We start from the raw sequence: 113,838 nt of genomic DNA on the forward strand, positions 1-113,838 counted from the left end.
AGTAAAAATAGGTTTACCATTTTTATCTAAAACCTCAGGAGCAAGATGTACTTTGATATTAAAAGTTTTTTCAGCTTTTATAAAGCTGATAAGATGCACAATATACTGTATGAGATGAACCACCATTGGGATTTGATGCAGCATCTTATAATAAAAAATAATATTCTTACATCAAAATGTCTGAGTAAGCACCCAAAGAGAGATAAAGATTAAAAAAATTATTATGTCAATGTTTGGTGTCATGCTTTGTTACCAAGTGAGTATTCTACAAATATACAAAAGAAACATATAAGCCAGAAGCTTGGTTTCTAGAATTTGTTTAGATTTCAGAATTGTAGTAAATGATTATGGATATGTACCATTCTAGATTGGTTTCTCCCCAGACATTACTTCCCACTGTTTCCTAATGGATTTCTGGTTATCTTCTTCCACTTACTTGGGCTGGTGAGGGGAACAACATGGCTTCCATTACTTTTTGGAAGCCTAAGGAGTGGTAAGTTGAACCACAGGAGAAGCCAGAATTTCACTTAGAGAATCTCTCCTCTTCTGAATTTAGTTCTCATTTCTGGGTCAGCACCTGATAGTCATGACCCCAGAGGAATCAGTGAATCATCCAGTCATGGGGTTTGGAAATGATTCAGCAAGACCGAAGTGGTGTCAGGAGTGCTTCTGGCTGACGTTCTCTAAGGTACTGATTACACGTCTGTTTCTGCATCTGGTCCAGAGGCCCACATTGTGGTACAATCTGATTCTCACCCAAACTAAGCAAGTGAGAAAGGGCTCTCACCTGGTCCAGCATGATCTCCTGGTAGACCTCAGGTTCTTGGAACCCAGGGAAATTGCTCCTGCCAAGATGGTTCTCTTTGCTCTCATTTTTAGAGGATGGAAGATGAGGAAGAACCACCTGTGTTTACGTCTATTTTCTCAACATCATCCTCTTCCTCTGAGCCCAGGGCAGGGATAATTCAGAACTGGTCAGAACTGATTCCCATCTCATATCCTCTTGATGAATTGTTGGCTTTTGTGGTATGAGGGAAGACTTCTTCAGGATGAATCAATTTCTCATGCCCAACACTCAGTCATTAGCGACTCATCTGTATGGAGTTAAGACTTTGCCTCCTGTTTTCGTAGACAGCATAGTGTACAAGGACTAGGAATCAAGGGCTTGGTTCAAACCCTGCCTCTGCTTCTGACCATGAATGGGGCCAAATTGCTTTACTTTTATGAGCAATATTTTTATTAGTTGGGTTGGGGGAGAAAAGGGGTTCCTCTAGCTTTAGTATTCTACAGTTATGTTATCTATGAGCTCCTTCCCTCTCACTTTTCATGTAGTCAACAAATATTTTTTAATACTTAACTGTGTGTACTGTTTTAGTCATTGAAAATACATGGTCTCTGCTTTTAGCTTATATTTTAGTATGATAAGACAGAAAACAAATCTTAAGAGAGGAAATGGAGCTGGACACTGGTGACCCATGTTTGTAATCCTAGCCACTTGGGAGTCTGAGATGGGTAGATCGTGGTTTGAGGCCAACCTAGGCAAATAGTCGTGAGACCCCATCTCCAAAATAACCAGAGCAAAATGGACTGGAGGTGTGGCTCTAGCAGTAGAGTGCCTTTGCAAGTGTGAAGCCCTGAGTTCAAATCCCAGTCCCACCCTCCAAAAAAAGAGAGAGAAAATGGAGGTAGTAGTAGGTGCTACAAGATGCTACCATGACTTACTAGACTTACTGGAAGGTGGCGACTTTTTTTTTTTTTTCAAAGGTGGTGACTTGAGAAGAAATCTGATAGTCACTTAGTAATATTTGGTGAATATATGATTGAACAGAAAAGAGTCAGTCGTGGGAATATCTAGAGTAAGAACATTCTAGGCAGAGGAAACAGCAAATGTAGAAATCCTGAGGTGGGAATGACTTTGCACATTTGAACTCTAGAAGGGAGGCATGAGGCTAAAGCACAGTGTGTAAACAGAGCACTTGGAGAGAAAGTCAGAGGTAACCTGGTCTTGTAGATCAGGTTAAGGAGTTGAGTTTTATTCTGAGTACAAAGGGAAACCAATGGCAGAATAACAACCTGATTTACATTAAAAAAATATCACCTTGCAATGTGATGCCTCTTCCTATCCACCAGATTAACTAAACTGAAAAAGACAGACAATAGCAAATGTTGTTGAGGACATGGAGCAACTGAAACTCATATACTGCTGCTGGGAGCAGAGACTTACATGACATTTGAGAAAAAGATTTGCCTATATCTGCAAAGCTGAACATAGGTCTCATTGTTTTTATTTCTAGTTATATACTCAAGAAATCTACATACTATGTTCACCAAAAGTTCTGCACAAGAATGTCCATAATAACTCCAAATGGGAAACCACACCAATGTCCACCGAGAGTCAAACAGATGCATCTGCTGTGGGATAGTCACATAGTTCCAACTTATAAGCAAAAAGAATGAACAAGCTCTAGGAACATGTAGTGACATGGGTGAAGTTTACAACTTAATGTTGAAAAAAAGATGTTAGTCAGAAGAGTCTGAACTGGGTGATTCTATTTATATGAAATTCAAAACCAGTCCCAACTCTTCTAAAGTGTTGGAAATCAGGCAGTGGTTACCCTTGGAGAGTCTAGTGACTGGAAGAAGGAGAGAAAGGAGTCTACATCCTGTCATGCGTTATATCTTGGTCTGGCTGCTGCTAACAGGAGGGTGTTTGGTGACTTCCTCTACACATCCCTCCCCAAATCAAATGGGCCTTAATCCTGGAAAGCTGGATCAAACAATGTGGTAGAATATTTTATTCCTGGTCATAGCAGATCACCATTTGCTTTCATGTTTATAAAAGAATTTGGTAGATGAGCTTCATCCATAGGGTACCATAATTTACGGACCCACTCAAAGTCTCATTCCTAGCTCAGGGAAAGCCAGACCTCAAATATAAGTCCTTGGATGCCTTTTCAAGGCCTACTGGTCTTCCCATTTCTCCATGCTGCATGGAACAACTGGTCTCAGCTCCACAACAGAAATGCTACATTTGCATTTGAGAATTTAAGTCTTGGAACTAATCCAAGAAACTACAGTGTTTTGGCCATTATCTTTACTTATAGAGTCTTATCTTTAATTACTTTTTAAAAATAAAAGTAATGTTTTGATTAAGGGGATAAAAATATTATAAGTTAAAACAAAAACAGGCTGGAGGCTCATTAAACTTTGGGGGAGAAATGGTGGTTTTCATTGTCAGATTTTCTCAAACCCTTTTCATGGACATATGGAATTGTGTGTGACACATTTTTGCTCTAACCACAAAATTTCATGAATTTCCAGTCACTGAATAATGAAATAAATCACCATTCCAGACAAAGGAAGGGAACAATTTTGAGGGCAAAAGTATTTTCTTGAAAACTTATTGAGAAATGAAGCCTTGACCACATCTACAGGGAATGAGCCCTTATGGGATGTGTCTTGTGCCTTAGGCCTAGAACAGCAGGTCTCTATGTCCCCATTGCAGGAGGATCTGGTCTGTTTTTATCTACAGCTGTAGCTAATACCTAAGCATTGTTTGTCTATAAGGAGAGCTCTTTTTGGCCAATTGAAGAAAGAAGGGACTGTGGGGACAGCAAGGAAAATTGTATTCACTAAGTGCCTACTCAGTGGGCCCTCTGCTGCCATTTTATTTAGAATCTAATCAAGTAGAGACCAGTTTTTCTTCCACACATAAAGAAACACACGAGACTGGAAGCAGAGCCAGAATTCTTGAGGTAGGAAACCATTGGGGGAATTTAAACAAGAAAGAGGTCTTTAGATCACTTGTTTTCCCATCCCTGCTGGGATTGCCTGTCCAATGCTGGTGGCAGGGGACACCAAGTGAAGAGAGGAGAGGATGGGACCAGGGATGATATGGGGCTTCTGTGTGCAGTCTGGAGGAGAGATCATTGCATCCTACCCAGTGCAGCCAGAAAACATGGTTCTTTCCTCCCTCCTATCCTTTTCACTATTGTTGGTATATCTCACTTCTGTCTCTCAACTACCCGCGACTTCATGGTTGTTATTTTGGTTTGAACATATAAATACATGGTTGTCTTAAGTTTTTCCTTCTCATCAGGTCCCAAGTAAGAGTAGAATCTCCTAATTTCTGAAATGTAATTTGTGCAACAGTGCCCTTGTGGGGTTAAATGACTTGTCTAGCATCTTTCTTCATGTTGGAAGACGTGATGAGTGACCATCCAGTATTTTGTGTCTTATTATTACTTCAGGTGAGGAGTTGGGGACAAGGACAAGTGCTCACTGTCCTCTGTGAAGGCCTGAAACTCAGTGCATTCTCTGTCATGGATCCTGGCAGTGAGGAGGGAAAGGGGTAGGAAAGGTTAGAGAATGACATGCCCAACCTGCCTTGCAAAGGAGTTGCATGGTGAAGGAGCTGGTCCAAAGTAGAAAAAATGTGTGCACCTTCATTCCTAGCTCACATTTTCGTTTTATATAAAGAGCGAAAAAATGGAGGTTCAGGGAAGGGAAGGGAATGATAATAGTAATTATTTGGGGGGACTTAATGCTTGCTAATTATACAAGGACATCGTTCAATCCTTGAAGCAATCCTATGAGGGAGTTTATGAGCTTTTTGTGACTGCTCTAACAAATGATCACAAACATGGCTTATAACAGCAGCAGTGTATTCACTCACAGTTTTGGAGGCTGGAAGTTGAAAATCAAGGTGTGGGCAGGGCTGCATTCCTTACAGAAGCTGTAGGGTGTGGTGTCTTCTTTGTCTCTTCTACCTTCTGGTGTCTCTGGCATCCCTTGGCTCATGGCTGCATCTTACCCAACTCTGCTTCAGTGTTCACTCACACTTCTCCTGTGTTGCATCTCCCTCTGCCTTTCTCTCATCAAGACACTTGTCACTAGAATTAGGGACCATCCAGATAATCCAGAATGATCTCATCTCGATCCTTATTTATGTATACAAAGTTCTTCTTCCAAATAAGGTCACATATGTTTTTTATGGGGGGAGACTTTCAGCTCACTCTGTGGCAATTTCATCATCATTATCTCCATTCTACCAATGAGGACACTGAAGTTCGGCAGGGTATAAGAGACCCTCCCCAGGCCACCCAGCCAGCAGATGGCAGAGGTGGGCTCCATAGCCATTGTTCCTTGCAGTGCCCTCTGTTTAATAACAGTAATGATGATGATGGCTAATTCACAGACAGTGCTCACATAAATCAGTTAGTCAGTCCTTGCAAACTTTATGAAGGGGCAGGTATTATCCTAGTTACTATTTTTGGATATGAGAAAACAGTAACAGAGAAGTTGATTAATCTCCTCAGGGCCACACAACCCTTGGAGAATAGAGCTGGGTTGAAACTCGGGACTTGATCTCAGTCTGCTCACTCATCCACTCTGAGAAGCTGCATCATACTCCTCAACAGACACCGAAGGCTGCCACACCAACCACTGTTAGAGGTGTTTGCAGTGGCTGCTGGTGAGTTTTAAGAGGGGTTCTAGAAGATGGGCTCCTGAGATGTAACAGGGGAAACAGATGCGGCAGGCTCGTGGGGGTTTGGAACACAGACATGCTAGAGAAACAAGGTCTCCACCCCGGTCTTGGTGCTTTTGCCTTCTGAGGTGACTCTTTCCTTCCATCTGCAGATGGCACAGGTGTCCTGTGGCCAGCCAGTCTAGATGCTGCTCTATCTTTCCTGCTGCCTCACCCTCCATTAGTTAACTGGATCCAATTAGTGACCCCCTTGTTTCATGTCCCTGTCCTACCTCCCTTACTCCTCCTGTCACTCGTAGTGGCTATAACTCATCATCTCTCCATTCAACTCTCTCCACATCCCATCTTCCCACTGGCTGCCAGCAGGCACACCCGGACAGAGACCTGCATGTCCTCCCATGGCCTCTCACCCCTTCCTATGTGCACCTACTGCCACATACCAGTCCTCAAGCCCATCTTTTGTCACCTGTGCTGCATCCTGAATGCAGCACGGGCATGTGTCCATGTACCTATGTATGCAAAACATGTTTGCTGATTGCCTACTGGGAGTCAGGAACCTGGGTAACAACTGTGAGCAAGGCAGATGTGCTCTTGGCCTGCATGGATTGCCCATTCAGGTAGGGATGTTGACTACATAAACTCAGGAAAGAAAACAGACCCATCAGAAATTACAATAAAAGATGTGAAGGGAAGAAGCGAGGGATGGGAGAGGATGTGAGGGTGAATGGGGGCTGCTGTAGACAGGGTGGTCAGGGATGAACCATAAGGATAAAAACCCTTATCATGGTACCTGATGCAGGCTACATGGGCAACAAATGTTAGCTGTTATCACTTCCTGATTCATTCAGTTAACAAATATTTCCTGAGGGTTACTTGCCAGCCTCTTATACATAATAACTATCAGTGATCTTTGTCCCAGGTGAAGAGCGATCTGGGTCCCTCAAACCCATAGCATGCTTTTGCCCTTCAGTTAAGTAAGCCAAATAAATCCAGTTCCAATGTGGGAATTAATTCCTGTGTGCTTTGCCAGTTCTCCACAAAAGGCACAGTCCTGGAGCTCTGTGAGTGACACCTCACTTTGTTCCTGGTCTTGGCTTCAGCAGATGTCTCCCCACAGCCTTCTGTATGACTTGATTTTGCAGTCACCCTGAGGTGGCCCTCTTGTCTCTGCATGTGAGTCTTTTGGGGAAACCACAAAGACAGCCTTGGAGTTTGAAGAGGGCAGACCTCCAGGCCTGCATCTTCCTAATTTGCAATCCTGTTGGAGTCTTCAGTCTCCATTTGTGTCCTTGAAGCACCATTTTCTGGACCACTGATTTATTAAGGGACAGTTAGTGGGCAATTTGGGATCTCAGGCCCTAGCATTTTAACTCAATCAAACAAGTGAAGTGAAATGAAGAGACTCACGGGTATCTTTAGGGAAAACAAAACCCAATTCCTCACGTGACGAGAATGATGTAGCATTTGAACAGTGGCCTAGAATTCCTGTAAGATTGCGTGAGAGCTGACATTTCAGAAATAGGACCCCCGCCCCTCAGCACCCACTGCCTTGGATTTGACTCCAACATGCGGCCTCTCATGCTGTCACCCCAAAAGCTTTGCTGGCAAGACAGAGAATAGGACGTGGCAAATGACATTGTGCTAAGAAATGAGTTCCCTTAGAGTTTCTTATGCCTGACCTGGGCTTCTCTCTTCTCCCGCTTTTCTCTCTTCTCTCTCTCTTCTCTGTCTTTTTCTCTTCTCTTTTCTCTCTCTCTGTCTCTGTCTCTGTCTCTCTCTCTGGTGCTGAGTCTAATCCAGGGCCTTGTGCATGCTAGACAAGCGCTCTATCATTGAGCTACACACCAGCCTACTCTAGTTCCTGCTTGATGGGCACTTGGCAAATGTTGCTCACCCTGGAATTCTGGGAGGCTTCTCAGAAGCGATGGCCTTGTCCCTGGAGTGGTGAAACATTGCAAGATCCTGTGTAATGGTTTAGTTTGCTGTGCATCTTCTCAGCATCAGGACCCATTCTAGGAGTGGGGATCCAGAGATGAAAGATGTGATCCCTGACCACAAGATGTCCCTGATGAAATAGGGGGCCTGGGGGGTGAGTCAGTGTCCTGGTGGCCCAGTGGGGACAGAGGGGGCCTTCTTGGGAGATACGGTATCTATAGTGGGTTCAGTTGTGCCTTCCTCCAAATTCATATCCACCCTGATGCTCAGCATGAGGTCTTATTTGGAAATGGAGTCTTTGTAGATGTAGCTATGATAAGGATCCAGATGAAACCACATTGCATTAGGGTGAGCCCTAAACCCAGTGAGGACCAAGGCAGAGGCAGGAGTGAGGCAGTTTTTCAAGCATCTTCAGAGCCACCAAGAGTGGGAAGAGGCAGGAAGAGAGCAGGGTCTTGCCCACACCTGGATATCAGACATTTTTCCTCTAGGACCATATCCTGTTTATGGTACTTTGTAACTGTAATCCTAGGAAATGAATGGCGTACGTAGTGCCTGAGACAGCCCTGAAGGATGGCCTCCAGAGTCCAGCCCCCTCTTCCTTGTCCCTTTTCCTTTTGAGCACATCACGCCAGGAAGACTCCATTGCTTTGTGCTCCACAGTATCAAGGGCCATGTTCTCTTCTTTGTTCACTCTGAGGCCCTCATATTTAGCCAAATCCTGGCATATAAGGTTTTCTGGGCATTGTTTGTTGAATGTATAACTGAGCATTTGAGTGAATGCGTGTACAGAAGGGTAGTGCTGCCAGGGGTGGACCAGCCACCAAGCCTTGGGAACAGGTGCTCAGGTGTGAGAAACCATCACCTCTGGGGTAGAGGTACTGTTCTGGGTTGCCTGACCCTTGGTGAAAGTGAGTGTTTAGGGAAGTTTTTGGTTGGTGATGTTATTGCCATAACTGATAATGACTTGTCAGTTATTACTGATGAGCCAGTAATCAGGGTAAGGAGAAGGACTGACTAGGAAGGAAGAGAAGAGAACTGAGCTGTGACCATCACCCTTCTGTGGCAGACACTGCACTATGTCTGTTAATCCATTGTCTCTCTTGTTGGCCCAGAAACAGCCCCCAGGGAGGTGAAAAATGCTCTCATTTCTGGAGGCGGAAGCTGAGACTCAGAGCAATAACAAACCTTGGCAACCACGGTGCAGCTAGCAAGGGAAGCCTGAATCTGAACCCAGGGCTCTTCTCCTGAGTTTGTGCTCCACAGTAGGAAGTGCAGCTTCTGGGACCAACAGTTGTTGGGAAGGGAATGTAGCTGGGGTCTTCAGGCTGACATGGGTTTTAATGCTTTGGGGAGTCTAGATGGCTGGAGAACGTATTTTCTGAGAAATCATCCAAGAAGGCAGAGCATTTGCTGGACTCTGGGGTTCCAGGCCATTTGTAGGCCATCATCGGTGCGCTTCCGGCTGGTCTTGAATAGGGCTTCTTGGGTAAAACTCATTTTCTTCTCTACTATATTCCATACTAGGCTAGGCTGTGTTTTCCATCATTCTCAGATCTGCAGTAACTTTTAAAGGTCAGGCAGTTTGTCTGATATGGTATGAAGTCCTTGTTTGATATGCCACAGCAGCTTGGACAATTCAGTGGCCTTTTGGGCCTGTGCACTTTTGCATTTACTCATTCATTCCACAAACATGTGAGCACTGTCTGGTTGCCAAGAACTGACTGAGCTTGACCTTGTGGCTCACAGAACCAGATCTTTTTCTTTGCCTCCATGAAAAGCTCCTGTTCTAACTCAGTTGAACAAGTTCCTATGATTCCACAGTGTGAACAGGGCTAGAATGGAGGGAGGGATGCTGGGTGGAGAGGCTGGAGAAAGCTTCACAGAGGAAGTGAAGATTGAGTAAGGGTTCACTAGGAAGGGCAGGGAAGGCATCATAGCAGAGAGAACAGCATGTGCAAAGGCACAGGGGCATGTTTTGCGTGGCGTGTAGGGGCTGGGGGAGGGTGCAGACATCCTGGGAAGGATAAAGTATTTGAGTAAGACTGGTCATAGTTGCCCCTCTGGGATGTTGCTGATTTTTATTAGAGGTGGCATAGCTATGTAAATTCAGCCTGCTTTTGACCTTCCTTTTTTTGGAGACAGGGTCTTGCTATGTAGCCCAGGCAGGCCTTGAACTCATGATCCTCCTGCCTCAGCTTCCCAACTGCTGGGATTACAGGCATGTACCACTACACCTGGCAGAATTTTGGTTCTTGATCTGTAACATTCCATCTCTCCATAGGCATAAAGGCGTTTTCTGTTTTTTTGTGGATTTTTTGGTGCTGAGTATTGAACCCAGAGCCTTGGGAACATGCTCAGCAAATGCTCTGCCACAGAGCTACATCCCAAGCTGAGACTTTGGTTTTAAGAGGTTGGATGTGTGGGACTTTGTATGGTTCACCAGAGAGAGTGATGCAGAAGAGGTTGAGGCAGATCCCAAAGAGGGGCCACCTGGAGGGAGAATGGAGGTTCCAGGCTGGGTGTGTGTCAGAGGGAAGGGGTCACGTTTGGAGCCACCAGTGCTTATGGATAGAGAATTGGAAGGGGTCTATATGGGGTGGGGCCAGGATTCCTGCTGCAGCCATGTCATTCTGCCTGGTGACTGCCTGACACAGCACCAGGCTGGCTGTGTCCTGACCAATGGGTGGTCTGAAGGGGGCCTCAGGATAGTCCACTGTGTTTCTTGATGTGCTAGCATTGTCCAGCACTGAGGATGACAACCTCCTCTAGTCTCCTCTGCTGCCCACCCTCCCTGCCCGGTTCCTTCCCTCCAGGGCTCTGTTCTCTGCTGCCTCCTCCCTGCTCTGCTCACTGTGGGATGGGACGATGATATTTTTGCTGGTATTTTCTTTCCTAACCATTGAGTGACTTCACTTCTCCCCTTCTCTATTGCCTGTTGAGATGACTAGCCAGATCACTTGACATTTTGTTACTTAAAATGTTTTAGTTTAATGGCTGCTAGCTAAATATATTTTGACCTCAGTTATGGCCCGTGACTCGCTACTCAGAGGCTGAGGAAGCCTCGTGCCAAAACCATTTCTGTCTGTCTGTCTGTCTGTCTGTCATCCTCTTTGGACAGAAATCATCCTCGGCAGACTGGAAAGGAGTCCTCACATGTTAAGGGTTGTTTTACAATGCAATTCCGATTTTGGGTCTGGCCTTGGGTATCCAGGAGTGTGGATGTATCTGCCACAAAGGCATCGGGTTGGCCTCCCAGAACTGGCCCATGGTGTCTCCAGATGTGCTTGGCCTTGGGGCCATCATCCCTTATGAACCTCAGGAGGCAATTCACATAGTTCTTCTGTCCCCCAGGGAGACTTGGAGGAGCTTGGAGTAGCCACAAACTCTGGCAGCTTATTAATTTTTGGACCGAGAGGAAAGGAAATGAAAGTGAAGTCGTTAGCAAATCTGCCACAGAAGGAGCTTGTAGACAGTAGGACTCCTGCTTCTCATTCGAGGCAAACGGGGTCTCTGGTAAAGCCCTTCAGCTTCCTGGCTTGACCCAGGGAGGCCAAGCCATGTCACACACTACCCATACTTTGCCAAACTCAGATCAGAGTGGGAAATGGAGGCCAGCGGGAAGGACAGAATGACCCTTACCAAGGACCTGGGCACTTAAACTAGCGCCTATGTGGACTTCCCTTTGACTTTGAGATGGAAATTCCAGAGACGACATGGATGCAGCCTCTTTATTCACTTACCTGTATATATATATATATATATATATATATATATATATATATATATATATATATATATATATATATTTCTTTTTTGAGGTAGAATCTTGATATATAGAGGCTGGCTTCTAACTGGTGATCTGGTGATCTTCCTGTCTCTACCTCCTGGGTGCTGGGATTACAGATATATGCTACCATGTCCAGCTACTTACCAATTCTTTAATTCACTGATCACATGTTTATTTGAAAGCTACAATATATGTGGCAGCCACTGAGGCCAGCCTTAAGAAGGACAGATATAAGCAGTTAGATGGGAATAAATAGAGTGAACAAGTGATTAGAAAAAGGAGGAGGGTCTCCAGGGGAAGCAGAGGGGCCAATGGTAGCATTTAATAGGAGAGCTGACCCAAGCCAGGGTGGGTGGGGTGCATGGAAGGCTTCCTTGATGCAGTGACTTTTATCTGGTGTGTAAGGTGAGGGCTGCAATGGCATCAGGATATGTGTCTATCAGGAACAAGAGAGAAATTAATTATAGCAAAGGCAAGTGAGCTGGAAAGACTTGGGAGGATTTTAAATGGGGAATGAGCTATTTTGACTTGCATTTATGTTTTTAAAAGTCCACACAGGCTGCTGTGTGGAGAAGAGAGTCAGGGGGCCAAGGTGGAAGCTGAGAGACCACTGATGAATCTATTGTGTCAGCTCAGATGAGAAAAGATGGCAGCTTGGGCTAGAGTTAGCACTGTGGATGGCGAGACATGGCTGAGCTGTGGAACAAATAAGAGTGGAGTTTTTGATACAGAGAGGAAGCAAAAGGAGTCTATAGCTGTGGCCTGAGGGACTGAAGAAAAAGTGTTATCCTCTCCCAGGGTGGGGAAACTTGTGGGAGGAGGAGGGTTGTGGGGTGGGAGTGGTCTTGAACGTGTCCAGTCTGAGATGCCTGTTGAACTTGGAAAGTGGAGATGGAGAGCAAGTATCCGGGTCTTGGCAAGTGAGCAGCATTTGGGTTGCAGGCAAATTCATGGGGCTTCATGGGCTCCATCTACGGAGAGAGGACAGATACAAAAGGGGTCTAAGGGCTGAACCCTGGGTGCAGGCAGGGTTAGTAGTCAGGAGAATGAGGGGACAAGAACGAACCATGGGGTGGAGGAGAAGCAAGAATGAGAAGTGGCTCAGAGGTGGGAGAGGAAGGGAGTTCAAGGTGGAGGGTGGACAGCAATGTCGTACGCTGCTGGCCGGTCAAGGGATGGGAAATAAAAATGGAGTGCCAATTTTTGCACCACTGGGTCAGTGGGAAGGTGGATTGAGAGCCTGAACAGAGGGTTCAAAGGTATTGGTGGGAGTAAGAAGCCAGCCAGCGGTTCAGGGGGCAGCAGGCAGGCTGAGGGCTAGGGCCGACTATGCAGGCAGAGTCTCTGGACCACAGCCAAGCAGTCTGGGAAGCAAGACCAAGCTTTACTCCAGCAAGACAGCCCCAAGTGCAAAGATAATGAGCTAGGAAGAAAGGAAAATTGCAGAGCATGGACCTGGAAAGCTGGGTGGGGAGGGAGGTGCCAGGATGTAGGTGCTCGGGTGCCAGGCTCAAGACAGCAGGACTCATTCCAGATGCTTCCATTGGTGGAGGGAGAGAGGACTTTGCTTACAGTGCTGGGTTTGGCTGGTGGAATGGCTTAAGTGGTACAGCACCTGCCTAGCAAGCGTGAGACCCTGAGTTCAAACTCCAGTGCCACCACAAAAAACAAACAAACAAACAAACAAACAAACCCAAAAACAACAACAAAAAAACCAGTGCTGGGTTTGGATGGGGCTGGCCAGAATAGGATGGACGTGAAACCAACCATGGTGTTCAGTGCCCATAGCTGGGCAGGGCTGTGGCTTTCCACACTGCCTGCACAATGGGATCATCTAGTAAGCTTTAAAAAAAACACAAATGCCCCACCTTGGGGACTCCCCTGTCCATCTGTCCCTAATGGGGCTCAACTCTGTTTCCAGACATCCTCCCAGGTGACTGTGATGTGAAGCAGTGCTGATAGCTGCTGGTCTACACTTTAGCTGATTTCGGAGTTTGACACGGAGCCAGAGTGGGCGGCACTTGGAGATAAAGGGGCCATGGGGAACGTCAGCCCTGGCGTCTGGAGGGTAACGGCTGCTGTAATCACTGTAAGAATTTGTTGGCTTTCCCCAGAAGAGCGATTCTCATAATACTTAACAAAATGAAAATCCTGATTAATTCTGCAGGTTTATAGTTCCCTGGAGGCTGGAGGAAAACATCATTTGGCATCAGAAACAAACTTTATTCGCTTTTTTATCTTTCAGCGCAAGATCATTTTGCAAACCTTAGATACTGAGTTGCACATACTTTTCTGGAATTTCAATGTACCCTGTCTACAGAATGCAGAGAAACACAGTCACGGCCAAGTTCTCATGCTGTCCCTCTTGTTACATTTTTGGATTTTTTGATGGTCCTGGGGCTTGAACTTAGGATCTCACACCCAGGCCACATCCTCAGCCCTTTTTATTTTTTAGTTTGTTTTTCATATAGGGTCTGTGCTTTTGCTCATACTGGTCTTGGACTGGATCCTTCTGACTCAGCCTCCTGAGTAGCTGGGATTGCAGCCATGTACCACCATGCTTGGAAAATGTAGTTTTTGTCAGTCCAGAATTCCTTCCTTTGGAAAACTGCTTCTGCACTGTTACATGCAGTCCAGATGGCTGTCACTCACAGTGGTTAACCTCACCTCTGTCTAGAGGGACAGGATCCAGGGCTACTTAGTTACAGTAGCACAAACCCTGGTAATAGTGATTGGCTCAAGAGGTGAGCCTGGAGTCCCAAAAGGATCCATCAGCACCATTTTTGAGACACAGCTCTGGTAACCATATGCCTGGCACCAGGCCTCCAGACTGGCACCTGTGAGCTCTCCAGCAACCTTTTAAGCTCTTTGGAGCTGGGTGTCTGTCTCTTACAACAGAAAGTGCTTTGGCTGAGACAAGTTCCGTGTGGGCCTCACAAGAAGGTGGCTGTGTGGGGTATGCACTGGAGAGTTAGGCAGGCGTGGTCAAAGAGTTTGTGAGGCAGCTGTCCCTGGGATGTCCAGGTGTCCGTCTCAGGGTCATAGCAGTCAAAGGAGGCTGAGTCCTCGATGTTGCAGTCTGTGGTCAGCCTTCGCCCACCTGTCACATAGAGCTTGTCCCCCATCACTGTAGCCCCGTGGTGCATCCTTCGGTCTTTCATGTCCGCACATTTGACAAATTTGTTGGATCGAGGGTCATAGGCAAGAATCCTCCTTGTGTAACCTGAAACCAAATGACAAATGGGACACTGCTGGTCTCAGATGCAGTGCTGCAGTTCTGGATGTGTCTGCTCCGTGCTCACACTGAGGCTGGGACTCTGAACTAAAGTCTGGGGTGTGATGTACCCTGCCATATCCTGGCATGTGACTGAGCTGGGGTTGGTACCCACATCTGTCTCACTCTCTGACTCCTACATCCTTAAAGTCAAACTAAGGCAGCATATAAGCCATTTGTAGACTGGGAGTAGCCTCTCCCAGTAGCTTTCTCAGCCTCTTGGCATTATTGTCTCTCCTATGTCCACCCAAGAGCTATAATGACCCAAGGATAGAGCCTTTTTGGGGAACCCAACACTTTTCCCCACAAAAGCCCTACATGGTCGTAATTTAAGAGTCCCTATTTTACTGATAGACAGACTGAGGCACAGAAAGATGAGTAAGTTGCCAGAAAGTATACAACCAGCTAGTGGCAGAGTCAGGATTTGAACCCAGGTCTCTCTGACCCCCAAACCAGCTCTCCTAACCATGAATGTTATGCATTTGCAGAGAAATGATTCATTAGTAGTCAGCAATTATTAACAATAGTAGAGATTTCTTATTGATCATGAACCTGAGACAGTGCTAAGTGCTTTAGATCCACTAGTACATTGACTCTGAAAAATAGGCATCACTTTGCCTCTTATGTGTAGATGAAGACAGGGAGGAACTTCCGGATGAGGAAGGAGATTTATCAGGGTTTTCACTCTCCTGTGGGTGGATGGCTGGGAATTTTAAAAGACATTCCTGTTGAGCACCATCTGTCTATCAGGGACCCTATTTCTATGGGAAGTGCCGTTTGTATCCAGCCCAGCGCCACCCGGCCAGACTCACCTCCCACAATGACAATCCGCTCCCTCAGCACCACAGCAGGAGCACACACATTCTTGATCATCCTCGTCTCCATCTTGAACCACGTGTTTCTGGAAATGTGATAAACCTGAGGGAGAAACAGAATTTCGGCCTTGCATTTTTAATTAATTAATTAATTATTATTGCTCTGGAAGTACATTGTGACATTTACAGAAGTTCTTACAACATATCATAATTTAATTCACCCCTCCATCATTCTCCTTTATCACCCCTCTCCCCCATTCCTGGAATAGTGCCAACACAGCATTTTAAGGTTAAAATTAAAAAAACCCCCACAGAAATAGTAATTTAGAGAGTAAACCAGGAGGTTTTCTTTCTACTTCTTTCCAGTCTTTAAAATGTAGCTACATAGTGATCAATTAATGGATATTGTTAAGTGACAAAGTTATTAAAAGTTGGTGTTGATGCAATCCCATAAGATCAGTTTTCACAGAATGGACCGAGAGGTCTGCATTGTGGTATATATTTCGCTTACCTTGCTTGGAATATATATTTTTTTCTTTCAATGAGAAATGGAGCAACTTGGGTTGAAAACCAATGACTTTTCCAATCATTTTTATTTCCAGTTTATGTTTAAATTCCTAAATCTCCCAGAATACCCAAGAGGGTCATAGAGCCAAGAATAAATTTGGGGCTAAGTACAAAAGGCTTCTGAATGGTTTGTGCCCAAAAGATTTTAGAGTCCTAGAAAGAAAGGAAGCATGAAAAAAAGGAAGAAAGACCAAAGAGGAGAGGGAAGGCTCCCTTGCTGTGCTCTGACATAATGAATCAAATAGATTCCCTAGAACATGTTCTGTTAATAACCTTAATTTAAAATTCAAATATCAAATATAGGTTAGTTAATTACAGGCAAAGTTTCACACCATAGGTGTAGAATGGATTCCACATGAGAAAAGAAGAAATGAAAACATCTATTTACTGAGAAAAATGGTGCAATATTCTTCACTGGAAATTCTGTCCATATAAATATAATTGTTAATATTATCTAGGACTTTATTTTCATCATCTAATAAAAATTTGACCTTTCCAACCATCCTATGAAGTAGATACTATTAGATCCCTAATTTTTCAGATTAGATCATTGAAGCTCAGAAAGGTTGAGTGAGCTGCCCAAGATCATACAGCTAGAGTGAGTGGAAGAGCTGATTTGGTAGAGCTCAGAGACCATATCCTAGATGGCTCTGCTTGGGGACATGGAAGGTGGCCTTTTCTGATAGAGGCTTCTAGGATTGGGATTTCTTGAGGTCCCTGATGGCCCTTGGAGTCGGTGAAGCTTGGAAAAGGTAAGTGTTGGAGAAGGGTGATCACAGTGACTGTGAAACCTCAGAGTTGTACTGAAAATATGTAGGTGACACACTTTCTGCACAGTGGGATCCTTGGAAGGAAAGTAAGGGCTGGTTGTGTGTCACTGGGGTGGGTGATTGCCTCCTAGCCTTCTGCTCTTTCATCTTTGGGTATGGTTTCAAAAAGAGATCCAACATTTGCTCACAACCTCACAAAACCCCAGAGAGACTGCAACAAGGGTAACAAAGGATGGTCTTTGACCAGGGGAGGAAGAGGTACTTTATCATGGGAAAAGAATTGCCTAATGTCAAACAGACACAGAGGAGGAAGAAGGCGAGGAAGAAGGCGACACATCCAGGAACATGTATAGTGACTCTATTGCAGGAAGAGTTCTTAAAAGAATGCACACATGCAGGCAATCCATCTGTTTCAACTCTGACCCTATGCCTGAAAATCCAACCTGATCCACTGAGTAACTCCACCATTCATTTTCAACTATGTTCAGTAAGTACAATTTCTGCCTCAAAGCTAATGCTATTTAGGTAAGAAAAACACCCGACAGAATACTTTTACCCACTTCTGGCTTCCTGTGCACTGCAAGGATCTTGTTTGATGGCACTGTGTATTCCTTGATATGCTAGCTGAAAGCTTTCACAAACTGCAGTTTATTCGTAGGAAGTTGATGGCAATTTTGCAATGTGAAATCATCAGCATAATTGTTGATTCTATTTTGAAAAATAGAGAAGAGGCAGGGGCTCCAGCTTCACATAGAAGCACTTTGGCGCATCTGTTTTGTGGGTCAGAGTTGTGTCTCTCCCGGCTCAAGTCAATGAGTGGGATCGAAATGACTAAGAATCATTTTAGATGCTAAGGGAGAATATGGGCTGGAGAATGAAGGCAAGAAAAAAATCCGCACTGGCACTGAGTCCAAGATGTCATTACCCCTTGCCTGGATTTCTCCAAGAATCTCCCTCCCATCTCTCCTCCCTTGGTTGTCTCCAATTCCTTCTCCACAAATCATCCAGAGGGAACTCCTAAAAATGAAATTTGATGACCTCACTCACCCTAGGTGAGACTCTTTAATGATGTTTCTGTCTTTTATGTTCAGGCTACAATTTTTTTTTATTTGTGGTACTGGGACTTGAACTTAGTACCTCAAGCTCTACCACTTGGGCCACACTTCAGGTCCTTTTCACGTTATTTTTCAGACAGGATCTTGTGTTTTTGCCTGGGCCCAGCCTCGGACCAGGATCCTTCTACCTATGGCTTCCTGAGTAGCTGAGATTACAGGCATGAGCCACTGTACCTGCCTACAATTCCAATTTCTTGAAGGGACCTAGAAAGCCCTGCCAGACCAGCCTCATCTCCACAACCCATCTCTCAAGATTGTTCCAGAATTTTGATAGGAGAGGCTCAGAGGCAGCTGTCTGGATGGGGGATGTTGCTGGGGTGGCTTGAGAAGGGGCTGATGGAGAGCATGTGGGGACTAACACCTGCCCCCCTTCCTTCACACACAACCAGACTTCCTTGCCCAGTCTTGCTGTGCATAGTGACAACACTGCTGTGTTTTCCATTCCTCCAGGCCGTGGGCTGTGCCCCTTTGCTATTCAGAGCTTTTTTGCAAACTTCCCTTACTCAGGATCACTCCCCATCCCTCAGGAGATAACTGGCTTCTGCCTCAGCTGGCAGAGAGCTCTTCTCTCCCTCCACCCACCTGGTCAGGCCCTTATATTACATGCTACTCTTCACATTCATTCTGCCTGTCTCTCCTCTTTCATTTTTCATTCTCACTTGCTATCTCTCCTCTGCTTCTCTGCTCAAGTCAGCTTAAACCAAGCTCTCAGAGTTCCCTCCAAAGTCCCCTGAACTCTAAGGTACTCTCTAGTTGGTTTTAGGACACCATCTAGATGCTAGGCTCTTATAGCATCCCTCTTTTCAGCTTCTGAATTGCAATTGTCTTGTAAACTCCTTGAGGGTTAAGTGTAACTTGCTTTTCCCTCCTGTGTCTTCAAGGCCTTCACAGTGGTCAGCGCTCAATATAAAGCTTAAGAAATGATCAAAGCACATCTCTGGGAATCTTCTGCATTGTCTGTAAAGAGGAGATTATTATTCATGCAAAGAACACTAGAAACTTGCGTAAAGTTGGGAAACACTTAATATTCTGAAATTGGTCCTTATCATTCACATCCTCCAGAGAGCTTGTTAGTGAAATTAATTTCTTCTATTATTTAAAGCTGGCTGCACCTTAGAACCTCCCGGAGACTTTTGTAAACCACAAATGTCAGGATTCCACACAAAAAAATTTTTTATTTTAGCAGATCTGAGATCAGGTTCCATGGGATTTGGTAGAAGAGGGAGGAATCTTCTTTTAAGGCCTTACTGATTTGGGTAAGCTATCTGACATTCAATTTCTAGATATTTTTTTCCCCTCAAATGAGGATAAACGCTTTGTGGGTAAGTATTGTATTTGATACACTTTTGTATTAGTCTTTCACAAAAAGAATCAGAAGTTGAAATTTTTCTTTCTGAAAATAATACTTCTTTCCACTCTCCCTCCCTCTAGTCTGCAAAAGACAAATGTGCATATGTGTGTATGCGTGCATATGTGCCTGTGTGCATATACATATGGAAGTATGCATTTGCTTGTATATATGTGTACATGTTTGCAGGTACGCGTGTGCACACGTGTTTATGCACAAATGCATGTGTGCATATATGTGTATGTATGTGCATATGTTTGTGCCATTATGTATGTGCATGTGTCTGTGTGTGCATACATATGCATGCATGTGTGTGTGCATATTCTGCACTTACCATTACAGGAAGGACCAGCTATTTACCTGGATAAGGCGCACTGGGTTCTGCATAACGTCCTCTCCCCCAAAAAGGTAGAGCCTTTGGTCCTTCACAGCGACAGCGGGGTGGAGAACCCCCACTGGCATACTGGCCATACTCTCCCAGACATCACAGATGCTGTCATACCTCTCCATGGAGCCCAGGAGCTCCTGCCCTTCTCCAATGCCCCCGATGGAGAAGATGAAATTCTTGTGGGTGGTGCTTCTGTGAGAGTAGCGGGCTGCCAGCATGGGCTCCCCCAGCCTCCACTGGTTGAGTTTCAGGGAGAAGATGTAGACGCTGCGACTGATGAGATGCTTTCCCCCATTGACAGCCATGCCCCCGAACACGTAGACGCTGCGATGCAAGGTGACAGCTGAGGCCTTGTAGAGCCGGGCAGGGAGCTTGGCGAGGCTCTGCCATTGGCCGGTCTGTGCGCTGTAGAGCAGAACATCCCTGGTGGTCTGCTGGTTGTCCTTCCGTCCACCCAGAAGGAGGAGGAAGTCTTGGTATGCGCTCCTAGGAGGGACGTGCCACAGGGGTTTGCAGTCCAGGCCACTGGTGCCATGCAAAGAGAACACCTGTCTTTTGGCTGTCTCCAGGATGGCCTGGCATGCCAGTGAGGACTGCAGGAGGGTGTCATTGGCAATGAAGTGATGGAAGAAGGATGGATGGATGTACTGAAGCCGGACCTGCTGCAACAGTTCCTGCATGTGTTGCTTCCGGGCCTGGACATCATGCTTGACCCAAGCCATGAGGACCTCAAACACCTTTTCCTCCTCCCCGCAGAGCCCGTCATCTCCCAGGTAGTCTCTCAACTCCAAGGCGCAGAGCTCCTTCAGGTCAGCAGATGAGGCCACCTCTGGGAAGCAGGTCAGGGCGACCTCCCTGGCTTTCTTCTTGAGGGTCTCGCAGCTCAAGATTTCTGAGAGCCTGAGCATGGCCAGGCAGTTGCTGGGGGCCAGCTGGCTCTGCAGGTAGGAGGAGCAGGCCTCAAAAAGCCTGGGGTACTGCAGCATGGAGGCTGCCCCCATCAGGGGGAGGACGTTTGTGGCTGTGATGTGCGCCTCCCCTGTGTACACATACATGATGATCTGCTCCAGAGTGGGGGCATCAATGCCTTTCAGCTGCACTTTGGCCTCGATGCTCTCCCGGAAGTTGCTGCAGAACATGGCCCGGAAGTAGGGACTGCTGGAAGCCAGCACATTGCGGTGGCAGGGCACTTCCCAGGCACTGGTGCAGATGGTCACATCAGTCAGCATCCTGTTTTGCCTCAGGCCATTGAGCTGCCTCAACAAGTCAGAGGAGAAGTTGTGGTCTTTGAAGAGCAGCCCATCTGGTGAATCCTCATCCATCCTAAAGAAAGGGGAGGAAGCCCCAAGAGGGAGCAAAGGTCAAGTTTTTTTAGCGTCATGAACTGGAGGGCTTAGCTGTGGGGGCTCCAAGACTCAGCATCTCTTTCTGGTGGTGTGGTGAAGATTGGAAAGGGGAGCCACCCCCACCTAGACCTCAAAGCAGATATATCATTTTTTGGTTATGATTATTCCCAAAGGTAACAGGCGAGTAACATCTCCGGCTAACCCAAGGGGGGATAAATAAATAAACTAAGTTGTTGGAAGTTTCTAAAATGTTAGCCCCAAGCAAGGTAATAGTCCATGCATTTGACAAACAGAAGTATGTGTCTTTTCCCAAAATCTCAGTATATGTGTTGTTTAGTAAACTCATCTGAGCATCTCTTTCTAGGTGTTAGTCATTTCCTAAGGATGACATTCCGGGGGTGTGGCCTTCTGGCAACTAGACAGAAATGAAGAATGATAAAGAACCTTTATGAGCTCTATCTATCTATCTATCTATCTATGTGACCGCACAGTCTTTTGGGCTTTGTTTCAAAGATGGAATCAATAGAAAGCAGAGACCAAAAAGTGCCCTGGTTTATTGGTGACACTGGCTCCCTGTAGAATAATTAAGCATTAAGGATACTTACCTTGTTTTGCTGCAGTGACATCCACCGATGCCTGGTCTGTCTTGTCCCCCCAGAAAGTTTCCACCTCCAGCTCCGAGTGAACCATAAACCCTAGGCCCTCCCTTCAGCTGGCAAGTGATTTGTCCTGGGAGAGCTGTGGATTTGTTTATGCTGAAGGTACTTTCACAGTTTCTGGAGCTTTGTGCAGGGGCCGCTGGGCAGGGAGACAGTGTATACATTCCAGGGCTAAGAATAGCTGCATTATGTACTTTCCACTGTTATGACATGTGACTTTCCAGTTGCCTTTTGCAGCCACCAAGGGCCTGCAGGGCCAGCGCATGCCCACATGCCTTGTTTCCTTGGCGAGTGTTTACATCGGCATAAACAGACCAGGAGGAATGGCTTTTCTGAGCAAGATTTCACTGCCCATTTGGACCCATCCCGAGTCCCTTGTCCTAAGAGTGCTTGGGAACTCTAGATGTCTGTAAACAGGTGGCTGTGACTTGTGCCGACTCACTGAAGATCATTCTGGGCCATGGTAAAGTGGCAGGTGTTCACAAAGAAAGTCACAGCATGAGTCCCTAGGTGCTGTTCTGTGGGACTCTATTTCTACCACCTGGCTGCCAGGATTGTGAAAAACGCTCTGATTTCCTCCTACAGGCTCCAAGGTGACAGAATCTCTAACAAAACTTGCTTTTTAAAATATTTGTCAAGCACCCTGGAGTTTTCAGAAAGCCCTGGTCTCTGTTGGTCCTCCTGTCCCAGGGGGTTCTGACTTGAGGTGGTCATTTTCCTCCACATGCCTGCCCTTCCAGATACCTGCAGGCAGCTCTTCAGTCAGCTTCTCTTAGAATCCAGGCTTCCTTTTCTGTTTTCCTTTTCCATTTTCCTTCCTTGGGCAGGCTTGAGCTAGTGGAAAGGAAGCAAGGCATATTGCTCCAGGGAGAGAGAGAAAGGAGAGGAAAATGAAAGAGAAGGAGAAAGAATAAGAAGAAAGGAGAAGGATGAAGATGACAGGAAAAAAGAGAAGGAGGAAGAAGAGAAGGCAGGAAGGAGGAAAGAAGAGAGAGAGACTGAGAGAAAGAGAGAGAGAGAAAGAGAGGGAGAGGGAGGGAGGGAGAGAGAGAGAGAGAAGAAAGAGAGAGAGGATGATTGTGATGGGGTAGAAGCAATTTGAATTACACAAGTCAGGACATGTTGGGAAGATCTACAACCACAAGGAAGAGTCAAAGGGCAGTCCATGATTGTTCCAGCCATGAGTGTCAGGGAAGCCTTACTTTCTCTTCTTCTCAAGTCTTGCTCAGACTATTGCAACAGCCTCTTGTGCTGGGTTTCCCCCTTGCTCCTTGTCTCTGTCCCTGTAATACCTCTACCCTGTCACTACTGGAGTAGCCCCCCGTTGTGTCCTTCCATGGCTTCCCATGGCTAGAGGGCTTCCAGAACCATGTCTCCTCCCACTTACACATTTTTAATTCTAGCTCCATTAGACAACTTACAGATCCTTGTATGTGTCTGCTCCATGTTGGGGAGCTGGACTGGTCTGGCCTTTAGGGTACCCCAGAGCGGGGAGGAAGGAGTGTCTCTTACTCATAGTTGCAGATTAAAGAGTGAACCATGCCCCCAAAGAATTCAGATGGTGAAGGTCAGGGAAATACATCCAAAATATGTCGTCCCTGGGGACTGTTGGAGGGTGCCTACACTCCCAGCACTCTGGAGGCGGAGGCAGGAAGAGCCTGAGTTTGAGCTCAGCCTGGGCTACATAATGAGTTTGAACTACATATGGAGACCTTGTCTAAAAAAAAAAAAAAAAAGTTAATTCCAAAACATGTCATTGGGACCAGGCATCTGGAAGGATAATCAGGAGGAGAGGGCCTACACTAGGGTGGGTCAGAGACCCAGGAAGATACAAGCAAGGAGTAGGGAAAAGAGCTGTGTTCAGAGGTCAGGGCTGATGGCCCTTCTTGGACTTCTGAGCCATGCTGGTGACACAAGTGAGATGTCAAGTTCCTTAATGGGCCTTTACATGTGTTTTAGCCGTCCCTCCCCTTCCATCTTCACTGCTCCTCTTAGTCATCTTCCAAAAATTTAATATGTGCTTCAGTTTCTCAGAAAGACTTCCTTGGCCCTCGTGTATGATCACTTTGTCTCTCCACTATATGGTTCCAGGTCCTCTGTTACCCATCCTATGTGCCTGCCTCAGACCTCACTGCATCTGCTGCGCCTTGCTTGTTAGAGTGGAGGTCTCTGAACACAGGACCTAGACTTCCTTGTCTCTTTCTCCCCAGTGCCAGCACAGTGCCCGACACATCGAGTGGGTGAATGATTCATGACTTCTAATCTGAGTAGCAGCAGGATGGAGAGTGGGGGAAGAGAAGGAGCTCTGTCGGGTGGTCTTTACGCCCTGTCTGCTGTGCAAGAGAAGCAGGGCTGCCATGCACAGCTTGGTGTGCAGACTGCAATGCAAAGGGGGCCTTCGAGTGGCCCTGATGTCCCTCACCTTAATCTAATAAGGCACTGAAGCAGTAAGTCAAACAATTGCTTTGTATTATAGAGCAGAAGTTAAGTTTGGGCTAGGAATGGAAGTGAGGTTTTCAGGAGTGAGCATCAAAGGAAGTAATTTTCTCCTTGCTTTGAAATGCCTGTATTATTTCTCTTTCATCTAGCAAGCAAGCCAAAGGATGCTCAGAAGGTAGAGGAGCGGGATTCCTGGGAGTGAGTTAACAGGCATCTTGGGTTGTTCCTAAATCCCCCAGCTAGCACCTTCTAGAATCCAGACCGGTCAGGTATTTGGATGAGGCTTGGTCAATGTTAGTCAATGTCTGACCAACTTTAATAAATCTTTTGGTTTCTAACATTTAGAGAAAACAAGCCCCCTTCTGCTGCCCTGGCCTTACTAGGAGAATTCTGGTTCCTCATTAAATGTAGGAAAAGACACAGAGAGAGTCTGGATGTTTAGCTTGCAGCAAACACACAATATCCCCAGTACTGGGGGTTGAACTCAGGGCTTTGTGCTTGTAGGAAGTTGCTCTACCATGTTAGCCATGCCACCAGCCCTTTTTGTGTTGGTTATTTTTGAGATAGGATCTTGCTTTATACCCATGTTGGACCTGGACCACAATATTCTTGATCTCTGCCTCCTAAGTAGCTGGTTGGGATTGCAGACTTGAGCTACCACATCTGGCCTTGTCCTTTCTTTTGAACAAAGGTAGTGTCACAGTGAATCAAAGCCCAGGTTTTGAGGGAAGAAGGACTGGGAATAATCTTGGCATTTCCCCTGAGTATCCATGTGGTCTTGGGCAAGTTCCTTACATTTTTCCAACCTCTGTTTCTCCATCTGTTAAATGAAGGCTAACCATTCTTGTCACAGAAAAATAATGTATACAAAGCATCCAGCAAAGTGCCTGCCTGGTTAATAGTACATATTGCTCTAAAGATGACTTCATTAGACTCCAACTGGTCTTGGTGTCTGGGTTCCAATATCTGATCCGACCTACTATCGCCTTGAGCATTTGCTATGCAACTCAATGTCCACTGAGCCTTCAGGAGTCCTCGATTCTGGTCTGAGCTCTGTCATGAACTTTGAGCTTTGGACAAGTTACATAATCTTTCTGGCCTTATTTCTTCTCCTGGCTTAGAAAGTGTCAATCCTACCCGCTCCTATGGTTTGCTTCCCTAGCTGTCCTGTGCAAGCTGTGTTCCAGAGAGTGGACTGTGAGAGGCTGAGTCTCCTTAGAGCTTCGTCAGGCCTCTGGCCTGAAGCCAGGTGCAGAGCAGAAACACCAGTGAGCTGCCAACAGGGCCTTTTATTATTTTGCCCTTTTTAAGTAAATCCAGGAAGACTTCATTTTCCTCGTAGAGTTTGGATTGACTCAGGAGGCCTCTCTTTCTTTCCAGTCTGGGTGTGCAGGACCTGGATTCTTGTGGGAGAGGCAGGCTGGTTCAGGTCAGCAGTAGGCTTGACAAGTACAGCCAGGAAGTCACAAAATGTGTTTCACTACACACACCCAGGTTGTGCTCTTGCCTGCCCCTTCTGCAAGGAGTGACCTCACGCCAATTCAGGAACCTTGGCTTCAGTGGCTTCAGAGGAGCTATGTCTTAGACCGGACACCCTACACATGAAGGCCCTGTGGCAGGTTCTCTCAATAGAAGGCTGCTTCTTGCTGGAGTCAAAGCACCTCCTGTCTGACTGTTGGCAGGTAGAGGAGAAACACGAAGAGCAGACACAGGAGGTTTCAGTTAACTGGATCACTAAAAACTGTAGGAAGGAACTTCCCTCCATATGTGATTTAGAATTGTTCTCTACAGCCCACCATATGCACAGGTTCTGCACAGTGGAGTCAACCAACCACAAATCAAAATTATTAAAAAGTGACTGTATCTGTACTGAACAGTCCAGACTTTTTACCCCAAACAACGTAGTGCAGTAACTATTCACATAGAATTTGCATGGTATTAGGTGTCATAAGCAATCTGGAGATGATTTGAAGTATATGGTACGATGTGCAAAGGCCACATGCAAATACTCCACCACTGAACAGTGGGGGACCTGAGCATCCGTGCAGTTCTGCTATTCACAGAGGGTTCTGGAACCCATCCCCAGTGGATCCTGGGAATGACTGTGTATGTGAGAGCCTGTCTATCTGTGTCTGTATCTCTCCTGCTGGAGTGTTTTTTAACCAGCTTGATACAAGCTGAACAAGGACTTTGTACTCCAGACAATGGCCAAAAGGGGACCTGCTCCTTGATCTAGGGGTTGCTATGACAACTGTCTTCCAAGAACAAAGGCCTGACACTACTGTTACTGTCCTGGTAGCACAAATGACTGCATTCCCAACTCCTCCTCCATGTCCACCCTCACTGCTAAAAATTATCTTCATATTTTTACCCCTGGGGAGGGTGAGGGGGAAAGCAGGCTCATGGAGACATTGGGGCTGTTAGCAGACTGTTGGTATAACCCGGTTGTCTGGGTCCTTTCTTCCACAAACTGAAAGCTGACCTCATACATCATTTATGCCACAGACCAACTTTCTGGGCCCTCAGTCAAACTGGGGAGGGAGAAGGAATATAAGCAGTCATGCTTTCTTACTGTCCTGTTGCAGCACTGTGAAACAGAAAACTCACAGTTTTCTGACGCATTGCTTGGCCTCTCTGCTGCCCAATTCGGCTGCTCCCCGGTGGTAAGATAGGCACATTTAGGCACAGGCATTACCTCCTTCCCACCATTCAGGGCCGTGTTGGCACTGTGCAGCTGTGAGACAGAAGGCAAAAGGCCTATAGAGGGAGGTCTGACTGGGAGGGTGAATTTTATAACTTTATCAATAGAATTAGAAAGCCTGGGAGAAGTGAAAATTAAGCCAGATCTGATTAACTAAGGGTCATCCAACTATTTGTCAGTCTTCCATCCATCCATCCATCCATCCATCCATCCATCCATCCATCCATTATCCATCCATTATCCATCCACCTATCTACCCACTACTCATCAATCCACCCATCCATCCAACGAGATGCTAGGGAGGCTGACAAAGTCTGTCATCTTGGAGTTTACTGTCTGGTAGGGACAACAGAGAAATAATTAAGTGAAAGGAAGACTTCCCCTCCCCTCTCCTTTCTATCTTACCATCCTCCTAAGCCCCCATGAATTCTGGGTCCCCACAGAGAACTTCACACAGACATCCTTGAAAAGCTGTCACATCAGGCTGAATTTCAGCCATGCAATTCCATCTCTGTCTCCTATGTTGTTAGGTTGGTACTCGTCAAAGGCAGGATAAAGCTTGTTCCTCTGTCCTTTATCTGGAAAGGCCGAGAAATGCAGTGGAATTCTTGACAGAGGCTGTCACTGCTCTGCTTGCTTTTGCCCTTTTCAGACTATTTATGGTTTTATTAGTGGCTCTCTTAAATTTCTCTAAAACCATTTTTAACTTATGTTTTTCTAATGATCAAAAATAAGAGTAAAAAAAAGAAGCTTGAACACTTTTACTTCTTTCATGCCATTTTTGTTTTTTTGTGAAGATAATCTGAGGTTTAAAGCTCAGTCTATTATCCAATTATTTTATGCAGATATGACTTTTAAAATTACTTTGCTATTGCTTTTGGATCATATTTACAATAATTATACTTAACTCTGTATTTTACTGATACTTTTGTGGTACTAGGGTTCAAACTCAGGGTTTTGCACTTGTAAAGCAGGTGCTTTACCTCTTGGGCCACACTGCTAGTCCATTTTGCTCTAGTTATTTTGGAGATGGACACTTGTGAACTTGAACTGTGATTCCCCCAAGTAGCTAGGATTAAGGCATGAGCCACCCGTGCCCAGCTCTTTATCTTTTAATTGGAAAATATTGTTGAGATATGTCCAGGTTCATATTCTTTTAATAAATTTGGCCTGTAGAACATGGTTGTTGATTTGTACCCATTGGCTTTGACAGCCTGGAACATTTTTCTTCAATTATTTTTTTGAATGTTACTTCAATTGCAGTTTTGTTTCTCCATGAAAAAAACCTATATTTTTTAACTTGGCTGTCTCATCTAAGCCATTCTCTTTTAAAAAAACATTTACTTACTTGTCCTTTTCTTCTGCATTCTAGAACACCATTCCAAATTTAACCTTTACACTACAGGTTTATTTTTGCATAGGGGCTACTTTTTTCTCTTTGCTGTTTTGAATGCAGACTTGAAATTTTTTAACACATTTTTATCCCTCTGAAATAATCCCCTTGCTCATCTACCTCTTTTACTGATTTAGCTTAATCGCTGTGGATTTATGTCTGTTTCAAAGAAGGAATATCATTTTTCTTTCTGTTGGTGATAAAGGTTTTTGAAAAAAAATATCTTCTGGACACACTCTTGGGTCTTTATAGAGTGACTCTCTTTCCTTGTCCTGAGGTATTTTCCCTCTAGGCTGCTTTTTTTCTTTCTTTATTCTTCTTTCTATGAGAAGATCTATTTAGCCAGTGATGATGACGAGCACTCAATGGAGCATATTGTTGTCTTTGGAACCATTGCCTTCCCTTGGCTGTTTCTTGAATGTCCCCTTACATCTCTACTTGGAGGGGTGGCTGACTGTGCTTTCCACCTCCTTAGCTCCTTGCCCAGGGGGTCCAGTGGCACCCACATTGTTCAGGCCTGCAGAACTGAGGTGTGATTTTCTTCTATCTCCAATGAATGAAGAATTATACTCCCAATAGTCCTATAAATACCCTCAGGCTCCTCTTGCTTTTCTTCCATGCATTTCAAAAAGTAAACTTAGGCCAGCTCTATTCCACTGTCCAGGATGTCAAGGCTCCCTGGATGAACACAGCCCACTATCTTCTACATCTTGCCTGGCTGTTTGCTTGAGAGTTGAAGTCTCTAAAAAGATAGAAAGATTGTATGTGTGTGTATGTGTATACATGTGTATGTATGTGTGTATATGGGTGTGTGTGTGTGTGTGTGTGTGTGTGTGTGCTAATACTATACTTTGACTGCCTCCAAAGATACCTCCCACTTACAGAATAACTGCCCAGTTTTAAGATTGGCCTGTTCTCTGGGTCTCTGGGTGTGGAAAAAAGGAGCTCCCTGTTCACTGACTTTCAGAGAATTGAATCACCTGTCTTTCGTGGTGCCATGCTTGAACAGGTCGCTCAATATTTTTCTCAAGCCAACTGTATCTTCTTTGCCATTTTTCAAATGACTCTGGTTCTGACAATGGGTTGTTATCAATCCTACTTTTTTTGTGTATGGTGAGTGCTCATCACTCCTTATAAATATTTTTGATGGGAAATATGTGTTACTAGAAAGATATTCTTTTGGATTCGAATGCCAGCTTTATGCATTGTTCTTGAGGGTCAGTTCCCAGAGCCTAGCAGTTACTCAGGATAACCTTGGATAGATAAAGGCCTCCCTTGTCATCTCTTTATTTTCTCCTACATCTGAATAATCAAAAGGTAGAAAAAGAGTGGGCAAAGGCAAACATGGTTGATTTGGTAACCTCCATTCCTAGGAGAACTTGCCAAAGTCCCCAGGGCTTTGGATAAAGAAGTAGGGAGTATCTTCTTGTGTTTCCATACCAGTGGGCAGGCCAGTACAGGCCAGGGAGTTTCAGACGTGAGCTGGAGGTCGGGGAGTCGGCTATTTAAATTCTTCATAACACTCAGTGCATTCTCAGTGGCCAGAGGCTTTGCACAATATTGGTTGTAATAACAGCAATCAGGAATCTGTTATTTTACCTGAAGACGTACACATTACATCTGGAGACGTATTCATCTCCAGAATTTTCTTCAACACAAGTGGCTGAGAGGGAACTTTCTGTGTTTGTTGCTCCAAAAGTAGAGCATTATACCAAGGGGTGGGGGAAGGAGAGGAATGGATGACATGACTGAGCTTCCCAGTCAGTGGGCATTCCTTTAGACGTGATTGCCTAACAGTAATGAAGATGATCTTTTCTGAAATTTGGAGCATCACTGAATCATAGCAACTAGTTATTTCTTTCCAACATGAAATTTTTGAGCATGTACTGCCCATATTCTCTGTCCATGGAGTTTATTTTGAGAAACATACAAAGATCCCATCTTTGTCAGGCTAAACATTCATTCTTTTTCTACCTGAAAATCACTCAATTAAAGCAGATAATGAGTCAGACAACAATGAAGAGGAAATGCAGGGGAGAGGGGAAAGAGATTGCTCCGGAAACTGTTATTAGAATGTAAATTATCCCTAGGAAGAACATTCTAGGCCCATGATTAGCTGGTCAGATGAATTGATTGGGGTCTGCGAAAGAGGTCTTTGGGGAAGTACCAAAACTAGAATGGTGGTGGAAGTTTGTCTGCTTCACAGACATGCCCCAAGTTGTCTGAAGATCTTTGAGAAACATTTCTCTCCTCCAAGTGCATCACATACTACGGTGTCCAGACAGTCTGATTTAGGCAGTGTAGACCTTTTCTGTTTGACATTTCCCTACAAACTTTTTTCATGTGTTCTCTCCCTAGGCCTTGTTCCCCACACCACTATCTCCCCATCTTATTTTCTCTTCTTGCTTAGTCAAGTTATTTTGCTTGCAAATCACTATCCCCTTACATCTTCCATTATCACTTATGTCTTTTTCTGGATGATGTAGCATGACTGCCAGATTCTGTTCCTTTCCCCTTCTTTCCTTGGGTGCTCCCAACTTCTCCAAAGGGGGGTGGCTTTATGGAAAGGGCCATTTCTGTATCTATAGCTCCTGGGAATCTGCCCCTGGCTAAGGCAAGCTAGCTCAAAGGAGGACTCACAGACTGTCTATATAGAGAACAGTTCTCTGGAGGCAAGGAGAGAGCAGATTCTCACCACCAAAGGAGCCATGTTTTCTTCAGTAAATTTGCCCATTAAACTGTGAGTTAGTATTCTATAGTGGCCATTAAAAATCTGTACAAGTGCCCAGAATTGTCCACTTATAGCCATTATATAAAGAAGGAAAGCAGTCTTTGAACCCGTCTGGGTCCAATTGAGCCTTGCCACTTACTTAACAGGTACCTGTAACCACTTTAACTCTGTGTGTTGTAGACTTCTCACATTGACCCTCTGGGGTATGTCTCATTAAGCTATGGGGTATAGTATAAGATCATTCCAAATATTCTACAGGACATATTTAACCAAAAATAGTCTCCTGTGAAATTCAAATTTGAGTATTGTTCCATATTTTATTCTCTAAATCTGGTATTAAGCTTGTAGCATGGATGAAGTTATGTGACTTGCTCAGGGCGCTTGCTAAGGGTTAGCTTCTTGCTCCTGTCCTTCCCTGTGCCCACCACTCAAATGGGCAATAGAGAGAAAGAAGGAAGGAAGGAAGAAAAGGAGAGAGGGAAGAAGAAATGGAGGAAGGAAAGAAGGAGGGAGGGAAGGAAAAATTATTTGAAATGAATGAATACTCTGTTTCTGCCATTAACCACTTCACTGGACATTTTCAGCCACTATCAGAAGCTCCCTGGCAACACTTAAATCCAGTAGAGGACACAGCAATGATCTGATGGCTGAGTCTTTTTTGTGGGGGTGGTGGTATGCAAGATGTTTATTATAGACCATCAGCTGTGAAGGTAAAGAGGGAGAATGGCGTTCAGCAAAGTGAGGAGTCAAACTGCCATAATGTATTAGGAAATGGTCAAGCCTTTGGCTGAATCTTGACCATAATTTTGACCTTACCAAAAGAGTCAAGACAAAGTGGAGAGTCCAGGGCCCTTGGCGCCCACAACAATGAATGCTTCCCTTGGTCTTGGTACCAAGTCAATCAATGTCCAGCCCACCTCTATTCATTCTATTATGAGTTTTAGTTTCTTTATTGAAAACATGAGGATGGGGCTACTGACTTCCAGTCTTCATCTTTATGAGACCTTGTCATGGAGTTTGATGCAGCAGCTGATATGAGACAGACCTGGGTTCAAATCCCAGCTCTACCACTTGCCAGCTATAAGACCTTGAGCAAGATGCCTAATCTGTCTGCACCTTGCTTTCCTCATCTATAGAATAGAGATGATTATACAGCAAAGTAGAATGAAGGCTGTGTGGTTTTGAGGCAAGCCTTGCTAATTAGTTCTTTCATTCAAACAAGCTCTTATTGACAACCTAGTCAAGGCCTTCTTCAAACAGCTGTGTCCAGAGGCTGGTAATGAATGCTGGCTCTGTTCTAGGAGAGATTGGGAATTCCAAAGGGGGCAGAAAAAATGATTTATTCCCTGAAGGACCAGCAATCCCACGGGAGCAGACTAGTACCCAGGTAAAACAACAAGACAATAAAATCAAGGGCATGATGAATTCAGAAGTGCCAAGGTGAGAACAGCAGCAATCATGACATGCTTTTACATCCATTGCAATTCATCAGGGCATTCACATGCAATGGAGGTGGAGTAGAGTGGGTGGAATGAGGTTGGACTGTCTGGGAAGCTTCTAGGGGGAGGGGTTTTTGAAGAAGTTGATTTGGGTTGGAAGATGGCACCTGTGGTGGGACAAATCCAAAGGGTAAACGCAGGAGAATCAGTGTCCCCCAGCATGGCAGTAAAGAAACTGCAGTGGGGCTAGGAGGACACTGAAGCTGGGGCCTTTGCAGTTGCTGTTCCTTCTGTTGGAGGGCTTTTCCCTCAGACGGTGCTCTGGCTGATTCTCAATTCCTAGCACTCAGCTCAGATATCATTGCATCAAGCAGGCCCTTCCTGGCCACCAGAGGCAGAGGTGTCCCCCATCTGCCTCTGTAGACTCATTGCCCGGTTCTATTTGTTTCTCTGTACTTCAGTATTTTGAAATGAGTCTGTGTGTAAAGTCTTATTGTTTATTCTCTCTCTCCTTTAACAGAATGAAAACTCTATGCAAATAAGAGCATTGTGCCTATGAATATATGAGCAGAGAGATAGAGGCCTCTGAAGGCTAGTCTAAGGATTTAGGATTTTATAGGAAATTATGAGAACTTTGATTAAAAAACTACATGGGAAGCCCAGGTGCTGGTAGCTCATGCCTGTAATCCTAGCTGTTGGGGAAGCAGAGATGAAGAGGATCATGGTTTGAGGCCAGCCTGGACACAAAAAGCAAGACCCTATCTCAAAAATACAAAAACACAAAAAAGGTCTGGTGGAGTGACTCAAGTGGTAGAGTACCTGCCTAGCAAGCACAAGGACCTAATTTCAAACCCCAGTGCTGCCCAAAACAAAACAAATCAAAACCAACCAACTAACCAAAAGCAACCAAAATGACATAAAAACTACATAGGGGAATGTTGCATGATTTAGGAAGACCTTCTAGTGACAAGAGTTCTGGATGGTTCTTTTATCACCTCCTTGCTCTAAATGAGTTTGGGGGAGGGGTGATGGGAGTGACTGGCTGACCTGTAGGTACAGCTGGAGCCCAGGTTTTGGGGCTTTAACCTGAGGCTATGTCAGGACAATGGTTTGCACTCTGACTTTACATAAAAGTCTCTGGGAAGATTTGAAAATCCCCAATTTCTAGGCTGTACCCCAGCTCAAGCCTAATCAAATTTAAATTTCTAGAGGTGGATCCAAGGCATCTGTCTTCTGTGAGTGTCCCAAGGGGTCACTGTGTGGCCAAGGATAGGAAAAGCTGTGCTGGACAACCATGTGCATCTCCTGGGCACTATAGCCATGACTTACTGGCCTCTCGTACTGGCCTCTCTTACTCAGAGTAAGAGAGGAAGTAAAGGCCAATGCCTGTTCTTTTTCACAGAGATGCTTCCCAAAGATGATGGCAGTCAGTTTGGGTCTTGGATGTGTGTCCAGATTTGATAACTAATTTGGAACCAGCCATACATTTCCTCCCCTGAGGTGACCTGTCTTAGTTGGGCCTCATGTGCCATCCTGATGGAACATTAGCTTTTGGTTGGCTGCTGGCAAGCCCCAAGCTGATTCTTCTCCTGGCCCCAGGGGTTGGCTCAGGCCCTAACTCCACGTTCACTGCCTTTGTGACTGCCACATGGCCCAACTTGCATTAGTAGTGCGATGGACCTAGTGTAGCTTATGCAGTTATGTTATTTACATGCTACAGAGAAGATACAGACCTGCCTGCCTACTTTCCCACTGGCCCAGCTTATGGGCCCCAAGAAAGGCAGGACAACTGGGGCTCCATCCTGGAAAAGGGCTGTTAAACCCACTTACTCTTCTTGGAATGTGCATTTGAAACCTGTTTTGCTGAGTGTCACAACCCCCCACACCACATGCTCCACCTGCCAGAATCTATGTTAATATTCTTGGGCTCCATGCAATGTGATCTCTGATGAAATCGAACATCTGGACCATTGTCTGTAGACCTGTTTCTAACTAGCGTAATTGGAATGGAGTTAGTAGAGTTACAGAGAGATGGGCTCCTCTTGCCTGGACTCTCTGTGCCAAAAAAAAAAAAGAAGCAACCAGTCAGTAATTCAGATGGTGGGTGCTCTAGAGCAATTCAAGACACATTTCACTCATTCGCTAAGAAGTTTCCCTCTGCCCTAACATTTGTCTTAGAATGTGATTTTCATGAATCATGTTCAGGTGTCTTGTTTCGGAAAACATGAGTAACCACTGAAAACACAGCTTTGAACGCCCTGCTCCCTGAGATTTATTGTTTTCATGGTAGCTTATCAATGAATTATTCTTTCACTTAACAAACATGGATGAGTCTTTTTTGGGGGGCGGGTATTGGGGTTTGAGTTCTAGGCCTCATGCTTGGTAGGCAGGCACTCTACCACTTGAGCCACTCCACTGGCCCTGGATGAGTCATTTGTAAACAAATATATAGAGAGCACCCACCATGCCTCAGCTACTCTTCTAGGCAGCAGGGATACAGTGCAGGAGGAAGATGATACACGAGTGGAACAAATCAGTCAGCCAATGGAGATGATGTGACGGGATGTAAGTGCTACGAAGAGGCCTGTGATAGAGAAGGGGTAGGAGGGAATGCCATTTCATCTCTAGGGTCAGGGAAGGCGAGGAGGTCAGAGATATAGAGAACTGCTGTGTATGTTGGGCCTGCAAAGCTGAATAAGACATAATCCTTGGCCTCACAGAGCTCTGGGTCTAGTTGGGGATGGATCAAACATAATGCAGTGAGTGTTCTGATGGAATTGTAGGAAAGGAAGAAAACAGAGGGACTGACCAATTGCATGGGAGTGGGGGAGGGAGCGCTTGCTTTCTAGAATCCTGATGCATGAGCTACCACCAGAGGGAAGTGTGGATGTTGAGGGAGGGAGAAAATGGTGTTAGGCGTTCATCTGGCCAAGCACATCTCATTGGGTGCCTATCACATGTAGCCCTTGTTACCTTGGTGTTGGGTTACCTTGGTGAACAATAGAGAAACAAGTCTCTGGCCTCCTAGAGTTTACATTTTAATGGAGTGGGGTAGACAACAAAAAGTAAAGATGACTTACTTCACTGGTGACAGCTGTGAAGATAATATGGGACAATGATAAAGGCAGAGTTTTGGTGTGAGCTGAAGGCAGTGATGGGGATGGGACTGGATGGGGATTGGCAGCATGAACCCTGGAGGAGATGACACATGTGCTGAGAGTGGATTGTGGGGCAATGTAGGAGGAAGGAATTTTAGGCACAAGGAACTAAAAGTATAAAAGTCCTGGGGCAGGAATAAGTGTGCCACATTTGAGCAACAGGAAAAAGCCCAGGGCAACTGGTGCCTTGTGGGTGAGTGGGGAGAGTGGGCATTCCAGAGGGGGCCAGAGACAAAGCACATGAGAAGCAAGGATCCCAGTGATGAAGCCATTGTGGAAGTCCAGATAGAAAGGATGGAGGTGGTCTCTACAATTATTCAGGTGATTACTATGGAGGAGGTGAAACACAGAAACCCTAAACACTTTGAGGATGGAGGGGTGGGAGGAGTCAAAAATGACTCCTAAGCTTTTGCTTGAATGGGGTGGGTGAACAGCGTGTGTGGGGGGAATTTCTGAGATAGGGAAGACAGAGAGAGAAACTGGTTTTGCAAGGGAAACAAGAGTTTTGCATTGGACGTGTTTAATATGGGATGCTGATTGAGCAATTCTCTCTCATAAAGGTTTGAGATCTAAGAGTAGCAAACCTTTTTTTGGAGGCCAGGTGCCTGGGGACAGCTGCAGTTAGGAAAGGCAATACTGGCTGTGGGGTGGGAAATAGCCTGGAGGGAGGAGATGACTGAAGGTGGGGAGACCAATCTGGTCCACGTGTCAGTCCAGTTGGGCAAGGTTAAGTACCTGAATCCATCTTGCACCTGAACCTTAGACAATGGATGGGTTCCTGACTGCACTTTAGGGTAGGCTACCCATCACCAAGGATGGAGTGGTGGTTAGATAACAGTAGAGTTGACTGAATGGACTCAGCCTGATGTGACTGCAGCCATCTTGAGCCATAACTGCTATGATCATCCCAGAGTAACCCTTGCTGATTTTTCCTGCATAGTTTCTGAGCAAACCATAAATAGGTAAAACCATTAGAATCATCATGGAGCTTTACAACCAGGCCCTGACTCAAGGATATGCCTGAATCTTCGATGTTATCTTAAGATAAGCCAGTTACACTCCAGCCAGGATGAAGTCATTTTCTTCCTAACCCATAAATCTGCCTCTCTTTCTGCTGCAAATTGCAGTAATCCAACTGGCCTTTTGCTGCTTCCTAGGACCATGCTTCTGTTAGTAAGTCCCCCAATAAATTGCACTCTGTGTGATTCTAGATCTGTCTTCCTCTCTTTCTTTGTTCTCATGGCTCCCTGGGGGCAGTCCTTATTCACTAGGATTGTTCACCAGAACACTAATGTATAGCAAATTCTTGGCCATTGTCCATCTCTGTGTTTAGGGCTTCTGGTACTTCATCTCATTCAATCCATACAAAGAATCCTCCAAGGTAAGTACTGCTTCTTTACTTATGCGTCAATGTTGTTCTCTCTGTTTTTTTTTTTTGTTGTTGTTGTTGTTGTTTTTGGTATGGGATTAGAACTCAGGGTTTCCCATTTGCTAGGCAGGCACTCAACTACTCGAACCATGCCTCTACCCCTTTGGGCTCTGTTTATTTTGGAAATAGGTCTCAGTTTTTGCTCAGGACAGCGTTGACTGAGATGCTCCTATTTTACCCTTCCTGCCATCACTGGATGACAGGCACACAGCACCACACCCAGCTTTATTCCATTGAGATGGGTCTTGCAAATGTTTTCACCCAAGCAGACCTGGAACTACTTTTCTTCCATGTCAATCTCTGAAGTGACTAGGATTTCAGGTGTGAGCTGTGTGCCAGGTGTGGCCAGTGTTTCTTGTAAGTTCAAAATGACAGTAAATTAGTGGCTTCTAAAGACATCTGTTGTTTGCTTAGTGAGTTGCCCCATTTGCCTCAGAGGTAGTTTTGTTCTCATCTATGAAGGCTCTTTTGCTTTGGATCCTTCAGTAGGGAAGTTTTTGGAATGTTATCACCCCCTTTTTATGGATGAGAAAGCTGCATCCTGTAAGGGCAAGATGGCTTCCCAAGAAGGCACAGCCAGTGAGCAGAGCAGTCAGACATCTTCCCCGGTCCTTCTCACTGTTCAGCTCCTGCTCTCACTCACCCTCACAAGGGCTAGAAAAGGTGGACGGGAGGCCACAGCAGTGCCATGTGGGTCTTTGACCAGAAGAGAAAACTGGGTAGTAATCACAGATCAGTGCTTCAGAAGGAAGAAAAGACGTGTTCAGTAGAAACCCCCCTATCAGAGACATGGCTGGGACAGGGGGTGGGGTGGGGTGGGGAGGGGGTAATGGGCCATTTATATTTTAGCTTAAAGCAGTGAATCGTTAAAGTAAATTCTCCACAACTTAATTTTATTTTTCATGTGACAATGTACCATCAATTTACTGAGAATTTTTCTTGAAGAATGAGCCACAGATGGGCATGCTTTGTTGTTATTCCTCCTTCTTTTTAAAATGCAACCCAACTTTACCTTATTTTCCAAAGCATTGAATTTGCCTTTCACAGAAATAGATAAAATTTATAGTTGCTTGCCCTTGTAGTTAGTCAGTTTATTTAAGATTTAATTCTATTATTTAACTACAGTAGCAAATATGATAGCTATAAACAGGTTTCAGCACAAATACAACCTGCTCTTTCAAAGCGCATGATCCATCAGAAGAGAGGGAACCTCCTACCCGGTCCCCACCAGCTGCCAGTCCTTAGAGCATCAGGGGACCCACCAACAGGCTTTGCAGGGAGAACAACAAAGCATGCTGGTCAATCTGGCAAATAGATGAGGCTCAATTCAGAGAGCTCCCACTGATAGAAATATAGACATACAGCACATGTTTGTGAGTGCCAGGACTTGAAGTGAATCAAATACTTCTGTGGAAATGATTTTGGTATTCTGATTCTTTTCTCCTGGCTCAACCTTTTCTAAAGACTGGTTCTAATTTGAACTGGTTCAGTAGGATTTTAAAAACAACAACTTTGATTTTGTTTTTAGGGCAGTAAAAAAAAATAATACTTGGGTTGGGTTCAGAGTTCAGACAATTAGTGCTGTCCACTTTGGTCTGTGAGTAATATTGTCCTGGTTTGCATTACAGCAAGGACTGATTCAAAACCAGTGCCTTTTTGTTTTGCATTTCTGTGAGTGGGCATATACTCATATTTATGTATGCACGTAAATTGCTTTAGTTTGGATGGAGCTGGTCCTCCAAACGCTCACATGATGGAAATTTGGTTTCTAGTGTGTAAGACCACGTTGAGAATGTGGAAAATTTAAGAGATGGGGTCTAGTGGAAGGTCATTAGGTCACTGGGCAATGTCATAGGAAGGGATGAATGCTCTTCTAGAGGGAGTTCGTGTTCTCATGGAGAGTCCTGGAAGACCAGGTTGTTTGTAAGCAGTCTGGTGTCGCTATGGCATCTCCCTTGCTTCCTGGCTCACGTTCACGTGTGCCCCTCTGCACATTGCTGGCTCCCTGTCTAATTCCCCACCACATTGTGATGCAGCCATGTGACCCTTATCAGGGGCCCAACACATGGAGTTGCCTGATCTTGGACTTTCAGCCTCCAAAACTGTGAGTTAAATAAACCTCTTACTTTACACCTTAAAAAAATTCTGCCATCTAGAATGGGAATACAATCAAGCATCTGATTCTTCCCATGTCCCCTTACTGCAGGGCTGCCCTCCTTGTATGGTTTTCTAGGTGTTAACATCTGCCTTCTGGCAAGAATCAGGTGGTACTGGGAGAAAAGACAGGCCTGGATATGGCAGGGGTGTGAGGAAGGATAAGAAGGAAATTCCCTGGTGGCTGGGGATTGAGGATTGTGGGCTTTCTAAGGTCAGATCCGACCAGAGTTCTCATGTAGTCAAACACATAGAAACCGGCCCTTGCTTATAAGTGATGAATAATATTCAGCAGCCATGGAGAAAGACACCTGGACGCCTCACTCAACAAAGCTTTGGACAAAAGCAATCATGAACCAGGAGTAGTGTAGCAAAATCCACAGGCATTAGTGTCAGAAGAACTTGGGGTCAAATTCTACCTTAGTGATTCCCTTGTGTGACCTTGAGTAAATGACCTTGCTTCTCTGTCTTGCTTAGCCTGTCTTCTCCTGTGAAACACCTTCTCCCTCTTCTGTATGTGAATTGTGACCTCCTACAATGTCAATCTCCAATCTACTGGTTTATTTTTACTATGAACTCTGGTCCTAAGAATTGGTTTCTTTATTTCTCTTTATAAAAGCAAAGGTCAGTTTTGGCAACAAATAAGTAAATGGGAGTATGTTTTGTCACTAATTTTAGCTCTAGGAAAGATTTTTTTATGCATTAAAGTTCATAATGGATAATGACTGAAGATAGACACCAATGGTAGCATAGCTTCTTCATTTGTTGATCACCATTTTACAGTCCCTAAAATGACATGCCATAACATGGCTATTTTGCTATATGTAAATTTTGCCACAAAAATAATTTCCCAAGGCCCAGATCTGATCATATTACTTAGTTATCTTGAATGACTGCCACTGCCCCAAAGACCGAGCCCACCTTGGCAGACAAAACCAGTGGTGATGGGCTCCAAATATATATCCAGCTGCCTCCCCACCACCTCCCCAGCCTGTCCTTCTTTTCACCATGTCTATGCATCAAACAAACACGTTTTATCTCTGTCTGAGCATGTCCTGCCTGTTTCTGCTTTCAGGCCTCTGCTCATACCCTTCTTCATCTATTCTCTGAAGAGCTTTTATGCATTGCTTAAAACACAGCCAAATGAGTCTCTGTGACGCACTTTCCAGATCCTCCATGCAGAGCTCTGTGATCCCTCTTCTTGCTCATGGGCAGAGCTCTTCATCTGCTTTTCTTAATGCACTGTTATGGTTTGGGTATAAAATGGCCCCAAAGACTTATGTGTTAAAGGCTGCTTGCCAGCTAGTGTCCCTAGTGAGAGGTTATTGGATGGCGAGGGTGCTAACCTCATCAGTGGAATGGCCCACTGGTGAATCTGAAGCTGAATGGACTATTAGTGAGTGACGGTACTTGAAGGAAGTATGTTGCTGGGGAGTGTGGATTGAACTCAGGGTCTCAGGCTCGCTAAACAAGTAACTCTACCCCAGTATTTTTTCTTTTTGCTTGTTTCTCAGATAGGGTCTCACACTTTTGCTTGGGTCAGCCACAGACCATGATGCTCTTACCTCTGTTTTCCAGAGTAGCACCATCACACCTGGCCCCAAAGGGTACATCTTGACCCCAGACTCTATCTCTTTGTTTCAAGTTGAGGTGAGCAGCTTTGCTCTTCCACCTGCTTCCTGTAGTTATGTCCAGCCTCACATCAGACTCAAAGTGAAAGGGTCAAGGGACCCATGAAATGTCCATAACTTTAAGCCAATACACCTTTCCTCCTTTGAACATTTTTCTCAGGTATTTTGTTACAGCAACAAGAAGCTGACTGATAGATGCATGTGAGCATTTTCTTGAGTACTGGAGACATCCATCTATGTTACTGACCTGGGAATGAAGTGGCCAAGATGTAGCTCCTGCTCTACTTTTCTTTGTATCCCTGGAGCTCAGCAATGATGGGCAGATAGGAGACAATTAGGCACAAACCATTTCCATGTATTTCAAGTTTCTTTACCAAGAAAGGTGGTTAGTAACCTGATTTCTGGAGTCAGCCAGCCCAAGACTCAAATCCTAATTCTATTGCTTACAAATGAATTTAGCCAGATTACTTAGTCCTGATAAGTAGGAACAATATTAACTTTATAGAGCTGCGGGGAAGATTTAGTATAAAATTATGCTACTTAGCAGTGCCAGGCAAAAATACTCATTCAGGGGATAGGGAGAGTGGGGGTGTGAGTAAAATGTAAAAACGATAAAGCAGAAAAAGTGAAAAACAAAACCCCTAAAATACTCATTCAATGAATGACAACTATGCTTACTGCACCAAAGGCATCCAGGTTTTCTTGATTGGTGCCTCTATGTCTGTCTAGCTCCAGTGACTGAAGCCAATGTCTTGAACAGAGATTCTATTGTTGCAGAAGCAATCCACTCAAAAGGCAGGCCCCTTGACTTTGGTCCTATTGGTGCTTTCCTCAGCCTAATTGTATTTGAAGATCAGATGGAAGACTCAAATAAGTCAAATGTCTAGAGAAGAAATCCCAATTACACCAGGGAGCAGGTTAGTGAATTTTACCCCAACTCACATTTCACACAGGCAAGTCAACTATTCCCTTGCTGCCAGCCTTGATTACTGTCCTTAGTGACTGTTAAGAATAAATGTAACTGTTTGCATTTCCCAAGTGCTTTTGAATTTCAAAAGTCCTATATATCCTGGGCAAGAACCCAAACTAATCAAGCCAGTTTGGAAAAGTAGCTGATGGAGGAAAATCCACAATTTTAATTAACATTGAGGCTTTGAAATTGAAAACACAGAAGAAAAATTAACAGATTGGTTAATTTTGTCTTCCCTGTATCTTTAGTATCCAAACTTTACCTGGACCATACTCATCCCTGGAAGACACAAATTCTTCTAAACATTTTATTACAAAAGCATAGCTTCTCCCCTCCCTCCCATCAACTGCTGATTTTGTTTGCGCTTAGAAACTGTTTAGTTATGCTAAAAGAGGTTTGAGAGGCAACTCAGATTCTCGCTAAATCAGAATACAAAGTGACCTGCCGAAGAATCTTGAGGCTGCTGCCCTTAAGTTAAACAGCTGGGCCTTGCTGCATCACTTAAGCTGCCAAGAAAATAAGCCAGGACTTGCAGGGTTTTCATGCTAGAGTCCCATTTGCAAGGCTGATTTGGAATGTGCTCTTGATAAAGTTGGTTTCTCCCTGTGGTCTTGTTGCTCCAGCTTGTCTCAGTGCAAGAGGGCCACCAGTAGTTTTCGGAAGTCCCCAGAGGTGTCTGAGTGAACCATGTCAGAGAGGGGCTTTTGATACTTCTCATGAAACTTGGCTTTTATCCCTTGCAGGTCCACCTGTAGGAAAGATGACAAAAGCATGAGGACAGCAATATTGATAGTGTGTTCGCTGTAGATGGCAGGCCTTCTCCTCAGCCCATGTTTTCATTTGCTCAGTTATGCCTTTAAAGAGCCCTTTGAGGTCGGGTTACATTGTTCCCATTTTGTGGATGAGAAAAGGAAAGCTGAGTCCAGCCCCTCACAGGTAGTAAAAATGTCTCTGTGTATATATGTTTCATTAAAGTTTTATAGAAACTGAAAGTTAATATATGTGTTACAAAATATGTTTCTTTTGAGTGTTTAATAGTTGTTTGAAAATGAGTTCTTCTTAGGCAGCAGTACTGAACAAAAACAGGTGGTGGTCCCTGTTTTCCTCACAGGCCACAGTTTGCTGATCCCTAGTAGAAGGTTCAGAAAACTGTCCATATGGATATTTGAAATTAAGCATTTTTTTTCCTTGCACACTGACCAGCAAGGATATCGGTACCAGTTAACAAAACTCAAATCACTACCCATTTTCAGGACTTATTTTGAATCTAATTCATTGTAATCTTAAGAATCTATTGGCTAGAAATGGCATCAAGATGCAGAAAAAACAGATTGCCCTGGCTATGACTGCAGCTAGCTAGTAAGGAAAATTACTCTCAAACCAGAAAAGATGTAACTCCAGATTGAACAAAATGGGTCTTGTAAAAGAAACAAAGAGCTCACATTAACCAGAGTTTTTCTGTCTTTTCATTTTGGTTTAGACCCTGTCTTATACTACAGGCCTAGAACTGTGGCTCAGGTATCTGGTTCTTTTTTCTCCTGCCCCAGTTAGAAGCTGAACTAAGAGAAAGAAAGAAGTTGAGAGAGGAGAAAGTGGAGCGAGGAATTGTCTGAAGTGGATACCAAGCAGAAAGAGAGAGGCTACTGGAGGCAGATAGTGTGTGTGTCCCTGCTGGACTCGGGTGCCCCCTTGCTCCACTTGGGTGCCCCCTTGCTTCACTGCCTAGCTCCTTGCTCAGTATTGGGGGAGGGGCAGAAAGGTGGGGTGCAGGATAGGGGCACACAGGGTCGCTGTTCTAGTATATATGGCTTTCGGGGTTGAGGGGATCCAACCAAACTGTATCTAGCTGAGTTGACGTATTCTGAGTAGACTGACCACCTGTTGAGATAACCCAGGACGTGTGGTCAGTTCTGAAATGGTCAGCTATCTTGGAATCAGACATTCCGCGGTCCATGTTGGAGTGAATTTAGAACTCTGACAAGCCCTCTGCATGGATGCAATCTCTGCAGGGGTCTTCAGAACCGTGCTATGCTCTTTTGTGAACCTCGAGTCCCTCAAGACTTCTCCATGACTTTGGCAGGGGTGTAGGGGGTGGGGTGTTGCTCAGAGAAAAGGTGAGCACCTGGATAGAGAGAGGAAGAGAGAGATGCAGAGCAGAGAATGAGAGAAATCCAGGAGAGATGCTCTCTCAAGGAGAGAGAGAGAGAGACTGAGACTTTGAGGGAAGGACTTTGAAAGAGAGAGAGAGAGAGAGGAAGGAAAAAAAGATGAGCCTTGGAGGAGGAGGAAAAAGAGGGGGAGGAAAAATCCCAGTAATAGAAATAAAAATGAAAGAACTGTCTTGCAGCAAAGTTATATTTACTAGCAGTGTCAGATGTTAAGTATTTGTCAAAATGCATGAATCAGAATTTGGGTAGGTGCCTCTCCCCATTTGTTTTTTGGGGGGCCAATGTCTGTGGTTTTCAGCTGCTTACTTACTTCATTTTCCAAGAGTTCTACTGCAGGCTAAGCCATTGCCCCTCTATTTCTGACCCCCTTCTGTCTGTGGCCCTCTGTCCCAAAGCATTTACTATGGATTTTGGTAGCTGCTGCTAAACTTTTAGCTACTCCCTTTCCTTTCTTAGACTCATTCATTCTCCTCTGAGAGGGGCAAAAAAAGTGGTCCTTAGGGATTGAAAAACCCCAATCTTTCTTTTGGGCAGTACAGGGATTTGAACTCAGGGCCTTGTGCTTGCTAAGCAGGCACTGTACCACTTGAACCATGCTCTCAAACCCTATATCTTTTAATGTATACAGTACTGATATTCACATAAATAGATATTCACTATTATCTGTGGTGTTAAAACTTTTTAGGGGGTGGTAATTAGGAAAAAACTGTCTATGAAAAGAGCTTAGGGGGTCAATAACAACAACAACAAAAAAAGATTGAGAAACATTCTGACATGCTGGTGTGTTTCCTGTGTCAAATCATTCTTCTAGCATGGCTCAAGTGGTAGAGCACCTGCCTAGAAAGCATGAGGCCCTGAGTTCAAATCCCAGTACCTCCAAAAAATCATTCTTCTAAGGCATGTTCAATTAAATAAAATTCCTAGCACAGGAATAAGGAGACTGTTTCTTCTTGTCTCTGCTGCTGAGTGACCTCTCTCAGTGTCTCTGATTTTTTTCCTTAAAATGCAGCCAGGTGTAGCCCTGCTACCTTTGAACAGCTCTGCAAGTTCCCCTCTGCACAGTGCCAACAACTTTCTGGAGCCACAGAGACAAAAATAGCAGCAACTATCCTTACTGTATTTTTATAAAAAGAAACAGATTGATGCAGAGCACAATGTCTTCTACAAATTCGGGGAAGGCAAGGACGGTCTCTTTTACTTTTTCATTAAATAAGCCCTTCATAAAAACTGTTTGTCCCTGACATCAGCAGCCACCCCTTTGGAGTGAGTGTGTCTCACCTCAGCCCTTGTCACAATGATGCGAATTAATGTCTCTTCATCTGTCCCCACACCCTTCATGGACTTGTACAGACGATCGGCAAAATAGCCCTCACGGTCACGGGCACATCTCACTGGGCAGGACAAAGAATGGAGAATGTGAGGTCTTCACAGTTTGGTGAGTAACATGGGGACCTCTGAAGGCCCAGAGTCACCTGACTGTCCTTAGAGCTGATGGATTGTGAGGCAGAGGCTTGGAAGGAGCTGACTCTCCACTGTTGTGGAGTGAGATCTGGAAGATTCCCTGGTCCGCCAGCTTTGCTCTGTCCACAAACCAATGAAGTGTGCTTCCACTCATCAACCAAGTGACAAGGAGCAAATCACCCTCTCTCCCCTCCTCCCAGCTCACAGACACCACCATCGCTAAAGCTTGAGGGGAACAGACCATTTGCTCTTTGGGTTGTTAACATTTCTCTAGGATGCTTACAGTTTTTGGATGGTAGTGGTTAATGATAAGTAATGAATTCAGCCTAAGTATGGAAGGTGCAACCTTCCTCTGGCCTGGCAATTATCTGTGTGATGGAAGCTTTCTGAGCAAGGGAGAAGAGTAGGGGGTCAGTCTCCTTCTTTTATAGGTCACACAACAGCCACCAGAGTTGTTTGAGTGGAAAAAAAGTCTAGGCCCAAGTGGCTGTGCTCTCTCCCTCTCTTATTCTCTCCACCCTGCCCCCTAATTCTGTCTCCTATGCTCTACCAGTGGAGCCATGCCCCAGTCCTTGTGCTTTTAGCTCTACTTTGTTTTTCAGATAGAGTCTCTTGCTTTCGCCTGGGCCAGCCTCTGACTGTAATCCTCTTACCTCTGCCTCCCAAGTAGCTGGGATTACAGGACTGTGCCACCATGCTCTGCCCTCTGGTCTCTTTATCCTGAGAACTATCCCCAAACTCCTGTGTTTGAGGAGACTCACTGTGGTCCCTAGACTATTAGAGCTGCTGACACCCACAAAGTTTTTCCCTCCCAGGTAGCAATGATGGATGCTGGAATCATTGTCTGATCAAAGTGATCATGTTTCATAGTGATGTAGAGGTCTTCCATATCCCTCCTTTTTCCTGATAGTTTGGGAAGGAAACTCTTCATGTTTCTACCGTAAGATAATCTATGCCTGGGAACAGCCTCTTTTGTAGCAGCAGCAGGAGGCTGTCAAAAGGTCAGGCACGGATAACCAAGGAGGGCATGGAATAAAACAGCTCACAGTGGGTGGGAGCAAAGGTAGCCACCATACTGTGTATCTCACTCCTCCTTGCCTTCAAACAACAGGCTTCTCCAAAACTTCAGCAGGCATAAGACAATCTCTGGGGAGCTTGTAAATGTGTGGCTTCCCAGGCTCCATCCAGTTCCTGGTTTCTCTATGGGAAGCCTGGGAGGGACCCAGGAAATGATTGAAACAGGAGATTCTGATGCAGGAGCTCCATGGGCCCCATTTGAGAAGGGCTCTTCATGTTAGGAATGCTTGTGTCTCAGTTTCTCCTTCTGGATTTCAGCTGTAAAGGAACTTTGTGTTACTTTTAAAGTAACTCCTCTAACTTTAAGTGGGAAATGTCTGGAAATGAGAGTTATATCTTATTATTGATGGGACTTATTCTCAAGGCATTTTTTAATTACTTTTACTTTTGGCACCATGAGTGTACCATCTCCTATAGTTCACGGCTCCCAATCCCAAGACTGGCTTTTTGGTTCCTTAGTAGCCTTCTGGCTCTGCCTGTGTGTTGTTACTTTCACTGAGGCTGCATCTATAGATGTGCATGTGTGTCCCCTGGTGACACTAAGCTCCTGAAGAGCAAGAACTGCATCTTATTTGCCTCTGATGCTACTCCTACCCCAACCCTAGGCCAGACAGGTGCCGAGTAAATGGTAAATCCCTGAATGGTGGCATTGCCATGTTCTGATGGCACCCTGGGGTGTTCCTGGTTCTCCACACTGCAAGTACAGCAAGGATTTGGAGCTTCAGCACCGAACCAGGCTCTGCCTATAGCCCCAAGGACAGTCATCCATACCAGGACTCAAGCGTGTCCAATGTGGGTCACTAGTAACACTAGGCACATGTACCCCTCTGTCCCTCATAGTAGAGGTCCTGCTAGTTTGAATGCAAAATGAGTGTGGATGGGAAAAAAAATCAGTTGTTGACATTGTTACAAAAATTAAACAAAAGAGTTTGGCAACTGAGGCACATTTTTTGACTTCCAGGGATGCTTATTGGGTTCTTCCTCTTCTTCTGGGCATTCACCTCTCCATTCTTTGTGCCATTTGGGATGGTGCCCTGGACTCCTCACAGTAGTGTGGACAATGGACAATGCCTCATTCCAGGGCTTGTGGAAAGAGAGAGGGAGTCTGCCAGACATGACCTGTGCCCATCTCTCTGCTATTTCCTGCCTTTGGGCAACACCTGGGGTTTGTTTGGCACGGCCAAGGTCTACTCTCCCTCTCCTCTTTTTCTAAACAGACCTCATTATTTGCAAATGTTGAAGGGAATCAAATGGAAAAGGAAACCCTGTGGCCATCAGGCCTGTGCAAGACTTGTCCGTGGGTTCAAAGCGTGGGTACATTTCAGTGTGTTGTATGAACCACATACTACTACCTGAGCTAGATAATGGTCCCTGAGCATTAACAGATGCTCTCTTTTGGTGATTCACAATCTTAGTGGGATTGTAGTGGATCCCATGATGCACAACCCAGATGCTCTCTTCAGGATCAACGCACTCATTACCAGGGCTGCTTGCTGAGTGCTCCCAGCTGGGTCTCTCCCTAGGAATCACCCTTCAAGTGAGAGACAGCTGGTTGCCCAGGGTTGCAAATGCTCCCCAGGTACAGCCAGTGCTCAATGACTGGTCAGTGTGGGAGTGCAAAGATCTGGTCCCTTTCTCCCCTTTGACTATCCAGCTTCAGAGCTTCTGGGGGGATAGGAACTGCATCACATCCACTCTCTCCCTTGCCCGATGCTGGTTAGATGTGTTGTTCCCCAAACTACTGCCTGAGTTCTTCCTGCAGATCCTAATCTCTGAACTACCGGTTCCAGGGAGCCCAGCCTAGAACAGGCAAACTCTTAACTTTACCGAGAGTTAAATAGGCCTTCTGCAAGTCTCCTGATGTCTCTTCTTCAATGGCTTCTTCTATGTCTTTGCCGATGAGCTGGAGAGACAAGCAAACTATAGCCATTACTCCATTACTCTTGGCGCCCTTGGGATTGTCCCTCTATAAAAAGTGCTAAACTCTTTCAGATTTAGTGCTGCAGCTGTAAGGAACTCCTTTCCTGCTCTTGCCTTGCAGGGTGGGGTGCTGGGCCCCACCTCCCATTTGAGAGGGCACTCTCACTGCTGAGGAGTGAGTCTTGATTTAACTCCAGTTAATGCCATTTGCTCAGTCTCAGTTTTCTCATCTGCAAAATCAGGGCATGGAGGAACAATTAAGATTATATCATTATTTACATTATATAGCATCTTCATTTCCAATGTGTTTTTCATCCTTTCCAATCCCAGTTCCCGGGAGGCTGTGGTTATAATCGTCTGGCCTGTGCCTCTCTCACCTCCCTTGTCTTGAGACTAGGGCCTCAGACACAGTTTGGGTGAAATAAACAAGAGGCTGTGAAGTTTGTGATAAGAACTTGATAGAACATTTCTGATAGAGTGGGGCTGCAAGGGCTGGAAGCCAGGGGCTGACCACATCAAAATGCCATTTCCCTTCCCTCTGGGGTGATTGCAAATAATCTTATATTCACCACCAGTTCACATGTCGCTCTGCACAGCATTACACATTAAGCTTCTTTCCAAATATTTATAGAAACTAAAGTTCAAGTAAATTGTGACTATCCTTAACACAAATACTGCCTGGGCCAAGATCAAGGCAGGCAAATAAAGAGAAAGGCAAGTGCTCTGCTGGGATGGGGCACTTTGCCTCTTTCTTAGAAATTATCTTTTGAGGATATGTCACCTATCCTATAAAGAACTTAATTGATCCTATAAAGAATTAGTGTGTTTGCATACATACTAGTGGAGTTTATGTTTTTTATCATAAAACATAGGGAAAATATATTCTTTGTGAAGTCCCTAGTCATTGTCCCTAGCCATTGTCCCCAGCCATTTAGAGGCATCTGTGTGTGGCCTCTGATGTGTGGAAACCAGAGTAGATGACAAGGGGGTTTTCAATCCTTTCTGGGGCTTGATATGGGAGTTGTTAGTTTGGAAGACAGGGGTATCACTTCTCCAGAAACATGGTTCTTGTTCTGTAGACTGAGATTGCATGTCACCAGGATGTTTTGTTCACACAGGTCTGTGTTTACCAGAAAAAAAATCCACCCATTAAACCACTTTCTAAGTCTATTGTTAATACTGGGCCAGTGCCGTGGTTTTCAATTTTCTGTAGTCTTTCAGCCTACAAAACAGACAGAGGCTGATAAGCAGAGCTGTTTGAGGATGGCAGGACGTAGGTTTCTTACCCTAACCCTAAATATCAATGCCATGTTCTGCGCTCTCAGGACTCTCCCTGGCATACCTCCAGGGGGTGCTTTTTACACAATACAGTGAGGGCACTGCCTCCTTTTTCCTTCCTGCCCCTGGTAGCTCCTTCCTGGTAGCTATCCAGGCATCTCCATGGGCTCCATGGGACACAATCTGAAAACAATGGACCAGTCCAAGCTCTTGGGACTCTGTAAAGTTTTCAGTTCAGTTACTGGGACACTGAGTTCTTAGGGGGCTTGTTGGATGGAGCCAGGTCTTCTGATCACGATGTGAGTGGATTACAAAGCAGTCTCAGAGACTCTAGTTAAATCTGTGGCAGTGCCTATACGGAGGTTATTAGAAGAATAGGGGAGACATTTTCTCTTAAAAAGGACCTTCTCAAATCGACAGCATGCTGACAGCAGAGCCCTAGGCACTCTGGCTTTAAGAACAGCAATGAAAGGGCCACAGGCTTTTTTGCGCAGGCTTAGGACCATGCGCAGGGGAGGAGGCAAGTGGTGAGGCACATGACCGGAAGGTAGCGAGGCTGGGCTGTGAATATGGTGCCTACTGTGTCTGCTGAGCCCTGCTTGTGGAACTTCCTTTGGCTTGACAGCTATGCAAGTCTTTCATGTCGGATAAGATTTGGGGCTTTGACAGTCTTGCTGATGTGCTTTGTGGCAGTGGGGGCGGGGGGTGGAAGAGAGGTAGGTCTGTTGCTTAGGCTAGGATTGCTGAGCAAATCAGAAGTTAAGAGTTGGGTTTGGAAGGCAAATAAAGTGTAAAAACCCTAAGCTTTGGCACCAAAGTTTAAAATTCAACTTTATGCCAGGACAACCTAATATGTAATATATCCAGTGATCTCATGATAGTCTTTGTGCATTTGGCCAGAGACCATCAAAACCTTACAGAACCTGAGTCCTAAGAGCAGGGTGAACTCAAAATATTAACAATCAAGATGAAGTTGAACAATGTTTGAGCAAGGCTTTTGGGATAAACCAATAGGGAGCATTTTAGAGGTAATTTTCTGCAAATAATCTTAAACCGTAGATTACCTGAGGTCATTTGAGCTTTTTCTCTGATGTTGGCTCTGTTGATTTACATAGGGAAACCATTAACACCTGCTAATATGTATTGAGTGCCTACAGCATACTGTACTACCCAAGTGCTTACTTTTGTTAATTCATTTAATCAACTAATCAAGCAGGTACTTGCATTGGTTACAATGCAAGTAACCAAGCAGCTACTGTTAGCCCTATTTTACAGCTGGGGGATACCCTTAATAACTTGCCCAAGGTCATATGACTAGTCTCCTAAAACTGACTTCTCACACATAAGCCTGCATCAGAATCACTGAAGACTTGTTAAGACTTACAGATGGTAAGAACTGAACTCCAGGGAATAGTGGTTTCGTAGGATGAGGGAGGGAACTGAGACTTCTTTTTTAATAGGTTCTCAAGTGACAAGATGTTGCTCTTTGGGGATCAACTTGGAATTATTGGCTTGCAGAGTTTCCTGGTAGGTAATCAGTAGTTCACACAGTTGTGTGTACATTTCTATAGGGAACACCAATTACAGCCATCCTCAGAAACTCCATCAATGGTCCCCATCCCGTGGGAAGATGCCTCCAGGCACACAGACCCTGGGGAGCAGGGTCAGCTGCCTTTGCTCATGATGCTGGGCACGATTTGAAAGCAGAGGGCCCTTAAGGCTCATCTACAGTGACGATAAAATTCCACAGCTTTGTCTTTTCATCTTCTGGCAACACATAGGAAAGGCTATTTCGAGTGAGGAGCAGCCAGCTAGAGCCGAAGTAGGAGCTAAGGCTGGGGAGACTTGGAGTTCTCCTCGGCCTTCTGCTACCGACTTGCTGTGTGGTCCTGATAAGTTACAGATGGCTCCTCACTTGACTTGTCCAGCGGTTGTGGCCCACAAGACCTGTTCAGCCTACATAATGGTTATGATATTGTTGTGAAATTGATATGAGGTACTGCTTTTGACAGGTAAAAGCACTCTACAAAAATATAATAGGCAAAACAAGAAAAAAAAATCTGATACTCTACTTAAGGCTTTTTTTTTTAATTCACATTAAAGATTGCCATTCAGGGAAGGATTTATCATTTAATACCTTGAAATAGGTAACTCACTTTGTTGGCTTAAAATGAGCATGGGATTAAAAACTTCATTCATGCATGACTTTTCAGGAGCCTGTCTCTGAGATATAGCACGTCTATCTGGAGTGTGCTGGGCACTGTTAGCTCAATCATACGTTGGGATAATAACACATTTGTATGCTTACTGCATACTTCATCTTATTTAACCCTTAAAATTATGCCTGGAGGGTACGCTGCCGCTCACAGTTCCTGGTTCACAAAAGAGGATGGAGAGGTTTGGTCACTTGCCAGTGTGTGTATGGAATCAGGATTTGCACCTGGACACTATAACTGTAGAGCTTTGCTCTGAAACATGACACATTTCTGTGGGGCTGTGGCTATAAACTAAGGCAGGGTGTCCCAACCTCAGCATTACAAGTGGGGCTGAGCAGGTCTTGGCTGTGGGACCATCCCTGTCCTGTGCACCATGGGATGTTCAGCAGAGTCCAGGACACCATCCTCCCCCACTGAGAACCATGATGGAAATGATCCCTCAGGTCTGTCCCACATCTTGGCCTCCTTTAGGAAGAACATAGTTTCAGAGGGAACCCTCGTGCCTTGGGGCGTCACTACTTACAATTTGATAGGCTTGAAAGGTGGCTCGCAACTGCTTGTGGCTCCTCTTGGCCAAGACTTCATTGAAGGCAAGCTCATCAGTGCCCCAACGGCCTTCCCCTGCCTGGAAGGTCGAATGCAAATGATGGGAAAGGAAGTTTTGTTGCAAAGAAGCTGAATATACAGTATGTGACCAGGTCTCACTTACAGGGAATTATTTAAAAAATGCACTGAATAGAAGTCAAGTGGATTAACCAAGCCCAGAAAGCTTCTAACCCACAAGTATAGTCACATGTTTATTTATGGATCTGAATGTAAGAACAGGAACAAGTCTTTATATATGGTCTAGAATGGATTTAAGCATATATTTATTTCTTAACCCTTTTTTTTTTTTTTTTGGCAGTACTGGGGCTTGAACTCAGGATTTCACGCTTGCAAGGCAGGCTCTCTATTGCTTGAGCCATGCCTCCAGCCCATATATTTATTTCTTAAAGGTCCTTCTTCATTCCTAAGTAACTCCCATTTGTATGAAACAAAGAAACATTTGTGGAAAGCATTGCTAATAAATTGAAAACAAAAGAATTTGTGGAGTCTGGTGTCTCTTCACACTTACATCATACAGATCTTTGGCATCCTGACCAGCCAGATCTTTGTCCACTTCATCTTCTTCATCACGATTAGCCTAGAAAAATCGATACATTGTTATTAGCTTAAGTTCTGCTTGACCACAGAAAACAAAAAGAGAAAGTGCTGCAAGACTGGGGCGATTTCAGAGGGATGGCCTGAAGCTCAGGCTAGCCAGGCGGGTAGTCAGATCGGCTCTTTGCTGCCACCTTTTGGTCATAATTAGTAAACAGTGTAGCTTCTGTGACAACTCTTCTCTCTTTTAAGCAAGGTCATTCACAAAATTCTGTGATGTCTCCTAGAGTGAGTCCATTAGTAAGCAAGTATTTTTCCTTTAAAAAATATCAAATATCACCACCACTCAGGGGCTCAGTGCCAAAGAACTCTGAGAGTTGGTCATGGAAGGTCATGGAAACCTAATGGAAGCCCTGGGGGTAAGCAGATTTCTTAGATGGCCCCTTTCCTTGAATGAGTCTGAGAGAGTGAAGATGAGGAGATGTCACTCCTGGGATTATGTTATGCTAGATGGCATCAGGGAGTTTTGCAACTGTAATTCAGATGCCTAATCAATTAAATGAATCAACGAGAGCTTATCCTTGGTGAGCCTGACCCAATCAGGTGAGCGCTCTTAAAGAGCAGCAGTGGACGAAGTCAGAAATAGGATCTCCTGCTGGCTTGGGAGAAACCAAACAGCCATGTCATGAGTTGTCCTTGGGAGCCACACGGCAGGGAGCTGTTGATGGTCTCTAGTTGCTGGTAATGGTCTCTGGTTGGCAGCTAGTAAGAAAAGAGGGACGCCAGGCATATAGTCACAAGGAAACGACTTATCTCTGGGCTTGGGCCTGGCATGTTAATTTCATCCTGGTGAGACCATGAGCGAAGACTCAGCTAGCCCTCACCCAGGCGGCTGATCCACAGGCACTGGGAAGTAAAGTGTTGTCCTGAGCTGCTAAGTTTGTGACAACCTGCTATGCAGCAGGAGAAAACTTCTGCCCCCTCCTGCTGTACCTGAAGCCCATTTTGTTAGTGCTGTGAGTCTACCCACAATAGGGGAAACAAAATGGAGGAAAGGCACAGGCATCCTGTGAGGTTGCATGTGCTGTGCTGTCTGTCTGGAGCCTTGGGGACTGGACAGGGTCCTGCTTGGGGTCAGATGGTCTGTTTCTTGGTGTGTGTCAATTATGCTTATTGAGAAAATCCATTCACCAAAAGGGATTATAAACTGCATAGACTGTTAGGAGGACAGGAACCCCAATCTAGAACTTTCCCAGTCACTGGATGGATAAAGCGAGAATGCTGAGCACACAATAACATTTTAATTAAGAAGGACGAATTGGTCTCCTTTGCCTTATCCACCATGATACCACGCCACGGGGGATTATTTTCTGAGCCCATGAGGTAGGTGAGGCCTGTTACTCTCACCTGTAGCAGGGACACCAGAATCTTTCTTAGGTTTCCACTTGTATCACCTTTGACATCTGATTCAAGGCTCCTGTCAAATACTTTTGAGGAAGAAAAACGGAGAGGGGGAGAGCAGAGGATTCAGTTCCCAGAGACATTTCAAAAGGAACCCACTTATTCCAAGGCCAGCACAAGGTCACTTACGCCTTTGGTAGGCTTCTTTGATGGCAATGATTTCCTAGGAAGATAATGAAAACAAATCAGTATCCAAAGTGGGGTCAACCAATAAGAGGCACACAGAGAGAAGAGGCAGAACTCTGTCTCCAGCCAACTTTGAGACTTCCTCTGAAGATGGTTTTTCCTGTGGGGGTGGGCTCAAGCTTGGGGTGAGTCTCTGGGTGTGAAAGGGCAAGCATTTCAGGCACACAAGTGACATTATGCATACATTATCTTAGCAATAGAATCAACCCTAGGGGACCATCGCCGGATGAATGCATAAAGAAAATGTGGTGTGTTTCCGCAGTGAGATATTATTCAGCCATAAAACAAACAAAATCCTGTTATTTGCAGCAAAGTCTGGAGGGCATTTTGTTGAGTGGAATAAGCAGGCACAGAAAAACAAGTACTGCATGATCTCGCTCATTTGTGGAATCTAAGGAAGTTGATCTCACACAGGTTGAGAGTAGAATGGTGGTTACAGAGGCCAGGGAGAGTAGAGAGAAGAAAGGGATGGGGAGAAGTCAATCAATGGGTAGACAGTAGCTAAAAGTTCTGGTGTGCTGCGCAGCAGGTGACTATAGATAACAGTAATATATTGTCTATTTCAAAATAAGTAGAAGGGAGGATTTTGAATGTTCTTACCACAAAGATATGATAACTGTTGGAGGTGATGGATAGGCTAGTTATTCAATTCTGATCATTGTACATTGTATCCATGCAACAGAATATTTGTAGCCCGTGAATATATACAATTAGTACATGTCAATTAAAAAAAAAGAGGGGAAAATATTACAGCTAACACCTTTCACCACCCCTTCACCCTGGGTGACTCCTCCATTCCCACCTACGTTGGTGTTAGAAGTTCAATGTGTATCTTGCAAGTATTTTTCTTTGCTTTGACACATGTCTATGTGCTATTGAAAATACACACAATTGCTTTGTGCATGTATCCGGCGTTTAGAACCTGGAATGCAGTACTTATCACTCTGTGATTACAGTTTCTTTCCATAATGCCTTGGAGACTCAGCTATGCTTGGACATAGATGATCACCTAGCGTTTTTTCAAATGGATACAAACTCTCTTCCTACCATAAGCCACTGTTTATTTAGCCAGCCTTCTTCTGAGGTCTGCTTGGGTGGTTTGCAGTTTTTCTCTGCTTCAAACAAGGCTTCATTCAGTAAACAACTTGCTGTCAGCAGGAGGGAATTGGTGTGCATTTCAGTGTCTTGGGCCAAGTGGTCCACCTCAGAGCTGCCTCAGTTTACACTTGAACCTGCAGCATGCAGAAGCTGGCACTTCCCCACACCACCACCCACAAACCAGTTAAACTGCAAGTCAGAGGGCAGTGGTGGGCAGGAGCAGGTGTGTGGGGGCCACAGACCAGGAGCTGACTGCGGCTTTGATGGGAGGAGGGGACAAGCGGGAGTTGGGGCTGCTGACCACTTGTGTTTTTGCAGCTCCCTCCCTTTTCTCCTCCTTCCAACCAACCACAGGATCTGCCTGAATTCAGCTTTTGCTTTCTCTGTTTTTCTTCTCTTGACCATTAGATCTATTTGATTGAAAGAAAGACCTTGCTTGTTGTTCCTTAAAGGAACCAGGGTAAGATAAAGAAAATAATAATGAAGGTAACCTTTTCACAAAGGCAGGTGCTGGTTGCCCCTGACATTGGATACCTCAATGCTTCTGGGAAGGGTGAGCATGTACAGGAAAGTGGTGTGACATCATGTGGGTCTTGGAGCTAGTGACAGCTCTGGGGTCTGGGCTAACCTCCTGTGAGGCATTACCTTAACCCAAAGTTCCTGCTTGAAGTGGGGGTAGGGGGGTATCTCATAGAAATGAGCCCAAGGATGCTGACAGGTGGGATTTACAGCTGTAGCTTGGATCATGGTGATGCTTTGGGGAAGTGACCGAGCTTGACCTGGCCAAGCAGAGTGAGCAGGTGGGCAACACTCAGGGCTTCACCTAACAGTTCAACCTCAGAGTGCTTCTTCAGCACTCTTGCTGTCTGCTGCTGCTGTTTCTTACTGGAAGACCTCAGAATGTCGGGCTTTCCTGATAACTTTTCTTACTGGACCTCTTCACTCTATGATAAGTGGAAGAGGGAAGGTCCTCCTACTGATGCTTGGGGATCCCCACTTAGTCTTGATAGATTCCTCATCTCCTGGCGTCTGGAAGCAAAGACAAAAGAGGCTTCTATTGGGCCTTAAAAAGTGCTCTTTTTAGCTCCTGAAAGGTTGGTGTGTGGCACCATAAAATCTTCCCAGGAGGTGCTGGCAGCCACTGGAGTGTTCATTAGGATCCTTGATGCCACCATCTTTCTGCCTCATTCTAGACTTTTCTGTGTTCTTTGTTAGGTAGCAGCCACGCACAGGGTACTGACACAAACCTGCCTAGAAGTATATCACATGATTCATGCCAGAAGGCCCACCAAGTCAGGTGGGGAGAGGTAAAGTAGAATTGTGTCTCCTGCACAGAAAAACAAAGCTTAGATTGATCCGGCTCTTCTGGAAGGATCTATTCTGATCCTTGGAAGTCTGGGAGAGATGTCTCTCCTACCTGGGCTGAGGAGACACGGTTCTGTCTGACTTCTTGCTCACTGATGGACAGAATGCAGGGGAGTAGCATTCTTGCTGCCACCATCCCTGCCAGGTGAGTTCACTGACCTTATTGCTTCTTGTGCACAGGATCTCGATGAGCACGGCCTCATCTGTGCCCAGACCCTTTATAGCCTTCTGCAGCTGGCGGGCAGCATACTCGTTGGGACGGTCCAGAAGGGCCAAGGCTGTCTTCTCAAAGTTTCCACTCAGCTCACTCTTGAGCACCTCCTCCAGGTCCTGTAGGAAGCACAGAGAAACTGATTGGAAGTGACTTGGGAGGAGAGGGACAGGTGTCTGTCTGTGTTAATGCATGGCTCAGGGTGAACAGGACATCTGCCCTGGGCACACATAGAGTGATCCAGGCCAAAACAGTGGACACCATGACTGCTCACCCATATCTTCCCAAAGTTGGCTAAGAGTAGAGAGGAGCCTTTCCTGCTCAGGGATGGAGCCCCCAAAGATGAATCACAGTAACAATAGCATTTGTAGAACATTTTAGGTTTTCCAGAGCTTTCCTCACTGATCCTCAAGACAGTGTGCAAAGCTGGCAGAAGATGTATTGGCATTAGCTCCACTTACTAAATCTCAGGTCCCCAGGATTTGTCCCCAAACATTCAACTAGAAGTGGCTGAAACACAGGTCTGTTTACTGTAGAGGGATCTGCTCACTTGCCATACAGTTTGGGTTGGTCTTGAGAGTGAAAGGGGGCCATTATGTTAATAGGGGTGGGAAACAGGAATAAACAGGGACTCTGTTGGCCAAACCGATGTGCAGTCACTTTGGTTATCTTGTTATATTCTGAGAGAGCCACCTGTGAGAAAGAACTCAGGCAGGTAGAAGTCCATGAAATTCTCTCTGCACCCTATTTTTGGGTTACCTGCCTTCATCGTTTTTAGGAGCACCCTATTATCACAAGTGAGATAACTGCCTTCTTCCACTGTCTCACTCTGATGAGATGTTTTACTAAGAGTCAAGAAGGGCGTTTGGTCTACTTAGAGTCAGCAATGCCTAACTTAAATGAAGGAACTTCTTGCAGAGTGGCAACCCAGGGTGGGTCAGATACGAAGCCCATAGCTTAAACCAGCATCTCAGGGACCCAAATTACAGCAAGAGCTGGGGCTGACTGCTCAGCAACAGGGCATGATGATGACTAAGGCAGTCACAGGAGATGGTGATCTTGGGAAATTTAATTTCCCCAATGGTCAGTTTCCTTTTCTAAAAAAGGAAAAAAATGTCAGAACTTAGAGGGTGGTTAAGAGAATTAAATGAATCCATGTCAACACTGAGCACAGGGCCTGGCACATGTTAAGTTCTCAACAAATGCTTAGTATTACATATATATTATATAATAATATTATCATTATTATTCCATGCTGAAAGGAATTCCCTGAGAGGAGGCAAATGAACTGTTTCTCAAATGAACCTCTGAGCTCTGGGTCTGGGAGAAAAGCACAGAAGATTTTTGTGCGGGGCTCTGAGAACTGCCACCTTAAAGGGGGAGGGAGGGCTCTGAGACCTGCCACCTTAAAGGGGGAGGGAGGGCTCTGAGACCTGCCACCTTAAAGGGGGAGGGAGGGCTCTGAGACCTGCCACCTTAAAGGGGGAGGGAGGGCTCTGAGACCTGCCACCTTAAAGGGGGAGGGAGGGCTCTGAGACCTGCCACCTTAAAGGGGGAGGGAGGGCTGTAACATTTTGCTTCTGTCCCATGGCTACCATTCCATCTAACTGCATCCTGTGAAGGCCTTTGCTCAAGACTGTGTGGTGTGGATCCACCAGAAAATTGGAAATAAATGTATTTTTTTCAGTTCAGATGGGCATTATAAAGAACTTCAGAAAAGAGAACTCCCAGTGGCCTACTCTTATAAGCCACAGGCACGAAAACAAATCCTGCTGTGTTTATTGTCTGTTGGGCTAGAGAAGCAGGCTCAGGACCCCTTGGCTCTCGTCCTAGCTTTCCTGCTAACAGGCTGTGTTACCTCAGGATGGTTACTTTCATGGAGTTCTGTTGACATGGGTACTTAGATTTGATCATCTCTGACATCCTCCAGCTTTATGGGCATCTCTTTGGTGGTCTTATCTCTCTGAAACCCAGCTAAGGATCAGGAAGTCAGCAAATGATTGGCAAATGAAGGTATCACAAAGTTTTGTGCTAGACATGCCCCCCTTTATTTTCAGCAGAGCCCCTAAGTCCTCATTTACTCTTAGTTCAGACTAAAGTTTAGGATGCTTTGTGTCCGACTTTCCATATTGGTAGGGCAGAAGTAGATATACAACGTGGGGCTGTTAGAGTCAGGTACGTGGACAAGAATGCAAATTCTACTTTATTCAACTCAGTTAAATAAACTGAGACTGAACTGGAGACTTATTTTCATAAAATAACATTTATAAGCCTGATTATTAGGAGTGAAGAAGAAAAACTACCGAAGCACAGTCACTTAGTCATTTAGTATATAAGTAAATAGGCCCACTATGGCACTGGGTCCTCCAGGAATGGATGCTGCCCTTGAAGTCACAGACTTATATGATTTTTACTTAGGTCATTTAAGCATATAAGCTTTACCTTTCTTCTTTGTAAAATGAAAGCAAGCATAGCTATCATAGCTTCCCTGGTACTGGATTTGCTGGCATTATCTTGATGGATTCTCCCAGCAACCTGACAAGGGAGCTATGCGACCATCTTCATTCTCTATGTGAAGAGACCATGGCCTAAAGAGATTGCTACCTAGCCAAGGTCAAATATGTAGGAAAGCTCATCTTTATCTTTCTATATTTATATGTATATGATCTCTATCTGTGTGGTGATTGAAACCACAAAGGTTTTATAAATGTGGATGAGATACAGCATAATGGTTGACATTCAGTTTGCATAATGGTAATTGTAGTGACATTAAGAAAAGATCAAGGGGGGAAGGGAGGAAGGGTGGCCCAAACAATGCATACATACACATGTGAGTAAATGTAAGAAACGATAAAATAAAAAAAAGAAAAGTCAAATCATGTTCATTATATATTAATAAAGAAACGAGAAAACCTAATGCATATTTGAAGATTTTATACATGACATCATCCACAGCAAAAAGAATGAAAGAAAGGGAAAGAAATGTAAAGAAAGAAAAAAGCTAATGCTTAAGGAAATGGAGAGTGTTTTATAATTTTTAAAAACAATAATTTATGAAGGTTATGTGATTCTCAAGGACAATTGAATAAATGAAAATTTCCTGTATAAAAATCCACCTGTGGAAGTTGATTTTCAAATCACTGGCTCATCTATAAATTATTATGTGGAATTAGCCCAAATTGAGTAGAAAAAATAACTAAGAGCTTAACAGAAAAATGAGGTCAATTTAAAAAATGAGTTAAAGAGTATTGATTTTACAGGCTATTAAGTTAGCAAAGCAATTTCAGTTTTTCTTCTGGGGTAGCTCAGTATAGCTTTAAAAATGTTTTCTGCTGGGGAATACAGAGAAAGCTGGATGGTTGCAGCCAAGGCTGGCACACCCCTGTAATCACCTTGCCATACTTTGTCTTGTACTTCTGCTTTATTTGTTGCCTCTCATCAGATGTTCTGCTGGATAAGACTTCAATGATGGCTGCTTCATCAGTTCCTAAAATCCAGAAGAGAGAAACCAAATCTCAGTGAACAAGAAGCAAGATGGCAACTTATCTTACTAAAGTTTGAGGAAGCCAAGTCTCCAGCTTAAAGGAGGTCAGAGGCTTCAGTGGAACCAAATGGATCCATTAGCCTTAATGTCTTCTGCTAATAACTGTATTTTTATTGCCATTGAGACAGATATCCATTGAGGCCTTTTGCTGTGTGAAACAGTGCAAAGCATTGTGGTAGAAATGTGTTATTTCTACCACAATTCCCTAACACTGTTTCCTAAAAATTTCATTCCTAAGGGAAATGAAAGCATATCCTCCCAAAACTTGTGTGTAAATATTCATAGTTGCATTATTTGTAATAACCCAAAGGTGGAAGCAACCCAAAAGTTCATCAGTGGACAAATGGATAAACAAAACATGATATATCCATAGCATAGAATACTATTTGGCCACAAGTACTGAAAAAAGATGAATACACCTTGAAAACATCATGCTAAGTAAAAGAAGCCAATCACATATCATACGAATCCATTCATATGAAAGCCCAGAAGAGGGAACTCCATAAAGACAGAAAATAGATTTGTGGATGGAGGTGGGTAGGGTGGAAAGGGAGATAATGGCAAGGAGAACAGAATTTCTTTTGAGGTAATAAAAACGTTCTAAAATCAACAGTGGTGATGGTTGTTCATATCTATGCATAAACCAAACATAACTGAATCATACACTGTAAATGACTGAATTATATCTCATTAAAACAATGTTTAAACCCCCCCCTCCTCAAAAAAAGGGTATGGACTATTCTTTGTCCATTTAACTCCTATTACACCTTTGACTTATGCTCTTTCTACAAAGGTGACACTCAAATGATTTGATAGGTACCAGAAACTGTAACGAATAAGAATGAATAGAAAGATGTCCTTGAACACAGAAATGGGATTACAAAGATGAGAGTGAGAAAGATTAACCATCAAAGCCCTAAATTGTATTTCCTCAGACTGGATTCAAATCATGACTCCACCCCCTACTGATTGCATGATGTTGGACAAGTTGTTTGCCTGGCCAAGCCTCAGCTTCCCCACCTACAAGATGGGGTAATACAAGGCTATGTGAAAATCAAATGTAAGAACCCAAGGAGAGGTCAGTGGTGGACCTGAGTATTCACCTGGGAGACCTTGGACACCATAGGGTGCAAAGGCTTAAGTGCTGGTGTGTGCTGCCTCACATCCATGTAGTGCTTGTGCCCAGACTATCCTGTATGGGATGTTCACACCAGCAATGGAAAGAGCTGGTGTCTGATAGGCAAACTGAACTCATTTTGTCAATTCTTAAATCTACTCGGTGCATGTCATCACAATGACCAACAAATCCAAAGTCACCTTTGGAGTCCACCTTCTGTCTTCTTTATGTTCCAATATCACTGAGGCCCCTCTCTCCCACCTATGAGATGACTCTTTCACTTGTCGCTCTTTCATTCCTACTGCCACTGCCTAGCAGGTCCTGATTGTTTTCAGTCCCCCAATGGCAGGCTACGATCTCTGCAGTCCACACTCAGAGTGCACATGTGCTCCTTTCACTTCATAAGTACAGTCTTCACAGAGGTAATCAAGTTAAAATGAAGCCATTAGGGTGAGTGCTAATCCAGTATGACTAGTGTCCTTATTAAAATGAAAAATTTGGGTACAGAGATAGATGCACATAGAGGGAAGATGATGTGAAGAAACATAAAAAAGAATTCCACGGGAAGATGAGGACTGGAAAAGCACATCTACAAGCCAAGAAAACCTGAGACTCCTAGGAACTAGAAGGGAGATGTAGAACATTCCTTCCCTATTGTCTTCAGAAGGAGCATTGTCCCGCCAAGACCTTGAATTTGGAATTCTGGCCTCCAAAATTGTAAGAGGATAAATTTCTGTTGTTTTAAGCCACTTAATTTGTAATACTTTGTTATGGCAACTCTAAGAAATGAATATGCCTGCTTCCCTCGCCAATGTCTCAAGACTTCAAGACACAAAGTCTTCACAGCCCAAAGTCTGGAGAGTCCTGTACTCCACAGACAGTCTCACTGTCTGTGGTCTGTGAAGGGCACGCATGGTAACCTTTGAGTGGAACTGAATGAGTGAAATGGAACTAAATGAGTGAAATGGTTGATGGATGCTACACTGTTGAGAGATTCGGATCCAGAAGGAGCAAGAGGGGGAGACTGACACATTTGATGGAAGAATTAGAAGCAGGACAATCTGGGCCATGGGTGTGGGCGACAGATGGCGAGGACCAACTAGAGATGGGGAAGGGAGCCTGACAAAAACTTGAGGTGTTTTACCCTCACCTTGACTCTGGCCCCAGCCTGCAAAGCCATCTTTGGAAAAACACAGCAGGTCTTAGAAAGAGAGGTACAGCCTGGGTGGTTAGGGAGCCATGTCTGGCTCTGGTGTGGCCACTAGTTTTATGTCCTTGGACCATCCACCTCATTTTAAGATTATTTCCACCTTTACATTTCTGAGGAGATTTAGCTGTTTGATTCCCATTGTAGAAAGAAAATTCTAGGATGAACTCACTTACAAAAATAGCAGGAGTTAATTGGCTGCCTTATTCTGGCTGGGTTCCAACACTGTAATTTATGTTGTTCCTCTTCATTTCCTTCCAGAGCTTCATCTCTGGAATATGTATCCAGTTACTTACTCTGAGATATTATTATGATTAAGGTTTAAATTTCTGAGTTCCAGAAATCTCACCTAAAAAAAGATTTCTTTTTCTCACGAATATCACTTGAACTTTCCCCTTCGGTTCAATGGAATCTCTTTGCATTTGTGCTGTTCCTGTCCACGTGCAGGACCTTGGGACCTCAGGCCTGGCTCCTGGCTCTTGCTATCTCTGGAAGAAGCCTTCCTGCTTCCATGTGGCGCATTCACTGTGTTGGGCCAGCAGGAAGGTGGGGCTCCTCCCTGACTGCCTGTTTTGCCTTACCCCACAGCTAGTTGGTCTTTTCCACCCAACTTTTCAACATAGGTTTCTTCAAATGTGGAATGAAATCTTGACTCTTCAGAGGAGCCCATGGGACTTTTGGGGGGTAACTACTATTTGTCTCTCCAAGTCTTCCCTCCCCAGTTATTCTTTCCTAAGTCCCTGTCTATCCACTCTAGAAACGATTTCCAGCTCCTAGACCAAGCAACAACTTCCCTTCTCACCTGTGGGTCTTTGCTGGGGTCTGTCGCTCTACCTCAAACACTTTTATCTCTGATTCTCACCTCTACTTCCACTCCTCCTGATTCAGGCTCAACTTACCAGGCTATCCTAAACCCTCACATGGCCCTGTGTCCCTCACATGGCCTCTTCTTGCTTGCTCTACCATGACACACTACAAGTTCCATGGGAACAGGGCATTTGTTTCCTGCTACATCCACACAGAAGGGTCCCAGTATTTGTCAAGTGACTTGCTGAATCAATGAATGTATATGTGTATTCATGTATGCACGAATGAGTGAATGGAGAGGTTTGTACACCATTATGATAGAATTCTATCTCTGCATTACTATGAGCTGCATGTGATATCAGATAGCCTGTATGTAGCCAGGACCAATAGTAACTCCTCTCTATCTGATGCCACAAGCAACCCATATCTAAATATTTAGGGAAACTGAGTTAATATTAAAACAATGTCCTCTAGACTTTCCTTCCTGGAATGCTTTTAAACAAGAGAGATTCCAGCGGTCCTGGGACGACTTAGCACTAGCCTGGAAGTGGGGGAAGAGCATGACAATAACACTTAGATTTCCCTCAAGTTCTTTGAGTCCAGGTCTCAGGTTGATCCTAGGAGCTGGTTCTGCCTCCCCCGTAAAAAGTGATTTGCTAAGAGGTGACCTCACTCTGCATTTCACAATCATGTGTCATAGAAGCAGTCTGTGCTGCTGAACAATTTCCTGTAAACATTTACAATGGTTTGAGACACCAGGGCCAGTCCCCAGTGGTTCTGGGAAAGACTTTAAAACTGAGAAAAGGACCCTCAACCCAGGCTGTGGATCGGAGGCCAGGGAATAATTACACCGTGATCATCAGTCTGGGAAGTGCCTGAGGCCTCTGTGGTTTGCTTTCCCAGCAATTTTCTGAGAAGCTACTGAGTGGCGTTTCAACAGGGCAGAGGCCACAGGGTTTGAAGGCCCAAGTGCCAGATAAACAGTCTGTGGTGGCAGAAGTTCAGCTTTCCCTTCTGTGGGCCTCACTGAGACCAGGAGGTTAGGCCCCAGCTCTGGTGCCTGAGACCACTCTCCACACTCACACTACTGGGCCATCTTGTCCCTCATTTCTCCCTGGAAGTGGCAGAGCAGGGACAACAGATGAAGTAAAGAATGGATCCTGGCCCTTGCACTTGTTCTCCGTATTAGTTTCTTGAGGTATCAGTTACCACAAAATTGGTGGCTTAAAACAACACCATCTATTCCCTCACAGTTCCGGAGGCAGAAGTCTGAAATCACAGTGCCAGAAGAATTCAGTCCCTCCCAGAGGCTGTGGGGCAAAATCTGTCCCTGGCCTGTTACAGCCCTGGCAGCTGGCAGAAGTCCCTACTATGCTTTGGCCTGTGGCTGTATCACAGCAGTCTATGCTGTCTCTTTGTTAAGGACATTTGTCATTGGACTTAAGGTCCACCCATGTAATCCTTAATAATCTCGTCTCAGCATCCTTAACTTAATTACATCTGCAAAGATCCTTTTTTCAAATAAGGTCATGTTCCTGGGTTCTGGGTGGCTATCTCTTTCAGAGATCCCCATTCAACCCAGTGCACCCTTGGTGATGGAGAACAGGGTGGGCTCCATGTTCAGATGACGTAATTGGGTCTAAGCATATTGTTTGAAAGGAGATTAACATGGGGTGCTGTGCACTGTGCTGCACCTTCATCCTTACCACCTCCATGCAAGGAGACCTTCGCCACTGCATTATGTAGAGGAGAAAGTTAAGGTCACGTGACACCAGTAATGGCAGAGCAAGGACTGAAGTTCATTCCTATACTTGGCATGTCAAAAGTGTCCTGGGCTGAGAGTCAGGAGATCTGATTGAGTTCTAAGCCTGGTTCTGCTCCTAAGTGGCTGAGTGATGTTGCTTAACTTCTGTGTATCTCAGATGGCCCTGGCCTTTCCCCCCACCCCCGCAGCGTGGTCTCAGGATTTGCAGTGTCTACTTTACCAGGGATCAATTGATAATGCAAGTAAGAGGTCCCCTTCTTTCCCACATCCAGCCAACAACCCGTGATGACTTGAATGCTCGTGGAAGTTTGAGAAGCCATGGGCTAGGCCATCTCCAGCAGTTTTTACCTCTAAGTGCCTACGGGGTCACACTCTCAGGAGTCAGACTTTCTCTTCAACAGGACCAGGCTGGGATGCCTGGAAAAGGGGGCTCTACCAGGAGCTGGGGGTGGTGGCGCAGAGGCACCAGAGGAGCGTGCACCTTGAGAAGGGGTTGACAAACAGTCACAGTGGCAGGTAGAGAACGGGGGGCTGTTCTGAGTTACCCATGACCTAGAGCCCACACATACTTAGGGCACCCTTAGAGCAGAGATATCAGAAAATGAAATCTGTAAATTTGAGAGAAATAGACTATTATATTATATCATGGCATTATTCTTTTGGTTTGCATAGGTGGATGAGGGAGTGGGGTGCACCTAACCTTTGTAATACTTGGGGTCTCTAGCCCTACTCTGTGCTATATAGCAGCCACTGACAACTCAGGCTACCAAGTGCTTGAAGTGTGGCTGGTCCAAGTTGAAATGTTCTCAAAGTGTAGAGTGCATGATGGATTTCAGATAACTCATTCATAATTTTATGTTGACTAGCTGGTGAAGTGATATTTTATGTAAAATGGGGTTAACTGAAATATATTATTAAAAGAATGCATCTCAGCTGCATTTTTTCTTTTATAAGTTGGCTTCTTAAAAATTTTAAATGGCAGCTGGGCACTGGTGGCTCACTCCTGTAATCCTAGCTATTTGGAAGGATAAAGATCAGGAGGATCTCAGTTCAAAGTCAACTGGGGCAAATAGTTCAGAAGACCCTATCTTGACTATACCCTATTCAAAAAAGGGCTGGTGGAGTGGCTCAAGTAGTAGAGCGCCTGCCTAGCAAGCGTGAGTCTCTGAGTTCAAGCCCCAGTACCTCAAAAAAAAAAAAAAAAAAAAAAAAAGAAATGGCCATATAACTCACCTTTGTGGTTATTAGAGAACATCACCCTAGACATTTAATCCAGCAGGTCAGGAACATAAACAAGATAGGTGCATGGTTTTGCAAACAAATGTTGCCAGCAATATAATTTTGCATCAGCCTGTACTTATCAATAAAGGGTGGGATTCTAGGCCTTCAACTAAAACAGAGCTCTCTGAAATGACCCTAGTTTCCAATTGCTCCACCCACATTTCATAACTCTATGACTGTGGGTGAGAAATTTCACCTGAGTCTTGAGAATCCATATAACACATGATAAGTGTTACCGTAGTGCTAGCTTTCTAGGTCTATTGGGAGGACTAAACAAGATGATGGATATGGGGCATCTAGCTTGGCACTGGGCACACACCTCATACAGCAACCATATTGATCTTATCCTTTGGCCACATCTAAAAGGAGGAAGAGAACACTGTGATGCTGGAACTCAGTAGTTGCTCAACCTGTGTGTTTTGAACTGAACGGTCATGGTGGGAGTTCACCCTGGTGGGAGCCTGGCAAGGAAGCTTCACCTGCCTGCCTGGAAAACCCCTGGGAGTCCCCCACCACTCAGAAAAACTCAGCCATAAACATCCTGCTGCTTCCACAAAAAGTCTGTCTCAGACAGCTGTCCCCCAAATGTGAGATTAGTCAGGCTGTGGGAAACTTCTGTGTTTCTTCAGATGCCCCTGAACCAAACAACTATTTATTCTCTGCCAGTGAGTGCTCTCTCTCCCTTCCTCCCCCTCCTCCTCCTTCTTTCTTCCTCTCTCTCCCTCTTCATGCTCCTCTCCCTCTCCTTTCTTCCCTTTCCTCTTTCTGTGATTTACTAAAAAATACTCAATATACAGAAATCCCTCTACCACTTTCTTACCAGCCCATCACCCTTGGGACTTCTGAACATTTCTTGAGCAAGGCAGATTCTTTCTCATATGGAAGCAAAACATGTCCAATTAGAACTTCCACCACAGATCCCAGTTTTCCTCTAAGGTCACACAAGAAATTGATGGCCGTATTTATTCTACCATGACACCCACTCCTAGGAAAGTGAATCTTTACTAATGTCCTTCTAAGTAAAAATCCAATGCTTGCTCATACAACACATTATGCCAAGTACAAGAAGTCAGACACTGTATGATTCTGGAAAATTCTTAGAGACAGGTAGTAGGTTAGTGATTGCCTGGGGGCGGGGTGGAGGGATGGAGAGAGAGGGGTACTGCTAAGGGGTTTCCAGTTTCTTTTGGGGATGATGAAAATGTTCTGGAACTCATAGTAATGGTTGCAAAAAACTGTGACTATACTAAAACCCACTATTTTACATGCTGCAAAAGGTTGAATTTTATAAGCTGTGAATAATTCCATAAATCATCTAATAGTTCATTAAGACACTCTGGGGACTCCAATGGCTTCTACTGGCACTGAGCAATGTCTTCTTTGTCCCATACCCACCCCTCTGGCACTGCAGCTTATCCCGTTCAATGTCCTCACTCACTGCTCTTATGAAACTTTTCATTAGCAAATCCAGGGTAGGTCTCATGTCCGTTTCTCTTGTCCTACCTTCAGGCCGCAGGAGAAAATTACAATCATATGGGTTGGGGCCATGAGAAACCATTGTCTCCCTACTCAGTGGGGTCTTCATGGGATCAGTAGTCTTCTTGAGTATTTCCACCTTTGCTACACAGGAGCTATTTCAAACCACTACATAACCCTTGTACTCCACTGTTAAACACATCTCTTTGGCAGGCAACCTTGCCTCCCCCTCACTGAGCAATGGTACGTTACCAGGTATGGACACTTTCAATTTCTGCCCCAGTAACTCCCTAGCTCTCAATCTCTGCTTTTTCCCTCCTATCCCCCAGTTCAAGGCAAATCCTTCCATCTGTGCTGTGGATTCCACGCTCCCTCAACTAGAACTTTGCTTCAGCAGTGGTCATCTTGAGTGCTAGACCCCCTTTTCATGCTCTCTCCATCGTCCCACCCCAGTCCTAGGTTCACTTTACTATTGATCTTTTGCTTTGTGTCCTACTCTTGGTCATGCACTATGTAAACAGCTTCTTCATTTTTGGCTCCAGGTTCTTGACATTAGTCACTGTTTTGCACTCATTTGATGCACTTCTAGATCCATCTCTCATTCCCCTAATCCAGCTCTTGGACCTGATTGGCCACCACCTCTCATGACAGGGGTCAAAGGGATTTAGGAAAGAATAGAACTGCATGAACTACACACCTCATGAAGTTTCCATCTCTTCAAGGTCACGTTAGAAATCATCAAATCTAGCTTCTGTTTTATAGACTCTTGTATTGTAAAGTAGTAAGGTCTAGTTATAACTTTGGGACCTTGAAAAAAAAAGAGATCCTTAGAAGTGATCAACTTGAGTTGACTTGGAAAGTATATGACAACTAGGTCATCTTACTGCCATTGTGGAAAAGTTGGTAATGTAAATGAAGTTAACGGGGTCGGAGGCGTGGCTAGAGTGGTAAAGTGCCTGCCTAGCAAGTGTGGAGCCCTGAGTTCATATACCAGTACCAACAAATAAATAAATTACCAAGCAAAATGTTTTCCATACCCATTCCTTTGCAGGCTTTATACAGCTTTTTGACATCTCGATCCACATCAAAACCCTGGTGACTCTTTTCTTTGGCCTGGAGGAAATAATTCAAAGGTAAGTAGATAATCATTCTTAAGTTATCTCTGACTAAATTGGTGGCTAACTGGAAGACCAAGCTGTCATCCAAACAAGGGTTCAGCTGTCACTTTACACGTGGGTGCATGTGGAAATTGGCTGGGGAAGCTCTGGGCCTAGAGTGATGAAAAGTGATGGCTGGTACTCCTTGGTCCCAGATGGCTTTCGATGACCACAAGAGAATAGAACCTTTTGTTCTCAAGGACAATTGGCTTGGCCAACTCTGTAATAAGTGATTTTCCTATCAATCCCATTTTTGTGTGTCTGTCTCTGAAACAGAAACTAATACAGTGGGCCAGTGTCCTTGAGGATGACTCCCTGCTTTTGTCATGAGATACAAGTTTATCTAGGGAACAGGGTTTGTCAGCCAGCAGCTGAGGGTTCCAGGGTCTTAATGAAGATTTGTTTGCTGACCTGGATCTGTCATAGCCACACAAGACGGGACATACATTTAGTTTGTCAGAGATCCTATACGAATCAGCAAAAGCAAAGCATTTGGCTTTTAATGCTCCTCAGGGGGAAAAAGTCTTGTATATTTACTGAGCCATGTCCCATGCTTCAGTCTTTGGCGAAATACATGTGCTAATGTGGCCACAGTTACTTATGTCAATATTACTATCTGTTATTTTTCTTTCAGTCAAGCTACTTTGTTTTTACTTAAAGTCATTTTTAAAAAGCAACTTTTCTTAGTACTAAACTGGAAACCCAGTATCACTAGTCACTAGCCTAAGCAATAGTTAGTTATTAAAAACAAGTGGATCACTAGTTATGCAGCTAGGAACCCTGAGTACACTTGAGTTTTCTAGGTTTCTTGCCTTTCCTCACCTCCCTGAGGTAACATGGATTCATGTGTTTGTTTTCTTCAGCAAAGGCTGTGTTAGGTAATACCCCCCCCACCCCCACATTCCCACCCTTCGTTTTCACTGTGCCTAGTGGAAGTGAAGAGTAAACCACATGTGACACAGGAGGCATGTGGCATTGCTATTTCTTGGGGGATGGCTCCTTCCTCTACTCATGTGGTCACATTGGGACTGTCAGTCATGAGGCTTGAGCTCATTGTCCTGCTCTTGCTGACCTGTGTGGGCATATGTCCTGTCACTCTGGAGTTGTGATGGTTCAGTAGTGGGGATGTATCCAAGTAGAATCGTTCAGGGTCTTTCTTTTGGCTAATATACTGAGAAAGGAATGTGTTTCCCTTATTGGCCTTGCTGAGCTGAGAGACTAGGTGTCTAAGGGCTCTTGGTGGCTATCTTGTCTACTACATAAGGAGGGATGGAGGTAGGAAGGAAGGGAGAGAGAGAGACAGAGAGGGAGGGAGGGAAGAAGGAAGGGAGAGAGAGAAAGACTAAGAGGGAGGTAGGGAGGAAGGGAGAGAAAGAGAGAGACAAAGAGGGAGGGAGGCAAGGAGGGAGAGAAAGAGAGAGAGAGAGAGAGAGGGAGGGAGGGAGAGAGAGAATACAACAGCCTTAGATACAGCAGTGGCTGTATCCCTGCACTTTCCTGTTCATTAACTAACAAACTTCCCCACTGGCTAAGTGAGTGAGTTGGATCTCTGCTCCACAACCTTAAGTGTTCTGACTAATATCCATGGTCTGGAGGAGGTCTTTGTTAATGGAGAATCGTTAGAGCTGACATTAGAGATGAAGAAGTCTTCAGAGGCCCTGATTACCCCTTTTGCCTTTTGGGATGTGAGAGCATGGCAAGCTGGGAGGGAGAATGATGTTTTTGAGCACCTACCACATGCCAGGCAATTTACAGATCTTTCTTCATTATTCATATTGTGGAGTGTGCATTAGTAGTCTACTTTATAGGAAAGGAAACCTGGCCTCAAATGGGCGAGGGACTCTGCAAAGTTTTGTAGGGTGCATGCAGCACAGTTTGCCAACTAAAGCAATGCTCTACCCATTGCACCATCCTACCTCACACTCCAGTTTCTGTTAGATCCTTAATGTGCAGGCCTTGGGATGACATATCCCATTTTCCTTATCCAAATCTTGTGTGGCATGTGAGAAAGCTCTGTGATGCTTCTGAAGTTTGTTGGCAGGACCAGCCACATCATTTGCAGAACTCCGGGTAAAGCAGAAATGCAGGGCTCCTTGCTCAAAAATTACTAAGAAATTCAATGTGGAGACTTCAGAGCATTAAGCCAAACGTGAGGCTCTGATCATGGGGCTCCATGAGACCACACAGGTTGTGCACTTATGAAGCCCACCTTGTTTTTGATCAAATTCTGGGGGAAGTGGCTCTCTGAGAGTGGAAGTAGTGATCTCAAGAGTACACAGTGTTCCTGCTTTCTATCACAAGTGTTAGGAAGGATTGGAGGAGGGTGAAGAAAATCTCCTAATAACAGGCTAATCCACAAACTGTTCTATAGGGCACATTAGTCTCAGTGGAGAGAATCTGGAAGAATATTTGTGATCCATTTCACGTCACAACTGATAAGTGGAAACTGAGACACAGGGCTCTGACAGTGGCTATGCAAGTTATGCCCAGCATGGGGACTCTGAGGTTTGGGGTCACACTTGCCAAGCCTAGGGCTGGCAGGGCTGCTTCCTTGCACCTTTTCCTCGCTGGCACACAAAGAAGCTTCAAGGGCTTGCAGAGGCCATGTGGAGACTTGTCTGAGGTCTCCTGGCCAGGTAAGGGCTCACTTGGAGCCAGGGCTAGAATCAGGACTTTCTGACTCTGAGAGATATAAAATGACATTCCTGTCCTGCCTCTCATCTCCCTCCTGTTTTAGTAAGGTCATTATGTGACACAAGTACCATAGAGCTGTAGGTGTGAGGGGTAAGAAAAGAGCCCTTTGAACATATCCCATTTATATAGCCACAATCAAAAACTGAGCAACAAGTGTCATTTGGCTCAAACTAATGCTGATACGTGGGGACGCAGTGGGAGAGCGCTGAACCCAGTGTTATGAATAGTGATGACCTTGGCATTTAATTCTTTTTTTTCTTGCCTGATAAATAATGTGGCAGGAGTCTACATTGGAGACACTGCCATCACAGGGCAGGTGGAAGGCACAGACCCCCTAATTTGCTTGAGAAGAGAACGCCATCTTGTTCCTTATGCAGCAGGATATTTGGTGTCAGAGTGAAGGAACCATGTGACGTGATGTGATGTGATGTGGTGACGACGATGATAAGAAAGAGAGAGCAAGCAGTCTGGAATCTTTCTCTGGGTGACTGGATTGCCTCTACAAAGGCTGTATTCACCGGTGATCGGTGGATGTCCTGTGACTCCTTCCTAGGTGCTGGGGACTCCTGTGTTCTCTGGAATATGTGGGGAGCTGGCACCCCACACCCATGGTTCATTGTTCCTGGAGGGACAACTGGCTTTGGGACCTGAGGCCTGTTTGCCACTCAGAAGTTTTCTTTTTTGAAATCTGAAGCCACAATGCAGAAATTGCCCACAAAGTGGAATACAGAGTAGGTGGCAGGGGACTCCAGCACAGGGCCAGGCACATTCGGGAGGCTTTGGATGACCACTCTGAGGCTGTGTGGAGGCGGGCAGCATGCCGCTGTTCTGTTCTGATTTTAACAGTGCTTGCATTGGCACTCAGGAAACAAAAACAACAGAAGAAATTAGACGTCAGGAACAACGGTCATGAAACTCTGGTCTTTGAGCCTGCGGGAATCCTGGTTTGAATGTGCTTCTACTCCTTAGCAGACAAGTGAACTTGGGCCATTCATCATAAGCCACGGTTTCCTCATCTGTGAGATGAGATTGTGTCTGCTTTGCAAGGGTTGAGCTTATGTGAGATTACACTTCAAAGGCCAGTTTATAGGGAGCTGTGTAAGTATTAGTTCTTCCTTCCTTGCTTCCTTGGGCCATCTCTTGCCTTTTTGTCTTATAATGATATTTATAAAATTTAATAAAGTAAATATATGCAGATTTCAATTATGCATATTTCCATTTGACAAGTATGAAAGATATATGTACATATGTGAAGATATGCAGGTACACTTATTTAGACATGGGTTTTCAATTCTGCATATTTTGATTTCAACAAGTTTGAGAGCTATCTGTCTAGATCCTTGTCCCTAGGGAAATGAGCAGGTAAATAAAACAGCATGACGCTATAAAAAGCACACTGGGAGCAAATGGCTGAGGGGAAAAAGGAGTTTCCATGGAGGACGTGACATTTGTGCTGATATTTGAAAGTTGAGCAGAAGTTAGGCAAGCAAAAAATGAAAAGGGAGGGGTAGAGGGAGGAAAGACGTGCCAGGACAGGTGACAGCCTGATGCTTTTGGAGTCTGTAAGCTTATGTGCTTACTGTGACTTGTCAGTGTGCTGCTGCATAGCAGACATGATTGTATCTAAAGGTGACATGAGGGCTGAAGGTATGGCTCAAGTGACAGAGCACTTGACTTGTAAGTGCAAAGCTCTCAGTTCAAAGTCCTTGCCAAACAAACAAACAAACAAATAAATGTGACATTAGTCTACACAGCATATGTAAGAGGCTCTTAAAATGCTTTTGCTGAAAATCACTGACTCTTTACTTGGGCCCACAAATTAACTCAAACGGGAGAAAAACTTGACATCTCTGTCTCCCTTTTACACTTTTTGTCCTTTGCTCTGAGCCATTTTCTCATGCAGACACCTTGGAATCAAGGAAAGGCCAGAATGATCAATAACATCTTTCTGACAAGGGACTGAAGCCACCCGTAAGGAACAGAGGAGCCTTGCAAGTCAGACCACCCTTCCGAATGAAGACAATTATCTATGTTGACGAAGATGCACACTGGAGCAGGAGTAATCATCTCATGGGAACCAGATTGCTCCCCTCAAGTGATGACAACAATGACAACTTCTCCAGAACCCTTGGAATGCTTTGACTGAGATAATGGTCAACCAGAACCCACGTGTGTCTGGGACTGCTTAACTATGAATACCTTTTGTTCCCGACCCTAATTCACTGTCTTTTTGAGACTAAAGATCATGTCTGTACCCTGAATATGACTGAAGATGGACTGAGTGCTTAATTTCAACACTTCCCGTGGGATATCCCTGGCCCTGTAACAAATCTCCTTTCTCTGCCTTCACCATGTCATATTCACCATTTGGCATATAGGGATGAGTGGCTGGACCTGACATGTGGAATCCCAGGAGTTTAGGCTTTGGGTCCAAAATTCCAGTTTCACATAGAGTTGGGAGGCCAACATACTCAGTTCAAATACTGTTCTGCCCCTTGCTGGGTGCACGACCCTAGCAAGCTGACCCATCTCTCAGAACCTGATCTGTGTTGTCTTTAAAGTGGACATGCATCCGCTTCTGGGGTACATGCAGTCGTGTTTGGGTTGCAGTACACAGTGCTGGATGACAGGGAACACTTGGCTGGTAGCACGTAGGAGGTAGAATGCTAGGTGACATAGGATGTAAGGGTCATTTGTAAACCTGAAGTATTATCAGAATGTAATGAGAATTGCAGTTGGGCTGTTTAATATTTCCAGTGAAGTCCCTCAGAAAGCCCTAGCTTGCTGTGCTCTGCTTGGTAAATATTTGAAAGTGGTTGTCTGGTGTCCAGGCTCTGAGCCAGGAGGGCTCAGGGAGTGGAGAGCAGAGGGCAGGGGGCTGACAATACACTTATCTCAGAGAGCTGCTGTCTGGGCCAGCATGAAACTAAGCAGGTGGCCAACAAGATGAAAAACAAGGGCCAGGATAGTGGCCTGGGTCTATTAGCAGGAACAAAATGGAGGGAGATGAAGGCTGTACTGGGGACAGCCTTGGATACACCCAAATTCTTCTCAGTATTACCATTTACAGTTGCCACAAACCTGGAGCCAAACCTGCCATGTGTGGCTTTTTTTAAAAACAAAATTCCTGAAAGAAAATTCAAGCAATTTTTATTGAGGGACACTTGGAATACAATAAACTGCACGTGTAAATGTTAGCTATGAGCTCCTCACTGCTCTAGGGCAAGATATTTCCGGAAAAGAGGAAACTGGGAAGTTTAGAATGAGATGGGGAGAGGAGGAGGAAGAGAAATAGCTGGAGAGAAAGTATCCTTTCAGCCTGTGGAGGAGCTTACCTCCATCCTAAAACTATTCCTGACCTGGTTGCCCAAGGCTGAGAGATTTCCTGGGATGTGGGAACTTCCGTGTCAAGACGGAACAGCTCTAGGTAAACCAGGATGGTTGACCATCCTGCTTAACTGTGCAAGCTTGCTAGAGCCAATTGTGGGCCCAATTTTATGAGCATTTCTTGCCAACTCTGGATTCAGGGAAGTCATGCTGGTAATTTGAAATCACCCATGGTGGAAGTATTTATACCATGGTAATTGGTAGACACCATAAATTGGTTTTATTTTCCTCTGGAGACTGATTGTGAGATATTTTCTAGCACACCACTGACTTTCTCTTTTGTGCTTACATTCCACTCTAGAGATGTCTATCTGATCCCCTTAAAATAAATCAGCATATTTATCTATTGCTTTCCCTAGACCATAAGCCTCTTGGGGGCAAAATTCACATCCTATATATTGTCATATTCCCAGTGTCTAGTACAATGCCTGGCACATTTGGACAACGTTTATGTATTAATGAAGGGGAATAGAGCTCTATTGCTGTTGATCCCAAGCACATGGAATTCAATGAATGGAGGGACTCTTTTCTGTAGGATGGAAATATTTCTCTGCCTTTGTATGTTATACAATATGTGTCTTGATCTTTCTCCAGTTTGTATCAAAGTCAGGAGTCAGTGGTAGTAGTGAGAACAGAAGAAGGGAAGAGGAAACTTATCTAGCCAGATGTCTTGAGCTGAGAAGGTCCAGCTTTCTAGGATGATGAAGCAGAGAGAATGAAAAGGGAAACAGTAAATTTCACTCGGGTGCTTGGGAGGGCTTGGTCAGACCTTATCTGGTGAAAAGACAGGAATCACAGGGAAAGTGAAGGCTTCAGATTTTTCAGATGTGGAACAGTTTGAGCTAAATAGAGCTTGAAGCACTTAGAAAATGAGAGAGAAAATGGACTCTGTGGAAAGTGACCTGGCTGACCTAGAGATTTGTAGCATTTCAATCCTGGTTCCACATCAGAATCATTTCAGATGCTTTAAAATATGTGTTTGACTGGTCCTATTAATTCAGACTCTCTGAGGGGGTAGGTATATATCAGGAATAGGAATTTTAAAAACTCTCCAGACCATTCTAATGTACAACCAGGGTTGAGAGCCAATAGTCTAACAAAAATTACAAACTTTCCCTATTGACATCCCAATGAAGGGAAAAGACAACTTAAAAATATATGGAGGGTATACACAGGTAAGAAGTCCTAGACCTTATCCAATATGCTAAAGAAAAAGGGAAGAAGTTTATCACAGAATCAGCACAAACTAAACCCAGGTTTTTCTCAAGTAGATGATGTGGAACACTGAGGTACTGAGCCCATTGGGCCTTCATTTGTTTTTGAAAATAAAGTTTTATTGGAAAACAGCCAACCGTCTTTACATTTGGACTATGGCTACTTTAAATGATAACAGCAGAGTTAAGCACTTCTAACAGAGGCTGAGTGACTCACAGGGCCTCAAATACTTACTTTGGAAGTGCCCACTGTACCCCTTGCAAATAGGCTTTTTGGTCTTTGATTTTTTTCTTTTTAATCAGAGAACATGGGAGAGGATCTGAGCTTTCCATTGGCAACATCAAGTTTAGCTAAGATTTAATACTTTTTTTTTTTTTGCTTTCATTTACTGACCCCCATTTATGGTGGTAATATAAAATTTCCTTTTAAGATACATTGATTTCTATAAAAAGCAGGTGGAGTTAAAGACAATCATTGAGCTATTAGTAGAATGGGTGACACACATGTCGGGAAACAATCATGAGGGTCCTACTTAAGTTTGAAGTTTGGGAAACATTGAATGGATCCAAGTCCCTCATTTTACAGTTAAAGAAACAGTGGTCTGGCTATTAAGTCACCTATTTGCTGATGGAAAAACTGATTTCCTATCTTTGTCAAGACAATGTTCTTTTACCTGTAAATGCTACTCATTTGTACTTTGAAGCCAGTTGGTATGAATACAAAGCACTGCACTATTGAAGTTCACGAATTCAGATCCAGAAGATGTCCCAAGTGACATTTCCCCAAACTGAGGAAGTAGAGATTGATGAGAAGTGCGAACCAGAGTCAAGGGGCCATTTGCATTTTAAACATGAATCTTGGGTGATTAGTGACATATTGATTTTATTAAGTCCGTTGTTTTTGGGGCATGGTGTCCTTGGGACAATCAATTTCATGAAAAGTCTTGCTTTTTCTTTCTTTTTTTGTTTTAAATAAAAATCCACTTAAGTGCTTATATAAGCAAAAAGCAAAACTACCAAATAGTTTGGATCTTATAAGAAGATTTAGTGTTTTGGTGTGTGGTTATTGCTTTATTTCCAATGGGATTCTCCATGATTACACCAATTAAGAAGAAAGCTGGTTTCTTTATTCTTAGATCTTCCCACTTGTATCCATCAGAAGCTTGCTCATCTTGGGAGTAGATCAGAGAACTGGGAAAATGTGCTAGGAAGCCTAAGCACCCACTTAGTGAGTGCTGAAAATGTTACAAAGGTGTGTGTTGCTATTGGCCCCTCCTTTCAGAGATGCAGTTTTAAAGCAACGTGTCCTGTGTTTGGCCATCACTACATAAATAGGAATATTTATATCATTCGACAAATAAGGCTGAAAGGAGAAAATACCCATTTGGATCAGAGCTCAACATGACATACATATGCTGATGATATGTTCTGAAAAATAAGCAAAACTTTTCACATTAATAGCCTTTCTCTTACATTTCAGAATGCTTATATGCTGTATATCAGTACCTTTTAATGAACATTGATGTAGTTAGGTCATTTTGTAGACAAACAAGCATTCTTAAGCTATGCTCTCTGAGCTATACGTGTGAGGTGCTATTTACCTATCAAAGGTGACTGTGGAGTTGGCTAGAAGCAAGGAACTGTGACCTAAGACTCTTCAACATCCAGTGCCTTGAAGTAGTGGGCACCATTGCTCCTGAAGTAACCAGCCTGCCACACTGAGCTTCAAAATGGAGAGATGGAGTTGGGCAGCCCTTTGTGGAGCTACACCTAAGCAGAGAAGAGATAGGCAAACCAACTCATGATTATTTCTGCCAGTGTCTTTCTGGGCTAGGACTGCTCATCTAGGCAGGAAAACCAATAGCTTAGCAGTCCAACGGAACAGCCTCATTGTTGAGTGTTTCAACAGCGAAACCTTTCTCACCTTGGCCACCAGAAATTACTAATGGGTCACTGGTGGAGATCCAGAGAGGTAAAGACATTATGGGGACATCTTCTTCCCCATAGTTTTGCTTTCCCGTCTAAGGTCTGTGTCTAACACAGTGGTTCTCAACCAACCAGAAATGATTTCTCCTTCTAGGAGACATTGGCAAAGTCTGAGGAATTTTTGATTGTCACAAATATGGGAGTATGACTATTAGTTATCTAACGATAGAAGCCAAGGATTTTACTAAGCATCCTACAAACACGTTGAATGACTCCCCACAACAAAGAAGTTTCTTGGTCCAAATGTCAATAGTGCCATGTCCTTTGTACCAAGGGTCTGTAATCCCAAACTATGGTTGTGACAATTCTGTCAACATGTTACTTTAGAAGGTGTTGAGCAGGCTGAACTTCATACTGACTATGGCAAGGTCTCCAGTCACCAAAAGAGAATTGCTGGGTTTCCATAAAAGGAAAGATTAGGAGTTGACCATGATGTCTTTATTTTTAATTTTTTTTTCAAAGTAGTCCAGAGGACAAATCTGAAAGATGAGTAGAGGGATAAAGCAATTAGGAGGAAGGGTTTGAGTTGAGATCAGACCAAATTGAGAAAGCCAGCATCACCTCCTGCTTCCGTGTCTGCATCCTGGCTTTTGAGGGCCTCATAGCCTGCACAGCTGATGTCATGGCTAAATGACAAACTCTCAGTTGACTAATTTTAGGGACTGTTAAGTGCTGTGCTGGGATTGAGAACTTAGAGTTTCTGCTAGAGGAAGAATAACATTATCTGAAAACAAGATTTGTGTTCAGGGGAAGATGATAGCCTGCTTTGAGATTTGAGAAAAATCTATGGATTTTTCTGGGAGTTATAGACCTCTGAAAAGCATTAAACTTCCAGATATCCAATTATTGCTGTATTGCATCAGTGAAAGTGTGCTTGGAGTGTAGGTGGTTGCAGGGAGATGACAGTTATTTCTCAATCACGAAAAGAATGATGCCTTTAGGAGTTATGAAAAATGAAGCATGTTTCTCATTAGAAAAGAATTAATCCATTTCCGCCTTATATTGCCAAGGTCTGTCTTTTGCCAATTCAATCAGAGCATAAACTTGGGATTCATTTCTTATAGGAAAAGAAAAAGGCTAGTGTATTCTGGAATCACGGAGGTCAAAGATAAGTGGGCAGATGGAATTGAAAAGAGAAAATACTGAGGCCACGGTGGGCCATCCTGGTATCAGATGTACCATGTAGTAAGATCTAACCAACAGTGTGTGAACAAGTTCTGATTTGCTGCGAAGGAAACAAGGTGAAATAGCTAAACTTGCTTTGGGCAAATTCCTGTCTCAATCAGTATCAAAATAATGAATGTTATTCTTTCCCCTGGTAAGAGAGATTGTGCAGTGGATCTAAATCTATTAATCCTTCTTTAAAATTCTTTGAAACATTTTAATCTTCCTTTTAATCCCCACTGTGATAACCATCCAAGTCCCCATCACCTGAAAGGTGAATTGTTTTACTCCTATCTACCTTCAAGTCTTCATTCTCTCTCAGTCATTTGAAAGTATTAGTTGTAGTGGGGGTAGTAGTAATCTTAATATGAAATAATAGTTACAAGAAATGAGTAATGGTAAGGTAAAATTCCACTCCCAAAGATGGATAAGGTCAACCTTGGCCACAGTGATTATCCAAGGGATAGGTACATGACCCAAGCCAACCAGAATTCTCCTCTGACATTTTATATACAGGTACTGAAAGTCACCCTTCAGGTCCATGGACTCTGCTTGTATAAATCAACCAAACACAGATCAAAACTGTTCTAAAAATTTGCACAGGGACAGATGTTCTTTTGGCAAATGTTTCTGGAACAGTAAAATGCAACTATTATATAGTCTTAGGTATTATAAATCACCCAGTTTATAATATGTAGGGGATGTACATAGGCATATTGGAATACTACACCATTTTATATAAGGAAGTTGACCACATGTAGGTTTTGGTATCTGTGAGGGACTCCTGAAATGAATTCCCGTGGACACTGAGAGATGACTGTTTTCCTAGAGGTTGCTAAGCCAGAGCTGAACCATCTGTGGCCAGACTCCCTTTCACCAACCCCTTTGGCCTTCCATGCCATTGAAAAGATAAACCTCAGTTTCAGTAGGAGAGAATGAGTCCAATGCATAGAAAGAAGGAGAGAAAGGGAAGGGAGAGATATGAAGAGAGGGAGAGGGAAAACAAGATGATTTGCTCAGTCCCAGGCACAAATCATGAGCCTCAGCTATCCTTTCTCCTTTGGAGTCAAAGTGTGGTCTTTTAATCAGTTCTAGTCAGTAAGATAGAAAGGCATAACTGCTTAGCATTTTTCAGACAGGTTTTCCTTAATGATTGGGGACTGGTACATGAGGAGAAGGCTGCTTTTCCCTGTATTCCCCTCCTTCTTGGTTGTGACTTTATCACATGAGATCACTTACTTGAACCCAGGACCACTGTTTTGCAGTGGGGAGGGGAGACATTGTCCATATGGGTAGGTGGCAGAATGAAGAAGTAGACTAAGTGCTGAACCAACCCTGGAATGACCTCCTTTCAGACTTCCTGTCTTTGTTATTTAAGCCACTGCTGGTAGATAGTGTGCTGCTTGTAATCAAATACCTACTAATTGTTCAAAAAACAAACAAATGAAAAAGACTTTAAGTTCATACTTCCCCAATTACCTCAACCCCAAACTTCCCTCTTGAGTTTCAGATCTAGGTACCTGTTCGGCCTTATTCCCAGGTGTACCATGACATCTCAACTCAGCTGATGCTAACACTGAACTTTCTTCCTTTCAAAAACCATCACTTTGCCTTCTATCCTTGGGATATACCACTGTCTACCTGGATACATAAGCCAGATATCCAGAAGTCATTGTCGCCTTCCTTTCCTTTCACCTTCCACATTCAACCAATCAATAAGTCATGTTTATTTGATCCTTTACTCTGTCCTCCTCTGCCCAATTCCACTGTCTCTGTTTTAGTTGGTAGAGAGAGGCAGAGACTCTTCACTTCTTTCCAGAATTACTGCCTCCCATGTGCTATACTTGCCTCTGATCATTCATCTCCCAACCTTTCTCCACTAAATCCTAGCATGGTCCATCCTAGAGCAGCCCTGCTTTGACATTGATTAGGGCTTCCCAACTACCTTTGGCAGTGGTTCCCAAAGTGGTCCCTGGTACTATAGCACCAGCATCATGAGGAACTTGTCAAATGCAAATTCTCAGGTCTCACCTTAGCATGTCTACTGAATTAACACTAGACAGAGAACCAGTAGGAACCTCTGGGGGAATATAATATGCTAAAGTTTAAAACAAATACTAGACAGAGGTGATAGAACCCAATCTCCTTGGTATGGAGGGTTGAATAGTGCCCCCCTCAATTTATATCTGTTCAGAGCTACTTTATTTGAAAGCCTACAGACATATAATTAGTTAAGGATTAGTGTCTTTATAAGAAAAAAGACACACTTAGAGAAGGCTACACGAAGGCAGAGCCAGGGATCAGGGTTCAGCTGCCAGCAAGCCAAGAATGCATGGAGTCAACAGAGGCCAAAAGGCAAATATATATACATTTCCCTGGAGCCTTCAGAGGGAGTGTATCCCTGCTGATCCCTTGATTTCAAACTCCCAGACTTTAGAACTTTGAGATAAGAACCTTCTGTTGTTTTAAGCTATTTAGTTTATGGTACTTTGTATAGCAGCCCTAGGAAAACAGTTCATGTGCAGCGCATACAAGAGTCTTTGGGTCTCTGTGCACCCATCCAGTTTCATCTTCTGCCATTGATCTTTGATCTTTCTATCAAAGATATTTATATAGCCTGGCATGGTGGATGCCTATAACCCCAGCTATTCAGGAGGTAGGAGGATTGCAAGTTCAAGGCCAACCTGGGCAACTTGAGCCACTGTCTCAAAATGACAAAATAAAAAGGGCTAGGGTATATCTCAGTGGTAGAGTATTTGCCTAGCATGTGCAAGGTGGGTTCAATCCTCATACCATATAAATACACAAAATTTATGTGTCAAGTCCAAGGGGTGTAGTAATGACTGAGACACACTGTCTGTTCTGCAGAAACTCATCGCCCAATGGGAAAGGGTCCCAGCTCCATGGCAATTGACAAGTGGTGTGCCAAGTGCTCCAAAAAGGTTAAGACTGAACATGCTGATAGCATTCATCTTCTCTTATCTCTGTTCATATACCTGCTTCTCCATGCCCTCTATGTACACGCACCTGCTCTGCAGAGAATGCACTTCTCTTTAAGTACCTGCTTCTATTAATTTCTGCTGTGCAGAACTGCTCTCTCCACTGTCCTATTTCTAACCTTTTTTACAATGGAAACTTTTCTTCTGGTGCATCCATCACATATTATTTTAATCACTTATTCATGTGCCTCCCTCACCTGACTGTGAGCTCCATTGAGAGCATGGCTTGTGGTCTTTTGTCTTCTTCCTCTTTCTATCTACAAGCCTCAAACAATACCTGGCTCCTGGAATTTTCTCTAAAAGAACATTTTGCACTGAACTAGAATTGTAAAATTGACCACAAGGATGGAAAGTGGCTTCCTTCCTCCCCCTTGGCAGAAGGAATCCTTTCTCAACTGCCTTCACAGTGCTGGTTTGGGATGAGAGCCAGGAGACAGTGCTCGGGGGCAGGCACAGGGGGCAGCTCTTTGCGTTGCATTTGAGATGAGGCTCAGGGAGCAGGGTGTGGAGCTAGGTGAATTTTCAGGGCCATGATACAGGCTTCTCTGCAGCCTGAGTAGTGGGAGTGGTTCACAGTCAAAGTTGTTAACCTGGACCTGGGAGAGGCTTATATTTAACTGTGGTTCTCAAACCTGGAGGGCTTGCTTGTTCAGATGCAGGTCCCTGGACCTCACCCCAGAGTTTCTCATTCAGTAGATTTTGGGCATGGCCCTAAATTTGCATTCCTAACAAGATCCTTCCACAAGATGTTGGTTTGGAAAGCATGACAGTGGAGAATATTTGATGTTAGTCTTATGACTCTCAACTTTGGATATCACAGAATCAGTTGGGGGGAGTTTTAAAAAAATATGGATGCTGAGGCCTCACCCATGAATTGGACTGGGAGTATGATGGTCTAGAAGGATTGGCTGCAACTGAGCAAAACACTGGGTTGATGGAGACTTATTTAGAAAATGTGACCAATTAATGTGTTCAAAGTTTTCTCGAGAATTTGCTAGGCAGTAGGCACTGTGTTGGTAAAGGGACAGAAAGGGGGAAACAAGACACACGTGAACTCACAGGGAGTGGGGAAGCTATGCAAGAGACATTGGTGTTAGACAACACAGGAGTGATGGAGTTATACACAGAGTATTGTGCTAAAACGACATCTCATTTAGCTCAGGGTGGGGAGATTAAGGGAAGGGGGTAAAGTGAAGAAGTGATGTCCCAGTTCCTCTACTAACCCCAATAGGTTCACTTATAGTCATTTAATATGAGCCTCTATTGAACCCAGGACAGAATGAAGAATTTCTACTAAATCCAAGTCCAGTCTGTGTCTCTTACTGGATGTTCAAATTGCCTACTTCTCCTTACCTCACATTCTCCATCTTTAGGAGGGAAATACCACCAGTATCTCTCTCTTAGGATCGTGACTAAGTGACACAATGTCCTTGTAGTGCTTGATATAGTGAAAAGCTCAAAGTCATGGACCACAGCTCACACCCTCAAAACAGCTCACAGTCTACTAAGCATTGGATAGATGTCGGTTCTCACCAGCATGTCTAAGGACCCATTTTAACCTCCGGTTGTCGATCGTCACTGGGATTGCAGATTCTTGTGGCTGTGCTAAGAGCAGGGACACCAGTGTGTGCCACTGGAAGGTATGGGGTTCCACCTTTTTCCCTAAGTGGCCCCAGTCTCCTGTGGCTTTATAGTTCCTGCATCAGGGTTTCAGCTCTGTGTTCTTCCTTCTGTCAGCATATTTTCCTAGCAGCCTTCTCATCTCCTCTTAAAAATGGCTGCTTTTATCTACCACAGAGAAGCCCCCAAAGGCCAGATTGTATGATTCCATTAGAAACATAGCTAGACTTTGATGGTGAATTTGTCTTTAAGCGAAAAGGTGTGCTTTAGGATAGGTTCTATTTTGGCATCAGAGTTCCTTTTTCTTTCCTCCTAACTCATGGTGGTGTTCTGAAGGACCAATCTTCTACCCTAAAAGATTTCCTGATTAGGAAACTATGGTTGCATGGTCTAGGCTGGCTTTGGCTTGGGGTTCTCTGTGCTTCTTTTGAGTTTGGGATCACAATTTAATGCACACACTAGGCTAAAGCCATATTTACTCACCCCCCAAAAAATTCCCCGCCACATTTCTATCTGTCTCCACATCCTCCCTTCTTTTCTCAGGAACCTGGGCCTGTTCCCCACCTGTCGTGCAGCTCCCAGGTGCTTCTGATCCACCTTTACTTGAGCTTCCTGGTGTTCACCTGCCCTTAGACAGATCATTTTTCATTTGATTTTGCAATGTTTATGTTGGCTAAATATTGGCACAAGCAAGTCATTTATTTGGCATGTTCACAAACACTGTGGCAGATCGCTGAACAGATGTTGTAACATTTACAAGTTGGCCTTCATTTACGGGCACTTATAATGATACCTGCTCTCATCAGACGTGTGCAGAGCTGTCCTGGAGGGCTGTGGTATGCACCATTTTAGAGTTCCTTCAAAGTCCACTACACATGAGAGTCACCTGGGAAGCATGATGCCCAGGACAACCACTAGATCAATGAATTCAGACTCTCTTGGGGGTGGAACCCAGGCACCATCAGCTTTTAGAACCCCTCATGTGAATGCAATGTGCAGTCAGGTTTGAGGACTTGTTCCTCAGACTGTTGCTTGCAAGACTTTAATATGCCTGAGACTCACTTAAGGGTCCTGTTAAAATGCAGGTTGTGATTCAGAAGGGCTGGGTGGGTCTGAGGTTCTGCATCTGTGACAAATGTCCCTGGATGTGGGTGCTTCTCCTAGTCCAGGGACCAGTTGTTGAGTAGCAAAGCAATAATCCTTTCTAGAGCCTCTCCGTCAGCCTTGTAAATAATTTCCCAGAATTCATTAGTCCTTTTGAGTTTGTGATTCTTTTCACATTTTCAGTGGCTCCCCTAAGTCTTGCTTTTTCTTGTTGTTCTGCCCTTGTTCTACTGCCATGCTCCCATGGTAATGTGAGCTCAGTGTTCCATTTCCCTCTAGATAGTAATTTTCTTGAAAACAGCCCACACAACTGAATAGGCATGAAGAGACATCTAGCTAAACCAAAGCACATTTTCCTGTGCATCTTATTTTTTGGCAAAGTTCACTGGACACAAGGATATATCCTGCAGGCTAAGCAAGCTCTTTCAACACTGTGTGATTTAACAGATGAAAATAACAGTAGCTTGGTTATTGCTACTCCAAATAGATTAGTCACAAACACTAGGTATTCCATTCAAAAAATTATTAGTGATGGCAAAAAAAAATGAAGAAAGCACAAAGCAGAAGTTTCAGTTTCAGAATTAGCTAGGATTCTAGTTTATAGTACCTTGAAAAATGTGTTTCTGGGCCAATATTAAAATGGATTAACAATAATATTATTTGTCAAATGGTTATCCACGGTCTAACACAGACCTTGTCTATGGACATATTCTTAGGGGTTAAAAACCTTTCTAGGAACTAGGTGCTGGTGACTTGTGCCTATAATCCTAGATACTTGGGAGGCTGAGATTGAGAGGATCATGGCTGGAGGCCAGTCCAGGCAAAGAGTTCACAAGACTGTCATCTCCAAAATAATCAGAGCAAAATGGCCTAGAGGTATGATTCAAGTGGTAGAGTGCATGTTTTGCAAGCTCAAAGCCTTGAATTCAAACTGAGTCCCACCAAAAAAATTAATTAAAATACCTCTCTAGGCATTTAATGCTGACATTAACTTTAAAAAGTAGTGTAAAGCACCATGGATCATCAGGATGACCAAGGGCTAGCACATGATTTCAATGCCTGCTTTTGTGTCTGCATTTATAATTCTATGTATGCCAAATCTCATTTAATTGTTGTAGGAGAAAACGAACAGAGAAAAGAGGGAGAGTAGGTATAAAAAAATCACACTTGAGCCAAGGGAGGCCCAATGGCATTACAGGAAATATTACAAATAAAAATTTCACCGTAAATTGACTAGAGAAACCCTTATAGAAATGAGAGGTCAAACCACACACCATACTTTAGACTTGCTGAAACTCAAAAGAAACAGAATTATAGAAATCAGGACTAGTTTACATTGCATCCAATGTAAACAAAATAACCTTGTCCACTCCAAAAAGTCAATAATATACATTTGAACGTCACTGACCTGAATTTTTACTAGTATTTAACTTGTAAATTTGGTTTGGTTCAGTAATGGTTTCAAAAATGGCATTCTTCTATGAGTTTATAGATATTCAGCCAACTTTGTTTTATTTGGTGGTACTCAAATTTGGACTCAGGGCCTTGTGCTTGCTATGCTGGTGCTCTACCATGCCCCAACCATTATTTGCTTTCATTTGTTTTCAGACATATCTAATGCTTTTTGCCCAGGGTTGGCCTTGGATCATAGTTCGCCTGCTTCTGCCTCCTGGGTAGCTGGGATTACAGACATGAGCTACGGTGGCTAGCTCTCAGGTAACTTTTTAAAGTCATTACTGGGGAAATTTTTTGTTCTTGAAAAAGGTTTTGCATTTACTTTTTGAGTGTTAAATTTCCTTACGAATTTCCGAAAAGTCATGGTAGCCCAAGTGTAGTCTCATACACTATGTGATGTTAATAGTATGTTCCTAGCAAGTTACATTTTTATATTAGCTGCAAATCTCATAACATTTTCCTTGGGAAGTTTTCCCTGCTTGAAAGTCATGTCTCATAGTGAGGTTTTCAGGGAGGAGGATGGTGGTGGGGGCGTCTACTATGACAGGACCCTGATGAGTAGTACTGAGTCCATGAGAAAGCCATGATCTGGACAGAACACAAAGTGCTTACAGGCTGTGTGGGCTCTGGCTGTCCTTTCCCTGCTGGGTGGCTGAGAGGCTGCACGGCTGCAGAGGGTTGGGCGTTCCCTTTGGGCAACTGTTGAGTGCCTTCTGAGAGGGAGTAAGACTTGCTCTGAGGATTCAAAACAGAAACACATAAAAATGGTCCTGGGGATTGACTTTCAGAGGACAGAATTGTCCTACAAAGCTGTCAACGCAGGAACAAACAACCCCTCCTAGGTCCTCTGCGTCTATCAGAAGCATTTACCAAGAACCATTTACTTTCTGTGGAAGATACGTAATGGAAAACTCATAATTTGGGCTGAGAAAGATACCACTGACGGGTGTTTTAAAAAATAATGCCTAAGAAAATATTTGTAGGTTGTAAGCAGCTGAATGCAGTTTTCATATATAGCGAAGAGAAAAACCCCTTGTAATCAAAGTTATAGTTTAGAGGCAACTTTGGATTTTGACTCTCAGTACTTCGAATGTATAGAGAATATGTCCTCTTGCTGAAGAAGCTATGGTTGGTACAAAAGTCTTATTAAAATTCATATCGGAATGGTTTTGGATACACATATTTCAGTGTAAAAATTTAAGGTTCAACTATTAATGTGTCTTGTCCAGAGTTGGTTCCAAATGCTAATGACTTAGTAATTAATAATTTATAGACATGCTGTTCACAAGTCTAGACATTTCAAAAGAAAAAGTAAAATATTCCATCTATTTCATAAATACTTACAAATATCTGAATATTTGATGCTATTTAGAGATAACACTGGAATATTTTCATCTTTCAATCTAAATGACATGGCTTTGCAGGAGTATTTTTACTGTGGTGTACTGATACTTGTAACATGAATCTGTCTTTCACACCGAACTCTGAAGTTTTTACAACTTTTCCACCCATAACTTTAGTTATCCATTACCATTTACTGCCTGAAACAGTTCTCCTTAGCCCTTTCTAAGAGATTTTTAACCAATGGGGGAGAAATATATTCCAAATACATTTTTTAAAAGCATGGTATACTGTTGCTAACACCAACAATAAAGAGTAATCAGAGGAAAAAGTATGACAACATCAATCATGAATTCACGGTTTAAACTCTTCCACAGGCTAGCAGAATTAAGATGGATTCCCAAAGCAATAAATACTCACATGATGGTTACCCATCGTCGTTTCCCTGAGATGGCCGTTCTGTGTTTCATTGAGAGATCTGTCCTCCCACAGACAAAGTTTATAATGGTTTTCCCAGGGCGTAATATCTCTTGGGTTTAATAAATAACTTTTGGCACTGGATTTCAATACAATGCTGGGATGGGCAGAGAGTGGTGATAGCGATGAATGAGCTGAAGCCGCCCACGCTGTCCTGGTAGGCCATTTTTTAAAAAAATGGAAATAGTACAAATAAGTTTAAGTTTTCTAAGTAACATAATAACTTCTTCACACCTGCCTCATTTCTGGATTGCTGATTTATTCTTTTATATTATGGGTGTTCACATGATTTTCTCTTAATAATGAAAGCATTCCCCAAATTGAAAAATTATTACTGCTTTACAAATATCACCCATTGTTATTACAGAGGATTTTTGGATGTACACACTGAGTTGTACCACATTATCATTTTTATAATCTAACCAGATTTTATTTTGTTTTGCTCTTTCACTAGTGGAGATTGAGCACAGGATCTTGCATATACTAGATCTAATTAGTTTTATTTAGTTATTTGGGTTTTTTTTGGTGGTACAGGGTTGAACTCAGGGTTTCGTGCTCTCCAGCCTGGCACTCTATGGCTTGAACTACACTTCCAGCCCCTAGTTTTTCAATTTAAAAAACAATTTGTGCAAATGGGAAATTTTTTTTCTGTTTAGAGATAACACTGGAATATTTTCATCTTTCAATCTAAATGACATGGCTTTGCAGGAGTATTTTTACTGTGGTGTACTGATACTTGTAACATGAATCTGAAATGGTACCATGAAAAGTAAGGCTATTGTTAGCCTCCTACTCCTTTCCTCCAAATTTTCTTGTGATCCTTTCAGAAATGGTCTGTATATATACAGCCAGGTCTGTCTCTTTGTTTCTCCACCTACATAACTGTTTATCTGTGTATCTATGTATCTAGGTATCTGTCTGTCTGTCTATCTATCATCTATCTATCAATTTATCTATTTCTGGTTTGTGCTTTTTTCTCAACAAATGGGTTATACAATGCATTGTGTTCTGTGCCTTGTGTTTTCCTGTACTAAAGAGATTCGTGACATTGGCACAAGTCTTTTCCAGTGGCTGCGTGGTATTCCATTGTGGGTGTGAACAAAGCCATTTTTCATCAGTTCACCAGTAAAGTTGGTTTTGGTTTTCTTTCTTTCTCTTTGGCAGCCCTTACTTTTCATTCTTTTTTTTTTCTTTTTGAGATAATGTCTCACTGTATGCTCAGGCAGGCCTGGACTGCCATCCTCCTGTTTGTGCTTCCCCATGTAGCTGGGATGACAGAAGTGTACCACTATAACCAGCCACTGGTTGAAGTGGGGTCTCACAAACTTTTGCCTGGGTTGGCCTTGAACTGTGATCCTCACAGTTTCTACCTCCTGAGTAGCTAGAATTACAGGCATAAACCACCATGCCAGGCTTGCTTTTGGTCTTTTGCATCAATCTCTGGTACTTATCTTTTCTTATCTTTGCCTACTTGTTGAATAAAATCTTGAAATGGAATTGCTGACCAAAGAGTGCATGCACTTAAAATTCCAATAGATGTTGCCAGGTGCTGTCCATATAAACATAAAATCAGTTGACCCATGAGGCTTACTTTCAAAAGACAAAATTCACACCCCCTACCACAATAAGCGAGTGCTTGTTTTCCACAGACTGGCCGATGCTAACATTATCAAAGTCTTCATTTCTGCCAAGTTTCAAAAAGGAAAAAAAATGGTTATTTGTTGTGTAATTACATCTCTTTCATTTAAAAACCTTACATCGTATTCCATTCCTTAGAAGCTACTTTTATGAAGTTTTCTTATTCCAGCTGTTGGTTTTCCTTTTGTTTGTTTTTGTTTTTGAGATAGGGTCTTATTATGTAGCCCATGTTGGCCTCAAACTCACAATACTTCTTTTTTTTTTTTTCATTTTTCTTTTATTATTCATATGTGCATACAAGGCTTGGTTCATTTCTCCCCCTTGCCCCCACCCCCTCCCTTACCACCCACTCCGCCCCCTCCCTCTCCCCCCCCAATACCCAGCAGAAACTATTTTGCCCTTATTTCTAATTTTGTTGTAGAGAGAGTATAAGCAATAATAGGAAGGAACAAGGGTTTTTGCTGGTTGAGATAAGGATAGCTATACAGGGCATTGACTCACATTGATTTCCTGTGCGTGGGTGTTACCTTCTAGGTTAATTCTTTTTGATCTAACCTTTTCTCTAGTACCTGTTCCCCTTTTCCTATTGGCCTCAGTTGCTTTAAGGTATCTGCTTTAGTTTCTCTGCGTTAAGGGCAACAAATGCTAGCTAGTTTTTTAGGTGTCTTACCTATCCTCACCCCTCCCTTGTGTGCTCTCGCTTTTATCATGTGCTCAAAGTCCAATCCCCTTGTTGTATTTGCCCTTGATCTAATGTCCACATATGAGGGAGAACATACGATTTTTGGTTTTTTGAGCCAGGCTAACCTCACTCAGAATGATGTTCTCCAATTCCATCCATTTACCAGCGAATGATAACATTTCATTCTTCTTCATGGCTGCATAAAATTCCATTATGTATAGATACCACATTTTCTTAATCCATTCGTCAGTGCTGGGGCATCTTGGCTGTTTCCATAACTTGGCTATTGTGAATAGTGCCGCAATAAACATGGATGTGCAGGTGCCTCTGGAGTAACAGTCTTTTGTGTATATCCCCAAGAGTGGTATTGCTGGATCAAATGGTAGATCAATGTCCAGCTTTTTAAGTAGCCTCCAAATTTTTTTCCAGAGTGGTTGTACTAGTCTACATTCCCACCAACAGTGTAAGAGGATTCCTTTTTCCCCACATCCTCGCCAACACCTGTTGTTGGTGGTGTTGCTGATGATGGCTATTCTAACAGGGGTGAGGTGGAATCTTAGCGTGGTTTTAATTTGCATTTCCTTTATTGCTAGAGATGGTGAGCATTTTTTCATGTGTTTCTGGCCATTTGAATTTCTTCTTTTGAGAAAGTTCTGTTTAGTTCACGTGCCCATTTCTTTATTGGTTCATTAGTTTTGGGAGAATTTAGTTTTTTAAGTTCCCTGTATATTCTGGTTATCAGTCCTTTGTCTGATGTATAGTTGGCAAATATTTTCTCCCACTCTGTGGGTGTTCTCTTCAGTTTAGAGACCATTTCTTTTGATGAACAGAAGCTTTTTAGCTTTATGAGGTCCCATTTATCTATGCTATCTCTTAGTTGCTGTGCTGCTGGGGTTTCATTGAGAAAGTTCTTACCTATACCTACTAACTCCAGAGTATTTCCTACTCTTTCTTGTATCAACTTAAGAGTCAAACTCACAATACTTCTGCCTTAGTTCTCCCAAGTGCTGGGATTACAGGTGCTGGGTTTCTTAGTTTTCCTTTTGAGTTAGTTTTTTTTTTCATTTAATTTAAAAAGCATTTTATTTAGAGCAAACTCTAGTCCTTTTTCAAGTGTAACAATAATTTTCCCCCAGCTTTTTGTTTCACCTTTGTCTCTGTTTATGCTTTGAGTGTGAATGTGTGTGTGAAGAAAGTGTTAGGTTTAAACATTTCAATATATCAGCATTTTCTTTCACTTGCTTAGAAAAACCTTTGGTATATTAAGATGCTTAAGTCTTCTTGTATGTTTTCTTCAAGTTCTTTTAATGACTTCTTTTTTAAGGTTTATCTCTGAACCATAGGAATTGATTTTGATATAGATTAAGGAAGAAATGGATCTGGCTTAGTTTTGGCTAGTTGATTCTAAATAGTTATTAAATAAATCATTTTTCCTCTATTGGATTAAGATACCACCTTTATTTTATGCTAGAACCCCTTATAATATAGAATTAAAATTCTACATAGGTTATTGGGTTCTGACTGTATATGGTTTTCCTTTGTTACTTTACCATTTTATCTCTCCAGGGTCTTAAATGTACTAATTCCAGGGGGACTATGATGCTGAACAAGATGGAGATGAGGATTTTTTTCTTCCTAGAATTTAGAATTAAATTTATACACAGGAAACAAGCAAATAAATAACAACACATGGTTATAAGTGTTGGAAAGAAGATTAACAGGATGTTATAATGAGACAAACCTTTGTGTGTGTGTGTGTGTGTGTGTGTGTGTGTGTTAGAGACAGAAACAGAAAGAGACAGAAAGAGACACACACACACATATACACAGATTTCCTTTACATGGGGAAGGGCTCTTTCAGGAGCTAACATTTATTTATCTTACTTTATTATTATTATTATTATTTTGAGACAGAGTCTTGATATATAGCCCAGGCTAGCCTTGAACTTGTGATCCTCCTATTTTAGACTTCCTAGTGCTGGGATTAGGGATGCATGCCTCCATGTCCAGCTGGGGAGGTAATATTTAAACCATGAATTAAAGGATGGGAAGAAGTTCTCATTTAAAAAGAGAGTGTTCCAGATTGAATGTTATTAGTTTGTGCTGAGGCTTGAAATAGGAAGAAGTGAATTGGAAGGAGTAAAATACAGCTAAAGAAACTGGAGGCTATTGGGTACCAGGTAAGGTGCTTGGGTGCTGGGGGTACACGGTGAACAAGATAAAATCTCTCTCCTCTAGGAGATCACAGTGGAATGGGGGAAAGATGAGAAGATGTAAGTTAACAAACAATGTGTTGGCTCCTTACTATTACTTTTCCTTAGTATCTAATTTTTGCTTTATAATCCATTGCCTCCTTTTGACAGCCCCAGACTTCTCAGGGCCAAGTCCTCCCTGACTCACCTCTGTGTTGGCTTTGGAACCACTGTGTGCGTCATTAACCCGCACAGGGACCTCTGATTATTGATGTTCCCCATCCCTCCCTTTCTGCCTCTGCCTTTGGAAGCTCAAAGGTCTGGAGGAGCAGGGCAACTGGATGTACAGTTCACAGTGGAGATAAGTTCTGTTCGAGGGTGCTGAGTTACTGAGCACAGGAAATGCCTCATTACTTGTTTATGGCTCCAGGGAGGTAAAAGAGAAAGATAACAGGTCAAATAGGAAGTGGACTTGGCTTCTTAACTTTGAAGATCACCCCGCTATAGACACCTCTTGATTGTTTAAGTGTGCCCATCCATAGTCGAGATTCCATTTGTGTGAAGTGGAACTCTCCCTGGTGTTATGCCTTTTTTCTCTTATCCCAGTTGGATGTGTTCTTAAGGAGGTGGCTAGGAAAGCTTCCAGCAACAGCGACATTGAGGAAGGAAGGGACATTCCTGTGACTTCAGGTCATTTTTGGGAGGGTGTGGTGGTTGGAGGCCCAGAGTGGAGAGGGAGAAGAACTATCATGGAAAGAAAGGGGAGCAGACATGATCTGGGGGATGAAGGGCACAAGAAAAGCAATGGGAGGGTGGTTTTCATGTATCATTATAAATATTTAATGATTATAAATTCCTCTTCTAGACTGGGTGTATTTATTTACATCTCTTGGATTTTCGTGGGAAACTGCTCACCAAGAGGGCTGTTGGCAATGCATATAGGAGTGTTTGGGTTGCCATAATGACTGGCAGAGGGTGGGTTAGAGCCCATCTCAGGGATAATAAGCATCTGGAACCAAAGGTGCTCCTGTTCCACTGAGAAACACCTGTAGGGTGACTCTTTCTCTCTCCTACCTTCCTTCTTTGTAAGGTTCTATTTGCAGACCAAGGGCTTATGAACTTCTGCAGGGCAATGGCATCAGTCAGCTTGTTAGTGGAAAAGCCAGTGGGATGAGCATATAAAGTATATATAGTATAATTCTCAATTTTCTTGCTCCACAGCACTCCCTCAAGTTGGCCTGCAGTGATTAAAAAAAATGATGAGCAACTGTTTTAAACTATTTTCACATCTTGGCTTATCAAGATGTAGTATCATGTATGTACTATGATTCCTACTACATACATGTAGGAATCAGCAGGAAAGAGAGGGGGGAAAGGAAAGGATGCTGAGGAGTAAAGCAGATGGAAGTACACTGCATATGCACATATGAAGACAGAACAATGAAACCCACCAAGTGGGGGAGAGGGAGAGGAAATGGAAATATAACAGAGGGGGTAAACTGTATGCATGCATGGAATTATCACAATGAAATCCCCTTGTATTATTAACGTATGCTAATTCAAAAATAAAATAAAAATTTAAAACTGTACTACACACTTTTCCTTATTAGGTGCCCACCTCTAGGGGAGATCCTAACCGGTAGTGGGGATTAGAATTTAGGTCAGTTCCATGCATCATGTCCTTCTCCCCACTTGCCCTTTCTCAGCTACTCCAGTTCTCCTCTGTTCCTCCAATATACAAAGGTCTTTCTTCCCTGAGGGTTTTGCTTGGGTTTTCTCATTGCCAAGAAAGCCCTACAACTCCACCACTTACGGGCCTCCCTTCTTTTGGGAACTTTGACTCCTTCTCATTCTTTACATCTCAACTTCCTGCTTCCAAGTCACTGGTAAGAATATTGCTGAAAAGGAGAGGAGAAGGTGTGAGAGGAAAGGAAAAGAAAGGAGAGGAGAGGAGTAAAGAGGCCCCTGGAGCAAGACTTGGGCATACCCATACTTACGTGTTGGAAAGGAGGGAGAGGAGCATCCAGGAAGAGCAAAGAAAGATTAGAAGGTGAAGTTTAGCGGGCAAGATAAGAGCTCTTCTGGAGGAAAAGCAGTCAGTTGTATTGAGTACTGCCAGGAGTACTTTAAAGAGAGTGGTTTCCAAAATATATTTTATTTTTTAAAACTAATACCACAGTTTTTCAGGAATTAGATCATTTTATTTTAAAATTGATATGAAATTTTAATTGTTTTAATTAAAAGTGAATTTAATTTGATTTATGCAAAGTGGTTTGATGAGAATTAGCCTCACCCTGATGGGGATGAAAGGAAGGAGGTGACTGAACACAAGGGCACTGGGGACATCTTAGCCTCATTGGCCACCTCAGCACCTGACCCCTCTCTCTGTAATTAGCTGCATGACTACCAGCTGGTCCCTTCCTGTTGATGGTGCCATGTTTATAACTCTAAGCAAGGGAACAGACCAGATGGCTCACGAATCCTCTTCCTTCTCAGGACTTCTCAGACTGTGATCCCAGCTAGGAGAATCTGTCCAGCCCTTTCCAATTAAGCTGTACTCACATAAGCAGAAAACACTTGATTTCTATTCTCAAATTTTGCCTAAGGTGAGTATTGCCCACAGCAATGTGCAGAAGAATATTCTTATTTCTGACTTTTCATTCCATGATTCCAGGCAAAGCAGTATCAATAACAAAAGGTGAGATCCTCATTTTCTACCTTCCATTATTTTTATGACATTTGAAAGCCTGTTCTATGAAGTTCAATTCCACTTTATGAGGAGACACTGTGACTCAGATCCTGAGATAAGAGTTCCCTGTCTTTTGAACTTTCTCGTATTTTGGCTTTATGTTACAGGCCAACTCGAGCTCTGTGATTTATAAGGAAGACACACGTTGCAAGTTATCTGTTAGGAGGCCAGTACCTCTCCCGAGTATCTCAGCCTGTGTGGGCTCCTCTTAGAAGCCTGTTCAAGCTTTGATTATCTATTCATGGAAAAGGTAAAGACCAAGCAATAGAACTCCATAAAAATCTTTTCTTCAGGCTGCCTCAGATCACATGAATATTCTCAAATGATCATAAATGAAGGCTGTAGGAAACTGTAGTATCAGTCATGTGGAGAGATAACAGATAAATGACTAATAGAACAGGAAGCTAATAAGTTACCTGCTGACTAATGTGCCAATGGAAAATGTTGTTGCCAAAGGGTGCAGTGAGTAAGGTTGCACATCACCTCCCAGATAACAGAGGATTCCTACACTTTCCTGATAGTCATGACTACTCTCAGAGACAGAATTCTTAAAACAACAAATGAAACAAATTTGCAACAGACTCATAAAACAACAATTACTAGGAATTTAATTAATTTAGCTACTATGGATTATTTTAGTTCCCAGAACTTTAAATAATCTTCCTTTTATCCTTTCATCTAAACAGCTAGATATGGTCAGTCATCAGTGAGCAAAGATATCGAGTTCTCCGTTGTGTAGCCAAGGAGTTTAGCAGATAACTTACAAAACAAACAATGATAGACAAACAATGATTGCAGGCTAAGGAGGTGCACAAAATAAACAGTGATAAGCAAATATAAAAATCTCCATATGGATGGGGACTCTTTTTTTAAACAGTTTTTTATTTAATGTATTTAATGTATACAACACTGTGTTTTGATATACATATATGTATATAGTCAGATGATTGCTGTAGTCAAGCAAATGGATATATCCAACATCTCACCATTACCTTTGTGTGTGTGTGTATGTATGTGAAGAGCTCCTAATTTTGCTCTTAGAAAATTCCTCCCTTGATCAGCATTATTCACAATGGCCACAATATAGTCACAACCTAAGTGTCTGAGAATGAATGAATGAATGGATGAAGAAATTTACGTATCTCTATATAAAACTTGAAGTAAGTAAAATGGAACATGATGAACCTGTGGAGCTTCTTTTCTAAATAAAGATTTCATTTGTTTTTTTATTAGTGTGAATTAACTGTACAAGTTATTTTCATTGTGATATTTCCATATATACATATAATATACTTTCATCAAATTCACCCTCTTTATTACTCTTTCTGAACTCCCTTCTTTCCTCCCTGTTTTAAAAGTTTTCAGTGGGTTTCATTATTGCCATTTTCATACATATACAAGTCCATCAACCATACCCACCCCATCGACCTCTCCTTTCCTCCTCCTCCTCCTCCTGCTGGCTCCCCACCAGTCCTCCTTTTATGATTATATCATATTATTGTTATTATCATAGGTCTAGATCATGCATATTAGTGAAAACGTAAGATATTTGTCTTTTTGAGGTTGACTTATCTTGTTCAATTTGATGATCTCCAGTTCCATCCATTTTCCTCCAAACGACATAATTTTATTCATTATAGCTAAATAATACTCCACTGTGTATATACAACAGTAATTGTTTCCTTTGATGTGATGAAGCTTTTGTTGGGGGGCACAGTATTGGAGTTTGAACTCAAGGCTTTGTACTTATTTGTGCCCCCAGCCTTCTGTGCTTTATTTTAGTCTTCTGGTAGGGTCTTGCACTTTTTGACCAGCACCAGCCTTGGGTCACCATCCTTCTACTTGTACCTCATATGCAGCTGGGATTCCTACACCCAGTTTGTTGAGATAGGGTCTTGCTATTTTTTTTGCTCAGGCTGGCCTTGACCCAGTATCCTCCCATCTCTGCATCCTGCATAGCTGGGATTACAGGTGTGCAGCACCATGGCTGGCCCACAAGCTTTTTGATTTAATCCCAGTTCTTAATTATAGCTCTTATTTCCTGAGCAATTGGAGTTTTATTCAGAAAGTTGTTGTTTGCACCTATATTGTCAAATGCTTTCCCTATGTTTTCCTGGAGTAGTTTCAAAGTTTTAGGTCTTTGATCCATTTTGAATTGATTTTCATACAGTGTTTTTTATAAGTTTGCTTTCAGTTTTTCCTTGTTTAGGAAGATATTGGTGATAGGTTTGTCATATATAGGCTTTATTATGTTGAGGTACATTTCTTCTATTCCTGCTTTCTTTAAAGCCTGTGTTTGTCTTTACCAATAAGGTGAATTTCTTGCAGGCAGAAAATGGTTGGGTCTTGTTTTTTCATCCAACTTGGCAGTCTGTGTCTTTTGATTGAAGAATTGAGACTATTAACCTTTAGCGGTATCATTGAAAAGGATGCACTATTTCCTGTCAGTTTATTGTTTTTGTAATGTTTGAGTCTTTCCATTTCCTTATCTACTCATTTAGTGAGATTTATTTTTCTCATATTTTCATGGTTGCATTTATCTTCCTCTTCTGTGTGTAGGATTCCTTTAAGTATCTTCTGCAGTGCTGGCTTAGTGGTTATAAATTTCTTTGGTTTTTACTTATCATGGAAATCCTCAATTTTGAAGGACAGTTTTGCTGGATACAGTTATCTAGGTTGGCAGTTATTTTGTTTCAAGGCTTGAAATAATCATCCCATGCTGTCCTTACTTTTAGAGTTTCTGTTGAGAAATCTGTTGTTATCCTGATGGGTTTGCCTTTATATGTGACTTGGCATTGCAGCTTTCAATGTTCTTCTCTGTTGTATATATTTACTGTTTAAACTATAATATGCCTTGGAGAGGTTCTTTTCTGGTCTTGTTTGTTTGGTGTCCTAAAAGCCTCCAGTATGTGAATGACTGTCTCTTTCTCAAGATTTGGGAAAATTTCTGTTATTATTTTATTGAATATGCTTTCTATGCTTTTACCTTGTACTTCTCCTCCTTCTTTTATACCCATGGTCTGTAGGTTTGGTCTAATAGTGTCCCAGAGGTCTTGAATGTTCTGTTTGTACTTTCTTATTTTTTATCTTTACCTGAATGTTCTAATTCCTCTATCTTATCTTGAAGCCCGGATATTCTGTCTTTGACTTGATCCAATCTATTGACAAGACTGTCAGCTGAGGTTTTTTTTTTTTTATTTGACTTATTGAGCTTTTCATTTCCAAATTTTTTATTTGATTTTTTTCAGTATTTCTATGTCTGTATTGAATTTCTCTTTCATACCCTGCATTGTCTTCTCTATTTCATTCAGCTATTTATTTGTATTCTCTTGGAATTAATTCAGACATTTATTTGTGATCTCTTTACTTTCATTGATCATCCTTATAATCATTCTTTTGAGATCTTTGAGATTTCATCCACTTCACTATCACTGGTGTCCATCACTGTGGTTATTGACTTTTGCAAGAGTCATGTTGCCTTGTTTTTTTTTTTTTTTCATATGTCTGTGTCTCTGCTTTGGGATTTGCACAGCTGAGGCCATGTAATTGGTTGAAAGATTTAATAATCTGTAGTCTTTCAGTTGAAGTGCTTTCAAGGTTCAGGCAGGACTGTAGTGGCAGGGTTGAGTGGCAGTTTCTCACCACTGGACTGAGGGTTGGTATCTCAGTAGCCAAATTTTTACCCACATGTTCAGGGAACCAGGCCTAATCCTCAGTACCACTCAGAGGAAAACTAGCTATAGTTGAAGTTCCTTGTGTATGAGTTTGATGCTATATTTGGGTGGAGGACAGGACTGGTCAAGTGCTTCTGTGCTGCTTTCACCTTAGAAGCTTCCCTTCTTTGTGTGCTGGAAGCCACTGCTGACCACAAAGGACTTTGTAGTCTGTGGTCCAGGCAGTTTTCCAGTTGTTGCACAGACCCTCTCAGCTTATGCCCCTGGGGACAACAGGCATTCAAGTCTAGAAATGTCCCTGACATGTGACAAATAGTGGACAAAGCTGATGGAGCATTGACATCTAAAATGGTGGTAGAGAACTAAGGGGCTTAGGCATTTCGCCTGGAGGTCTCATTTCTTTCAGACCCTGCCCAACAGTCCATCATCCTTTGGTAGGAAGGTGGCTGGTGATAATCCCATGATCCCTGGGTCCTATGCTCAGAGCTCTCAGCCATGCCTGGCAGCAAATACCCATTGCTAGCAGAAAGCTCCTGGAAGTGAGCACTTTGCCAGCCATGGGTTTTGGTGCTATTTCTGCAATGATCCTCAAGCAGTGGGACTTGGTTTTTCAAAGGTGAGTAGTGCCAATGTCTACTGTGCCCTTTTCTGCCTAAACTTGTTGCTCAAACTTCTCAACAGGTCTATGTCAGATCTTCTTCCTCTCCATGACCACCTCTTGTGATTGCCTCCTTCCCAGACTCTGTGGCTAAGTATCCCAAGACTCCCTGGGTTGCAATTGTTCCTTGATTTTGAGTCCCCAGAGTAGCTCTGTCTCAAATGGTAAGCCTCTCTCTAAGTGGTGCCTTGCTATAGCTTTCTAAGATATGGGAACTGAAAAAATATCTTTCTTGTCCCATGCTAGCCTGTCATGCCAGAGAAGACACTGTCCCACAAAATCCTTACACTTGAATTTAAGGTTTGCAAGCTTGTCCCACAGTTAGGTCTGCCAGTTTGTTGCTGAGGCTGTCTAGCTTACCTTGCAGTGGAAGCTTTGGCTTCCCCTCCTACAATGGAGCCAGTGCTGCTGCTGTGGACTCTTTCCTAATTTACTCTTGTTGCTTTTCTAGTTCTCTGTGCTTTTCAGTTGTCCTGTCCTTCTTTTGTGTTTCCCAGTGCTTGTCCTCTCTTTCTTTCTTCTGAATATAGTCCTTCTCTCTCTTTTTTTGGTTTGACTGGGATTTGAACTCAGGGCTTCATGCTTTTAAAGCAGGTATTCTATTGCTTGAGCCATGCCTCCAGTCCATTTTACTCTGGTTATTTTGAAGATGGGGTCTTACAAACTATTTGAACTGCAATCTTCCCAATCTCAGTCTCTCAAGTAGCAAGGATTATAGGTGTGAGCCACTGGCACCTAACTATAGTCTCTTTGCTACCATGACTCTTCTCATTCAGAGTCAAGTGGACAAATCTTCTATTCTACTGTCTTGCCTTACTTTCCCTAATTTTTTGTTGACTCAACTCCAAGAGATGGAATTCTGGGGCTAAGGGGAGTCCTACTGGGGCAAAGTTTGTTTAATATGAATTGTATAACAAATATGATTAAAGGATTGTCTTTATTTGGTTGAAAAGACAAACACACACACACACACACACACACACACACACTTTCTTATAGAAAATTCAATTGCATATAAACATTCCTCAACATAAGCAATATTAAAACCCTAGGTGTATAATTATAGATATCATATACATTTTCTGAATTTTTAATTTGGTGAAATTTTATCTAGAGCAACCACTTTTTCGGTGTGGCACATAATGAAAATCAAGGTGCTTGAGAAGTCAGAGGGTGGTTGGAATGCAGAGGAATGTCAGAAGCCAGTGCATACTTGGGGTTGATAAGGTTTATTAAGGTGTGGCATTGATTTGAAAGATGGATTTGGTATTTCAAAGTTATTACAACCCACCTCTGCATTTCATTCCACTTGACAACCTGTAAGTGTCCTATAAATATTTGTTAAACTGCATACCAAATTCACCTCCCTACCTCTCTACCATGTCCTGGGCACTATGCAAATGTTGCAGATATACCTGATAAAGATGTGGTTGATATCATTGATTGAACAGTTGTTGAAAAGCATCATTTCATACAATGTGGCAGATTCTATAAAGGAGGCATTCCTGCCATGAGACCTGTGCACACCAGGGCACTCATCCTTACAACACAGAGTCACTGTCCCATAGCTCATGTTTTGACCAATGGAAGGTTAAAGTCAGGAAGGAACCAGCAGATAGATGCCTCACCTCTCTCTTCCCCAGGTGACTGTTGTGAGGTGTAGTGGTTTTGTACTGCTTTTGAGAGGACCCATAGAGGATCACATAGCTGGCTTTTCCTGAGAAGCTGTGGTCTTCTCAGTAATATAACAGCTTGTATTTGATTATTGTCCTTTCCTGCCTCATACTATTTCCTTCACTCTTGCTGCCTTGGAATTGTGCTTCCGATAGTGTGTTAGGATATAAATTCACCCATCTGTTTTCTACAGGATTGGACTAAAAAATGTTTAGAAAGGCAAGTAGAATAGAGTCAAGCAAACTGGAGTTGATGAAAGATGATGAAACAGCTCAAGCAAAAATACATGCACCTGAAGAAGTGTGCTGAGCTCAGGGAATGAAGCTTCTTGGAAAGCCAGTGGAATAGGTGGGAATCTTAAAGTCTGATTAATATTATTGGGGAGACAGGTAGTAGGATGCTTCATCTTTGCTCTCAAATGAGCCTTCCAGTGATAAGGAGGTGAGACAGCAGAGAGTTTAAGAAGAACCTGGAATTTGTACATAGGTGGGCTGAGGACTGAATCTGGCTCACACATATCCATAAGTATTGGCCCACACTATGTATTTTTTGTCTTAGTTAATTACCCATCAGTTTTATATAAAAATCAGAAATCTTATTTCTCTTGAAAAATCAGACCCGGTTATTTCCACCTGAAAACAAATGACAAGGGCTGAGTAGCATCCTGCTTACTTTACGTGAAGCCCAAGTGCTAAGGGGGCTGCAGACCCTTGTGACTCCCTGACCTGGCACCTGCTACTCATTTGCTGACTTTGACCCTATAGCATTTGAGTTTGCTACTCTGGGAATTCACTCAATATGGGGTTATCTTGAAGAGGTAGAAGAAATAACTCTATCTATCCAAACAATATACAATACAAAGATGGAAGTGTTGTTAGTCACCATATTCAGTTTACTTGACCAATCAAACAATCTAAAAATATTTTTGAAGGACCAACTCTTTTTCAGAACCAACTTTTCAGAGTTGGCTTAGCACAAATAAGCTAGAAATACACCATACTTAGTTCAAAAAGCACAGGTCTGGGTATGAATCCTGACTTTACTATAGTTGTGTTGTTCAGAGCACAACTTCTGTGGGTCTCAGTTTCCTCATCTGAAAATGAAAACACATCTATAAGGGTTTTATTTCCCAGCTGTCACTGGCTGGGTTAAGGATTTGTTAAAAAGGACTTATTAAGCAATATCTGATGGCTTATAGAAGCACACAGAAGTTTTGAGAAGGCTGTAAAACCAGGTTTGGAACTTCGGAGTCAAGAATACTGAAAAGCATGCAGCAAATTGAATAAGAAATCACTGTTACTTAGTCTGCTCAGGACGGGGGATGTCCCTACAGATCTGGGAGCTTATTTTGTTTCAATGAAATTCTTGATTTTCTTGATTACTGGGTCCCTCTTCAGACTCAAGGACAAGCATGTTTGATTAGTGAAACTGGAAAGGCAAACTGGGAATGAGAATGCTAACTTTTTAAATTTCTCTGATGGGAGGTGCTCAGCTAAGTGAGTGGCAGAAGTCCACTAGAAAGGGATTAGCTATCTGAGTTTCTTTCCAAATCTGAGGCTCTGTATGCCAGTGGCATTCAATAATTGCTGCATGTGTGTGATTTTAGGTGCACCACACACAAGCTTTAGTAGCATGGCGTTCTTTTATGTATTTTGGGAAAATACTAATAATCTATCAAACCCTTGGAGCTTTTCTTTTGTTTTGAAGCTTCAAGTCAATTGATTCTTCATATAAGATTTATACAGACTGCAAAAATTTAAAGAATCTCAAGTAAGCAAGAGCTTTAATGATACTCAGAAATCCTATCATTTTTTATTCATCAGATGACTGAGGTTTTTGGAAACTGGTCTAGATAAATGCAAACATTTAAACTGATTTTTGTCTCAAGCAATAGCAAAAATGATGATGATCTTGATATGGTAAGAATAAAGTTTACACTTTGGTGTATGGATCACACTCTGTTCTAAATACTTCGGATGAGTTTCTTTGCTTAAGCATCACATCAATCTTATAAGATAGCTTCTGTTATTATGCCCATTCTACAGATAAGGAATCTGAGGCACAAAATGGTTAAATAACCAGAGGCTATCAGTAAATAGTCAAATGAAGATTTGAATTTAGGTCAATACCCTCTACCTGACAACCACACATACAGTGGACTTTGTTTCTTGTATAATGATCGCACCCAGTATCTTCAGGACTGACTTGGGATTAGGGGGTGAATGCTTTCAGAGGATTCACTTTCATGCTATGTAGACATGCTTTGTACTCTAGAACAGGGCTACGACGAGGCACTATTGACATTTGGGGACAGATAATTCTTTGGTGCAGAAAGTTGTCCTGTATGTTGTGGCATACCATTCTTGGCCTCTCTCTGCTAGAAACCAGTATCACCACCTCTGGTTTAAAGAACAGAAAATGTCCTCACACATTGCCAAATGTTCCCAGGGGTCAAAATTGCCTCCTGTGAAGAAATATTAATCTAGAGAATTCTGCATTATAATTATAATAATTAATGATTGCCAGCGTGATGAAATGTTGTGACCCATCAGTTCTGGTGTACTTCCTTGGCATTTTTTCAGGGTCATGTCATTATCTGATCATGGTAGGTGTGTCTTACTTCTCATATCAGCAATAAATACACAGTACCAGCTTGTACCAGCTATTGGCTTTTGGTGCAATATATGGTAAATCTTTACCTTTGTGGCTTGTAAACTGAAAAATAAATTCCTTACTTTTCTATAATTAAATAACCATATTAGACTATTTGGAATTTATAGCTTGACAAGAAACTGTAGGTATCCTCAACAGCTTTAAATATTTAAGCCAGTGCATATTTCTTTCTTGACTTGGTGTTTGGTCATATCAAGAATGTTTTTCTTAGCCAGGCACTGGTGGCTCTCTCCTATAATCCTAACTACTCAGGAGGCAGGGATCAGGAGGACCATGGTGCAAAGCCAGCCCAGGCAAATAGTTTGTGAGACCCTATCTCGAAAAAACCTGTCACAAAAAAAAGGGCTAGTGGAGTGGCTCAAGGTGTAGGTCCTGATTTCAAGCCCCAGTACTAAAAAAAGAAAAAAGAAGGGACAGATTATAAACTAGTCCATTCTGTGTATTTGAATATATTCATTAGATCTTTAGAGACAAGATCAATATTATAATCATGACATATTGATACATCATAAAACATTGAAGAGCTAAAAAAAAAAAAGGTAAGTTATGGCTCGGGTGGGGCTTCTGGTTCTTAAGTCATTGACTCCAGAGTCCAGCAGAAGCATCCATCTATTCTTTTTCTTTTCTTTTCTTTTGAGACAGGGTCTTGCTACATAGCCCAGTCTGTCCTTGAACTTGTGATCCTCCTGCTTCAGCCTCCTAAATGCTGGGATTACAGATATGAATCACACACTCAGCTATTCTTTTTATTTTAATGTACTATTGTCACCCATGACACCTCCTATATAATTCTCTGGCAGCCAAAATACCTTCTCCAGTTGCTTCAGTCTATCCCAGCATTAATACTCTGCAGAAAAGTCATCTCTTCCATGATTGCTTCCGGAATTCTTAATGAGGAGATCCATCTCTGCATTCTACTTTATATCCTATTAAATTATGTACATGGATTCTCAACCCTACCAATTGTAAATTATTTAAAAGTAGGATAAATGTTTCAGTTCAACTCTGTATCCTTAAATGTTTACCATAGTGCCTTTCACATAGAAACGCCTTGGTTTTGCCAGGCACTGGTGGCTCATCCCTATAATCCTAGCTACTTGGGAGGCTGAGATCTGGTAAATCACAGTTAAGGCCCAACTGGGAAAGTAGCTTGTGAGATCCCATCTCCAAAATAACTAGAATAAAATGGACTGGAGGTGTGGCTCAAGTGGTAGAGCGCCCCCTTTGTAAGCATGGAGCCCCAGCTGAAATAAAAAAAAGAAACTCCTTAGTTCATGTTTGTTGAAGGAATGTATCTTTTTATTAAATTAATCCTTCTCAGATTAATTTCAGAAATTCTAAAATCAGAAGTGAGTATTTGGTAACAGGAAAAAAAATCAGTTGTTAACGCTATTTCTGTTGTGTGACTCTGAGGATGAGGGTTGTGTTTAGATTTTGGTGTGCAGTTTTTCTATTCTCTTTCCTATTTATAGAGTGAGGGACTTTCCTCTGCAGCTTCCTTTTGCTCAGAATACGATAAATGCATTTCTTTCACACTTGGGACTTGTGATCTTTCATCTTAATTTCACTGATGGTGTCCATGGAACAAACTTGATCTCTAGCCTCTTTGGAGGCCAAGTCAGAATTACCTGCCTTAAACTATCCTACTGAATCTTTTAGTCTATAAAAAATTCTCAGTTCCTATCAGATAGTCTCTAAGGGAAACCACACTTTAGATCCTCTGAGTTACTCTTCATGTGTGTCCATGAAAACCTGCCTTGTCCCTTTCTTGAAAAGCCCTGCTGTTTGTTCTGGGGGGAGTCCTAGTGTATGGCTACCAATTCTGTCTCAGTAGGCAGGAGGAAGGACTGTCACTTCATTTAAGTCTTTAGCCTTATCTTCTGTGTTCAGAAAATAGGTCTCAGTTCAGATTAAAACCGGCAGTTGTTTAGGGGTTGAAAATGTTCACACGTGACTATTCACGTACACCAGAAAGTCCCACTACTGCATTTCCTAGGGTCCACATAATCTTTATCACATTTTCACCTCATTGGATAGGGTGTGTAGTGGAAACAGGGGGAGGGCTTAAATCTACCAATTGAAAGACTGAATTTGGCCTTTTCCTGTTAAAATATAGTCATCTCACTGGGGCAGTAGTTTTAGCTGGGCACTGTTTGCTCTTAAAATTTTTGTCTTCCTCCCTTGTTTCTTTCAAGATTTGCCAGTGGGAGCTAAGAGAAACTTGAAAGCGCTCTCTTAACAAAGCCTGGCTTTCAAGATGACTGTCTGGTTCACACTCAAAAATTCTATATTGTATTCAAAAGGTGAATCTTGACTTTCTTTTGCCTTTTTCTGCAATAATCCATATCTTCTCAAAGGCAAATTATGTCTCTCTGGTTTGTTGATCAATTTTTACTTGACTTTTGTTTCCTTGTGCTTACTTTTACTAGGTACATGATTCAACTGGCTTTCTATATCCCTCTTTTTCCTCCCAACAAGAGGAAAGGGAAATGAAGAAAAAATTACTATGTATTAAGGTTATATAATTTCTTTAAAGATGTGGTCATTAACTATATGTAAAAGAAAGGGAATTACATATTCTGTAGAGGAACAAAAGCTTCCATAGATTGAGCCAAGAAACACGGAATTGACATTTTCCCAGAATTAGCTGTAGTTGTAAGCCAAGAATTCTATCTCTCAATTATATCTCATATGTAGAGGTCATAAAACTATCCTGGTAGACTTGAACTTAATCCCCAAACACAGTTTACATAGTAGATGAACTTGTATTTCTTGTCAGACAGATGAGAGATTACGTGTTGTTAAAGGTGTAAAGTTTGGATAACATGATGTAGAAGGAAACAAAAAATACTTCCTTTAGGCCAAGTTCTAAGCTGCTGTGACACTATATCCAAATACAGTAAAATAAACCTGAGATGGACCAATGCCATATATACAACACAGACTCAGGTAATTTCTATACTGGCCCAGTAGTGTGTAATTCTTTGTCTCATGGCTCTCCATATTGCTATCAAGGGTGAAGAAATTATATCCTGGTTCTTCATGAGCATTGAGTAGTGAACAGTGTTAATTCTACTTATTTCTTGCACTAAAAGGTCTAGATTGGGGAGATTATTTTGCATATGCAAAAGAATTATTATGTTTGGTCATGGAATTATTGACTTAGAAAATTAGAATTGGACATTAGAAGTTACCTTTGTTCAATCTCATCGTTTTACAAATTCATTTCAACAAATGCTTATTGAATACTTAAGGTCCAAAGATGCCTGATAAGTGGTTGTCAACACATATTGCACATTAGACCATCTGGGGATACTTTATAGATATGCAGTATCTGGGTTTCACCCCAGGAACTCTGATATAATTGATCTGGTGTGAGGCCTGGACATTGATAATTAAACAAAAACCCAACTTCTCAAGTGATTCTGGTGCTGCTGGGACTACCTCCCCTACCATTAAAAATGGCATTGATCTTTTCTCATTCTATGAATTATGCCCTCAAGATTGCCCATGTACTTAACTAATTTGATGAAGGCATGGGGGAAAAAGTAGAGGAACTATCCAGAGGCCTCTTCACTTCCATTGGCTTTCATCAACTCATCCCTTTTTCTTTGTTGTTGTGCTGGGCGGGGGTTACGTTGTGGCAGTTGCAAAAGTTCTTGCAAGATCTCAAATATACCTTACTTGCATTCACCCCTTCCACCAATCAACTCATTTCTTTGCCTCTATTTTTCCAATTAGTTCAACCTCATTTTAAAAATAAAATTGAGTATCAACACAGAATATTCACTCACTCACTATGTGATTTTATTCCTCATGTAAAAAATACTTTTAAGGGTAAATCCAGCTTTGTAGCTAGCCAACTTATCCTATCAACTGATTGGACAAACTTCAGTTGGAACACTGCCCAGTGGCAAGAATTTCGAAGGAAAAATCAACAACCTTAGGGGCCATCAGCTACTGGACATGAATTAGAGAGGTTTGAGTATGCTTGAGAGAATGGTTTAGATAAAAGTCAATAGCCAGAAACAGGGAAGTGAATTTACAAGTTATAAATATAGAAATGTTGTGTGAGATCAGCCCCTGGTGGTCACCTTAACTACTACAGTTGTCCAGCATTTGGAGGTGATGTGTCTTGATATTGCCATGTTCATTTCCACATCAGACCACAAATGTTCAGAACACAAACTGACTCCAGATGGTAAGCATATTATGTTCTGTATTTCTATGTAGATATAAAATATTAATCTTTTGAAAGCTCTATGGTAGAGCCTATTTCTAAAACTGACCTTCATTTCTTTAATTAATAGCCATCATTTGCAGAAGAAAATCCTAGAAACTCCTTAGTGTACAGAAAAATAGTCCCATGTTATCCTGCTCTTTTCCACTACCTCATCCTCATATTTGGATTCTTCAGAATTCCATCCACAGTGACAGGATGCAAAATTCTCCAGATAAAGTAGTAGGGATAAACATTGCAGAGTTGGCTATTCTATGTGCAAAACTCAAAGGAATTAAAAAGCAGGTGTGTGTAGGGAAAAGCAAGTATGTTAGTATTTCTGAAGTGCATGAGGCAGGAGAGGATGGATGACTGAGGATGGATTTCCTGTCTAGCTTACATTTTTTGCATTTTCAATACAGACAAGGGTAAAGAAGCATTTCTCCATTCCAAATTAAAATACTAACATGATGATTTTCACAATGGGTATCCTCCACAGCAGGGGGGCAGTGGGGATTGGTGGAGACTATGGCTGCCAGGAAAGCCCATGTCCTTTCTCAGTGAAGTAGCCTCTTCTCAGCTCCATTGACTGGTGTGGAAGAGGGGGACCCAAGTTTTCAGGAGAATCCGCAAATCTGTGGTTTAATGAGAATTATGCTCCTTATGTCACATTTGTTCATTCATTCAAGATTTATTGAGTGCCTACTATATGTGAATACAAGCCTGAAAACAAAACAGCTGTTCCCATGCCTTTGGGAAGCTTCCAGTCTAATGCGGGAGACAATTTAAAAAATGTGTTAAATATATAATATGGTAATATGTGCCATGTCCATTTTATGGGGAAAATAATGCAGTAGATTGGGCAGCAGAGGGTTGGAGATATGTTACAAGTTTGAGTAAGGTGGTCAGGGAAGGCTTGAGTGAGAAGGTGACATGTTGTGAAAACCTATCACACAATTTGACCATTTATTTGAGATACTCAATGTCGAACACTGAATATCAATATCGAGCACTTAATATGTGTGACACATGATCTGAGGTCCTGGAGATGGACTGATGAGTGAGAGAAAGCCCTGCCTTCCATAGAGAGATGGATAACAAATGAGAAACTAAGTAAGATAATGTCAATTATTGTTCCTTGCAATGAAGGACATAAGTCACAATGATGTGTTAGAAAGAGGAAGGGAAGAAGTGGCTGTGCTGCACAGGGTAATTGGGGAAGGCCACGCTGTGTGACATACAGCCTGCAGTGCAAAGGTGTGGGGAAAAGCGTCCAAGGGAGAAGAGTAGCAAGAGCAAAAGCTGTGAGATGGGAACAAGCTAGCATAAGGTATTGAATGTCTGGGGAGTTGAGCTAGTTCATGGAACACAGCAAAGCACAGTTGGTAGAGAAACCCATGGCCAAGGTCAGGTCCAGCAAAACTGTGGACATGTCTACAGTGACTCCCTCCCCTTTCTTTCTTTTAGAAACCCTTTTCCTGACTATTTAATCCCTGAGCCCTTCCTTTTGCAAACTTGCTCTCAAGGAAAGGATGTGAGAACTCATGTATACTAAAAAATACCGAGGCTATAAAGGACTCAATCTTCCTAAGGGTATTATATTATTACAATAACCTTAATTGTACATTTTTTGGTGGTACTGGGGATTGAATTCGGGATCTTGTACTTGCCAGGCAGGTACTCTACCATTGAGGCACTCTAGCAGCACCTTTTTAAATTGGTTATTTTTGAGATAGGATCTTACTTTATGTCTGGGCCAGCATGGACCACAGTCCTCCTATTTGTGCTTTCCTGAGTATCTGGGGATGACAGGAGCACACCACCACTCCCTGCTTTTTCTGTTGAGATGGAATCTTGTGAACTTTTTGTCCAGGTTGGTCTTGAACCACAATCTTCCCAATCTCCATCTCCCAAGTAGCTAAGACTACAGGGTTGAGCCATCGTGCCCAGCTAATTATAAAATCTGATGCAATGGTCTTTTGGGTACTGGCGTATTTTTTTGTTGGAGAGTGTATTAATTTTCTATTATCAGGGTAATAGAAGGGCTCAACCCTTCTGGAGGCTATAGGGAAAAATCCATTTCCTTGTTTGGCTCCTAGTAACTGCCCACATGCCTTGTCTTGTGGTCCCAAATTACTGATTTCCATTTTCATCATCACATCCCTTTCTCTAACTCTGAACCTCCTACTTCCCTCTGTAAGGATCCTGTTTAGATAATCCCAGGAAGATCGTCCCATCCTGGGATCCTTCATTTAATCACATGTGCAATGAAGGGAGCACTTGCAGTTTCTAGGTATTAGACATGGACACTTTTGAGGGCCATTACTTTTCCTACCAAAGGGTATGTCATTCCAAGGTCTGTGAGTAGGTTCATCAGACAGCTCCCTAGTGTCAAGTTGCTTCTGCTTTTACTTCTGCTGAAATTTTGGGAATGAAATAGTTCTATAGTCTTACTGAAGGGTAGATTGCCCAAGCCAACTGGGTAATTTGCCTTAATCTAATATGGTACAGGCAGATGAGAAGGCATCCAATTGCACTTGTGTTTTTTGAAGACATCGTTTACACACAAGTTTAAGTTGGATGGCAGTTTTTGTGATGAGGCTTCTAATACGTTACAGTTTCTGACCTCTCTGGAATTTGAGAGGTAAAGGTCTAGTGGAGCAGAACTAGTAGGGGCATGAGTCAGGAGCCTAAAAGGATGGATATTATTGTGTACCAAAAAGGTAAGATGATGTCATGAGTGCTGTCTGTGAGCACAGTGAACAGTTGTTTTTGGTGTTCTGATGTAGGGGAGCTGTTCTGTTCCTGAACTCCCCAGCAAAGGGGACATTGGGCCTTTTGGGTTAACCCATGAAATATCTGCACTGCTTTATTTCCAATCTCTCTAAGACTGGTCACCATGGGTGAAAAGGAAGCAGCTGAGTACTCTAATTTAGCATCTTGAATTTTCATAAACCAAACTATTTCCAGTACCTAGTCTGAAAGAATTGTTATTTGTGCTCTTCCTGTCCACATAGTTTGACCCATTATCATTTCCTCCTTCAGATTTCTGTTTTTTCAGTTACTTACTGAATTAGAATCTTCTATTCACCGTGGTCAATCTTTCAAAGATATGTGCTTATTGATTTAATAGGCATAAGTCTACCTTCATTATCTCCTGCTTATTTTTCCACGTTTTGATGCATTCAAGTTAGAGTTCATATTTGTTGATAAACAATAATAAGTTTAATAGACACAATCCTGCTTAACTGCTATCACTAGCTAAAGTAATGGTTTATGAGGATTTTCAAACTAAGTTGTCTTTAATTTTCATTGTTACTTACATTGCATTAGATAAAAGTTTGACTTTGAGAAATATGGGCTCTTCCATACTTAGAATCATAAAAATTATTACAGCAGATATTTATGTTACTGACTTCAAATGAACATTATCTAAACTAGAACAGCAGGTGGACTAGTTCAGTGAGAGCCCGACTTGGGGAAGTCAAAGGTTGTCACTAGGGTAAAGCAACGTTGAGCTCTGTCACTACTGAGTGATCTTGTGAGCAAGTTGTGGAGCCCTGCCAGGCTTACTTTACTCTTCTGTTAAATAGGGCTAGTAGCACTGTTATTCTTTCTCAGCGTTATGAGAATGAAAAGTCAAGGGCTTATTGATAGTAGAGTAGGCAATCAACATTTGTTGAATAAATGTCTCATGACTGGAGTTCAGTTAACTTTAGCTATGCTGAAGAGTATCTGTAAACATAGGATTCAAAGCTACTGTAGTTGGAGGTGAGACCAATCCACCTATCCAAGAGCATTATGTAGTACATTTGCTTCAATTAATTAGATACAATGGAGCCCCTCTATGCTTCAGACTTGTCAGCTCTTAAGGTGTAGGCTAGGCAGTTTATTTTTTTTTTATTTTTTTTTTTCTGTTTATTTTTTTTTCATTTTTCTTTTATTATTCATATGTGCATACAAGGCTTGGTTTATTTCTCCCCCCTGCCCCCACCCCCTCCCTTACCACCCACTCCACCCCCTCCCGCTCCCCCCCTCAATACCCAGCAGAAACTATTTTGCCCTTATCTCTAATTTTGTTGTAGAGAGAGTATAAGCAATAATAGGAAGGAACAAGGGGTTTTGCTGGTTGAGATAAGGATAGCTATACAGGGCATTGACTCACATTGATTTCCTGTGCGTGGGTGTTACCTTCTAGGTTAATTCTTTTTAATCTAACCTTTTCTCTAGTTCCTGGTCCCCTTTTCCTATTGGCCTCAGTTGCTTTAAGGTATCTGCTTTAGTTTCTCTGCATTAAGGGCAACAAATGCTAGCTAGTTTTTTAGGTGTCTTACCTATCCTCACCCCTACCTTGTGTGCTCTCACTTTTAGCATGTGCTCATTGTCCAATCCCCTTGTTGTGTTTGCCCTTGATCTAATGTCCACATATGAGGGAGAACATACGATTTTTGGTCTTTTGAGCCAGGCTAACCTCACTCAGAATGATGTTCTCCAATTCCATCCATTTACCAGCGAATGATAACATTTCATTCTTCTTCATGGCTGCATAAAATTCCATTGTGTATAGATACCACATTTTCTTAATCCATTTGTCTGTGCTGGGGCATCTTGGCTGTTTCCATAACTTGGCTATTGTGAATAGTAGGCAGTTTATTTTAAAAGTATGGATCTGTCAGTATATAATGAAAGATTATTAAAAACTCTTGTGTAAAACTAAAAAACAGTTGGAAAAATACTTGTCTCTAGTTGCTTCCAGTAACAAT

General features: G+C 43.1%; 2 protein-coding genes across 7 annotated transcripts; both read right to left on the reverse strand.

Moving 5' to 3' along the window:
• Positions 1-13,415: 13,415 nt before the first annotated feature.
• On the reverse strand, positions 13,416-21,663 carry Klhl38 (kelch like family member 38). 4 transcript variants are annotated; one of them, XR_012446412.1, is made up of 5 exons: positions 21,442-21,663; positions 19,463-20,813; positions 17,200-18,711; positions 15,814-16,022; positions 15,300-15,405 (listed from the first exon to the last, which is right to left on the reverse strand). XR_012446412.1 is itself a non-coding variant. In XM_020151408.2 (4 exons), exons 1-4 carry the CDS (start codon positions 21,657-21,659, stop codon positions 14,147-14,149), a joined length of 1,965 nt encoding a protein of 654 aa, XP_020006997.2. In that variant the 5' UTR covers positions 21,660-21,662; the 3' UTR covers positions 13,416-14,146. The 4 variants fall into 4 exon arrangements, 2 of the variants coding, with proteins under 2 accessions (XP_020006997.2, XP_073925271.1); XM_020151408.2 differs by lacking the exons at positions 15,814-16,022; positions 17,200-18,711 and adding an exon at positions 13,416-14,436 and having other exon boundaries at positions 21,442-21,662; XR_012446413.1 differs by lacking the exon at positions 15,814-16,022.
• A 19,892-nt stretch (positions 21,664-41,555) lies between these two features.
• On the reverse strand, positions 41,556-88,920 carry Anxa13 (annexin A13). Of its 3 annotated transcripts, XM_074069171.1 has the most exons (12): positions 88,860-88,918; positions 87,711-87,833; positions 69,356-69,431; positions 60,514-60,608; positions 57,070-57,240; positions 54,391-54,424; positions 54,208-54,287; positions 52,775-52,843; positions 52,184-52,285; positions 48,074-48,149; positions 44,987-45,099; positions 41,556-42,289 (listed from the first exon to the last, which is right to left on the reverse strand). In XM_074069171.1, exons 1-12 carry the CDS (start codon positions 88,872-88,874, stop codon positions 42,170-42,172), a joined length of 1,074 nt encoding a protein of 357 aa, XP_073925272.1. In that variant the 5' UTR covers positions 88,875-88,918; the 3' UTR covers positions 41,556-42,169. The 3 variants fall into 3 exon arrangements, with proteins under 3 accessions (XP_073925272.1, XP_073925273.1, XP_073925274.1); XM_074069172.1 differs by lacking the exon at positions 87,711-87,833 and having other exon boundaries at positions 88,860-88,920; XM_074069173.1 differs by lacking the exons at positions 69,356-69,431; positions 87,711-87,833; positions 88,860-88,918 and adding an exon at positions 68,346-68,497.
• Between the last annotated feature and the right edge of the window lie 24,918 nt (positions 88,921-113,838).

This window comes from Castor canadensis, chromosome 3 (assembly GCF_047511655.1).
Source record: "Castor canadensis chromosome 3, mCasCan1.hap1v2, whole genome shotgun sequence".
In the NCBI taxonomy this organism is placed as follows: domain Eukaryota; kingdom Metazoa; phylum Chordata; class Mammalia; order Rodentia; family Castoridae; genus Castor; species Castor canadensis.

Bases quoted from the DNA above. Each gene is read 5' to 3' on its own strand.
- Klhl38 (XM_020151408.2), bottom strand. From the start codon at position 21,659: ATGTATACACTGTCTCCCTGCCCAGCGGCCCCTGCACAAAGCTCCAGA. The intron at 20,814-21,441 runs GTAAGTATCCTT...CCCTTTCTTTAG, and splicing joins TGTCACTGCAGCAAAACAAG to GATGGATGAGGATTCACCAG. The intron at 14,437-15,299 runs GTGAGTCTGGCC...ATTTGGTTTCAG, and splicing joins GCGGATTGTCATTGTGGGAG to GTTACACAAGGAGGATTCTT.
- Anxa13 (XM_074069171.1), bottom strand. The intron at 69,432-87,710 runs GTAAGCACTTTG...TATTTCCTCCAG, and splicing joins AGCCAGAGCCCACACAGCCT to GCCAAAGAAAAGAGTCACCA. The intron at 54,288-54,390 runs GTAAGTGACCTT...CTTCCTCAAAAG, and splicing joins CAAAGAAGCCTACCAAAGGC to TATTTGACAGGAGCCTTGAA.